General features: G+C 45.0%; 12 protein-coding genes and 2 long non-coding RNA genes across 21 annotated transcripts; 5 read left to right on the top strand and 9 right to left on the bottom strand.

The window, feature by feature from the left end:
• Positions 1–30,324: 30,324 nt before the first annotated feature.
• ND-24L (NADH dehydrogenase (ubiquinone) 24 kDa subunit-like) lies at positions 30,325–31,265 on the bottom strand. The gene has a single exon (XM_001353773.4). It carries the CDS (start codon positions 31,158–31,160, stop codon positions 30,423–30,425), a length of 738 nt encoding a protein of 245 aa, XP_001353809.2. The 5' UTR covers positions 31,161–31,265; the 3' UTR covers positions 30,325–30,422.
• Positions 31,266–33,088: 1,823 nt separating this feature from the next.
• Positions 33,089–36,123, top strand: LOC4813493 (uncharacterized). The gene has a single exon (XM_001353772.3). It carries the CDS (start codon positions 33,089–33,091, stop codon positions 34,901–34,903), a length of 1,815 nt encoding a protein of 604 aa, XP_001353808.3. The 3' UTR covers positions 34,904–36,123.
• A 1,127-nt stretch (positions 36,124–37,250) lies between these two features.
• Or74a (Odorant receptor 74a) lies at positions 37,251–39,460 on the bottom strand. The gene is made up of 4 exons (XM_001353771.4): positions 38,364–39,460; positions 38,216–38,311; positions 37,965–38,147; positions 37,251–37,896 (listed from the first exon to the last, which is right to left on the bottom strand). The coding sequence occupies exons 1-4, from the start codon at positions 39,246–39,248 to the stop codon at positions 37,846–37,848; spliced, it is 1,215 nt and encodes a 404-aa protein (XP_001353807.1). The 5' UTR covers positions 39,249–39,460; the 3' UTR covers positions 37,251–37,845.
• Positions 39,461–46,881: 7,421 nt separating this feature from the next.
• LOC26533334 (uncharacterized) lies at positions 46,882–48,097 on the top strand. The gene is made up of 3 exons (XR_004470055.1): positions 46,882–47,172; positions 47,238–47,404; positions 47,524–48,097. It is a non-coding gene; the product is annotated as an uncharacterized lncRNA (long non-coding RNA).
• Positions 48,098–48,104: 7 nt separating this feature from the next.
• Positions 48,105–50,111, bottom strand: LOC6900701 (transmembrane protein 209). Its single transcript, XM_002135029.3, has 5 exons — positions 49,959–50,111; positions 49,611–49,900; positions 48,951–49,552; positions 48,568–48,897; positions 48,105–48,505 (listed from the first exon to the last, which is right to left on the bottom strand). The coding sequence occupies exons 1-5, from the start codon at positions 50,090–50,092 to the stop codon at positions 48,143–48,145; spliced, it is 1,719 nt and encodes a 572-aa protein (XP_002135065.3). The 5' UTR covers positions 50,093–50,111; the 3' UTR covers positions 48,105–48,142.
• A 375-nt stretch (positions 50,112–50,486) lies between these two features.
• Positions 50,487–51,738, top strand: LOC26531944 (uncharacterized). 5 transcript variants are annotated; one of them, XR_004470054.1, is made up of 4 exons: positions 50,487–50,562; positions 50,615–50,729; positions 50,918–51,235; positions 51,315–51,734. It is a non-coding gene; the product is annotated as an uncharacterized lncRNA (long non-coding RNA). The 5 variants fall into 5 exon arrangements; XR_001453198.2 differs by having other exon boundaries at positions 50,518–50,729; positions 50,918–51,039; positions 51,147–51,235; positions 51,315–51,738; XR_004470053.1 differs by having other exon boundaries at positions 50,516–50,729; positions 50,918–51,314; positions 51,373–51,738.
• A 294-nt stretch (positions 51,739–52,032) lies between these two features.
• On the bottom strand, positions 52,033–53,264 carry LOC6900700 (uncharacterized). Its single transcript, XM_002135028.3, has 2 exons — positions 52,852–53,264; positions 52,033–52,791 (listed from the first exon to the last, which is right to left on the bottom strand). The coding sequence occupies exons 1-2, from the start codon at positions 53,255–53,257 to the stop codon at positions 52,313–52,315; spliced, it is 885 nt and encodes a 294-aa protein (XP_002135064.3). The 5' UTR covers positions 53,258–53,264; the 3' UTR covers positions 52,033–52,312.
• Positions 53,265–53,880: 616 nt separating this feature from the next.
• brv2 (brivido-2) lies at positions 53,881–56,198 on the bottom strand. The gene has a single exon (XM_001353769.3). It carries the CDS (start codon positions 56,110–56,112, stop codon positions 53,911–53,913), a length of 2,202 nt encoding a protein of 733 aa, XP_001353805.2. The 5' UTR covers positions 56,113–56,198; the 3' UTR covers positions 53,881–53,910.
• A 200-nt stretch (positions 56,199–56,398) lies between these two features.
• Positions 56,399–61,088, bottom strand: Mip (Myoinhibiting peptide precursor). Its single transcript, XM_001353768.4, has 2 exons — positions 60,755–61,088; positions 56,399–57,522 (listed from the first exon to the last, which is right to left on the bottom strand). The coding sequence occupies exon 2, from the start codon at positions 57,515–57,517 to the stop codon at positions 56,882–56,884; it is 636 nt and encodes a 211-aa protein (XP_001353804.3). The 5' UTR covers positions 57,518–57,522; positions 60,755–61,088; the 3' UTR covers positions 56,399–56,881.
• A 6,089-nt stretch (positions 61,089–67,177) lies between these two features.
• Positions 67,178–72,230, top strand: LOC6900699 (uncharacterized). Of its 3 annotated transcripts, none has more exons than XM_015187691.2 (7): positions 67,178–67,392; positions 67,449–67,869; positions 67,928–68,178; positions 68,232–68,825; positions 68,886–69,717; positions 69,772–70,391; positions 70,450–70,617. In XM_015187691.2, exons 1-7 carry the CDS (start codon positions 67,306–67,308, stop codon positions 70,483–70,485), a joined length of 2,841 nt encoding a protein of 946 aa, XP_015043177.2. In that variant the 5' UTR covers positions 67,178–67,305; the 3' UTR covers positions 70,486–70,617. The 3 variants fall into 3 exon arrangements, with proteins under 3 accessions (XP_015043177.2, XP_015043178.2, XP_002135063.2); XM_015187692.2 differs by having other exon boundaries at positions 67,179–67,392; positions 70,461–72,230; XM_002135027.3 differs by having other exon boundaries at positions 67,179–67,392; positions 69,772–72,230.
• A 5,001-nt stretch (positions 72,231–77,231) lies between these two features.
• On the top strand, positions 77,232–79,600 carry tap (Basic helix-loop-helix neural transcription factor tap). Its single transcript, XM_001353767.4, has one exon. The coding sequence runs from the start codon at positions 77,537–77,539 to the stop codon at positions 78,773–78,775; it is 1,239 nt and encodes a 412-aa protein (XP_001353803.2). The 5' UTR covers positions 77,232–77,536; the 3' UTR covers positions 78,776–79,600.
• Positions 79,601–85,006: 5,406 nt separating this feature from the next.
• Cad74A (cadherin 74A) lies at positions 85,007–97,418 on the bottom strand. Of its 2 annotated transcripts, none has more exons than XM_015187688.2 (9): positions 97,335–97,418; positions 95,669–96,003; positions 91,124–91,488; positions 89,558–91,055; positions 89,230–89,491; positions 87,543–89,163; positions 87,183–87,485; positions 85,983–87,124; positions 85,007–85,919 (listed from the first exon to the last, which is right to left on the bottom strand). In XM_015187688.2, exons 2-9 carry the CDS (start codon positions 95,835–95,837, stop codon positions 85,793–85,795), a joined length of 5,487 nt encoding a protein of 1,828 aa, XP_015043174.2. In that variant the 5' UTR covers positions 95,838–96,003; positions 97,335–97,418; the 3' UTR covers positions 85,007–85,792. The 2 variants fall into 2 exon arrangements, with proteins under 2 accessions (XP_015043174.2, XP_015043176.2); XM_015187690.2 differs by having other exon boundaries at positions 97,215–97,405.
• A 384-nt stretch (positions 97,419–97,802) lies between these two features.
• Positions 97,803–100,592, bottom strand: LOC4813737 (histone-lysine N-methyltransferase 2C). Its single transcript, XM_033384318.1, has 2 exons — positions 100,369–100,592; positions 97,803–100,284 (listed from the first exon to the last, which is right to left on the bottom strand). The coding sequence occupies exons 1-2, from the start codon at positions 100,489–100,491 to the stop codon at positions 97,891–97,893; spliced, it is 2,517 nt and encodes an 838-aa protein (XP_033240209.1). The 5' UTR covers positions 100,492–100,592; the 3' UTR covers positions 97,803–97,890.
• A 648-nt stretch (positions 100,593–101,240) lies between these two features.
• Positions 101,241–107,109, bottom strand: LOC6900698 (proline-rich extensin-like protein EPR1). Its single transcript, XM_015187687.2, has 3 exons — positions 106,884–107,109; positions 104,430–104,498; positions 101,241–104,357 (listed from the first exon to the last, which is right to left on the bottom strand). The coding sequence occupies exons 1-3, from the start codon at positions 106,884–106,886 to the stop codon at positions 101,694–101,696; spliced, it is 2,736 nt and encodes a 911-aa protein (XP_015043173.2). The 5' UTR covers positions 106,887–107,109; the 3' UTR covers positions 101,241–101,693.
• Between the last annotated feature and the right edge of the window lie 6,981 nt (positions 107,110–114,090).

Genomic DNA, 114,090 nt, shown 5'->3' with positions numbered 1-114,090 from the left:
CGTATTTGGACAATGCTCGACATGACTTGGGTCTGGCCTCCTCCTCCCCCTCCTTCGGCGCTTTAAACTTTATCTCTCTAATGGCATTTCGATTGCCTCTTGGCTACTTTGCTGCAGTCATCGAACTAAGGAAGAAAATCAATACCAGGAGTGGGTGTGGGTGTGGGTGGGGCCAGAACTCGGAGAAGAGACTCCCCTCGACCACAAACAACAGACATCAGTGGACGACTATCCACCATTTGTCATGTCACAGTCCGGGCCTAATTTATCAATAATTATACTCTATAAGCATTGAAGCCATCGACATCGCCATTCGCCATTGTGCGAAATCAATCCGGATGTAGCTGCTGGACACACACCGTAATCCCCCAATAGATAATCTTTTTGTGCAGCTCCCCTTCCCATTTGTTCCTGGCTGGCATGTCATTAATTATATTCCCTTCAGTCCAGCACCAAGTCTTATCAGCCGCCCCCTGGGAGCAAACTTTTCCTTCGTTCTTTTCTACTCGTATTTTTTTTGCGGCCGCATTTTCATTAAATGGATTTCAATTATGTTCAGCGCGTTGCCAAAGGGGAGACACACAAAGGGAGGGGCTGAAACTCATTGCAAAAAAATGTATAAAAGCAGTTAAAATAAAATGAAAAACGAAAATAAAAAAAGGAAGGCATCGAAGCTTCAGATACCCTTGGCGATTGGTTCTTTCTACAACTACCGTTTATTATATTTTTCGATTTAAGGAGGATTACAGCTGATTTGTTCTAGCTATGAAGGCACACACTATCTATTGATTTTTAAAGCTTTTTCTCTATGTATCGTTCTTATTGTTTAATGAAACGTGTGCAGAGAAACATGTGCACTCCAGATCCCGGAGTTGATCCATAATCAATATGAACTGCGTGGCAAACATCTGGTCAAAATCAAAATACCCTCTGCCTGTTGCGAGTATAATGAAAGGCGGGAAAAAGGAAACGGATCAAAATGAGGGAAGAACAACAATTTTTAAAATGAATTCATTAAAAGTAAAAATCAGGAGGAGGGTGAGACAGAGCAGAGAAATCACAACGCAAACAAGACATGGCCTGGGATGGCTGGGGATCGGGATTCCTTTGATATTAAATGCCGAAAAACCCTGCTTAAACCATAACCCTTAACCCCTTTGTTGCCGGGGCTGTACTTTGTCGCGCTCGCTGCACTTTATTTGGCAACTTAATCGCCCAACAGGCCACAATTTAACAGGAATTTTCCGTTGCCAACCCTAGCCCCACGGGATCCCAGCGCAAGCCAAGCCAGGCCGAATTGTCGTGTTTTATTAAATTTCATCGCATTAAGGGTTAGCAGCTGTGTTCCTTCCTGGTGTTACTCGTACTGGCGCTCCAGGGTGATAATAATAATGCCAGAAATGCGTCAAAAATTAAGCTACCTTGTTAGCACTTTACATGGTCCTCTCGCTTGCCCTACCATTTTTATTCGCTCCATTTTCATTGTCATGCCAGAAGGGCCGGACCGAAATTTCCAGATCGGTGTATCCTTCACACTTTCGGACTAATTAAGAATGGGGCGGTTCGGGTTAAAGATTCTAGCAGTAAATTTATGTTGGGTATACCTCATTAGGACTAGTCAAGGATAAATTTATACAAGTATCCTTATTTCAAAGAGTTTACTTTGGGCTACTGCAAAGTTTAGGGCAAGGATTCATGGCCTGGTTGGCTTAATGCGAGCGCTTGTATTCAAGGGGAATGGAATTAAATCTATTGCAGGAGATAAATAATATGGGAGTATCAGGCAGGCTCCGCTTTTCATTTACTTTTGCGGATTATGTTTTCAGCCAACCAGATTCGTTTTCTTTTTAAGGTGGTTCAGTTTTCACATATTTTGCTTTTTGCACCAAACCAAAATTGTTGTTGCTCTGGCCAATTTTTTCCGAGCCAAATTTGAGGTTGGGTTTAAATAAAATTATTTATAAAGAAAAAAAAAGTTAAATTACAATGATATGGATGTCAAGTTTATGTCAATGCATCAATAAGTCTCCTATTTTTTTCCTTCTGCAATTAAGGTTCGGTTCGTTGTATAAAATGCCGTTTATTTTTCATTTCGTCAACGAAAATGTTTTCGTTTTGAAAACGAATAAGTCTTGCGGAGTGTGAAAACGGGAGCCCCAATATATGTATGTGTATTCAAAAGTAAATCGAAAAAACTTTTGTGAATGTGAAAAACGGGCCTGGCTGAATATTGAAGTTTTAATAATCTTTATTATAACTTATTTATCTTTAGGATTATGGGTAAAACCGCTGGAGGATTTTGTGTCTAAAGCTATCCAAATACCATTTATGATGACTGATTTTATTGATAGTTTTTATGGGGTTCGCATTTCTCCTCTGTCAAATGATAGGCGATTTCATTACCATCATATCTTCTTTCAAAGTAAACTTTATGTTGTAATTCTGTATAAAAATAGTCCTCGCTGAAAATGGTCGGCATCACGTTGCGTTTGGTTTCGTTTTTAAGCTTTTTTAAGTATTTTGCAGCCGTAAAATGTTTATTTAGCATTTAAAAAAGTATTTGCTGTTGGGCACGTTTATGGGACGTTAAAAAAGGGCATCAGGTCTTTGTCTACCGCTCGCACTCTGGCCACTGTTCATGGGCCATGAGGCCGCAGGAGCAAACAGACAAACAAAGTGGCTGGAATTTATTTAAAAACCCATTTAACAGGCCGCCCCCAGTGGGACATTGAGACAAGGCGGCGCCTTCAACGCTCTAAGCCCACATCAAACACGAAGGGCGGCGCAGGAGCTGGATAAGGAGTTGGGGAAGAGCAGTTCTATCCGTGCCCGTTGCCGCCCAGGGGTGCCACATCAAATGGTCAATTAAATTTTGGGGTATTTCATCAATGTCGCCGCTGTCAGAATTTCTGGGAATCCCATTTCTCATTTATATGTATGTATATGTATATCATTTCTTATGTTGCTGTGGCTTCCTTGTGCCTTGGTACAAGGGTATATTGGGACTACATGGGAAATGGGTCTGTAGCAGGCGTTTACTATATATTTTGCCATATTTCTTTGTCAGTGCAGAAATATGATCTTGAAACGCTTACACAGTAAAGTTTACAGAATGCATGGGAGAAATAGTAATTGAATGGAAAATTCTGGAAAATACCTTAAAGCTTTCGCTAAGAGATGACCTTTAGGCGACTCTTGGGTTTCTCGTGTTTTTTTCGCTTTTCAACAATTGAATAATTAATACACGAAGAGTGTACTTAACATCATTAGGCCCGGCCCGTTAGTGTGGTGGGATGGACTTTTGTGAAAAAGTTGGGGCCGGCCGGGTTTGCTGAGTAAAAACAGTGTCCGTGACAAAACTCGAAAATAGCTGGAACCACATCAAACGATCCACCAGACTCAGCGGTTAAGGCGCGGCTCTACGGAGAGGCTTTCCCCTGGCACATGATGGCAGTGCTGAAATTATTTTAATTTTTCACACAACCGAGAGGAGGCGGAAATTCCAATTAAAACGCATCAGCGCATTGAGCGACGCGATTCCACAGGAACAGCAACAGAAACGGCAGATTCGGAATCGGAATCAGAATCAGATCCAGAGTCACAATCCGAACCCATATCCAAACATAAAGGGAGATGCAGTGCAGTTTTTTTTTCGAGTGATTTTCCATTTATTTTCGTGACGAAAAAAAATAAAAAAAAAAGGAAAGAGACAGAAAAAAGGGCTGGAAATTGTTGCAGGACTCGGTGCCCGAGCAAAATAAATAAACTGAGATAAAGTGAGACGAAAGCGAAACGAAAATAATAATGTGCATATGCAAATAAGAGCTGCAGCGGCAGCAGCAACAACGAGGATGTCAACGTAATTGGACACGCACACGCCCATCCATCAGAGCGTGTGTTTACTGTAAATAGATGAGGGTGAGCAGGAGAGCGGGAGAGCAGGGGAGAAGCAGAGTCTTTTACTGAAATGACATCACAATTTCTTACTGTACAACTGTCATATGTGTTTAATTTGTACCGCCCAAATGAATTTCCGATTTTGCTGATTTCAATTAAATTGAATTTCAATTGAATTCCTCGCCGACAATGGAAGCATGTCCCAGATCCCATATCCCAGTCGTGTGCATCTGTATCAGTGGTTGCATCTGTATCTGTATCTGTATCTTTGGCCGTGTCTTTCTTTCTCTCTCTGTGGCATTTCGTCAATGAACAACATTTCGATTATACTGTGCCAGTATCCTGGCTTCTGCTGCTTTCGGCATTTAAAATGTTATTCGCAATTAGAAGTGCAAGATGAATGTGTTGAATGGCTGGCTGGAAAAGTAATTACAAACTTTCCACACGTGACGCATCCTGCATAATGAAAAGTCAAGCAGATACTCGTGCGCGCACACAAGCACAAACACTGACGCACATACTCGTACATATGTACATACATACATAAGTACACAAACAGAGACACTGCACAATCCAAATGAAATGGCCATCTACTAGCTGCAAAACAAGCGAAATTATTTTGCTGATTTACCAAAGACAAACATAATTGAATTACGGGAAAGAGCCCCAACACAGATACGAGAATATGGACATGGTTATGGACACGAACGAGTACGAGGACGAGGACGAGTACGAGTACGAGGACACAGATACGGAATACGGACACGTAGCCGGACTGCGGACTCCGTTACGGCTGCAGAACTTGCTCCGTGTGCACACGAACAATGCGCATTAAATTGGCAATTATTTGCTGTTGCCCCCTGATCGCATTTACGCGTTTTTATTGCTTCCAGTTTGAGTGCGAATGCAGCACTCCACACCCCACTACACCGCACCACACCAGACCACTCCAGACCACAACGAACCACTCCAAACCACACATCGCACCAGCACCACTCCGCAATATGTACAGATAGAACAGAACGTAAAGAACGACCAGATAAAGCCAGCATCTCCCACGATAATGAAATCACAATTAGAATGGCCAGGATAATTGGCAGATGCGATTAAGCTCCGATTAATTCGATTAAATATGCCAAAACAACTCCCTCAACAATAGAAGCAGCTGCCAGGAGGAAAAGATAATCTGCATTCTGCATCTGAGAAGCAAGCCAGGAATTCAGACTATTTTGGTGGCCTAGAGATGCATAAGTTTTAATTTGAATTCAAGTTTAAGCTATTTGGCAATGCCAACACGTTAAATATTTCAAACGATCGCTATTAAAATCGATCTTTGCTTTATTTTATTTTATGTTATTTTTGAAGCTTAAACAAAAAATCCGTCAAGGAGTTTAATCAGTTTGTGATTTGTGGCAGCGAAAAAAGTAATCTTCGATGGCCTCAAATAAAAGCCATAAATTCCAGCGATAAAAATAGGTAGCGATAGAGAAGTATGAATATCCCCAGGTCTGGCGTGGCATAAAAAATGGCGAAAACACCCTATCCTCCCTGCCCTGCTGCCACACTTGAGCGATGGCCGGCGGACATGATTTGGATTTGGATTTGGATTCGAACTCTCGGATTCGTATGCAAATAACGGATGTGGAAAACTAGCGATGGGTCGAGGGTATGCGAACTAGACTGCCAGATGGCAGGCCGTTGGGTGGGCTTGGTCAGATGGTTTTCACACTGATTCGATTCGGTTCCATACCATTGCAATAGGTTGTTTGATTTTGACCAGATGCATGCAAGGCAGTGTATACAAATTAGAGCCTAAAGGTTGTACAAATATAAATATGTATGTACTTATATCACATATTAAATATTCATGAAATGTCTAATTCATAATTCACAATTCAACCGAACTGAAGAAACACTGCAGTACCAAGTGGGCTCGAATCCGGATGATATAATCAGGAATGGTATATTGCAAAAGCAAGGGTATCTGTTGCTTCGAGCACAGAGCTTCCGTGCTCTTTTTGTATTAGGAATTCTTTTTACACGAAAATGCGGGCAGCTGATGGGAGAACGGAGTTGGGAGCGAGTTGGATTGTTTGCCAGGGCAGACTGCAATCAAAAATCGAAATGGAAAAAAGCAGCAAAATATAATGTTTGTTTGCTGTCGAATTTGTTGTTTGTTTGGCCGTCTGCCACAAGGCAGTTGTTGTTGCTGTTGCTGTTGCTTCTGTTGCTGTGGCAGTTCCTGTTGTTGTGGCTGCGTGACACACGTGCGGGGCATTGATTTAAACGCTTTATTTATTTGATTTCTAATTAAAAATCATTGGATAGCTAGCTGGCTTTTTGTTAATTTTTTGCGCTTTTCCGCTTGTTTGTTGGATTTTCACTTGCTTTTAATTAAATGCAAATAACAAATAGGAAAATATGTTGGCATAAATTATGCGAAAAGGTACGAGCAGACGGCTGGGCTGTCATTCCCGGTCCAAGCCGTGTATGAGTGCCATGTCCGTGCTGGTCATTATTTATGAGTGCAATCATTCACATGATATTCTGCGGTTTCCTCTGCATTTATCATGCAACAAACTTTTATAACACTTGCCCCCACCATCCGAATGCAGCTAGTGTGTGTGTGTGTGTGTGTCCATCTTCACTTGTGCTGCATTATGATTAATGCTCCTCGTTATTATATTCAGGGGGAGGGCTATGCATATACATACACATATATATTGGTCTGTTGTCAGGGGTCAGTGGAGATAGCTGACCATAAATAAAACATAATCTTGATATTTGTCCGATTTCTGAGATAAATTATTGACCTTCATTGCCACTGAGTAGTGCAATCAAGGCTCCATTATTTTGGCCACACAATATTTCACCTATATTTCCACTCACAAATTAAACAACTGCACCTCGGGCTATATTTCTCCAAGATGTATCGCTCTTTCCTGTGATTATTGTGAGTCTCCTTCTGCATCCATGGCCATCAAAGTGAAAATATATTTTGTCTTCGGCCCAATCTATATGAAAATCAGTAGCATTAATTAGCATAACAGTTTTGGTAAGTGAGCAGCCAGCAAACACATTTCAAAATGCGGCGGAGCACAGACCATTGAGTTGAAATTTGGCCCATTAGATACCCTTTACTCGGGAACTACCCTATTAAAATGAACAAAAATGGTGTTCAATCAAAGTTTTCTTAATTTTGTCGGCAATAATTATAGTGCTGATCATTATGCCTGTTACATTCACTTTTCATGAATACAATATACCCTTGAACTACTACGAGTACCGGGTATAATCACGCGAAATTCCTCCCCTGACAGGTCCCCAGAAGATAAGAGGCCTCGGTAGAGGCCTCGACAGAGGCCCGAGCATAAACAGAAAACTCATTAAAATCATAAAATGCATTTATGACAGCCGTGTTTGCACTGCGGGGCAATCAGGAGGTGGCAGTGGCAGTGGCAGTGGTGGGGGTGTGGGCGGCGGCGGAGGCGGCGTCTGCCGAGGCGTTGCCTGAAAAGTGTCAAAATCAAAACCAAGGCGCCAGGCAAAGTTTGCTACAGTGTGTGTGTGTGTGTGTGTGGGTGTGTGTACAAGAGTGTGCGAGTATCCTGGCTGCATCCTGCCACTGTGCCCCTTTTGTGCACCCTTGTACGAGTACCCGCTTGCCAGCCTGTCTGCCGTTGTCACACAATTATGCGTACAACAGTCCCGGGCATTGTTGTTGTAATTATGTTGCCGGCTGTAAAACAAACTGGCAACAACATGGAAGAGCAAGAGCTCCCCACCCCCACCCCCAATTCGATGCCGAAGCAGAAGCTGTAGACGTGGCAAAAGGATGCCGGGACCCACAGACAGAGTCTCTGGTATGATTAATCATGGCAATTCCGGATAGCGCCATAGCCGGAGCCAGAGCCGTAGCTGCAGCTGAAGTATAAGGAGCTTGAAGTCGGCTTAAAGACAATCGCTGAGCATGTTCCATTTCCTGGCAGCACACTTCAATCACGCTCATTCCTGATGCGTTTGACAAATTGAAAATGCGCACAAAGTAGAGCGGGGAGATGGGCAAAAAGGAGAAGAGCTTGAGGGGAGCAACGTGATGTTTGCTTGGCCAAACAAGCCCCATCGTATAGCCATTGGCTTTATCTTTATCTTTGCTTTCTACGAGTACGTATATAAGTATTCAGGGGGTTCTTTTTTCAACTTCTTATCCCGCCGAATGTCTGTTTGGCTAACCACGTTCCGCGTGGTTCTGCTCCTGCTTCAGTCCGTTCCGCCATTCGTCTTGCTCTCAACAATTTTTCACTGCATAACTCAGGCTGCCACGTACTTGGAGTACCACTGTCCACTGTGGCTGGCCAGCTACTGGTGGAGGCTCCTGCCCCTGCTCCATCAGCTTTATCCGTAATCAGTGGCCTGCAGAATTTCACACATGGACACATCGTTCGATACGTTTGATTAATGCCTCTGCATTGAGTGCATCTCTTCTGACCCTCTGCGAACTTCTAAACAACTGAGAAGAGAGAAGAGACAAGAGTTGACTTTTATTCGGGTGAGTGGAAGGACAGGACAGGGAGCTTAGGGTTGACTTTGACGCTGAATCAACGGAATCAAAACGTGCGGGTCAGACACACACACATACACACACACACACACACACACACAAATTTCCTTCTTCCATCTCCATCACCCATCTCTCATCGTTCGCATTTCCATTTGCATTTTCCATTGCGATTCCATTTTCATTGCCATTGCTGGGATGCTGATTACCATTTCGCATTCATTCCTCATCATTTGCTCAGCACGTCAGTCAGTCACTCGGGGAAGTTCGACATTTCGGCTCGTCTATTTAGCTGATTGTCGTCTGCCAGGGACAGGCCAGCCACCGCCATCCGACCAGCATCAGGACATGTGTCTTCGCCTGCCGATTCCTGGAGCAGGCCTTAGCCTAGTCTGGTCTGGTTTGGTCCTGGCGTTGCGTGTGCTCAGCATTTTCGTTGACATATTCATTGGCAAACTCAATAATGTTGGATTTAAATGCTCAACAGCGTTTAGTGCCTTTACGTGGTTCGGTTCGGTTCGGTTCGTCTTGGAACCGAACCGTCCCTTTCTCGTATAAGTATGTGCGTGCCCCAAATTGAATTTGCCCCAAACATTTTGTGCGTTTGTCACGGAAATTGAAAAGCATCTTCCGCCTGACTTGCCCCCAACTTCTGCTCCAACTCCAACAACTCCAACTTTAACTTGCTTTTCATTTTCCGGATTCCATGAGTCGACAAAAGTTGTGTAAATTATTTTGCCATTGCACTTGTCAGCCCTGTCAGCATCTTTGCCTAGCTCTGTGCCCGGCTTTTCCTTTGACGGAACACCCTTTGATGTCAGATGCAAGTGCACAGCACAGCAGAGCAGAGCTAATAATCAAGGACCCAGTCTTTCCTTTTTGGCTAAAGTTGATGAATGACACGCGACAACTGGGGACCAGGTCCACGCTCCGGCAGGGACACTCCACCAATCGAAGAGTGGAGTCGAACTTTTCTAAGCTGGCAAATAAGCGGAAGGTGACCCGGGGAGAGCATCTGCCAGTCGAAACCAACTCATTTCCTTTCTCTCTGATTAATGAAAAGTGCAAGAGGGAAGTCCTTTACCCCTCGGAGTCCTCTTTCTGGGCACACCTCTTGTACAAAGAGGCGAGTGTGCAGCTTGCAGGCTCAAAGCAAAGACGAAGACGAAGGAGCAGCGACTGCGGCAGCCCCATCATCATCATCATCATCAGCATCTCATCTATACTCATCTTTCTGCTGTTCCGCTTACGGCAGACCGCGCCATAAGCCACTTTAGAATCTTATCGATTTGTATACCCTTCCTGGTATACAAGGTATTATGAGGTGGAATAGTTCTAGTTCTTTCGCGGAAATATAAATGTTTGCTACTTTTGTACTATATTTCGTATAGGAATTTACCTCAAATTCGTTCCTCAGTTGAATAGCTACCAATTTGCAAGGAACCTGCCTTCGACTCTGAAAGAGTATCTAACGTTTCGGCGCCCCATACTGCCTTTCTGTCTCTCGTTTGCTCCTGGCTTTTAGCCTTCGCTGTCTTTGAGTATTTCGGGTGTTTGCCGTTGTTGCCCGCTTTATGCATCTCGGAGCCACTTTGATGACATTACCAGGGGTCCTTTTCCTGGCCGCCAGTCCACTTCCTCTCCCCACCACTCATCCGTTCTTTCCGCTCCGTCATGGCTTAATGGCATTATGCCTGATGCTGTTTTTTTTTGTGTGCTGGCTCGCTTTGGCCATCGTTCTACCTCTTCTCTTCTCTTTCCTGTTTCAACTCCATCAATTTCAGCAGCTTTTTACAATAAATTAAATCAATCGATCAAGCCTTGGAAAAAAGTGTGCCAATCAATTAGTTTCCCATACAAGGGCCAGATAAAACACACACACTGTTACACATCGGATGGTAGAGAGAGGGAGACACGCCCTGGCAATAATTTTAATGAAATACAAATATAAATGAAGCGGGGAACAAACAATGACAGCTTCTCCCCCTCGCCCATATCCGGATCCAGATCCAGGCCAGGGCCAGGACCTGAAAGAGACGGCCATCAATCGAAAAAGTTTTTACAATGAATTTGCTCAAAATTATTTCAAGCACTTGCCCGATTAGAGACGCCATGTTTCCCAGCTGTTTATCTAAGCCATTTTGCGGGCAGGGCCCCGGGGCCATGTGCCGGGAATCTCAAGTAGTTTGGATAACCTGCGCCAAGAGCGAGAATGCAAAGACAACAAAAAACGAAGAAAAATACAAGAAAGCCCTAGCCAAAATGGGAAAATTCTGTGTGTTTGACAACAACGAAGATTGAATGCTCTAGAATCCGTCGGGATATTGTGGTTTATTATGGGTTGCAAAAGGGGCTCATATGCATACACAATATATTAAGAATCTATGTTGTTTGTTTATTCAAATCAATTATAATTTAAAGAAAGTTAAGAGTATGCAAATTTGGTAAAATTCTAGCCACTTTTATCAAAGTGCCTAAAAAGCGTATAGACTCTTTTTGAAAAATGAATCTTATCGAGTGCCAAAAGAAGGACAAAACCGAATGACAAATTTTAGTGCCAATAGGCAAAGACGTGCCACAAAAAAAGCGGACAGACGGGTCTGGTCTGTGGTATATAGTAAAGGGAGTAGCCCAGAGAGAAGACCTCGGCCATTTGCTCTTTATCTGCCACCGCTTTTCATGTTCATTTTAATTTGTCCAAATGTCTCTGCAGCCGGCACAAACGATTTGTTTTGGTCGTAGCCTCTATTGGGCATTTTCCATTTCCTTCGATACCGATTTCCCCGCCACGACTTGCCACCCTCTTGCCTTTGGTTTCGTCCTGCCTTTCCGGGTTTATTTGTATTAATGAAATAGACATTTCGGGGTCATGCTAAAGTGATTTTTCAACGTCTGCCATGAGCAGGCGGGCTGTACACATCCTCTTCGGGTCCCCATGTCCCCATGTCCCCTGTCCCTTGTCCCCTGTCCCGTGTTCCATTCTGCTTATCTCCATTCTGCTGTTGCTGTTCCATTTTTTCCGTGTTTACTTTTCCTTTGTCTTGCCATCCCCAAGTGCCCGACCCCCGTGCTCAGTCCCGGACTCTGAGCTTTTTTCGTGGAGCTGGAGTGGGGGCGCAACTGTCGTGGCTTTTCAGCAACATTCGCAGCAAAGTGAAACTAATGGCAGTTAGTTTTGTTAAGTCGATAAAACTGTCAGTGATATGGCAGATTGTGTGGCAGCAGCCACAGGCCTCACTCCGTTTCTTTTTCCCTGCCGCAAAAGCTTCGTTTCTCTGTATCTTTTACGTGCCCCAAGCTTATATTCTCTTTTCCTGCCCAAAGCGTTGCTCTCCACCTCTGGTTAACCTTTTCCTTCTTTTCTTTTCTAGTTTCCCCTTTTTTTGTCACCTAACCCATTTTGTTTTCGATGTGGTGCTTGGGGGTGGGCCTGTTGGAAAAAGAGGGATTTGGCTACCAGATACAATTGAGTCGGGTTAAAAAGTTAAATGAAGTTGCTGCAGGCATTAAATTTCCGCTGTCTCGTTGCCTGTACATAGGACCAGGACCACGACCAAGACCAGCACCAAGCCCAGGCCCAGAAATACGCGGAATACCAATCCCAAATTTACACTCGCAGCAGACACAAATGAAGCGAGGGGAAGAGCAGGCCTCTCCTCTCCTCTCATAAAGAATGCAAAAGTTATGCACCACTCAGGCCACCCTCCTCTCCCGCGACAGGAGCACCCCAGAGCCACCAACGGAGCCACTATTCTGGGGCGTGGTTGTTGGACAAGTAAGTGGCATTTTATGTTCATTTGCCGAGGCTCCTTCTGCATTGCCATTGTGTTTTATGTTCTTGCCTATGCGAGAATGCACATGACGCCGAATGAATGCGAAAATGGGACTGGGAGTGGGAGTGGAGCAAAAACTGGTGCAAGAATGGCACAAGGTGGACTTAGGGGGAAATGGTTGACTTATTTCGGCCGAAATGCTGCACATTTCTCGGTATTCATCTCCATCACCATCTACATCTGCATCTGGTTCTTTTGCAGCACATTGTAAATGACTCCGGCTTCATAGCATCATCAGCGACGTCATCGTCATCCTGGGGAAGCTTTCAGCTTATTACTTTTTGTATGGTGGCATGCTTATGTATGTATGTATGTATGTATGTATGTATGTATGTATATGCATCAATCTGCACCACTCCCCGGCACCATTTCGCTGAATGCAATCCTGCACGGGTGACCTGGGAATTAATTATCGCATATCGCTGCTGGCGCACGTATCCTAAATCAAAGCATTTAACGTCGCTAATCCCCTTAATGTACGAGCCAGAAGAGGAAGCATTCCACTCCACTCCAGGTTGAACCACCATCCATCTAGGGGGGACATGCAGCTATAAGGGTCCAATGTATTTAGCAAATTAAAATGAAAATCCCTGGCCAGGCGAAACCGCACCGCACGAAAAATAAAGGCCCGGAAAATGGAGAGCCAGAACGCAGCGACAGTTTAAAAATCTCCAAGGGAGCAAAGCAGGGTCAGAGCTGTACCGAAAGGACGACGACCAGTTCCCTGTCATTGGCACCAGTCATCAAGCAAGTTAATTGCCCGCAATTTAGTGGAGCGGGTGGCGGGTAGCGGGTAGCGGTATCGGGTAGCCAAGGCTGGGAGCCAAGGCAGCCCGTAAAATGGTAGTCAAGGTAACGGCCACAGAGTGGCGTGAGTAGGGGTCGCGACACGCGGTGTTTGTGACAGAAAATTAATAGGGGTCCAAGGAATTCCTCGCCTACCCCTTCAAAAATTTGACTAAGAGGATAGGAAATATATCTGATGGCAGTCTTTTTTCTATTAACACCTCTCATTGATATACATAGTTTTCCATTCAATTCTTTAAGTTTGCTTCTTTTTAAGGTTTTTCTGCACATTTGGTCATCTCTACGCTTCTACTGCTCTGCCTCGTCCTGCACTTAGCCGTAAATAGAACCCATCAATCGAATTTAAGTCCACCTACGTCATCCTCCAGTCCAACCTATGCCCCCCACCTTCGTCTCGCCATCCGCGTTCCTTTCCCTGCCGCATTGATGTAGGTGACTTTGGTTCTGGGCAGGACAGCCGTTGACCCTCGTTCGCTGTTGCTAAATCTCGGTCATTTGTGACGCTATTAAGGGGCTAGTACGAGGTTGGTTGCTCTTCCCAGAGTTCTGCTCGTTCTCTCCCACTCCTACTCTCAGGGCCAGGGCTCTTGACTATTTGTATATGGCTGGGGTCCAGCCATTATCGTCTATGGGAGCGTTATTAACTTTTGCTGCCTGTCAACATTGAAAATTATATGCCAGCCAACCAACCACACACGCCCCCAGCAATCACCCCTCCATCAGCAGAGGGTAGTCCTTTCCCCCACTCCACTCCAATCTGAATTTCCTCCTGCAGTTTTTTTACGCTTTTCCTTTTCTCGCATTCATTACGTGAGCTGTGTGGCTGATGGCAGATTGAACGGCCAGGGGAGGAGCAGCAAGAGGATGAGGAGTGTGTGTCCACCATCCAGTTTGCCATTAGCCCAGCATGCGTTCCCCAGCTCTGAAGCATTTCATTTAGCTTTTCTTGTTTCTTTTTTTGCGCTCCGCTCCTGGGGCTGGTGCTGCTGTGGTTTCGGGCCAAATAAATCAAGAATTTTTTACAAATTTGTTGTCATCATGTTGACATTTCCGACGTCTTTATCGACTTTCCGGCCCTGCCCAAACCAGTGGCTCCTACCACTAGCAGGCCCAAACGGAGAGACGGTCAAAGGGCCCCGTTGTCACACAATTTCCATGCAAAACATATAAGTCATGTCTGGGACAGCCTCCTTTGTACATGGGAAATTTAGTTAATGGGAAATGTCTGTGAATGCAGACAAAAAGTTTCATTTTCTCAGAGCTCGTTCCCTTAAATAGAGATTTTTCCCAGAGTGCTCTAAAATGGAGATTTTTTTACAGGGTCCTCTCCTAAATGGAGATTTACCAAAACGTGGCTTAAATGGAAATTGGTTCTCCTTATTCAGAGTCTATCCTAGAGGGTAGCTGCACCCCATTTCGCTTAGTGTATGAATAGGTTATGAGAGTGCCATGTCCTTGCTACTGCTCTGCTCCACACAAATTATGTCAATTATGCTGGGGACAACATTTGCTGAAAGTTTACGGCAAATGCGACGCGAAAATGATGCGAAAAGTGCAGCGCAACAGAACGAAAAATTATAGAATAACAAATGGCCTCGACACGGACGAAGGACACAACTCCCTGGCTTACCCGTTTGCAATTTTTATAAGATATTCTACACTTCCGGTACGCTCGTTTTTTCTTTTTTTCTTTTTCTCTGATTCTCTCTTTTCTCCGGGAAATGCAACTCTTTTCGGAAGTGGTGTAACTTAAAAGCAGAAAAAAGTATTCATCTCAGAGCTGAAGTTGTGGATGTCCTTGCCGATCAGTCCTTTCCATGGATAGTTTATATTATATATACATATATGCGTAAAGGTATTAGAGTATAAAGAAAGATCTGTGAAAAGTTTCAACTTCTTCAAAGGTTATAGCGAATTAAAGAAATAGTAGAGTAAAGGAAAGGTAGCTAGAGAAGAGACTGCCATAAATAGAGAATTACTTTTTATTTTTATGATAGAGCTATATCCATGAGTATTTGCATTCGCCATAAAACTAGACGCTGCGTCATCAAGCGGCAAACGGAGCGACAGGAACATATCGCACGGTCTCCTCTCGCGGCATCATGAACGTTGGCCAAATGACTTCCGTTTCCGCCGCTTAAGATGCACTCGCACACACATACATACATATACACGAAAACAGACAGAGGGAGAGAGAGAGAGTGAGAGAGAGAGAGAGAGATTGAAAGAGAGCGAGAGGAAGAGTCGGAGATATCCGCCTCATCATCATCAACATGCAGGCGCGTCATTTGTTTGCCGCTCCTGCTGTCCTGCTGTCCGCCGCTGTGTCCGCCTGCTGTGTCCACTTTTGACATGTCGGCTGCCTGGCTGCCTGGCTGCCATGTTGAAAAATTGCATCAAGTATAATGTAAATCGTGTCATTTGTCAATGGCAGATGTTCCCGCCTGCCTGTCGGCTGTCCGCTGGCAACAGCCAGCAGGGGGCCCGGTCGAAGCTTCCTAATGACAATTGGCATGCCGAATAACACGATTGCGGGGAGCCAGAGGATGGTCTCAGAACTGGTCTGAGAGTTAAATTTGATGAGTTCCGGTAACCAAATGAATCTTCACGGCTTTCATTATTCTCTGCTGCACTGCTCATACGCCGCGTGCGCCACTTTTAATGAGTCTTTGGCTAGAATAGTTTGAAAACACTTTGTGCCACTTTCGCTGCCACATTAGCGAGGCACAAAACCCCGGCCCGTCCAGGACATGCCAGGCCAGGCCAGGCTGTGCAAATAATTCAATAAACCAACTTTCAGTGAGATTAATTAAATATTTCTGTCTAATTTGACGCAATTTATGGAGTGCCAAGGGGAACCAGAGCTCGGGCCTCAGGGACGGAAATCCCACATATATACGTACTCGTAGAGAGGGAGAGAGGAGAGAAAAGAAAGAAGCAAAGTTTTCCCCGAACAAACTTGCTTATCTATGCGAGAGTGTGTTTCTTCTGCTGAAACTTTTATTAATTACAAAGGATACACATACACATTAGTGCGCAGGAAAGAGACAAGAAAGAAGAAAGAGGGTAGTGCGAGTGGAGCGGAAGTCGAGTCACATTTGTGAATGGAACATTTCCATTCGAGTTACTTAACTTGCTTTTCCGCTTTTCCTATGACTTCCTCTATTCATTCAGCTGCTTTCTCCTTTCCATTCCTTTCCGTTCCTCTCCTCTCCCCTTTCCTTTCCCTGTTTTTTTTCCAGCACCTGGCACTGGCAGCAATCGCGGATTAGCCACAAGGACACAAGGACAGTGGTAAGTAGCCGCCGGAGGAGGGGTGCGTTTGTCTGGCGAATTATGCAACTTAATGCGCTCGTACTCTCGCATGGTACTCGGTGTGTACATAATGCATAATTAATTTTGTCCGACATGCACCACCTGTTGAGCCATACAAGTAGTACTCCTCACCTTCCATCCAATCCTATCCCCATTCCCATTCCCACCCCCGCCCCTGAGTCGCTGCCTCATTGAAAAGTGGCATAACGAGCTCTTGTGCCCCGGCTTAAAAGTGCTTACAAATTGCTACATGAAAATGTCTGCCAAAGGATCGGTGAGGTCTACGGGGGGAGCGACAGCGCAAATAAAGCTGCCTCTCGTTGGATGGAGGACTGCGTGGGCAGGAACAGGGACAGGGGCACACCCAGGCGGTGCTTTCATCAACACTTCAGGGCAGTAGCAAAAGGCAAGTGGAAAACTGAAACTGCAATTGAAGCGCTTTTTCACAGACACACGGCGAGTGGAAAAAAACCTTCCGGCTTTTGATACCCTTCAGTGAGTAGAGGGTAGAATGATTTTGCCCACCATTAAGGCACCATTCCCGTAGCTACATGGCACCCTCATATATTTTTGACTCGAGAAAACTCATTAGGTCAGACCCCTGCACCATATACTCGTATGTATGTATGTAGGTACCATAGTAATTGTATGGTATTGTAAGGGCATCAAGACGTCGGCCCCCTAAGCTGGAAATCCTTTCTTTTTAATGAGTCAAGTGGCCAACACGTGAAATACTCCAACATCTGTCTGTCTGTCTGTATGTATTCCTCTCTCTATGTGTGTGTAATGACGCACATTTTGGCCGACTTTTGTGTGGAGGTATTCGTACGAAATAAACCGTTTCGCCTTTGAGTTGAATTGAGTTTAATTTGAGTTGGCCCGTTCGTTCATTTGTTCATTCGTTCACTCGTTGATTCATTTCGGGCGCCATGCCAACGCCGTTTGGGTTTCTGCATTGCTTTTATAATTGCATGTCGACTCTTAATGAGCTGGGCGGCATGCAATTTGTACACTCCCACCCCACACCTACAAACTGCCACACAGAGAAACCAGAAGGCCAAAAGCAAAGGATTTTCCTGCCACTTGAAGTTGAAGACCGCCGTGTGTGTGGTTTTTTCTTTTTTTTTCGGTTATTTCGGGAGCACTGGCAGTTTTTTGGTTGGTAAAATTCTCTTGCTCTTGCTCTCCACGTTGTAGAAAAAAAATGGGAAAAAACTAGAATGCAACGCAGAAAGTTGAGCTCTTGTTCAAATGGATTTCGCTCGTAAGCGAAATAAAACCGCGCAACTCGAAATGAAATGAGTAAATTGCGGTTTCAAGTTGAAGTTTCCAAAGCTGCAGTTCTGCTCTGCGTTTATTTCCTTTTTCTATTGGGGAATTTGGTCTGGTTGGTCTTGCCACACATTCACATCTGCACTACTCTGTTGCCTTGGCAGTGACGTTCTGTTCTCCCATAGAAAACAAAAAAAATGTGGCAAAATGCTTTCCAAACACATGCTGTTTCAAGTTGCTTCCTTAACGATTTGCTTCCATAAATGGCTTCCGAAAATAAATGCGAAATTTCCCTATACTAAATGCCATAACAAAGTCAGAGGCCAGAAATACGAGTGGAATACACTGAATACACTGGTAGAGAATGGGGAGAGTACTCTCGTACCCGGATCGTTTGTAGAAAGAATTCTTTAAAGTTGAGGCATAAAATATTGCGTATACGCCCTAATGTTCCCCCTGAACACACACCGAAAGATAGAGAGGCAGAGAGAGATAGGGAGAGAGAGAGAGGTAGAGATCCATGAACAACGGCAGACATCTAAACCATATATCGTATGTATAATTGAAAACAAATTTTACTGCATGTAATTGAGTGTGTTTGTTTGTGTGTGGGCCTTTGTTGTTCTCTGTGCGTGTGTGTGTGTGTCTTGATATCGATAACGAATGCCACAAATTGAATTTAAATCATATTACATACAAACAAGCCGCCCGCCCAGACACTCGTATGGGGATAGAGGCCTGGGTAGAAGGGACTTGGCCGCGCCATCGCCATGTTCGCTTGTTTTATTTATGGCCTTATGGCAACAAGAAGATAGAAAAGCCAGCTTCGAGAGCCGAAGATTTAGATACCCTTGCCTTGCTCTTTTATGCTTCCTGCATGAGAATATACTGAGTGGAGTATAGTTAGGAGTCCGTGGAAAGTTTGAGCCAGGAGCAGAACGAGCAAAGAAAGTGCATAAATATTGACTATACTTGATAGGGTTCGAAAGGAGAACCAATTCTTTTCGTTTTGCAAAATCGAATTACCTTTCTGTAAGGATATAAAAATGGTAACACCCAACCAGAACGGAACAGCAACAGAGCTAAAGCCTGAACAACGCCTTCGCTTTGCATTGAGCTTCGAGATTCCCAGTTTATTCATTCACGGCACACGCCCCCATAGAAACAAGCCAGCCAATCTTCCAGCATATCCATTCAGACCCATTCTTAATTGTCTGCTGTGCTGTGCTGTGCTGTGCTGTGCTGTGGCATGCCGTAAATTTATGCATTGCATTCTCAGGCTGCATTCAGGAAAACTCGTGTGCACTGCACTTGCCTTGCACTTGCCAGGGAGCTGGAACCGAGCTTATCCGGTTGCCAGTGCACCCCAGACATAGTCCGTAAATAAATGTTTGATAACCAGTCGATGTGATTTGATACTTGAGAGATGGCTCAGGCATTTGCAAAGCAATTAAAACTGGACTTCAATTTAAACATTAAATATAGGAAGGAGTTTTGTCAAATTTCAGATTCTAGAAATATTTGCTCAGCAATTATCGAAAAACAAGAAACATTCACCTCCACTGGACAAGGGATTTTAAACGGAAATGCTACAGTGAGAAACCCAATGTGAAGTGTAAATAAGCGCTGACTAAGTTATGGGCTCAAGTCAATTCATTCAGTCAAGGTGTCGATGCATGCTGGCACGACCTGGAGCTGAATAGAGAGCTAGAGAATAGAGGATGGGATGGGACTAGAGAACTTCTTAGAGGAACGTGTCTTTGGCCCTGTCCTCCCTGTCTGGCTTTGGCTCTGGCCTGGAACGTGACGCACGTGCGTGGAAGGGACGAGAGAGCTGGAGCTGGAGCTGGTGTCCCCTGCCCAAGATTTGGACAGAGTCTGGGATGTGCATTTCATATTGACGTTAACATTTCGCTCGGAAATTGTAACGTGCTGCAATGCAAAATACAAGGCACATAGCTGAAAATACAAATACCAAACTGAAGAGACCTACCTACAGCCTGCAGGAGTCCACACACACCACAACTACAGCGAAGTCTTGGGGCCAGGCCAGGACTCACTCTGAGGCAGGACAAATAAGCAGATTGTAACGGCAATCGCAAGCAATGAAGCGAGTCGGCTCCGGCTCCAGCTTTAGCTCCAGGACCCGGACCACATGCCCCTTGCACCACTACGAGTATATACATCATGTCTGGGGCATTGTTGCTGCTCCTGCACGCGCCGCACGATTTTGCAAATAAATACAAATAACTTTGATTTTGTCCCCCTGCAGAGCCCGGGGACTACTCGTACTTCCCCGATAGGGGGACAGGCCCAGAGACCCACGACAATCCCCGAGCGTGTGACGTTCAACAGAAGCATTCAAATTAAACTTTATTTGCCCCGTCCCGTACCTTTGGGCGTCTCTGCTTAAAATTGCAGATTGCAGGCTTGATCACATTGCCAACGTTGAGGCTTGCAAATGAACGCTGGGAAAGGAGCAGGCCAGGACTTCAAGCAGGATCGAGTCAGACAAACACATGAAACGTGCTGTGCATGCAATAAAGGAGATTTTTTGTGCGATTTCCTGCACTGATACCAAGCCAACCAACGCCACAATATGGCTTCATAAATTGCCTTTGGCCCCTGACTCAATACATATGTGTGTATAGGTATGTATGTATGTATATATATACATTTGTGCATTTATTCAAATGCATACTATCCCATTTGAAGTCAGCCCCAGCTAGACAATAGTTTATAGTTTTGTCTATGATTTGGCTTTAGATTTGGGTACCTGCCTAAAGTGAGAGGAGAATTTCTCTACCCTGTTCATAATAAGTATAAGCGCATAACAATTATGTGAAATGACTTTTAATTGCATCTGGTAGTGGCAGAGCCAAAGAGCCTCTTAAGCAGTGGAATTTCCATTGCCAAAGACGCTTAACATACCACTGATGTTGCTGCTATGGTTGAAACGAGCCTCGCAGTTTTGGTTGGTAAGTGGTTCGACACTGGAGATACTTAGTTCTGACAGTTTTATTGAATATACTTTTTGTACCTTGGCACCTTTTATTCGATTGAAAGAATGCTTGTATTTATAGTGAGTGTCAAAGCATATCCAATTTGATGGTATAATGGATTGCATTGGATAACTGCCATAATTATACGATTACATGTGTAGGATGTACTACAAACGTACAAACACTTAACATTTATACCCGATACTTAGTCAGTATGGCCCTCCTCCGGCAAACGGTGCTGACATTGAACGACACGACAAAGATTGCGTGCGAGAGAGACACAAAATCAGTTTGAACGTTTCGTCGGGCGCTGCGTAGCTACCGAAAATTGATTTGTCACTTTTGGCTATAATAATAATCCGATCTGATCCAGACTCGGCAATTTGATAAATATGGTCATTTTCGTATATTCAATATTGTTATTGACACCGATTTTCGTTCCTTGTGGGAGCGGAAGGGGGTGGGGAAATTTTGAAATATATGTGTAATAGTGAAATCTGATAAGAGCGTGAATACCAAATTTAGTTGCTCTAGCTCTTATAGTTTCTGAGATCTAGGAACTCACTTTTTGCAATGGGCAAAGCCGAAATCTAATATACCCCCCATTTTGCGTATCGGGTATAATTACATATATTCAGTTTCAATATGCTCCCTCTTATCCCACATATCACAAAGTTATAGCTATTATAAATCAAATTTGATTATTCAGATACATTTAGAAATTTAGAGTTGAGTGGAGGCCTCCAGTGCTCAAACGTTTCGCTAAACCCAGCCCTACAGGGTATCGGGAAAGCCAGAAAACGACTCTTCGCTTGGTTAGGATATTATTAGTGTTTGTAGCTTCGTTTCGGCACTGGCTTTTGTTTGTAATGTGAAAATAATCTCCGTGAAAGTTTTGTTGTGCGGCGGCGGCTATGGCGGCAGCAGCAAAATCAAAGTATTAGCAACTCCCTTTGCCGCTCTCCTGTTCTCAGCCCCCAGGGTCTAGAGCTGGCAACTTCCGCAGGTCGCCGTCATGGCCACGTGAGCTGAGAAATGAAAAACATGGCCAAAATGGGAGAGGAGGAGGCGGAGCAAGAAGCCAGGAACGTGAGCTAAAGCAGAGTCAACTTTTCACGTGCGCAATTTGTGTTTGTGTTCAGTTTTCCCTCTGTTTTATTCATGCATTATTCGCCCCCGACTACTTATGTGATGTGCTCGAAGAACGGGACTCGAACAACCAACCCTCTTTCCAGCCCTTACACAAATTATATTTTTATGAGTAGTAGTGGGGTGGGCCTGGCAGGGCACTTAATGATGTTGCTTAGCAAATTGAAGCAACTAAACACAAACATAATTGAAACAATTTTCTCATTATAATGACGACGATGACGAAGACGAAGACGATGTAGATAGGTCTGACTCCACGGTTGGTTAGGTGTGGGGGAGGCCCTCGACTAGAGCAGGTGCCGTTGACGCAAATTGTTTGGCTGTGCAATTCTGTCAAGGAGCCAAGCACGAGCAAACAATGCGAACACCCAGTGTCAACTAAATATGCGCCCTTTTGTGTGAGGAAGATGAAGTGGGCGCCGGGACGTAGAGGGCAAAAGTTAAGGACGCAAATAAAATAAAGGGAAAATGGCGAAAAAGTTCGAGCGAAAATAGGGATGGCGTAGGTAGCGTAGCACCGGCACTCAGCCTATCACCGGAAGTGCAAGCTACTGTTAGAAGGCAGCGCCGGAAGTTGTAACAAGTTAATGGCAGTTTTTCAAGAAGCCAACGACTGTCAGCCACTCGACGGGGCCAGACTAGGTTCAACATCTGTAGAGCAGCATAGGTAAAGACAGAAGCTGAGGCTGAGGCTGCCGCAAAGGTAGAAGCGACAGAAAAGGCTGCCATAGTGGCAGCAGCAACATTTAGCTGCAGAGTGCATTCAAGTTGGCACTCAAGTGCCGCCAAAGTAGCAGTCAACGTGGCCTAATAAAGTTGCTTAGGCTAAAGCTTGGCGGAATTAAGTGGCTGCCTCCAGCCGCTGGGCATACGATGATGAGGATGATGGTGTTGTTCTGGGAGCCCAAGGGCTGGCCCGTCCTTATAGAGGCTGCACAAATGACTGGGCTCATGGTTAAAGGAGAGACGGAGTCATCGTCTTAAGCGTTTATATTTATTTTAATATGCCTTTGTCCTCATCCGCCTTTGTATTTGACTGGCATTGTGGGTGTTCCAAAGCCATTAGCAGCTCAATTTACACAGAGCCAACTCTCTCACATTGACTTTTCCATATCTCTGCGTATCTATGTACATATCTGCTTATCCGTATTTTGTGGGGCGGCCCACAAAAATATTTGGTGTTTTTTCTTGTCTGTTTTTCTGTCTTCTGTTTTTCGTTTCGCAGCTTCCGCAGTGGCTAAAAGCACTGGGACGACAAGTGGACTCGCCTAATGGACCGGCGGGCCAAGTGCAATTCGATATGGCCAAGTGTTCAGTATGCCTCAGATGGGAATTGGATTGTGAGTTGGAGTGGCAGGGGAAGTGGGAAGTGGGAGTATTTGTAGGGGAATTCGCCGAAGACCTTTCGTCGCGGTAAAACTTTGATACATTGGGGCAAACAAAAAGGGCATAAAAACAAAATCAAATTGCTTGCAAATAGCTAAATAAAAGGATGGCCTAGGACGAGGCTTCAGCTTATTATACTCTTTCCACAGGAATCAGGGCAGGGGACAGGATATTGCCGGCGAACAAGGAACAAGTTTGCGCTTTGCAAATTAATAACAACAGCCAAGAGTTTTTCGTGTTCATCCTGGGAGATAGATGAGAGCACACACAGAGGGGGCCATGCTATACAGTATATACGTAAGTATATGTATGCGTGTGTGTGCGTATCCTGTGTGTTTTTTTGTGTGTGTAAGTATAAGTAGGACTAATGCCTGCAGGTTGACGTACGTGCTGCGGCATTTTTATTAGGCATCCACTTTTTACGAGCCCCACGTCGAAGCCCTTTTAATGCTGAAGGCAGCACCAGGCTACACGAGGAGCGGAAGGGAACGTTTCATTGCCCATAAAAGCAACAGACCCAGGAGCGAGAAGTACTCTTTCCCCGACCCCTGCCCCAGAAAAAGTGAGTGTTACTTTTTGTTTAATTTAATTAGTCATGGCCGCAACGGCAGCGGCAGCAGCCCAAAAATATCATTGTTATTAGAACAGGCATTTTATTGGTCGCATACCGTAGCAAAACAATAACAATTAAACCAAAAATATGAGAGGATACGACCGAGAGATACCCGTTCATTGAACGATTGGTGGCCCATAAAAGTATGCTACAAAAATTTAAATGTATCTGGTAAGTTCTATAAACGGCCTTAGTTTAAAGAAGAGGATTTCAGGATGCTAACTATACATATATATATATTCATATATATATACATACGTATGTATGCATATTATATATCCATTGGGACAAGTGGTAACTGTGAGAGTTACGTCATTGGACGACGAATAGATACTTATTGGGAATATTGTGAGAGACCTAATGAGGAAGCTACACATTTGAATTTTCCCTCCACAGCCCCCAACCTTCAAGCTTCCCAGAGGTCCAATATACGCCTGCCGCTACCCTGCAGTGTACGTGTGTATGGGGAGTATATAAAAATGTCGCTCAATTAAAGTGTAGACACTTAAAATTCAACACTTAATTTCGTGCGTAAAATTAATGCCAAGCACATAATTAAATTATGTTAATTACCTACAACAAAGTCTATTAAGAATACACAGATACACACAATACATAGAAAGAGAGAGAGAGCGAAATTAATGAATAGCAAAAAAGCAACACAGACACGTAGCGTGGGTCCCACTGTGAATCTCTTTTGGGTGCTGCTGGGGTTTGGGCCAAAAAAAAGCCAAACATCAAATAACTTTCAATCAATTCCAATTAGAGCGGCTCCCTTTTTGCCATAAAAATTGCTTGCAAAATGGAACGACAATTTAATTTCAAGTTTAATGGCCAACAGCAGAAGGAGAAATATCCAGAGACCAGAGACCAGAGGCAGACCGAGTCGAGGAAACGAGAACAGTTTGATGTTGTTATCCTGAAAGTAACCCGTTGCCGTTTCAGGCCACCGCAGAACAACAAAAACCAGCTTGGATATTGTAATAACAGCTGCCTGACACGGACAACTATCTGATCCTGGGGAAATTGCAAAGAAAAGGGAAAGATAACGGCAAGGAAAAGGCGAGCTACGGAGTCGAGCCACGCAGGAATGCATTTTACAGTTGCCAACAATGGGGAAGCGGTCAAAGCCACAATAAAAGCGTGGCAGGGCTGAAAATAAAAACCACAAAACACGCGGCAAACCCAAGGAAGCTCCATCGCCATCCCGGACACACCAGCTGTCCGTCCATCTGTCCATCTTGTCCATCTCCGATGACTCCGTGGCTGGGGGCGGACTAAGGCGCGAATCCGAGTGAGATTGGGGTTGAGGTTGAAGACTTGGCTGTACGTGTATGCGCGGTGTAAGCTCAGTTCATTTTCAGTGCAGAAATTTAATCAAGAAGTGCAGGCGCCAGTTGCCAGGCGAACCAAAGTGTCAGCAGTGGCAGTCCCCAGTTTCATCCCACTCCAACTCCTCCCTACTCCCTTTCCAAATGCTTGGGTGGACAGCCCCTTGCGTGTAATACGAGATTCGTTCAACATTTACAATGATTTTGTGATTCTTCCGACACTTTATGGCCGAAGCCAAGCTGACAGCGTCCCCCACTAAATTTTAACACCCCTTCCATGTATGTAGTATGCCATCGTATATACAGGATGAATATATCTGTATCTGTGGGTGGAGTTGACTATAATAGAGTGAAAGACTTTAAGCAAGCATCGCTATCACCATTGCCATCGCCATTGCCAGCACCATCGCCATCTCGGTATTAAGTTGCAAGCGAAAAAGTTTACTTCGAAGGGTGTGCTCCGTGTAATGCAGACGAAAATGGAAAATTGGAGCACAGCCATTGCAGCAGCAGCTGACGATGCTCCCATTTGCCTCGAACCACTCGCATCTTTTCTCTTCATCCCATTTGCAGCTCCACAGGAAGTTCCAGTTCCCCCATGAAGTGCCATGCGATATCCTCGGAGCAGTTTGGTCAAGTTCCCACGGCGAGCAGATATAAAAGCTTTCAGTTCTCAGCTCTCAGCTCTCAGCATCTAGTAGCCAGCATCCAGATACGAGTACTCGTATCAGTATCAAAATATTTGGTTAATTCGATTTTTAGCTATGATTGTCCAAACGCAATTCTTGTTGATATCCAATACTCAAGGGTTGTGACTGGACATCGCGGCTCGAAATAAGAATACAACCCAGCAACCAAAATCTAATTTAAACGTACTCAATATCCAATATCCTAAATCCAAGTAAATGTGAAACACCACACAATTTAAATTCGACTTTAATTGAAATTATATTATCTAGTATGAAAATGTATTCCTGCAAACATTCAATGTATTTGTTTACAAAGAAATAAAAGCAATCAAAATTGAATTTTCATTTTCCAACGTAAATTAATGAATGTTTACTGAAAAATGTATAAAGTATAAAATATATAAACAAAACTTAGCTCAAAGCAGCTCAGGAATCAACAAATTATGTAAATATTAAATATTAAACTTGAAATTACGCGTACGCAATTAATATTGATCTAAGATTTAACCTAACTAAATTTTAATTAATTTTTTATCCAGACATAATAAATCAGAGTAAACCCATTCATAATTGCCTTAAATTTACTTTTAGATTAAAGCTGTCAATGCAGAAGAGGTTTTCTTGGGCTTAGTTTTCAAGCTCCTGTGAGTCGGTAGCTGGTTGTTGGTAAATTTCGGCGCCTTTTGCTTACTTTTATACGGTTTGTTTCATCAAACAATTTACCCCCAACCGATCCACTTGGCGAACATTTTGGCCAAAGCCAATGGAAACCAGAAAGTTGAGAGTAATATATTTTCTGTAGGGAAACGGGACAAGAATTTACGTCAGTAAAACTCGCAATATGAAGTGACTAGCTGCAAGGGAGGCGGAGAAAAAGTCTCTCATAAAAAAAAAATATTTTGTAAAAAATATGTGCCAAGCATCTTTTGACAAATTATGACTTCGGTGATGTTTTGCTGTTCTCTCCACTCTCCACTGCTTTTCTTTCTTTCTCTTCTGACGGCTTTGTTTTTTTCGAGAAAACAATGGCTGGAAGTTGCCATGACAGCGTTGCCACATTATACAACAAGTGCTCGAAATAATAAAGTTAACAGCACTTTAATAGTTCGCTCATGGCAAGCCCCCACATGCCCTTTCCATCATCAAGAGTGGATAGGAGGCGACTTTAGCTGGAGGAGGACTATGAGCAGTGCCAGTGCCAGTAGCAGGAGCAGGAGCAGGAGCAGCGGCAACATGTTGCCGGGCAACGGCAACGGGCATAAATGAGGGGCTTATCCTATCGAGCAGCACAACTTGAGCAATAAAATTGCTTTTATATACGGAGCTTCAGAGCAGAACAGAGCAGAAGATGAGCAGATACTATAAAGGAAGGCAGGGAGCAGATCGAGGAAGGAAGAGGAGCATTGAAATATTCTTGGCATGCTCAGATATACAACCATTTTTGGCGCTGGGGTTCGGGAAGCAGATACATTTTCCACTTTGATTTTTGCGCTTAATAAAAATCAAATTTAAATGCGGCTGACAACGCACAAGGAGAACAAGGAACGGAGAAGCCTTCAAAGTGCGCCTGCCACACGTCATGTATGAAGCGACGAACTCCATTCTGGGCCAACGATGGAGGCATTTATGGCCAGCTGATGACATGGCTGTGTTGCCATCGATGTTTATGTTGCTGCTGCTGCTCCTGGAATGTAATAAAGCTAGCGCGTCTTTTTGGTTCTAGACTCTTTCGACATTTCCACTTTATGGCAGGGACATAAAAGGAAATCAAAGGACTCTAAGGCAGGCTCTGCTGCTTCGCTGGGCAAGTCAACGAGTCAGCCGTCGCACTTAATGGCCCTGACCAGACCAGAGAAGAAGCGCAAGAAAGAGAGCGGTGGAAACGGGAGGGAGACACACACAGAAAGAGAGAGCTAATAAGCTGTGTGCCGCATCGGGGCGTATGCTTAATATTTTGAGCCAGTTGGCGCTTATATAAATGGCGTTGCCCTGAGAAAGAAGCAAAGCGGAAAGTTCTGCATAAATTCAATTAACTAAAAACATGCAAATGAAAACTTTTTTCGGGGAGGGCGACAAAGCCGCGGGCTGCTGCCCCATCAGCCGGGGCGGGGCCGGAAGCTGCCACAGAGCGAACCGAGAGAAAATGCAACTCATTCAGATGCACAAAAGTGGCAATTGGAAGTGGCCGCACTTGACTCGACCCCAGCCCCTCCTTTTCTCTCTCTCTCTATCTGGAGGCGAGGGAAATGTTTTCTAATTATTTCGCACTGGCAGTGCCTCCTCCGGTGGCCATCCTTCAGTTTCCGGCAGGCGGGGGCAGGCTTAGTCAACTGTATGTGTATATGGGTGCACGGGTACGAGTATCAGAAATATGAAATGCAATAATGTAACGAGTAATTGCGCAAAAAGTAATAAAGAACGCGCAGTTACGCAAAGGGAGGTGGCAATGTGGCACGGTACAATGGGTGGTCAAAGACCATGCAATCTGGCAGGGATAAGAGCAAGGACACTGCTGGGGGGGCAGGGCCAGGACCAAGCGGAACGAGAAACGGGCATCGGGCGTTGGGGGTAACAACAAAAGTTGTCAACGACAGCAACGGCAGCAACTAAAACAAAGCCCCGCCCGGGGGCAAGTGCTCGTGGATATGGGAGTGCGAGTGTGGGCCTGGTGTGGGCGTGGAGCGTGAGTACGTGCAACGTGGCCACAAAAAGTTCAAGCGCCGCTCACGCGCCCCAGCCACGTGATGTTGTTGACTCTCCTCGTGCCTGCACCACCCCCTTCCAGACAGCCAGTATCGTCCAAAAAGGATATTAATTTCCCAAAGGTGCCGTTTTTGCAGGCGAAATCACGCAAAATGCGACTGGAACGAGGCGGGTTGAGGTACAGGGGGCACGAATCAGGGGAAAACAGCAGAGAAAGTGATGCCACTTCCACACAGAAGATCTCATGCTCTTCGAATTAGAGCCAATCATTTTGAGCTCAAATGTTTCATACTAGAAGGATTTCTTCTGAAAATGAATAGATTTTTATCTATAACAATTAGGTACGTGTATCATATCATATCATATCATATCATATATATATATACACACATATATAATCAAGTTAAAACTAACCGAATCTTTTTAAAAGCTGTATTCTAGCACCCCAAATATAGCCCTGAGCAACTTAAAAATACATTGTCTAACCTTGCATTAACTTTAACTAAAGGAAACCTAAAAAACCTGACACCTAAGTGGACCTCAAAATCGGAAACTGCCTAGAAAAGTCATTGGACTTTCCCTCGATGGAATATCCGAAACGTGAAATAAAATTAAAACGTACGCACACAAATTAAAAACTTTCAATAGCAACAATTTTCATTTTAAAATTCAACACCATGCGCGGGTACAGGGTGCTGGTGGAGAGCAGGCCCGGATGTCAGTGACAACAGCGAGGGGGCTTTGGGAGCAGAAGCACCATAGCCTGGTGCTGCAAACCATTTTGTTGATGGCAATTGAAGTGCCACCGAAGCGGGGGTGACAAACCGATTTATGAAAACTGAAAAATATCCATTGTAATTTGACTATGCGAGTGGCACAGGGTCCTGCCTAGTTATAGGGATTCGACGCGAAGCAGGGCCCTGCCTGCCTTTAAGGGAGCGCGCAACAATTAAAACTATTTTGGCCAAAACAATATCGGGGTTGTTGCCAACGCTGCCAGCTTTTGAAGTTGCCGCTGCTGCTGGTGCTGTTGTTGCTGTTGCTCGTTGTTTCCTGCTCGTTGCTGCCGAACATTTTATTAGAATGCTGCTGGCGGGGCATGCCCTAGGGCCGAGGTCAAACCGCATCACGCAAGGGCTGGGGAAGATACAAGACAAAAGCTGATTACTTGCTGCACTGCCTGACAGGACATGGGCCGGGCCGGGCCCCCTAGACATAGGAATACGTAGGGATACAGTACTGGCTATACCCTTGACAGAAGGTTAACCGTACTGGTACCAACAATTTTAAGAGCCATTATCTCATCCTATTTTTGCAGTTTGTACATCTCAACATTAAGTTCAAATAAAGCAACAGCTAAATTTAGCCAATAATTGATTCTAGCCCTTTATGCTGAAAAAACCTTAAAATTAAAACGAATAGATTGGAAAGTCAATTCATAAAGGAGAACCCTTCAAGTATATCTCATTATTACCCATCTTCCTGCTGCGTAGGGTATGATATCTTCGACTCTGGTGTGAGGAGTGTCTCCTTCTTGTTTTGTCATTGCTGCTGTCTGTTTATTGTGCCAGCGCTGCAGAAATCCAAGGCATGTCCTTTGGCCAGGGATAAACTGCAATGGCAGCAGACACGGACTCGGACCCGGACCCGGACCCAGGACACAGACACGGACACAAACGAGGACAATGCGAATCCGAATGCGAATGTGATTGTGAATGTGAATGCGGATGAGAAGGAGCTTAGCAAAACAACAGCTGTTGGCAGCACTCTTTCGAATTTCTTTGCTGTTGCCAATGGCAATCGGAATTTATTGCTTTAAAACTTAATAAACGATGGAAAACAAGAGTAAAGCCTATAAAGGACATATTCATTTCTCGCCAGAATCGTCCAAATCCTGCATCTTGTAGCCGGCTGGAGGTGGGTCAATTAGCAGAGTGGTCGCTCCGTCTTTCGGTTCGCTGGAGCAGCGTCCAGAGTAGGGGCCCGCAGGCGGTACCTTGCCACATTTCAGATCACTCAAAATGGACTCGAGGCTTACCTCGGTGAGATCCTCGTACAGGTCGTCGTTGATGGTAACTACGGGCCCGTTCACACAGGCCCCCAAACAACAGTCGACTTTCAGGCTGAACTGCATGTCCTTGCTGGTCTCGCCCGGCTCCAGGCGGAGCATCTTCGAGCACGCCTTCAACAGGTCGTCGCTGCCGCGTAGAAAGCACGGCGTGGAAGTGCAGACGGCCACTACGTACATGCCGCGCGGCTTCATGTGGAACATTGTGTAGTACTTGGCCGTTTCGTAGGCCTGCATCGGATCGATCTTCAGCACCTCGGCGACTGCCACCACGGCCGAGATCGGCAGCCAGCCATGCTGGCGCTGAGCGATGTCGAGGAGTGGCAATAGTGCGCCTTGACGCTCCGCTTCTGGGTACCAAGTGAGCAGGGACTCGACACGGGCCTTGTTCTCTTTGGTGAACTCAAACTTCATCTTGTCGTACATGTTACATGCATCCAGTTTGGACCGTCGGCGCATCGAAGTGATGTGAAGGGAACGTCCCAGTGTGCAAAGACGTGGCAAGGCCAGGAGTCCTACTTCCAGAAGACCAAACATTGCGGAAAAACTGTATATATATTTTTGTGGAATTTCAGCTCAAATTGTTGACTGGGAATACTAGTTTCTTTTGTGTGAATTGCTTGATATTGAATTCTTATGTGCTTTGACGTTCACCTCTCTGACTCCTTTCGCACTAGTTCGAGTTTATTAGAAATCCTTGATGCTGGCACAGAGCAAATTGCAATCAAATTTAGATAGTCGCTTCTATGACAACAGCGAGGTGACAACATCCAATCGGTGTTCCTCTTTTTTGTCAATCCACCCCACAGATGACTCAAATTGCATGCCATGCTCCCGCTTAATTGTCAAAGAGTGGAAGTGTGGGGCGGGCTTCACACACCCAATTCCATTGATAGAGGCTTCTGGCTTATTAACACCTGCCACCTGGGCTCATTTACAGCTTTTTTATTATGCGTTATTACTGGGTTAGCGTGGGGGTGTGTGTGTCTACACTCCCTAAAAGATTAGATCGTAAAATGCAGACATTATGCCAGCAACATAATGCTCATTTATGATCGAAATCCATAATAAACAATTAGAGTAATGGCTATTCAAACTGGCATTGACTGCAGATGGCATACCGTAAATGTTGTAAGTAGGCAAAAGCACCCAAAGCACATGTTGTCCCACCAAAAATGTATGTGTGCGCGAGAGTTCCAAATGTTGTACGGTATAATGTCATCAAGGGAAAGGCAGGAGGTATTCTTGTACTCCATTGAAGAGCTACTCAACATTTTTTGCGTAATTAATTGAATATTGAAGATAGACAGAATATCATTTGATGGAACAATATGGTATCGGGGGTATGCACTCGTACTAGCTTTGGAAACACTTAGAAAGAGATATTTTTGCATTATAATTGAGATTATGGAAAGACATATTATATATTCTCTGTGATTACAGAATCAATGATTACAAGGATGGTATACGAAATCATTTTGTTAACAAGAATTATTGTAAAGAGGATTTTGGTCCACATTTTCTCAGCAAGAGCCAACTGCTTATAAGCATAGTACATAGGTATGTATATCTATACCCGTAAATATACACGAAAATAGCCATGAAATTGTCGGTAGAAGGAAAAGTCAGCCCGGCCAGCTCAAGAAGGCAGCAGCAAAGTGGGAACTGCAATTGGCCACTAAGTACTTTCCAAAGTCTTTTGCATGGCAGCTCACATAATTCGTGTTGTGATAGTCTCTCGGCCTCGTTTGAGCCAAGCCTCGCCCCAAACTGTTCTGGCTCTGCTACTTGTTGGTGCTGTGGATGTGTACACTGTGCAGAGACGTAGAAGTTGGCCCGAAAGGCAGACAGCAGTTTTCGGTTTTTGTGCCCAAAAAACATAATTAAGTGCTTGGCAAGTTGTTGGCTATACGGGAATTTGTCATAACATGGGCAAAGCGAGGGGAAATAGTGGATGGGGGATAGAGGAATGGGGACCATAACGAGCAGCAGAACCGTTGATAATGTACTAAGTAGTAATAAATTTTACTTTTATAACAAAACTACAAGCAAAGCAAAGAAAACTGAATCTGGGGGAGAGGGAGCGAAAACAAACCAGAAATCAAGAGCGAGTACTTTTACCAGGCGAAAAGTGAAATGGGTGCTGCCTGCCCTTTAACCCACCGCTCAACAAGTTGGCGAAGTTCTCGAAGAGTCCGCTCAGAACAGACAGAACGGACAGAGGCGGAGAGACAGCAACGTCAACCGTCAACCGAGCTGATGAAGTGGCAATGGCCAAGAGCCGGACTTTAGTTGTAGCTGGCAAGTGAAACGCAAAAGTTGAAATTAAATCAAACATCAAACTGAATCGCAAAGCCAAGAAGGGAATAGAACGGAGACGGAATAAGAGCCAGAGCCAGAGCCAAAGCCAGGACACAGCTCCACATCCCACCACCACCCTCTGAAACATGGCAACATGAATCGAAATGGGGCAGAGACCAAGTGCCAAAAGTGTTAGGAACTTTGTTATATTTCTGTTGATTTTACAAAACTGCGGCCGGGCACGCACCCAGCGGTCGGCGGACAAGCAGGCCGAGCAGGCGGGGCGTGATGGATTAGCAAAGTTGGAGTTTAGTGCCCAAAGCGTCCATCGGACTGGAGCGGGGGAAGAGGAAGCTCTCTATGTTTTTAATTTTGCCAAAATATACGAAACTTTATACGGGTATGCGCGATTGCTTCAGGCCAAATCCAACCACTCATCCGAGATCCAACATAATGAAGGGCGTACTTTGCTCTGGCAGCCACAGCTCCAGTCCGCCGACAGACGGGTCAGTAGGAAGCCCTTCCATGTGCTGGAGCAACTGCAGCAGGACTTGGGCGACAAGCTGAAACGAACAACTACAGTGAAGCCTTTCAGTGTGCTGCGAAAACTGGCCGTGGAGCAGCAGAAGCAGCTCATGCAGTTCCAGAGGAAGTCCAATGCCAGCTTCCACATCCTCGAGGCTCTGGACATGGATCAGGAGGTTCTTGACAGAAGAACTACTACGACAAAGCCCTTCCATGTCCTGCAACAGCTGAGCGAAGATCTTGAGGAGGCGTACAGGCACACCACAACGATGAAGCCCTTCCACATCGTGAATGCTCTTATGGAGGAGTCAGCTAAGAAACAAGACCATCACCCAGAAGATGAGGCAGAAGAGGAAGAGGGCTTTGAGGTGCTGGAGCCCATCGTTGGGGAGGTCGAGCCGAGGCCGCAGCACAAGGACTTGCTCAAGGACCAGCACAAGGGCGTGCCCCAGGAGCAGGGTCGAGCCAAGGACAGTCAGAAGAGAAAGCGAAAGAGAATTCGCCGCCGAAGAAAGAGAATTCGCCGACGCCGGAAGCGGACACGACGTCGTCGTCGGAAGAAGCGCAAGAAGAGACGCAAAAAGCGGAAGAAGAAGAAGAACAAAGGCGACAAGGGTGATAAGAAGAAGAAAAGAAAGAAAAAGGGAAAGCGCAAGCGGAAGAGGAAGAAGCAGAAGCCGGAGCCAACCGAATCCCCTGGATTGGCCCTCTTCCAGCCGGGTCATGTGATCTTCGCCAATCCCACCAAACAGCCCCACTACTACCACCATCCACATCACGGTGAATATCCCTCCTATCCCCATCCCCATCAGTCCCCATCCATGGCAGTATCCACTGCCCTGTTGGCCACCCTTACCACTACAAAGCCTCCGACGACCACCCATCGTCCCTTCAGCAAGATTAAGTATCTCCTGCGGCACAACAGCCTTTTCAAGAAAAAGAAGAAGGAGTACCTCAGCCATGTGGGACAGGTGCTCTATCCGTTCGTCAAGTTCGTGGCCTTCTTCACGGTTCTCAATCCCTTCACCCTGGGCGTCTTTCTCTTCACGCTCGTCTCTCCAGTGGTCTTTGGCTTCCTGGGCTTTGTGGCCCTGAGTGTGCTGGTGAAACCATTCCTCAATCTGGTCTTCGGAGTTAAGCAAAATGTGGATGCCTTCGATCGAAAGCGTTTTCTGGCCAACAAGAGGGCTGAAAGACTGAAGCTCGGCCTTCGTCCCGTCACCATTCACAAACATTACTACCAGCAGAAGCCCGTGCACTCCGCGCCACCATTGAATCTGCGTCCTGTAGGTCACTGGCGCCGGCAATGGGGACATTTGCAGCCACCGCCACGGCCTTCACTCTCACCACCATCCACACTACCATCACCCCCCACACGAACTATGAAGCAACATTTCAATCCGTTACTGCCGGACCACCGCGAGGCCCTTGATATGGACTATGACTATGTTTAAGAAGCGTTGCGCTATAGATACTTAGATCATAAGCTTAGTTATTAACACCCTTCTTATAGCATATACGAGCTGTAAAGCATAAAATGACAGGAACACTATTTCTGAGAAATTAATTAATTATCAGATTGTATTTTCATTTTCCACTGAGCGTTTCCATTACTTTATAAATACAAATATTCATTAATTACTGGAAACAAAAACTAAGGTCTGTAGAAAGGAAAGTTACTAATTTCGATGCGTCGGATGTTCCACTCCCAGGCACACTCCAGGCGCATTCTCACCTCCATCCAACTCCAATGGAGGAATTGCCACTTTGGGTACTCGAGGGGCAACAACATATTATATTTTTCATGGGTATGGTTGTTGGTGAGTAGCGTCTAAACTTGAGCGTGGGCCATTAAAATTAACATGTTGGTAAAGTGAAAATTAACTAGAACCAACCCGTCAGTGGGAAGCAGGACCCAGTAAAGACTGTTGGCGAAATCTAATTAAAAAGTTTTGTAAATTTGGGAGCCGCATATTGCTGCTGCTGTGGCTCACACAACAATACCAAGTTGCCGAGAATATTCCAACCAACGGGTCCACTATCCGTAGACTTTGTTGCGAATGTCCAAATCTGCTACCATCGTCAGGATCTTACCGTAGCCGCTCTGCTACGGGATGAGAAAGGCATGTCCGTCCTTTTCATGTACAGGAACACGATGGGAGACACCTTGAAAATCACAATGTACAACAAAACAATCATGGGACCTACTATCCGGTTCGTCAGCTGATCCTTTCACCGCACGTAGCTATAGTGCATGATCTCCACCAACATCATCCACACAATGGTACACTTAGCGATACATTCGTGGCTCTGACGAAACAGGCAAAGATATACAAGGACATACCCAGGATTTTGCGGAGGTGAGCCGGATGTTTTCCATGCGGGACCCATGAGTATAGGGTTATATTAGGTTTGTGGTGAAAATGGATGTGTGTAACGTCCAGAAGGAAACATTTCCGACCCCATAAAGTATATACATATATTCTTGATCAGCCTTCACAAAGTCCGTAAATCTCAGCCACCCACAATTTTAAAGATACGAGAAAACCAAGAACCAACGCAGAATCGTAGAGAATTTATCTTCTAAACCGAAGAATCTGCACCAGATCGTAGCATTATTATGGCCAGAATAAAGCAAAAATTTCATTCTCTCTCGCTCTGTCTCTCTCTAATACACACGTGTCAAGCTCTGTCTTAGAGACTATAAGAAGTAGAGCAACCATATTTGGTATCCATACTCCTGGGTTATCGATCCTTTACAAGTATATTTCAAAATTTCGCCTCACCCCCTTCCGCCCGCGAAGGAGCTCAACTCCGCTGCAGGGTACAGCAACAGAGAAGGATCGAGAAGACGGCTTTATAATATAATATGAACGAAGCGTGGCAAGGTACAGCTAGTATACATATGTATTAGTTTAAAGAAAATGAGCTCTGGTTAAAATCTTGTTTTTTAGAATGATCAATCAAACATCCATTGTAGCTTTGTTGTAGCTAAACAAATATTAATGAAGATTACACTTCCTTGCTTGGAGCTCGAAAGGCTTACTCCCCTTCCACAAAGAAACCCAGCGAGGTGAGGGCCAATTATTAGTTGGAAATCATTTCAAGAACTTTTGCAGTTGATGCTCTTCTACTTCTGCTTCGTATTCTTATTCTTTTTCTGCATCATCCTATTGACGGCATTGGCACTTTGTTAACACAATGCACAGAACCAATATCAATTGCGCCTTTGCAATTTGCCATCGGTTTGCCAGCCTTCATAATGGAATCGAATCGCCTTGGGAACGCCACTTTGTGTGGCTCAAAACAAGTCGTTTGTCGCACAAGGAGCTGCTTCTGCTTCTGCTTCTTCTTTTCCAATCGCACTCTCTGAATAGGAGATTGCTGGGAGTAGATTGCTGATGAGTGGAGAGGACTAGCAGCAGAGAGGAGCAGCAGCAGCAGCAGCTGCCATAGAAATACGGGAAAAGCGTCTTGCCACGCCGAGAGTGGCAGTCAGAGGCAGAGGCAGAAAATAGAAGAACGAGTAATAATAAATAAAATTGTAGCCAATTCATAAGGATTTTGCATTTTGTCGCTTCAATCAGGCAATGGATGGTCGGCCAGATGGTAAGAAATGGGAGTACTATGAGTGTCTGGATGTCTATGGAGCAAGGAGGAGGACAAGCGAAAGACTCGCAAACAACATTCATTCATATTTGCCAAGTGCCGATTGAAGCCGAGCTCTGGATCCCTCCTACTCCATTTCCCATCCCATGCTCTTTTTCATCCCCTTTTCAGTACCCTTCCCTAACCCGGCAAAGCACAATATGCGTATAAATAACGGATTTCCTGTTATAAAATATTTGTAACGACATTTTTACCCGATTTATGTTTCCCACATATCGATATTTATGTATGTAGAAAAATATAGGGTGAATATTTTGCAATGTGCGATGTGGATGTGGATGTGGATGAGCATGTATTCCCTTCTATATACTCGTAGTGCCATGATAGGTTGCTCCTGCTCATGCTCCTTCTCGAAAGCCCTGCCAATCGCTGCCACTCAGTCATGGCTGACAGTTATGGCTATAAGGATATCGATGTGCCGGGTAACGTCTTTGGATTGCAGCTGTCAACGCAGCAGCAAATTTCATTTGCTTTAAATGTGCTCCTTATAAGCGGAGTCGAGAGCAGAGCGGTGGATTGATAATGCACTAACTGTGCATCACGCTGCAGTTGTACTCCGAGCTCCATAAATCACAGTCATGCACGTGCTAATATCTTTGAATACGAATAAACCTCATCCCCCAAACATAAATGGGTGGGGTTCGGTTTCATTGTTAGCGGGTATCTAGTAAAGCTAAAGGGGAAACAGGAGTGATGGGCAACTGAGATGTGGCGCCATACGGAATTCTCAGCGCATCGAATTCAGAAAGGTAAAGTAGGAGAAAGCACCTTGAATGATCTGCAAATTTAAATACGAAAAAGTACTATATTAGTTAAAACATAACCTGGGAAGCAATCGAAGCTTACCTTGAGTACTGCCGTCAGACTAACACGAAAGTACTTTAGACCAGTTATGAAAAACGGTCTCGAGTTCAGTTGGATGGCCAGGGTGACCAGCTTCATGAGCCTGAGATTCTCCTGACGATTGTTCGATTGATGGACCACCTGCTCCCAGTTCGCCGTGTAGTACATCAGGGCCAGATCATCCGTCTGTCAGACGCAAATCAAACCATAAATTTAGGATAAATGTGAAGGAATACGAGGTTTTGTCGTAATACCGTCTTGTAGAGTATAGAGCCAAGCGTGCCAAGGGATAGCAGTTCCATGAACTTGGCCAAGAACCACACAATGTAGACCACATTACCTAGTGGATTCTGAGGAGAGCGACAGAGTGGGATAAGAATAATTAGAAATGCTTTGGCATACCGTGTAGGCCTTAAAGCACAGGGCACACAGGAGGCCTGCACTGAAGGCAAACATCACAAAGATGCGAAAGCTGAACTCCTGTTCGATCTGTTCGCCAAATTCATGAAGGGCACCATTCCGACGTAGTATGCGGGTCAATTCCCTGCGATAACTGGCAGCCATCTCCAGATGGTTGGCCTCCCCCAGCAACCGCTGGGCACTACGCCGCAGATCCTGCCCCAGCTGAACGTAGCGGGCATTCAGGTGCATCATCATCTCGCCGAGGACGTTAAGCTCTCCAAAGAGCATGCTGGTGACGATGACGCCCACCCAGAAGTTGAGCCCGATCAAGGGGATAAGGTAACGGAGCTGGGTGTTGTCAAATGGATAGACCTGCTTGTAGAGCATCTCGCGGCGATGGTAAATGATATTCTGAAAGGGAACCAGCAGAAAGTTGAATAGGGCCAGCAGGTAGACAATCGAGTTAAGTCTCGTTGCCAGCATCTGAGATTGGATGTGGGCAAAAAGTTGCGGCTCCGAGTCTTTCTGGACGTAGATATCCTTGTAGAAACGTTGCAGCAGACTCCTGAAGCGATTTTTGTGCCAGGCCAGTTGAAAGCAGCGTATCTGCATCTCCACCAGAATCAGATAGGTGGGCATGCCCGTCAGAAAGTTGTCGATATCGTTCCGATTCACAATCAGATAATGAAAATCAACTTCGTTATGCTCGCAAAAGATCAGAAATCCAACGATGAGCACGAAACTCTCCAAATGCTTTGTCCAGCCAGCCACGCCCACCTCCAGGGGCCACGAGATATGATTGAGCTTCCGATACAGGGCCACAGGCCATGGCAGTGGAGCGAGCTCCCCATCCGCCAAACGGGGACGATAGCGAGTGCCTGACATATCCGGACCGGACCGCTCTACTGTGATGATTGACTACAGCCACTCGGATTGGATGGGAGCCCATTTATATTCTAATTCCGATTTCCGCCAGCGCCAGCCTGATGAAATATTAAATTCAAATATTCCTCAATGCTAAATTATTCAGTTTCATTTGCGTTCGTCAAAACAAACCCGAAACCGAAACCAAAACTCCAACCCCAAAAACCAATATTTCATTATTAATTCGAGTTTGTTTGGGGAACTCAAATCAAGTGCAAAAGTTCCAAGTTAATTGCGGATAATTATTAAAGCTGTGAAAGGTTCTCAAGCTTTTAGAGAAATATATATATACATATATGTACATATGTACATCCGTATGGAGAGTATTTTGGCTTTGACCAGTTATTTGAGACCCGTAAGCATTTCCCAAACAAAACCTTATTAGATGAAAAATCAAGCAAAGTCAACGATGAGCTGTTTGAGGTGTTTTATGTGCTTTAACATGGTTCAGCAGAGTTTCATCAACATCGGTATGACAGCTGCCATAGGAACAATGGATCTGCAAGGGTATTTAAGGCTTCGGCCCCCAAGCTAGGAATCCTTTCTTGTTATGATTATGACAAAATAACACTGACATAATTCCAATAAAAATGAAATAGCCGTAACACACTGACTGACAGTCCTGCTCGGCTTTTGTCCGGCAGGTGAACAAAGACCCACAGAACGAAGAGGCATGAATGGGATGGGGTATTAATGTTGAGCAGAGCTTCCTCAAGCAGCTCCCCAAAGTATGCACCTGGGAAGAGCACCTGTCCATGCGTGTGTGTGAGAGTGTGTGTTTGTGTATAGTCCTGTCCATACTCGTATCAAAGGGCGACGGAAAAGGCGTTGAAGCAGAGCAGATTCAATTCACTACTGTTGATTCTGCCCCTCGTTGCTGTTCTTTTTGTTGATAAAAGGATGAAGACCCAGCGGCGAAACTCAACCGGAGGAACCGGAGCAGCAAAGGGCCTCACAACAAGAAAAAACCCCAAATAATATTAATATGCAAATTGAGTTTTTTAGTTGAGTGATCTAAGCGGATAACTGAGGACCAAGTCAAGGCGAACGAAAGCCTCCGGAGACCGACAGACAGACAGACCCAGACAGAAGGAGTCGGGGATTTGGAGGTGGCTCTCACTCTCTCTTTGGGGCACTTTGTTTTTGCTTTATTGATTGCCTGGGGGAATCCGGGACGACTTACAAACACATTCAAGCACGAGTACGTACTGCTTAAATGCGAGTTTCGAATCAATTGAAATCATATTTTATTAAACGTTTACGAGGCCATTTTCCACAGCCGCCGACGGCAAACTGAACACACACTGAACGAGACATCGAAATGGGCACCAAGTCAATACACATCTGGGTATATAAATCAGGAATCTGTAGCAAATATATGGGGACACGGACACGGACATCCACACCCACAGACACATATAAAAATATTTACAAGGAGTCATGCACCCACACCGCTGCATCCAGAACACCAGCGGCAAACGCATCAAATATAAATACATAAAAACAAGTAGAAAGATATGCCTGAAATTCCGACTAAGAGATACCTTATAGTCGGGAATTATTCAGCCATCGAAAGATGATTAAGTACGAGTATCTGTTATCTTTGAGGTCGGAAAGGTTACGTTCAGCCTTGCTCGGATTCAGCATACCCTACCATTTTAGGCTACCGGGTATAAAAATATATTTATAAATATCTATAGAGCCACCGGGGCCGTGCTATGAAATGGTGCTGATTCTCTCGCTTTTTTGCGTGGAAAACAAATTCCAAGAAAAATGGAAAACAGCCAGACTTAGATTGAAAGCAAACGAGCAATGGACCCACCCGGGCAAACAGATGGACCTGCGAAACGGCACGAACTAGGGTAAGTAAACGGGAAAAGTAGGAGTACCTAGCACAGGAGCAGAAGCAGAAGTGGCACGCCAATGCTCAGGCGGTGGAAATATGCCCGGAGGATTTGCCAAATGTCACGCAACTTTCTGCCAGATCTGCGGCAGGGGGAGCAAAGCCAAATACAGAACATCCTGCAATCAATTGATTTATAATTACGGACACTACAAATGGTAGAAACGCGGACCGGGAGTGGGCGCGGACCAAAAGCGGTTTGGTAAACTTACTAAATTAGCCAGGCCAAAACATGATGCTGAAAACTGTAACCGCCACTCCGAATCCGACTCCTACAGTTGTGGTTGCCCCTCGGCGCTGATACGAGGCAGTGACAGTGCCCCCAAGTGCGTAATTTCCGCTGGGCAATTTTCTTGGTCTTCTTTATTTCCTTTCATGTTGTACCCTACCCCTACCCGTAAAACCTGTGGCACTCGGTGCGTATGAGTGATATCTTTCAGATTTTTTGTTTTCCACGAAATCTTCACTTCCAGTGGGAGTATCTATGTATCTGGTTTTGTAAAATGTATGCAAATTGGTTTATTTTCTTATGGCTGGCAACCAGCGAAGCCGTAGGCCGAATGAACCTGGACACGTGTATCGCCTTTTGGACAAATGGTAAGGGAATGTGGCGATGTGAAGCAGGGGACACCATTGTCTAGACATAATTGGGGACCTGTCCGTAGATCTAGTTAATATAATACAAGCAAAAAGAGATATATGAGATGAATACTTTGAGAGCAGGTAAAGAAGCAATTTGGAGCTGTATTTACAAGAAAAGCAGAACGTGGATTTCTAAACATGTAGATGTACTACAAACTTTGATTTATTTTCAGATTAATCTTAGCTTTTCAAAGCTATTTTATATTTAAAGTTAAACTTGCATTAAAATCGTTTAAAAATATGTTTCTAGTAGTGCCAATTCAGCGGATACGAATTGTCCAGTATCCAGCGAATAGGAATACGCATGCGTCTGCACTGGGAGCGCACTTAGATGAATGTATGTATGTGTTGGCTGGATCACATCAGGAAAGCTGTGATAAGAGTTCATCAGCGTTGGCCCCAAAGAAATTGGTGAGAGGGGTACAAAAGCGCAGGTAGGTCTGGTACAAATTGCAATAGCAGTTTACCATCTGTAAACATGGCTGCTAAAATCTATTCGATTCCCACTATTTTTCGACCCCCAAAATGCCATCGAAAATTTAGAGAAAAATTCAATCCATAAATATTGAGGTGAATTGAAGCGGCCACACCATACAATATATAGTCGCTATATATTCAGGATCAATATCGAATTCATTTAAGGAGCACTTAAATCGCTATCATCTCAATAACAAAAGTAATATAGCCTTGGAAAACTAACGTTTCCTTGGCCCCTTCGTGCAGATTCAATCAAACTGAATAAACCCAGCCATTGACACAATCGTTTCATGATTCCCGGCCCTGGCCCCATCCCAATTATGAGCACACTCGTGCCCATACCCACTTAGGTGGAGACACACTGCGGCAGTCGAATGCCGTTGTCCTGGTCAACCAAATATTTATACACAATAAGCTGGTCGGAGCTTTTACTTTTCGGCTTTCCTTTTTGCCTCCGCAGTTTATTTATTTTCCCATCTATGAGTGCGAGTGCGAGTACTTGTGTCGGTTTTGCCAGGGGCCAGCCACCATTAATGAAAAGAATATTTTTGCCCATTATGCGCCAATATGGTCCGCCATATTTCGGTTTATTTAATTTTGCGCAAATAAAACGGAAGTGGCATTTTTATTTTTCTCCATCTCCTTCTCCTCGTCGTCTAGTGGCGTTCTCCCTAGAACTCTTCCTGGTCGAAAATTCGTGCGCTACATAAAATTCTGATGTCGATGTCGATGCCGGGGCCAAACAAACTTGCGACAATGCTGGGATAGGGATGCTGGATACTGTACTATACTGGGATAGTGGATGCCCCATTGTGGGGCATTTTTTGGAGCATATTTTAAACCAGAAATTTGTGTAGTTCGCTTTAAAGAGTCCTCTCTATGGCCGGGCACATCCGTTCGGCGCGCCAGTTGTGAGCTTTCCCATGCGCTGCTAAAAATGGAAATGGCTGTCATTTCCTTTGAAGCGGGAGACGTCCCGACCCACTCCCCCACACTCTACCACACTCCAACGCTCTCCGCTACGGCGAACACATCAGCCATTAATGGTCGAAATGAGTTTTCATGCTCAACTATTTGGCAGCAGCCGTTTTGAAGTTTGCAGCTTCTTGGCCAGGGCTTAAAGCGATGGGGATCTCCTCGAGTATGAATCTTTCGTCCATTGAAAAATTAATTAGTAGTATGGAACGCTCAGGCCCTGCCAATGGAAATGCGAATGCGAATACGAATGGGAATGGAATTGCTGCAGTATTTGCTTGACTGACGATTGCTGCAGTGCAACCACTGCCACTCATCCTCAATCATGCTGCTGTTCCTGTTCCTGTTCATGCCTGCTCTGCTCTGCTCTGCCCCACCTGTTCCACCTACTCTTTCTACCCCTGTTCCTTATAACTTACGCAACTAATCTGTGCCGTATGTGTGTGTGTGTGTTCTGTGGGTGTGGGTGTGTTCTGTAGGTGAGTTTGCGGGGGCATTTGCATTTAATCGGATTTGCGTTCTGGCTGCCCAGATTACAGGTTGTACTTCTGATTCCAGGAAAAGAAGAGGCGAGGAAGACGCACCAGACAGTCGATGCCCGAGCAGGCCAAAGTCCATTTGTTGTGCAATCCCAATGTAGGTATGTGTGTGTTGGCTGCATTGGCGGATGAGTGGACCACAGGCAGAACTAGTAAGCAAGTGGCATCATGACAAATTAACATGAGCAACCAGCCCCAGCCCCAGCCCCACTCTGGACTCCATTGTTGCTGCCTGTGTTGCGGCAGCTGCTGCTCCATTGTGGATGCTCTGTATGAGCGTTCACTTGGGGGGCTTGCTGGGTGTCGGAGAAAACCTATTTATAAATGTTGGTTGCTCCTGGAAACTGGTTTCAATTAAGGATAGTTCATCGGAAAAGTCTACAGATTGCTCTTTACCTCAGCAGATTTACCTCATAGTTTCAATTTATGATTTGTAGCCTTAGTAATCGAGTAAGCAAAAACCAATTAGGGAAAGTCCTTCACCTACTTTTTGTCTATTTACTCCATTTTACAGGGTATCTGCTAAGCCCTGTGACCTGAGCGTAGGTAACGAACTGGAAATGCTCTTAGAATTTCCGCTTTATATCAAATATAAAAAATGACTGCTTTTAGACGTATTTGACAAAAGTTCTATGTCACTCACACTCCTCGGACTCTATCCTACAGATGTTCCTCGGCACAGAACTCCGTATAGAGACATATAATTGCATAAATCAAACTCAAACATGCAACATGAAAAATCGCATTAATTTATCTGCTCACTGCTCATACAGACCCTGCCACTGCCACTGCCACTGTCACTGTCTCTGCCTATTTGGGGCACATCATCCTCCAGACGCTGGGGTAACATATCCGCTTATGTCAATTTTTTTTTTGCTACTTGGAGCGGCAGCATCATCAACGCTGGTCCCCACCTACATACATACATGCCTACATACATACATACTTGCTGCTCCTCATCCTCATCCCTGCCACTTCAGCCAGTTGTCACTGTCAGTTTTAGCTTCCAGTGTTTTGTCACTGGAATCCCGTCCCACTCCTGATTCTCACCCCAGATTCCCCCTCCTGTCCACGATGCCACTCCAATCCTAGCTCTCTTCTGTCGCCTGGTTTGTTTGCTTAAATGCTACATTTACTTTATGGATTGTTGCTATATTTTTTCTTCAACTTGCAACCCAAAAATGGAATGGCGTATAAATTTCACGTCAATTTTTATACACACACTCGTGGAGAATGGAGTGGGTCTGCAGAAGCTCAGCTGGGTGAGCTCTTGACTGATTGTTGGCAGTCAGAACTTGCTTCCTTTTAATAACTTTCCCACACACAACGCATACTCATACTCCTACGCCACTATACTGAAAGATACATACATATGTATGTACTCGTACACATACGAACAGAGTGGGGATATCTCCGCTAATAACCTGGTTTTATTTTTTTTAGGTCGCCCACTTTAAGTATCCTGTTCACGCTACATAGTTTAAAATTCTTTATAATTGGATTGTAGCGTCTAAAGCTGAACCCAACCGGGCATGTTCCCTGGATCAGGACCCACATTTTTTATAGGCAGCCTCGGACGGTGCAGAACCTGGCTGGACCGAACCGAGGAGTTGTCGGCTGCATGTCAAAAGGATTTTACAGTTGACGCGTGCAAACCAAAGCTGCTACAGACCCAGGCCCAGGCCCAGGCCAAACAGCCCCACTCAAACCCTTTTCTGTGCGCTCCTCCAGAGCACAGACAGAGGCCGTAACCCTGGACCCAGCACACAGCACCCATACCCAGATATGAAATGGGAGGGAGTCCTGGATGTGATGATATGTTTCATTTCACACGGCAACGGCTGGCAATCCTTTCGACCGCACCGCACAGCACACATCCCCACCACTTCACTCCCGAGCCACAGGAGCCGAGATTTATGTTTTCTTGTAAACAAAATAACGGACATGCTTAAGGCTTTTCAGGCAGGGGTCGCTATCATATGTGTGAGGGGTTGCTCCAAGGTGTGGGTTGAGGATGGGAGCGAAATGGCCCGGCCTCAGGCCATTCCCCACTGTCAAACGGTATTAGGCGCATGTAAGCCTGCGTGTTCGATTTGGAGCTTTCTTTTCCGACTCCGACCCCTATCTGGATCGGATCATCATGTGTCTGACTCTCTACGAGGATACTCGCAGAGTATATATCTATATATGTATATATGTGTGTGTGTGTATGTGGGGGGTGTTGGTTGGTATGTCTGTGGGTGAACCAAACGTAAAAATTAATTATTCAAAGGCGCATAAGATAACTGAGAAATCTCTTTCCTTTTCCTTCTTTTTGGCTACATTTCTGTATCCTATTTTGTTTTTTTTTTTACTTGGAAGCGGTTTTTGCCTATCTATCATTAATGGATTGGCAAGCGTGCTCTAAATCTTAAATTACACGTTAAACTTCCTAGAAGCTTGAACAGAAATAAGTGCATTCTAAAGGAACTCAAAATTAATAGCATTGATTTAAATTTAAATGGTCCTAATAGCAGAGGTTGTAGTAGTACAAGTATTTGTAGTATTTGACAGCTTTTAAACTCCCAGTTGACCCACAAGCAGACACACACGAATACCATATAATTCATAATCAAACCATTCCCCCTTAACCTCCGATAGGAATACTCGTTATTTTCAATGTAGAGACATTCCGTGAACCCATGATGTATATATATATATGTATGTTGCGTTTTGTTACATCTCCAACCACTTCTTGAGACAGTTGCTTTAAGGGACACTTCCATTCAAGGATAGTATATAGCAAAGCTCCTTCAAAGCGATCCTAAATGAAAATTTGTGTAAGCCGCAACGAAAAAGTCCACCGAAGGAGAGTGTGCGACGATTGGCAATCGAATTTAATGCGCATTTTCTTTTAAAGTGTCAGCATCTGGGAACAGCACCACCCCGCAACCACGTCGCCTTTTGTCAACAACATCCACCCAATCTGAATCCCAATCCCAAAAGTGTAGCCGGAGCCGGAGCCCCAACCCAGCGAGCCGCACTAATCAACACAATTACGGAGCAGTCGAAGGAAAACTTTTATAATTGGATATGAAGACGCGCACATGCGTTTCTTTAAACTCGGCATTCCACTCCATATGCCGAGGGTCCAAATATTGTGACAAGAAAATGGAACATCGTAGCTGGAAAAGGCATCAGTTTCAACTCCCATTTAGGCATCCGATCTCCGTCGCTGCGTACACTGAAATGCTTTGACAAATTATTTTTAAGCCAATTTACAACTTGAGAAAAAGTATCAGGAAAACATATCACACCAGGGAGGCGAGGCGTGGGATGGGAATAGCTCTGGATCCCCATGGGTGAGTGGGTGAGTGTTTGTGTAGGTGGGGAAAATATAATGCGGGGGATAAAAGTGTAAAGTTGACATCCCAGGCACATTACTCACTCGAGGTGCCAGCCATCCTGCCAGCCAGCCAGCCCATGAGCAGTGAGCAGTGAGCAGCGAGCAGCGAGGACAGCCAACCAACCAACCGATTCCACGTCAAAACCGGCAGGGAGCGAAGAACAGAGACCAGAAATGAGCATGGCCAAGAGAAATGGTAATGCGGCCGTCTGAGAGCCGATACCTACACTTTCCACTATCCTCCACTCCTCACTCTATCCAATCCTGAGTATATGCAGCATAGCAGTCGAGAGTTTGTGTGCACTTCTTTTGCAGCATTTCCACAACGTCTCTCGACAAAATGTCGGCATCGTCCACGGCGGAAACCATTAATTTTGTCACTTTCGGAAGTGCAAAGTGGAGAAGGTGCACATGGCAATCGCAATCGCTGGGCTGGGGCTGGGAGCTGGGCCAGTGACCATCCGACAGCAAAACAACTTTCAGCAATATTGAGAATCATGAAAAGGCAATTAAATCCGGCACCTGCTCCAGCTCGCCTGCCAGACAGACACGGAGAGATTCTCACTGGCGAGGGAGGACCAGCCATATGTGTACATCTTCCCCCCTGACTTCCAAACAAGTTAATTGCTGGCCAGGCACTGACCGCAATCACCGCAGGGACAGCGAGAGCTCCCAAGCATGGGGGTCGCATGACACTTGAGAACGTTGAGGGGGCCACAGGTCTGCTGACCGCAGAAACCGCACCGCATACGAAGTAGGGCCGTGTTTATAGTCAAATGTTGACTTAATAATTACAAATGTATAATTTAATAGTCAGAAAGTATGAGCAAAACCGAGGGGAAGCCACGGAACCGACAGCCGAGTAAAGAGTATAAAATGATGCATATAAATATAAAAATAACAGTCAGTCTCAGTCTTTTTGGAAGAGTCGGACTCAGTTTTCAATAACGCACATGATGTTGATGCCACTCTTCCCCAGATTGACTCCCTCGAGCGCCGAATCCTGTTGCTGACGCATGTAGATGAGAAACTGAATGATGACGTAGAACAAGTTGTTTCTGTCGTATACGCAGTTGTGCAGTTCCTTGTCGCTGATAAAATTGAACTTGGGATTGAGCGGGCTGCCGCTGCAGAGGATGGCGCAGTGCGCCTTGTTGTGCACGGCATTCACAATGTCTTTGGTGGAGCGTTTTTCGTCGCGCATCAGTACATAGCGGCAGTGGAAGGGCCGCCCCCCTCCCTGGGGCATCGGCATCAGTTGGCTGTCCAGATACACGCAGAACAGATGGAATATAATCTGTAAGAAATAAATTAATGAATGGGCTCAACAGGTAATAGTTTCTATGGCTTGTTTCTTACAGCTGCATCTGTGGGCAAGTGCTCGCCCCAATCCTGGCCGTTGTGCGCATTGCCAGAGTTCCAGCGAAAATCGGCTAGGCAGGAGCCCTGCGAAAGCTCCTTGATGCGTTGAACCAAATATTCTTGATTGCTGAAGGTATCGAGAAAGGGCAGCAGCATGGGCAGAATGGGGGCACATGTCTGTACAAATTGTTGGTTATCGGCTGTTTTTCGCAGACGCTCCAAGCTCACGGCTCCTATTTTCAAGTCGTGGAGGCCACGCTGCCGAAACATTTCGTCCACATGGTTGATCTCCTTCACCAGGCGTTGCAGTATGGTGGTGGAGATCCACTAAAGGAAAATGTAATTAGACGTAACTTTTGGCACAGTGAAAATTGGCATACATTTCTGAGGTTTGCCACATACTGCGACAATTTGTCCGTGGAGATGCGATTGATGACTTCAGAGTTACTGTCCTTAAACTGGAACGAGCTGAACTCCTCAATGGACGTGGGCGCGTTTTCGGTGGAGACCGGTGGCGGCGGCGCCAGTTGATAAATTGTTTTCAACCTGTTCAACTGTTGATTGCAACAGTTCCAGAACGAATTAGCCGAGCTCGTGTGCTGAACGTTTGGCCCATCTGAATTCTCCAAGATGCTCCGTTGACGTCGGGCATTCTTCATCAATGCAGGCAGCTGGCGGGCATCTGTGAGGAAGTCATCGTGCCGCACCTCTGCATAGGGAGAGTCATCGCTGAAGTTGCTGACGTTCAGGGAACTATTCTGCATCATCGGCGAGGTGCTGTACGAAGCATTCTGCATATGCTGATGCTGTTGGGGAGTTCTTGTGATGCTCGGACTGCGACGCAGCGATTGAGAACCCCAGCAGGAGTCCTCGAACGATGAATGCCAATTGATAATGGGCGTGTCATCTTCAAAATCGGTGTCTACTTCATAGCAACGCGGCTTTTTCACCTTCTGTGTGATGATGGTTTTGAAAGAGTTGTCTTAAGGACCACGAAAAAATTAGTCAAATGCTAAATATAACCTGAATCAACTCCTTACCATCATAGCCATCCAATAGACACTTTTGCACATTTGTCCCAATCACCTGGCCGCCTCTAAGCCATAACCACAAATACTTGCCCAAGCAGGCCACCGCGCTCAGGGCTGTCAAAGTGGCTACGGAGCACTCTGCCATGAAGAAGTAACCCTGCCGCAAGGACGTGCACGTCTGAGACAAGTCGAACAGGAGCAGTGACAGGATGACCACGTTGAATGAGCACCATTTAAGGTATCTTTTGGCCTGGGCGCCGTGGAGTCGCAGATCTAAGCTCTTTTGCACAATCGGTGAGCTGTATGACATTCAAATTTGATGGTCAAGTGGTCATAAGTATTATTTCGTAATCTTACCATGTGTTCCTGGGGTAATTCATGCTGTATTGTTTATGAAACAAAATTCCAGAATAATGCCGAAAAATTGGCGGTTTGACTGTCGTGATGTGACTGTCGGACCCGCAGAAATATACAGAAAGATACCGTCTCATTTTAAAAATATACCGTAAATATACTGACGAATTGAAGTTCTATTATACATATTCCTCGTTTTTGTTATCCCGTCGAATATTAATAGCGAGATAGATCTCTCTGCCATGCCCACATAATTGTATCCAATTAATGAATCAATTTTCTACCTGACTGGCTTATTTTAACCACTTGTTTTTATTGGATCTTGTATGAAAAAAGGTTTTAGCGAAATAGTTCACACAATAGAACGAAAGTCGTTCATATTGTTCAATTTTTATATTTCGTTGAATAATTCTGGCTTACTAAAACTAAGGTTCTGCCCACATAATTTTAGGCCGATGATGAATACATTTTCTTCAAGATTAGCTAGTTTTAGTCTTTGCTTTTTTTTTGTATTTTGGCCACCAACGCGACCATTTTTGTAACTAGGCCGATTTCGTCGACAGGTGTCGCCTTACAAAAACTTCTCTGTGTAGTTGCCAATTAGCAGGTCTGATTGAAATTGCAATTGTTCCATCTCCTTTAAACATGTTTTTAAGCAGAAATCGAAGAGTTATGGATATATTAGTTTTGTGCTGGGTGCGTCTGACACCCAGAAGGAAGCGTATTCGACCGCATTAAGTATGTTTGACGCCTAGTTCACAGAGACTTTAGAAGGTACACTGCATCAAGTTTTTTTCGAATTTTTTCCTACTGCCACAAATCGGTGGCATCCAAAATTTTGAAGATACAAGAAAACCGAAAACACAAAATCTACAATATTTTCGAATCTGGATGCTACCGATGCTACCCCTTCCATGCGCTTGCTCATACATTCTCTATCTCACACACTCTTTTTCATGCAGAGTTCGTCTCCTAGCGTACTGGAGTGAGATAGAAAAACAGCTGACTTGGTGTGAGAAGTGAAAAAGAAAGAGATAGAGATAGATGTGGATGTAGCGGGATAAGAAACCGTACTGGAAAAATGGTAAAAATAAAAAATTCAAAAATAAATCGTCGCCAAAATGCACTTGCTTGTATATTTCAACCAACCAATCAAAATGGATGCAACCGTCGGCCGCTTCGGCATTCGAGGCGTGGTTCTAGGCGCATGGTTCTTTGCTTCCAAGCCGATGGACCACAAATGGGCTATACTTGATAGAGCTTGGATGCACTAAAATTAGGTGAAAGATTTTATAGAATACGAAAATTCTGAGGTTCTGAGATCGGAGTTCCAAATAAATCGGAATGTTCTTCTTACAGGTCCGTGCCCAAAGTCATATCGTTAAAATCACTTATATTTTGGTTAATGCTGTTGTAGGGGCTTAACGGGCTGCGACTTTCCGAATGCCTGCTTCCCGGCTTTTGGTTTCTTGGCGTTCGGTTTGAATTCTATTCGGAATTCAATTTCATTATTCCTTTTTATTTATATTTATTACTTCTTATAACGTTAGGCAACAAAATCAAACTTTGATTTACGCTTCAGCCAAATCAACTTTTCCTAATAGATTTGGGGCTGTAAAAATTTATAATGATCTATGGTTTTTTCATTATTTTTAACTTTATCAAAATGTTTTTTCAAAGGAAGATTCACATAATTTAAGTATCTTTAATCTGGTTGCTTTAAACTATGCAATTCTAAAAAGCTAATTAATATAAATCTGACCCAAAACTTTTAGTATTAATTTAATATTGAGCATACATATAAGTGCAAAATAAATAATTTGCTTGCGAAGTTTGCAAAAATTGTTTACAATTAATTAATCGATTAAATAAATTATTTATGTTGTATTAATGTTTGATATTTTTAATTGATTATTATTCAATATATATTAATTAATTACTGTTAAACCTTTTCTGTTGAGCGGAACTTTATATGCTGAGTTTCGGGTATACAAGTAGAGTCGCGGCCCTTGTGGCACTCACAACGTTCCCGCTCGTTTAGAAAAAATACAATTCAAACAAAAATTAACACAAAAAAAAAATATTTATTCATTAATCGGAAATAACTATTTATATAAAAATGTGATCTACATCTAATTGGTCAAATTGGTCGAATAATCGGAGCGTCTGTAGATATATTTTCTGAGCTATTTATGTCCAGTAAATTTGATTTGGAAGTCTAAAATGCTCATTCCTGGTTTTAAAACGTTTTTCATTTTGCTTTCTAGTTTGTATCCATTTTTTAATGCACGATTGGGACTGCTCTTTTAAAGGGGCAAAGAATAGGAAAAATATAATTTAAGGGTAAAGGAACGTTCCTATAGTCGAAGAGCACGTCTTCGTCTCTTCCGCCTGCCCACAACGGGTGGGCCGACTCCCACTCCGACTCCCAGGCCTGGAACTGGGGCTAGTTGCAAAAGCAGGGGATTGTTTATCAGGGCTGCTGCTATGCCCAAAACTGTTGCACTGGCCAGAGGAATGAGGAAGCTCTTGGCCAGCAGAGCTTTAGGGGAGATTTCTGGTGATCCTTTGTGCGATACGATCTCGTGAGAGTCGATTGGATACGAGCTGTAGGTGTATTCTATACCAGGTCCGGCATAATGGCCCTGCTCGGGCCGAGGCCTGTAGACTTGGTATGGCGGCCCTCCTACTTCGACACTAGATCCGTATTCGTGACTGGGGACTGGTCCCTGTTCGTATCCGTGTGCGGGTCCTGGTCCGTAGTCATATGGATAGGGATGACCTTCATAGGCATAGCTTTTGCCTCCTGATCCGCTTCCACTGCTTCCGTAGTGACCTATGGATTATGGCCGATAGAACTGATGGCCTTCTTCACTCGACCTTTGGATGATCTTACCCACGCTAATTCGATCCTGAAGGGGACGACCTCCTTGGCGCCACTTATCGTAGGCCTCACTGAGATTGTCTTTAAAGCCACCAATCTTGGGTGTGCCTCCAAGGGGAATCGCTCCAATCGGCTTGGATATAAATCCAGCTGCAGTGTTGTCCAACTTTGGGATCGATCCTGGTCCTCGATAAAACTCCGGGGGTGGATCGTAACTCTTTGCTGCTGCTGAAGAGACTGCAGTCTTCAGAGGGACACTGGCCTGACGTTTCTGTGGAGGCTTTAGCGGTGTCCAGGAGTCCGCTGTCTGAATGACAGCACTCGAATTCTGCTCCTGCGCGGATACCAGAGACAGCCAAAGACAGATACACCAGCAGAAGCTGGATACAGGCAGTAGATTCTGTTTCAAAGCAAACATTTCGACTGTGATCGCGGCCTGCAGAAGCAGCGTTTATATGAGAGCAGGTGTCTCCCAGCCGCAAGGAATATGTCATAATTTCGTGGCATTACAGAGTGGCGTCAAATTGCGGGCTGACGGCAATTTAGGCCTGAGATTGTTGTAGCCGCTTCGCTGGCATTGAGATTGAGACGCCGCCTGCAACTGCGCCTGACATGGGCCACTATTAGTGCCGCCAGCTTGGGAGTCGAGGGAGTTCTTTCTTCACTCTTTCATCAGGCCTTTCATCAGCGGGGGCAACGGGCGTGTAGTTGCCAATTTGCGCCCAGTTCCACTCCCACTCCTACTGCCACTCCCATTCCCGCGTTATTGAAATAAAAGCATTGGATGAGCACCACTCGCACTCGTGGGCACAGAAACTAAGTAGTGGAATTATTCGCGCCCTCGACTACGTGGCAATAGAAGCTCAAATTTAATTAAATCATTTATCGTTGCTTAGATTGGTGGAGACACCGTCTGTCGTTTTATGCGCAGGGGAATGCTCTGAAAGACTATTTTCTTAGCTAATATCCAGCAGAAACCACAAAGCCCCCAAAGCCACGTTACGAAGATACATATGTATCTGACATTTTTATAAAGAATTGTTCATGGGAAAAGGTTTGGTATTTTTATTTTCAGTCTTTACGCTTGCGATACATCTCGGGTACATCGGAGTCGTCCGACTCTGAAGTGGCTGGAAGTTCGCCATTCTTGTCGCCAAGCAGCAGTCGCTCGACCAACTCCACCTGGACAGTCAGGATGGCCGATAGGCCGAGTAGCAGCTCGATACGCTGGCGATACTGGAAACGCAGCTCCTCATCGCTGGGCTTTTTAGTAACCACTAAACTGCTCGTCTTAGCTCTGAGTAGCTCGCGCCTATACAGCTCCCATTCGACATTCTCGTGGACAGTGCGGCCTTGGGGATGGTAGCTCTTGCGAAACAAGCGGCAGCCGCTGCCACAGAATTTGAGTGTGTTGGCGAACTCGAGACGGAGGAACTGCAGGTAGTTTATGCGGCTATGGCGCGTTGCATCCTTACGGTCCTGCTCGGCGCTCTCGAAGTAGGAGAAGATCAGGGCGGCGAAAACGTTCATGAGAACCACAGCAATGATGAAGACCAGCACTAGGTAGAGAACGATCCCTAGAGACTTTCCGCCGTGAAACATATCAGTAGGATGAACCTCCGAGCTAAAGCCGAAGGCAAAGCATAGGCAGGCGATGATGCACTTGACCAGCTTTTGGAAGTACTCGCTGTTGTTGCCGTTGATGATGGCCACAGCCATGCCGAGGCCCATCAGGAAGATAATAATGATGAGTGCGGTGCTGGCCACTGCTGGCCAGGCGAGATACAGCGTTTTGGAAAAAACGGCGAAGACGCTGGCAAACTGGAGCACCTTCCAGAGGCGCAGTGTAGTAATGCACACGAGGAAGCCCATAACAATATTTATCAGGAGGTAGAGCCGCGTAGGCCGCTGAAAGTCGAGATAGTCTCTCGTGGTGGACTCCTTGAGCAACTTCAATAGCTTGCTCACCTCGTACTCGCGGAGCAATATGAGCGCAAGTAAGATCAAGTTCATAGTGCAGATGATCACGTCCACCTTGTTCCAGGCCTTTTTGATGGCATCATGATTGTACCACAGCTTGACTGCCAGGCTGCGGCCAAATTGAATGACTATGATCAGGTAGAGGAGCATAACGATTATCTTCACATGGCTCATCTGGTCGAGGCTCTCGAGCAGCTTGGCACTCTGCACCGACGCCCGGGTCAGATGATATCCGAACGGAGTGTACTCCACCACCAGCGTGCACACAGTGAAGATGTTCGCATCAGCATTGAACATGGTAAAGTCGATAAAAAACGCCGAGGTGTTTTTATGGTCAATCCAGTTGTAGACCTTGAGGTATTTCAACACTTTAAGACTGTTGTGCGGCCCTGTGGTTAGCAGGGCCGCATAGCCTAGCAATTCCGGGTAATCCACGTCGAATCCATAATGATTGAAGTTGAGCAGCAGCCCATCCTCCAAGGTCGGCATGTGGGTGATGGGTCTCCACGGTTCGTAGATCCGCCAGTATTTATCCTCGTAGTGGAGCCGCTGGTACGGCTCGCTCCACGCGGGCATTCTCGATACACTGTCCCACAGTGTATCGTAGGGATTGGGGGAATAAATATGACGCAGCTGCCGCAGCCGGATTACGCCCAACCTCTTCATCTGCCGGATTTGAAGCCAGCCGGTGTCAGCACTCGTATCCGGATTAAAGCCTTTGATCAGTGTCAGCTCGATGAAGTCGTACACCTTATCCAAGGTCATGACCTCCTTTATGCCGAGAGTATTGCTTGTATTGTGGGACATGAGGGTCACCACAGCGTTCGTGTTGTAGTAGAGCAGCGGATCCTGGTGCACAATCACCACCATCAGCAGCAGAAGGAAGTATGTCCCGTACAGCTTCAGATCGTGGGTTATATGGCTGTACTTTTCGTTTAGCTTCTCGTTACGGTGTTGAATGGTGATCATAAGCTGAGACTTCAGGCTCTTTAACCTCGTCCTCAGGTAGTCCAAGTGGTTATACTTTTCCCTGGCGGCTTCCGGTTTGTAATTCATGATGTGCTTCTTCGGCCAGGTGGCCGAGTCGATGGACAGCACAATGAATCTGATAGGATCGAGGACGATGAACTGGAACAGCAATACTAGCACAATCGTCACCACCATGGTCTTGAACTTCTTGGTCTCGTGTTGGAAGCCTGTGATCACGGCTATTAGGGTGAAACTCGTCACCATCACCACAGCGGTGACTCCAAAAAATATGAGATTGTTCACATTATGAAAAACAGCAGACATTGTTTACGTTTTGCCTATTTTAGTATATTGTATAAGTTGATGAATCTTCAAAATACGGATAAGTTCTGAGCCAAAAACCAAATGAGTTTAAGCAATGACATTATTTGCTCAGAGTATGTGCTTCCCAACCTCCTATAGGCTCTGAGATCTGGTTCTCATTGAATTGGAACATGCCTTTAGTCTTTCCATGGTTAATAGACTTATCAACACTGACCCCCACATGGAGCCCAAAGAAACATCTAAAATTATATCAAGTTTTTGTTTTAACGTATTTGCATTTCATATTTATAATTGCCATTTGGTATATCTCTTTGTATTTATGTATTGTATATTTAAATATAAATATATGCACAATTCATTAACTAAGTTAACGTCACTAAATAAAAGCGATATTCTTTTGATATATTCCTTTGTTCTGGTATACTGAGAGATGCTAGGTGCTAAAAAAAAAGTTTAAGATAGTACTGTACTCGTATAGTGGATATAATGGCTATAATAATACTGGATTCATCCAGAATACATTCTGAATATGTCTACGTATTGTGTATCTGGCGCTGGCTTTCATACATTTTCGGAATTGACTTTTGTTTCCCCGTTCCCGATGGTGCCTGGGAGCAGGTCTCTAGGACAGCTTCCACAATGCTTAGGCTGGAAATGGAACGGAACATCTATGGGGGAACACACATACACATATTATTATTGGTTAGATACAGTTGGGTAATGGTAATGCCTGGTTAGTGTTGGGGTAGTTTAACGTTTGTACTGGTGTTTAGTTGAGGGCCATGGAGCGCTTGCCCCAGCCACCATGCAGCTTCTGCCACTGATCGCGCTTGCCCCACATACCCTTCAGGTTGTTCCAAGTGGGCTCGCGCTTGCCCCATGCGCCCCTGAATTTGTTCCAGCCTTGAGCCTGACGGCGCTTGCCCCAGGCCACATTCATGCTCTTCCAGGCCCGCTTCTCCATGTTGCCGGCCGCCTCCGGGTCCTCAACCATATCCTCGCCTGATTGCTGCTGTTGCAGCGTCTGTGGCTGCATGTCCTGGTTGCTGGCCAGCCGCTCGAAGGTGTCCCAGTCGATGGTATTGGTCCCATCTGTGATCACCAAGGGCACAAAGTGTCCAGTCATGTAGATGTTGTCGTCTCCACCGAACGATGCCTCCGACCCATCAGGCCCGTCCCTGCTCCGTTTGCCCCAAGAGCTCTGCAGCGACTGCCAGGCCCGCTTGTTGTTACTGTACAATTCGCTGTCGCTCATTTGATCCACCACCTGCTCGGAGAGGCCACTCGGTTCGTTGCTGGCGGTGCTAGCGATGCTACCGGTGGCCAGGCTGCTGCAGGCACTGCACAGAAGCAACACTACCACCAGCAATATGCGATTCTGGGTCTTTGTCTTCGTGTGGGCCATGCTCACTGTGAAAATATGAAAAAAGCGAAATGGAAATGTACATGTAAATGAAGCTGAGACTGAGACTGAGCCTGAGTCTCCACTGAGGCCTCGAGGCTCAACCGCAGCGCCTCGAGGTATGCTCAATTAAGTCAAAGCCTACGCCACTCGACTGCTCCCTGGGGGTCCACGGGGGTCCTGGGGAGCGTTTTGTTTCTTCCCACCCCCGTTCAATGGCAATCATTTCCGCCCACGCTTAAAAATTACTCCAACAAGAGGGTTCCGTACAAGGGGGGGGGGGGGGGGGGGGAACAAGCATAACGATTTAGCTAAATAACCTCTCTAATTGAAAGCGGTTGGGGTGGGAGCTTCCAGTAGGAATCCCCGCCCAGCTGGATGTCGGAGGTCATGTCATGCCGCCTGTCGACCGCTGCGTTAAAAGGCAACAGCGCATAACAGTTACAATTTATGGCCTATTAATGTCCTTCTCCTGAGGTAGCAACCAGCGGGAGGCCGCATGGAGGGAGTTCGGAATGTTTGCTGGCAACAGGAGGCACGAAGCAGAAGGCGAGGCCAACGCAGCGGAATGATTGGGGATACGCGTATATCTCTGCCTATTGGCGGTAATCCTACGCACTTCTCAGCTCTGCTCTCCACTGGACTCCATGCCATTGCTGATTTGCCGTCGAATGAAAGGGAGTTAGGAGCTTGAGATAGAAAAGGAAGAGGCCGGCGAAAGGCCATTTCAAGTCGATAATGATGCTTTAAAAAGTTAATATGCTTTCTTATAGTCAAGATTATGGGTTTGTTTGACCAGCGGCTTAAGTGCCTTGCGATTGCACTTGCGGTCGCTCCAAAGACTAGACAAAAGGCAGCTAAAAGCAGAATGGAGGCAGGAAGTGGGTTGATATTTGTTTGCACTTCCTGCCAAAGTAGTTTCACCCATGCGCTCGCATATGCTGCACAACCATATTTATTAGCATACATGTCAGTATACAGAATATACTTAAAAGCTATCAAATCCCTATCCTGCTTATATAAACATGGATAAAAAACAGCAAGAAGTACTGTCATGAACATATCTTTGCCGAAATACCGTCGATAGAAATGTGTTGCCTATATTCCTGCAGAAGTTCGAATCATCATATAAATTTCCTACCCCTATCTTTATATAATGCCCCATTTGGAGTAATCCTCCTGGCTGAACCGTATTGAGGCGCCAACCTGGAAAGTCATCTCCATCGAATGAAGTCTTCAAAGCCCGCCACAATCACGGCGCGTCAATCAGCATGGCAAGTCCGTCGTATCTTATCTGGGAGGTCGTCTCCTGATTAAATGATGTTGTTTGTTGCCGCTTAGATTGGCTAACTAATTGAGAGGCGTCGCGTCAGCGGAAAGCCAACACGTTTGCCAGCTGGAACTGGCCCCGGACTACTGACTTCTGACTCCTGACTGATGATGGTCCGAGTGTGAACCCATCTCTCGGATCTCTGGCCGCCTTATGCTAGCTTAGATTGGACTTAATTTGTGCGCTTGTCGTTGATTGATTGACGCCGTTCAGATGAAAGTTTTAGCGGCTTTGCACCAAATTATAATATATAGGGCCACCGTGATGATGGAGCACGCATCAAATTTTATGACCACAATCAGTGGGAGTGGGAGGCCAAAAGAGGCCATCCAGGAATCAGCTAGGAACCAAGAAAACTGGCAGAAAACGTGCGCAGGGTCAAGTTGTAATTGAAATTAACTGAAAATATTTATGGCCTTTGCGGCTGACATTCTTCCGAATTTGGTAGTTGACTCCTCGTCTGTGTCCATTATTAATTTGCCTGCCTGCTTGAGAATAATTCATGTGGTGTCAGGGCAACGGCAACCATACCAGCCGCATCCTCTGAAGAGGACACAGACAACACACTCCTGGCCATATCCTTTTGGAGAGGACTCCCCCCAGTTTACTGGGCAAACAAATTGAAACGAAATTTTCGCGCCAAAATTAAACAGCTTGGTGGAAATCGAATTTGCCAGCTCGCCTATTCATTGTGTCTCTTCGATAAATAGCCTCGGCAAATATTTGCCAAAGGATGGCATTTGCCTATAAGTATTTTGTTTAAATAGGTCTCACAGCACCCACGTAGAAGGAACACACCACACCGCCTATTGCCTGTCCTTTAAAAAAAGAGCGTGAATGGAAATCTTCATCCACAATTCCAGGCTGCTTTGGGCTTGGGGGACACAGACATTCCCGAAAATGCGTAAATCAACAGAATATCCGCAAAAGTGCAAATAGAATGCTCGTCTCAAGCAGGCGCTACTTGGGCCAGACCCAGACTCAGACCACTGTCTACCCTCTCGACCCACACTCGATTTTGTTTTAATGCAAAAGAGTTCGTTCTGCATAATTTATTGATATTTATTTATCAAATTTAGGCCGCTAAGCCGACAACGTCTTCAAACAACCCAAGCAGTGCTGAGAAAATTATAATTATTTTAGTTCCGGCCGAACTCTGGGAAATATTGAAAGGCAATAAATGTAGCGCGCTGGAGTTTACTATTTTTTGTCAAAGCTAATAATTTAATAATAAATTTATTCTCAAAAAATTTGTTCGAGATATTACTTGGTAAATAGTTAATAGTCACGTTTGCAGCATAAATTAAATTTGTTTGTTGCCATGTCTAAGAAAGTTGAATAAAGGTGTGTTCCTTCAAAAACGAGAATAGTAAACACGAAGAAAGGGTATCGATATGCTGGATGTCCTCAGAAGAAGAGGGGGCCTTATTTTAGCATTTTTGTACTTTTCAGATAATTTTGCAGGATTGCTGAGATATTAAAATCTACATTATTGCATATTAAAATGGTCAATTTGCTTGGACATATTATTTTCTGATCTTAGGAAATAATCATAAGACTTTTTTTTAAACTTCGACTTGGTTAAATTTATACTTTTAATGAGTAATTATTAAAACAAAGTAATGAGCACAGATGCTAGCCACTTAGTGTCTCTATTCCTTAATTTTTTTTTTAAATATATTTATAAAAATAAAAATCTATATACACCTACGGAATTTGATGAAATACAGTGCAAGCAACATTTTTAAAAAAATCAGAAGTTAATTTTTAATTATATTTCTACCGCAATAACTTTGCTTTTTTAAATTCAATCTCTTTTCCTGGAAGACCTTGGAACCCATCCCAATCTGCCACGATTCGATTATGAACCACTCGCATCGTCATATATTGAATATATCCAAACCACTCACCTGAGTATATTCTTGCACAATTTTCGTTGTTTTAATAATCAAAGAGTGAACGGGTGTTGGGCTTCCGTGGGCTTGTATCTGCGGTCAGGCGACTTTTTCACAATGCGGCTTCTGATTGGATTCCTGATTTTTGTTCTCTGCTTTTATAATAGTTTTTTCCACATGAAATTACTTTTATAAGTGGATTTGTGGGCACACTTGGAACTCAATTAGCGGACAGTTGCACAGCCTGTGCACCGTGCATATGAAGGAGTGACAGAGGACAGTGGTATAGCTGGAGTCCTGTCTATGGGGCTGCGTGTGCGTAAACCTGTTGATCGACTGCTAATGATACGCAGCACGGCGCAGCAGTCGCTTATAAATCAAAACGGAAGCGACTCGCGGCCCGAGCGTGGACCCGGCGATATGGCCGAATCGGACTTCGGGTCCCAACAACAACAAGGGCTGCTCTTCGCTGCGCACGCACACATTCGCATTCACAATGGTTGGTTCCAGGATGTCCGCCTGTCCTCCATTGTAGTCCCACTGCCGCTTGCAACGGAAATAGCCAAAGACGGGGTGCCCCATACACATCTATGTGGCAGTATAAGTAGTGTTGTAGTTCCTTGAGTTGATGGCACACATGCGCGGCCCTACAACTTTTGTTTATTCGTCCCGACCGAACCCAACGCATCGCATCCCCAATCCCCTGGGGAATTGGCCAGACTGTAGCCCGCGGCCAGGACTGGGACTGTGCCTGGACGATGCCTGCGTGGGCCTTGGACTCATTCAAATTCAGGTACATGCTCCATGTTGGGGTCCCGCCTTCAGGCATTTAAAATTAAACACGCTTACAATGAAGTGAAACCACTCAGCGAGCATATTGCATATTGCATTTCTTTCTGTCAGCGGGGGGGTGACGCGGCAATTAACCAAACACAAATACAAATACAATTCTTTCCTGCCGTTCACCTTCGATTCGCACTGCCATCGATGTTGTGGCCCTTGTGGGTGGGCTGCGGCTGCGAACGCTTCACATGTTTCACCTAAGCATTCGAGTAACAACCCTTTTAGTGCTTCATGAATATTTATGACGATATTGCGACGCCTCTTCAGGCACCGAGCACTTCACACACCTTGTATGGGTATTCGAAAATAACAAATTGTAAGAACTCTATAGTCCTCCTATGTTTAGTCGAATTAAAGACACCTCTTAATATTATAAGAAAATAGAAACACCCAAGAGGACTGCAAAAATCAAAGTTTTCTTGAATTACTCATGCATAACCATTTTAACAAACACCCGAAAAAGTCTGAACAAAAACGAGCATGAATAAACTCAACGTGGCCACAAGAAAGGCACAGTTTGAGTAATTTAAAGTCAACAGCGAACATATGTATCCGTCAACGCTAAGCCGTCGGGTGATTTTCAAAAACATATACATATGTTATTTTGTAATCATCAAAAGCCTTTCTCTGCAATACACCCAATTGATTCTGAATGAACAGAATGCATTATATCGAGAATATATTGTATCTCTTCGACTGATGCAGAATGTACTCTATGGGGTCGGAAATGCTTACTGCTGCCTGTTGCATACATCTGCCCGATTACAATATACCCTTGTCCTAAGTAAAAAAAAGGAGTAAAAAAAGGAGCTTCTTCAATTACGAGAGCTGAAGAAGATGTTAACCTTTGCTCCATGGATGTATGGTTGTGCGGACATCAACAGGTTTTCATTTGTGGCCATTTGATGGGTGCCCGTGCCCGTTTGCCCTGCCGGCGATGCCTATAAACGATGATGGGAATATTTATGACACTGCTCTACCGGTGCGTATAATGAATGGGTTATGGGGGGACGCATTGGGACGACCCCCCTTATCCCTTATCCCCAACGATAAGCTACGTAGCTACTAATTGATTTTGCCACTGATAAATCGCTGCGGACTCAGACTCAGGCTATCAATGACAGGTACATGTGTTGCTGGCTCCTCTGGGAGTGCAGTAGCAGCAGCAACGATTGTAAATCATTTCCTGTTTATGTGACTGGCCTAATTGCAGCCATTAGCAGGTGACCTTTATACTGAGCGATCCATTTGGGTACGTCACTGTATGATGCCATATCTTGTTGATCGGATACTGTCAGACTTTAAAGAGGAACCACGAGAATGTGAAATTGCATTGAAGCCCTGCTCTTGCTCTCGCCTTGACCAAGGCACACTCCATACATCCGCACCCCATTCCCGTGGTAATTCCTTTCTATTCAGAATGCCACATTTGTATAGGAATCCCTTGGTGCTTTCATTGTGAAGATGGAGTAGTGGCTGCCGCCCGCTGTGCTGTTGGCAGCTAATAATCATTTGTTTGCACTTTGCATGCGCCAGATGGCAACAAAGGGCAGTCTATAAATTCAATTCTACTATAACTTGGCCACGAGCGTGCGAAGCCATGCATGAAAGTGACCATTGCAAGCCATATTTTTGTATAAGTCATTAAAGAAGTCAATAATACACTTAATTATTCATATCTATAGTACATACATATGTATATATAATTGTACTGCTGGTACTTACAGTGGTGCTCATACACTTAAGCCACAAGAACTACACCAAGAATTTAAGCGAAAATCAAGAAAAGTTTTTATTTACGAATCTACAGGACGTGCCCGCTGTTGAGGGGTGATTTTCCTCCATTCTTCGTGTAAAATTCGGCACAAATCCTTTTAATTGCTGTTTTTTTTTGGGCAACGACTTGGTTTAAATTTTCCAACAAGTTCTCTATACGGTTCAGTTCGGGACTCTGCGGAGGCTATTACAAAACTTTGATTACCTCTTGGTTAAGCCACGACTTGACTATCCTGCAGCAATGTATCGGGTCGTTGTCATGTTAAAATATCCAGGCAAGTGGCAAGTGGGGGCAAGTGGGGACCTAAGTCGATTGCTGTCCATCATGAATGTTATTGTTTGGATCGAAAAATCCAAGTTTAATGTCTTTAGAAGTGTTGGTAAACTATATCTACGATGTCCTCCCAACAAATAATTAACTCTAGAATACACAAAGAAGACCGTTAAACATTGTGGCGCTTCGATTATGGTCTGGGACTGTTTCACCGCATTATTGAAAAATTATTATTATAATTGTTATTCTTGATTTTTATTGAATAACTATTATTATAATTGTTATTCTTGATTTTTTTCGAATAACTATTATTATAATTGTTATTCTTGATTTTTATTGAATAACTATTATTATAATTGTTATTCTTGATTTTTTTCGAATAACTATTATAATAATTGTTATTCTTGATTTTTATTGAATAACTATTATTATAATTGTTATTCTTGATTTTTTTCGAATAACTATTATTATAATTGTTATTCTTGATTTTTATTGAATAACTATTATTATAATTGTTATTCTTGATTTTTTTCGAATAACTATTATAATAATTGTTATTCTTGATTTTTATTGAATAACTATTATTATAATTGTTATTCTTGATTTTTATTGAATAACTATTATAATAATTGTTATTCTTGATTTTTATTGAATAACTATTATTATAATTGTTATTCTTGATTTTTATTGAATAACTATTATTATAATTGTTATTCTTGATTTTTATTGAATAATTGTTATTATAATTGTTATTCTTGATTTTTATTGAATAACTATTATAATAATTGTTATTCTTGATTTTTATTGAATAACTATTATTATAATTGTTATTCTTGATTTTTATTGAATAACTATTATAATAATTGTTATTCTTGATTTTTATTGAATAACTATTATTATAATTGTTATTCTTGATTTTTATCGAATAATTGTTATTATAATTGTTATTCTTGATTTTTATTGAATAACTATTATTATAATTGTTATTCTTGATTTTTATTGAATAACTATTATTATAATTGTTATTCTTGATTTTTTTCGAATAACTATTATAATAATTGTTATTCTTGATTTTTATTGAATAACTATTATTATAATTGTTATTCTTGATTTTTTTCGAATAACTATTATAATAATTGTTATTCTTGATTTTTATTGAATAACTATTATTATAATTGTTATTCTTGATTTTTTTCGAATAACTATTATTATAATTGTTATTCTTGATTTATATTGAATAACTATTATTATAATTGTTATTCTTGATTTTTTCGAATAACTATTATTATAATTGTTATTCTTAATTTTTAATGAATAATTGTTATTATAATTGTTATTCTTGATTTTTATTGAATAACTATTATTATAATTGTTATTCTTAATTTTTATTGAATAACTATTATTATAATTGTTATTCTTGATTTTTTTCGAATAACTATTATTATAATTGTTATTCTTGATTTATATTGAATAACTATTATTATAATTGTTATTCTTGATTTTTTCGAATAACTATTATTATAATTGTTATTCTTGATTTTTATCGAATAATTGTTATTATAATTGTTATTCTTGATTTTTATTGAATAACTATTATTATAATTGTTATTCTTGATTTTTATCGAATAATTGTTATTATAATTGTTATTCTTGATTTTTATTGAATAACTATTATTATAATTGTTATTCTTGATTTTTATTGAATAACTATTATTATAATTGTTATTCTTGATTTTTTTCGAATAACTATTATAATAATTGTTATTCTTGATTTTTATTGAATAACTATTATTATAATTGTTATTCTTGATTTTTTTCGAATAACTATTATTATAATTGTTATTCTTGATTTATATTGAATAACTATTATTATAATTGTTATTCTTGATTTTTTCGAATAACTATTATTATAATTGTTATTCTTAATTTTTAATGAATAATTGTTATTATAATTGTTATTCTTGATTTTTATTGAATAACTATTATTATAATTGTTATTCTTGATTTTTATTGAATAACTATTATTATAATTGTTATTCTTGATTTTTTTCGAATAACTATTATTATAATTGTTATTCTTGATTTTTATTGAATAACTATTATTATAATTGTTATTCTTGATTTTTTTCGAATAGCTATTATTATAATTGTTATTCTTGATTTTTATTGAATAATTGTTATTATAATTGTTATTCTTGATTTTTATTGAATAACTATTATTATAATTGTTATTCTTGATTTTTATTGAATAACTATTATTATAATTGTTATTCTTGATTTTTTTCGAATAACTATTATTATAATTGTTATTCTTGATTTTTTCGAATAACTTTTATTATAATTGTTATTCTTGATTTTTATTGAATAATTGTTATTATAATTGTTATTCTTGATTTTTATTGAATAATTGTTATTATAATTGTTATTCTTGATTTTTATTGAATAACTATTATTATAATTGTTATTCTTGATTTTTTTCGGATAACTATTATTATAATTGTTATTCTTGATTTTTATTGAATAACTATTATTTTAATTGTTATTCTTGATTTTTATTGAATAATTATTATTTTTAATTTGTATTCTATAATTATAATCTTTGTTGAATAATGATTATTTCTGATTTTTATTTGTGATTTTTTTTATGTTTATCATCCCAGGCTCCAATTATTGCAAAAACAATTTTGTCCCTGTTTTAAACCTATTTCAACGATATTTTGCAGGGACCAAGAATAATACTCATATGCATGAAAACAGGATCTTCATATTAAATAAACGAAATAGGGTAAACAAAGGCTATAGCAACATTGGGAATGTTTTTTTTGTTGAACTATTTTGTTTAATCCTTGTTTTATCCAAAATCCATAAAAGCAAGTATTTAGAATAAACATATTAAGTAACAAATTGATTTATCAATCGTGTAAAACAATGTGGGCATGGCTAAATGTTCTACATATGTATGTATATAGCTGGGAATATTCGACAGTAGAAAGAATAACCAAGAATTAGTAGTCATAGCCGGTTGACAACAATGAGTCCCATTCCATGCACACATACCCTGGGCGAAATGGATGTCATAGAATTGAGAAAATGTTTGTCTTCCAAGGCTCAGTAGGTATCAGGATCGACCTAAATATATAAAAGATACTAATAATGTACTTGTATATGTCTAAAGAATATCAATTTGAGAAAAGGTCTTAATAAATTACGTTTGATTTTCATATAAAATCAACGAAATAGGGTGTACAAAGGCCTATACACGCATCATGTCTTCAAATACCAGCAACATTGCGACTGTTTTTTTTAGTGAACTATGTTATTTATGCCTTGTTTTAGCCAAAATACAATAAAAGCAAGGACTAAAAACTAACCAATTGTGTAGCAAATAGATTCATTAATCGGATAAAATTATGTGGGCAGAACTGAGGGTTCTATTTAGCTAGTAATATTCGTCGTAATATCAAAAACGAGAAATTGTATAATAGAACCTGAACTCGTCAGGATATTTACGGTATATTTTGAAAATGAGGCGGTATGTTTCGGTATATTTCTGAGGGTCAGACCGTATATTTTATCGGTAAATCCGCGGTCACACTGCATACGCCCGGCCCGGCTTCCAAAAAAATGCAAAATCCGTCAAACAAGTGAATTTCCGTGATAAAAATATCTAAAAATGGAAGTAATTTTGCCCCTAAAACTGCTTAATGGTCAGAAGTTTCTTGACTGTGCCTCAAAGCTCGATTACGATGAGTTTTCAGCTGTAAGTCTGAGCCGACCCAACCACGCCATCGCCTATTGCTTAACCTTTGTTTACAGAAAATGTTCGTGTTCTGCACTGAAAGCAGCGATGTGGATGTGTTTGAGCTGATGGGGAACCAACGATTGATGCAATTGGTCTACGGCTGGGAGGTTTGTCAGCTACCCAATCCTGATGGCCTGAGAGAGGATTCGTTGCGTCATGTCGTTAAAGTGCTGGCGCACCACTCGCTGCAGTTGTGGTTCAGCCAAGAATGGAGTAGCTGTTCGGAGGGACTAAAACGCATGTTACTTTACTACCTGGGCAAGGCAACGTCATCCTTTGCCCAGATCGAAGGGCTCTCCAAAATCGATTGGCCATATATCCTGAAGCTTCAGGGAAAACCTTGGCGCGTGCCCTATCTGCAGCAGCTGTTTGCCAACCTGAGACAGAACAAGCATCACAACATTGAGCATTCCGTGCTGGCTGCCACACATGAAGGTGAGTGGGGGAATGCTCCATGTAGGAGGTTTACTGAGTGTCTTCCATTTTCCTGAAGATATCACGTTCCTGCAGCAGGAGAATCTGAACATCATACTGCTGCGGCTTATACAACTGTTCAATGCGGGAAACTTTGAGGCAGTGAAGCAACTCTCCCTCAAGGTCCTGGCAGCTTGGCTCAAGTCCAATGCCTATTCAAGCTTTGAATCTTTGGAGCATGAGAAGACGGCCATAACATTGGTGGGACACTTATATCTATTGACTATTTTCGTAATGGACGAAAATAGGGGTTATGTGATCGACAACATGGTAAGCAGAGAAATCTTTCGCATTTATGAATTTATCAATGATATCCTTTACAGATGTTCAATATACGTTTTTATGCTTTGATCATGCAAGAAGCTCCAATTGCAGAGAACATCAACTTTACTCCTGCTCGTCTCATCGCACAGGTGTGTGTACGCCTGCGGTTAAGCAAAAGCGGCTTCTTCGAGCAGATTGTGTTCAAGAAGTTTAAGCTGAATCTGGTCACCTCGTTCGCCGTCATGCTGGAGGCCTACACAAGCTATGTACTGGGTAACCAGTTGCTGGAGCTGATGGCCCTAAACGAACACGATTTCCTCACCCATTTGCCTCACTTTAAGGTCCTTATGTATCGCTATGTGGAGGAGAGGGAGAATAGCGAGACCTTTCTTCTGAACGAGCTGCAAAAGCTGGAGTCTCAGCGGAATAGCCATGCCGAGCCGTACACCGTGAACTTGAATCTTAACTATCAGCAACAGATCTGCAAGGGCAATCGAGCCAGCAACATTGGCAACTACAAGAACTTCGATGATGATGAGAAGCCCTTGGCAGATGTCGACGAGGAGTTGGATCGGCAAATAGACCCCGTCTTTCAAAATGTACCCAACAACGAGGAGGTCTTGGACTTTGTCTACAAATTGTTGGCACAGCGTGTAAGTCATATGAGTCGACTAATGTCATCATAGAATGCTCAAATGTCTATTTTTACACAGGAATTCCGAGGCTGGCAGTTTGCCAAGATTGCTCTGTTGTTGAAGATCATTGGCCAGCAGCTGAATGCCATAGAAATTTGGCGCTATCATCCCGGCCTGACAACGGACTTTATGCTTAACTTAGAGCACAAGCTTTCAAATAACTACGCGGATCTGGCCAAGGTGTTCAGTGATCATGGCTTCATGGAGGCGGAGTTCTGGCTGACAGCTTTCTATCTCCATCCGACAACAAATAACTATAATGAAGTCAAGCGCTGTTCTCGCATCAAAAAGAAGCGCTTCATTGATGATGAGTGGGCCGGAGCCGGAGCGGTAGCCGGGCCTAGGGGCGGCGGCAGTGTACAAACTCCTTTCAGCATCAAATACGAGTTGCTTAGCTCCACAATTGATGTCGATGAAATCGTTACCATAACCAATCACAGTGCCCCTGTGGGAGACTACGAGCCCATCTACAAGGCTTTGCAGGCATTGCGCCTGCCGCGTAGCTTTGTAAAGGACCTTCTGACAGTGATCTTTCAGCCGCGCAACAAACGCTATTCGTGGGCCCTTGATTGGTCCACCTTGCAAGAGCGTTGCAACGCGCTGCTGAAGAGCAAGGATCTGAAGAATAAGTTCGTGGCTCTCAATATGGCCGAGGCTAACGATCGATTGGAGTTTCTTAAAATTGACTATGCCAAGTACAAGGACCGCCCGCAACTGGACTATGGCACCATTGAGGAGGGTTACGAGAATGCGGCAAACCTGGCTGAAGTGAGCGCCGATGAGAAAGAAGAGGAGCCGTGTCCTAAGCAGCCCAAGAAGCGGAAACCACCGCGCAAATTTTGGGATGAAGGTAAGCCAACCCCAATTAGTTGATTCTTATAATTATACATATACCCATATTTAGTGATCTCCGAAGATGAGGAGGAGGAGGCAGCTTCAGACGAGTCGGAGGCCTATTACACAGGCTCGGGCCGAAGAACACGCATTCGAGCTGCTGCTATGGTTGCCAATGCCATGATTTCTGACATGGATCGGAGCATGCGAAGTGGTCGCCGATCGCCCCCCACCATCTGCTCTGCTGTCCATTCCGAACCAGAAGAAGATACTGAGCGCGAGCCTGAGGCTGAACCTATATCTATGGCCGAGTCCGAGCCGCCAAAGTCCCCATCCCCAGAAGTGGCGCCGAATTCGGAGAAGCGGTCATTCGGCGATCTGCTGGATAGCCGAACAAAGTTCAGCAATGAAACAAGCGGCTTCAAGGCCTTTGCCGACATCTGGAGCTTTGAAAAAGAAGAGCTTCAGGATGTAACCAGCGATATCAGTAGCCTGAGAGAATGCAGCTCAGTTCTAAACAAATTTAGGAGCTGGCAAACTCTAAGAGGGACCGCGCCAGCGCACTCTAAAGACGGGATTGCGGTGCCACGAGGGACGCGCGGGCCATCGGAAACTGACAGCGTGGATTCGGAAACTTCAACGATGGCCATGCACGACTCCACCGAGGAGCCCTGCGAAAATTTGTTTGGTGTAAGTAAAGAGTTAACGCCTCCGCCGGCCACATCGTCTGATTTTAATATGGAGACAGGCGTGTTGCAGCCCGATGAAAAAGAGAAGGAGGTGAGCCAGGAGACGGGAACTGGAGTGCAGGAGGGAGACGGAGCGACGACGTCGGCGGCAGATCTCTTACCAGAAACGACTACTCAGGTATATAAAAACAAGCGCTTCAAAACTTCACCAAGCTCCAACACAAGCAGCCACGGAGAAGAATCAACATATCCACCAAATGACGATGACGACCTAACCAAACGCCTTATCCAAGAGTGTCTAACACGCACGGCCGAGGTCCGCTTAAATCTTCTTACTCTCCAGGACTTGAAGCAGATGCGTGAATGCCGAGTTCGGATCAAGCGCACCGACTTTGAATCCTACTTCCAAGAGAGACAGAAACCGCAGAGGAAACGAAGAAAGCCAGGACCAGGCAGTCAAAGCCACAGCTATTCCATCACCACAGACAGCAATGCGTCTACGCCAACATTTGAAATGCAGAAAACCGGGAAAAAACGAGTTAAAAAATTTGTGCATATTACTTCCGACTCGCCGAGACCGTCCTCGTCCGTGATGATGCCCAAAAAGATCTTCAGACACATAACCTCTGATTCCTCAACGGATCTCGAAGAAGTTCATCCGCCAGCCCCTCTCAATCGCAAACAAAGCGGCCGTGGTGGTCATAGGGTCCGAGGTAAAATGAGGGTCAAGGGGCTCCAAGTGCGAATCTGCCGGCAAGTACCTTCAGACAGAGTCTCCTGTTTGCCAGATGTGATTGAGTTGTCCTCGGACTCACACTCCTCGTCCTTGTCATTGCCGCGGACCAGCCAAGCAAGCATCCACTTCTCTCACGTCCTGGAACTGGATCCGCTGTACGAAGAAGAAATCGTTCCATTCTGACGGTGCTGAATGGACGAGTAGCACTTTCCCTGCACTGGCCTAAGGCGCCGCTCTACGTGTTCGGAACGAATGCCAGCGAGGGGTTGCACATCGGGAACACCCTGAAAAATTGAATTTGTTTCGCTTGTTAGAATTTCATTGGCCTGGGGCACATTTCGTATGGGCTCTGCCCCGAATTGAGCCTGGATTTGACAAAATTATGTATGTGTTCATCTGTTTGTCCAAATCGCAGGCATTGTGTTTCGGCATCTATTTGCACTGTGACGAAGACGCCTGCAGGCTCGTAAAAAACCTCTCCTTTTCGACCAAAGCAGCCGAAACAGCAACGTGCTCTCAACATCCGTTCTCTTAATAAAAATCGTAATTGATATGCATTGTGGTTTTCTAAAAAAGCGAATTAGCCACACGCGTCGGAGGAACACTTGAGCTGGTCAGGCATATCAACAACACTAGGGGAAAAGGAGTCTGGGACACGCGTTAAATGTGTTAAATTGGGTGGCAATATATTCTCAGTTAGGGATATTTGCTGGAACTACATGCAACTCGGAAAGTTTGTCTTATTCAAATAAACCGGGTAAGGTATCTAAACCTATTGAAAGTAGCTATTAACTAGTGGATCGAAAAATCATTATTAGGCTTAAAGAAATATAAATAGTTAGGATTGAGATTATCGCTTCATGTAAAATACAAAGACTTACAAATATTTTCAATATATTTGGATAGTTGGAAAAATTCAACTCAGAGGATTCTTGGGTTTATTTTGAAGTAAGAAGAATTAAGGAAAGATTATCTGTTAGTTAGCCCACAATGTAGCATACATGGATAGATTTAAGTTTTTTCTGTGTTTGCCATATGAATATGATATGTACGTATTTATTTATTAAATATTTTAAGAACAACTTTAACATAACAACATTAAAATAGTGGTTTATGTCAGCGGTAACTGTGCAGTACGTCTGCCTGTGTTATGTGTGTCTTGAAATCGGGAGATACACTCAACGTTTAAAAGAAATACTGGCTACGCTGATTGCCTATTGCGCACTGGTTATTGCCGCCCTGTCCTCGTTGTCCGTCCTGCAGTTGTCGGGTCAGCTGCTGTGTAGGACCACCGTATTGCCTGTGCAGTTGTGGTAGCTGCTGCTTCGGTCCGCCCAAGTCTTCCCCCGCCTGATATAGTTTATTTTGACTGTTCTGTGTCGGCCATTCTCCCTGCTCCTGTTTCTGCTCCTTTCAGCCCGAGGCGGTGGAGGTGAGTGACTGCGTATGGGCAGGACCCCAGTGGCTTGTATTGTATTTTTTCTGAGGAATTTTTTCTAGCTATAGATTCGTGAGTGGATGAGTTTAAGGTAAGTGTTTGATACAAGGACATGCGCTCCAAAAATCTAAAAAAAAAAAAATATACTCTCAATGGATCGCTTTTTCTCCAGAAGTACTAATAGAAACTATTTGGCGGACAGACACTGTAATTTCGTAATTGTATTTCAAAGCTTAATTTTTACCTAAATTAATTAAAAGAAAAAAATATATCGCCGATTCACTTACTATTTTCTTGATCCATTTACTCAAAGTGGGTGTAGAAGGAAGCGTTTTCGACCCCATAAAGTATATATATTCTTTATCAGCATCAATAGCCGAGTCGATTGAGCCATGTCTTTCTGTCTATATTTATTCTCATTGGGCATTATTCTCATATACGGCAAACTTTGTTCTGCCATTCAAATTGTCAATATTGATGCAATTGAGTATGCGTAATTAGTCAATTAGTTCCAAGCGAAAACTCATCCAAGTACTCGTGATTCCTCTAGTTTGAAACCGGTTTTCCTTCGGCTTTCAAGCCACTTGTTGGTAACTCCCGCTCTGCCAATTTCTGCGTTAATTGTTCGAGTTGTAAGACTAAATTTAACCATTGTTCAATCCCACCTCTGTCGCCAGTTGTAACGTTTTCGCTACGCTTAATTTCGGATGGAAAAGGCATGTGTGATTTTATGAATTTCAATGATTCATTGTGATCATTCAATAGGTCGGGTCATCCAGCTCGCCGAGTATGCGCCTGGTTTTTGGCGATTTGAGGTTATTGTAGCGTGATTAGCGAGGCCGCGTTCGTGGTCTACACGATTGATGCCCTCACCGCCCATAAAGTACACTGTAGTACACTTGTTCTTTGATTTGAAATGTTGAATTGAATTGTTGACCATTTGCCGTATTGGGAACTATTTCTGGTGCTCCGAATGAGTACCTTTGGAAGCATGAATTGAATGTACGATGGACTTCAGGAACAGCGTTGAAACTGGATTCATGCCGATGAGCGAGCTCTTCAATGGTTCTGGCAGTGCCTTAATTTCAGGTAGTTCCACTCTTCCTGAAGCGCAACATACCATCTGACTCATGTTTAAATTTAGGCGCTTGCCAATATAGACATAGCACCAATCAGCATTTTCGGATGAGGGGAATATTCAATATTTGGCTCGTAATCGAATGCGAGACGAAGAAACGAAGCGGATGTAAATGCTCGATATTTTTGTTTGCGTTGTCTGGGTGTGAGCAAGCTGAAATTCTTCCTATTGGCCAAAGAAATGTGTTTTCGTCTCTCCTTTTCGACCCACGCTCAGCAGCCGGAACAGCAACATGCGCCGTCCTCTCAATTAATAGAGTAATTGATATGCATTGTGGTTTTCGAAAAAAGCGAATTAGCCACACGCGTCGGAGGAGCACTTGAGCTGGTCAGGCATATCAACAACACTAGGGGAAAAGGAGTCTGGGACACGTGGCGGCTCGTGTTAAATTGGGTGGCAATATATTCTCAGTTAGGGATGTTTTCTGGAACTACATGCAGCTCGAACCGCATGTCTTTGTCAAATGAGCCTGGTAAAGAGTGTAAACCTATTGAAAGTAGCTATTAACTAGTGGAGCGAAAAAGAATTATTAGGCTTAAAGAAATATAAATAGTTTAAATAAATAGGAATCGTTTGAAAAGTACTTTCTTAATGAATGAAAGATACGAGAATCTTTGATATTGTGGATGCCACAGATCTTCGTGCTTTGTGGGGGCGGAAGGGAGTGGGGCGAACTTTAAAAAAACATTTGCAACAGTGACATATTACAGAAGTCTGAATACAAAATGTCGTTGCTCTAGCTTTTATTGCCTTTGAGCACTAGGCGCTCATAGAGACGGACAGACGGACGGACGGACAGACAGACATGGCTCAATCGACTCGGCTATTGATGCTGATCAAGAATATATATGGGGTGTTATTTATTGGGTTGGAAACGCTTCATTCTGGACGTTGCACACATCCATTTTCACCAAAAATCTAATATACCCCTATACTAATTTTGAGTATCGGGTATAAAATAGAAACCAGCAATCCTGAGGAGTGAAGAAATACTGGAAGCTGTCGAACTTACATTCAGTAACTGGCCATCCACGAAGCAACACAGTTCTAGCGGCAATTAAAAGTCATTCACTTACGACCCAACATGCAAGCAGAGTAGGTTTGGAAACCGTAAATTATGATCCCGAGATACTTATAACTTTTTGAAGGTCGTCATGTTAATTTTCTCCTTTAGTTGTGTAAGAGTGTAAGTGTAAGTCAGGGTACGACCGTGGGGATAAGTCACTTGGATATCAGCTTTGTCTTCGTTCGAAAAAATGTTGAATTTTTGGTGAAATATTGTTTGGTAAAATATTACTTACCATCACTTTCGCAACTTGGAACTTGCAAATTAGCTACTCCACCATGTAGTAGGAGGGGCAACTATCGCACGCTGCAAATGTACCGCCCAAATGTTTAACTCTGTACAGCACAATCGTATGACGATAGAACTTCTGTGGAAGTTTCTGCTTCTGTACGCCCCAGCCTTCCCCGGCCTGATATCGTTTGTTCTGGACTGTGTCCGCCATTCTCCCTGCTCCTGATCCTGCATCTGACAGCCCGAGGCGGTGGGACCTATGGACGGCATTGCGTATGGGCAGCACCCCAGTGACTTGTGTTGTATTTTTTTGAGGAACGTGTCCCCCTCCGCAGAAAAGACCCAGCAGCTATAGATTCGTGAGTGGGAGAGTTTAGGGTAAATGTTCAATACAAGGACCTGTGCAAGAAAAAACTAGAAAAATAAATACCCTCAATATATCGCGATTCATCAAGAAAGAGTATTATTATTATTACACGTTCGGGCACGGTTATTTTGTAATTGAATTTTAAAGTTTCATTTTAAACCATATCAAATGGAAACAAAGTATCAATAGGTACATCGCAAAGTGAAACAACGTACAGCAAGGTACGGAACTATCTTTAACTTAACTTTTGGTTGATGATATTGTGGGGGCTTAACGGGATGTGGCTTCCCGACTTCTTACTTCCCGGCTATTGGTTTTCGGCTTAAGTGCTGATCGGAATAAATTTATTTTATTTCATTATTCCTATTTGTGCTAACAATTTATTTTTCACTATATTTCACTCACTATTTTCTTTATCCATTTTCATTTATTCATTTTAGGGATTAAGATATATTTCGACCAACTATTTCCAATGAATGAAAAGTGTTATTAGATTTATTCCCGACAAATGTTTCGAATGACTGAAATATTTATTTCCTTGTGGCTGATACTAAACATTATACTCTAAATAGGTTTGAGGTATAAAACGGTGCAGAGTGATCATTCTGGTAGTCTGTTAGTAAATGATTAACTTTCATCTAGGTTATTAAAGCGTATTCTTGATCTTAACACCAAATGGACTCGAAATTTTAGTCAACTTAAGTATTAGCCATCCAACCAAACTTTTGATACAAATCAGGACAGAAGCCGTGGAGGCATATATGTAGCTCAATTAGCACCCTTGACACTCTAGAGTCTTCCTCACTTATGCCAGCAATTTGCGATAATTTGCGCATATCATAACAGATCCGCACGTGGCACCCGTCCCCGTCGGCCACTTGGGATCTCTGAAATCGCGGCCCGCAGACGCCTCCACTTAGATGTCTTTTACCACATAGATATCTATGGCACACTCTGCCACTTGAGCAGCCGGTAAGACCACGGCACGTGGCCAGGCTTTTGCTTCGGCCGAGGTAAGAGTAGGAGTGAGAGTGGGAGTTCACATGTTGCGTTTTCGGAAGTGTCGGAGTTGTCCTGGCCACGTGGCTCTAATTCGTTTAGCGACAGGCGTAAGCCCTAAGTGATTACTGCGGTTTACCCGACAAAAGCAAAAGAGTTGCGGGTAATTGAAACATTTTGAATGGCAATCGCATTAAGCGCACTCAAGTTCAATGTTATGATAGTATAAAATGCAATTGTTTCTTAAATGCGAAATTTACATACCCTACAAAGTTAAGGAAATGGCATCAGAAGAGTAAATCTGCAGAAGATTCCGGATGAAAGTTGAACAGTTCAAAGGGAACTATAACTTTATTAATAATCCGGGAAAATTAGCTAAAGTGAGTGTCTTTTTGAATGTCTCCTTGATCTTAAAGAAATGTGTTATCTGTAAGAAAAATCGGAATAAAAACCAATTTCAAAGACTTATTTCTTTACGAAATATTTAGCTTGATTTAAGTCTCCTTTCCATGATATGAAAGTCAGAACACCCCTTTTACTAGAGAGTATGCAGCCACCAGCAAATAATGCTTTGAACTTTGATGATGCCGTTGGCGTCACCACTGATCCTCGCCAGCTCTGACATCCTTCCTATTGGCTTAGACCGCAGCGCTAGCCAGCAAAGCGTAAAAAATGCTCGTATTTTAACTGGCAGCGATACCAGCTATAACGAATCTCATCTGAGAGTGTGTCCGTGTACGGACACGTACATCGTACATCTATGCCAGTGTATGTGTGCGAGCGGGCAAAAGCAACCCCCTGGCGACAATCACGGCGCGCATATCTTTTGGGATTTATGTGTGCCATGGCGCCGCCACGACCGACGACAATGCGCCGAGGGTTGTTGCCGCCGCCTAGACCCAAATCAGCGGGCTTACCGCTTCCAACGCGGGCATTAATGGCTGGCCCCGGTGCATAAAACCGGTGCGCACTCCTTGCCAGCTTTTAGTTGGTGCGGGCACGCGAAACACTGAGAAACACCCAGCGACACTGTCCTCTCTGAAAGTGAAAAACGGAAATCATAAATCGGAATTGGGAGGCGTGAAATGCGCGTAGCGACTGTTGGATAGAGCATAAACACAGATACAGATCAAGGATATAGTTTATACAGAACGGAAATCGAGAACAGATCATGGCTGCTTGTTATAATGCCTACAGTGCTCCCTCTCAATCCTTCGAGTTCGACGAGGACGATGACGATGCATCTTTCGACAGCGGCTACGAAAAGAGCTTCGAGACGGAGGCCCAGGTCAGCTCCCGGAGGCGTTTGGATTTCGATGAGACGTACAACAGTGCAGCGGCCGGGCCGGCGGCGCCTTTGGCCTATGCCGGCACCTGGGACACAGCCCCGATCAACTCACCGCCGGCAGGATTTGTGGGCCTGCTGGACACGAGCAGCAACCACAGCACGCGCAGCGGCCGCACCCTGGTGGAGCACCTGAACAGCCGTGCCACTGGCGGAGGCTTCGAGCCGCAACTGACCAGCACACCAATGAAGTCGCCGGAAGATCCGGATGCACCGCGGCCCAAGCGAAAATATGCCGTCGGCAAGAACCGCGTCACCCGTTCGCGCAGCCCCACACAGGTGGTGCGCATCAAGAAGTTCCGTCGAATGAAGGCCAACGACCGGGAGCGCAACCGGATGCACAGCCTAAACGATGCGCTGGAGAAGCTGCGGGTGACGCTGCCCTCGCTGCCCGAGGAGACAAAGCTCACGAAGATCGAGATACTTCGGTTCGCCCACAACTACATATTTGCTCTGGAGCAGGTGCTGGAGAGCGGGAACACCGTCAACCTGGACCTAGAGAAGCTGCAGAACTTCACATTGAGCGGAGAGCGCATTACGAAGGAGCTTTTCGACGCCCTCTTCGTGAACCCGCAGCCATTCCCCATGTTTGGTTGCGGTCGGATGTTTCCTTACGGCCAGACGCAGCAGCCTCCTCTTTCCCAGCATTCTGAAGCACATTCAGATCCTCTTCCCCATCCTCATCACCATCAGCCGCAGATGGTTCCATTTCAGCCGGGAATGGATTACCCTTCAGCAGCTCCTCATCCTCATCCCCAACATCCAACTGGCTTCGACTTCGGCAGCAGCATGCGGTATTATCAGCATCATCCACAGCAGGAGCCGAACCCGCAGCAGACGCCACCCGCTGGCCAGTTCTCGCAGGAGAAATATGATCTGTTCCGAGGAAGCTTCGAGGCAGCTGCCAATCTACCGTCTTCAGCAACGGAACCAGCAATGCACCAGCAGAGCAGCTTCTACACGCAGACGCCGCCCTGGAAGGAGTACCCAGAGGAGCAGCCCAATCACCATCCACAGCTCCATCCATATCCACACAGCTATAAGCAATTTGCCCCCCAGGTATAGCACAGTCCTGGGGGTATATTTTGCGTTTAAAAGCGTTCAGAGCGTGATAGATTGAGACAAAGATTGTGAAGATTTGCAGGAAACTGATCCATGGAAATGCGCAATAGATGATCTCGTGACTGACTTTGGGTAAACAAAAGGCAAAAAGTTACTGGCGAGAATCCTCTAAGTATTTGCCTGTATCACTTTCCGAGAAGCTCCAACAATCAGTTGATATTTGTAATAGGTGAACCACTAAATTGAATGCAAGGATATGGCTTTATTCGATTTGGAATCTTCCAAGACCCACTAGAACTTTAGCTGATGCTTGCACTCAATTTAGAGTAATTTAGAGGCGGATCCGCAACAGAAGAATCAATGTTCATATAAGAAACACTATCCATAGTTAAGCTCATTCAACAAACCATTTCATTACAAACTTCGAATCTTTATTGGTTTCTTTGTTGTAGATCCCAGGGGAATATTTTAGCAAAGAATGCTTAAAAGGACAAGCATTCCTTTCCTTAAAATATTCCATATCCTATTAACTATTTAGTACAAGTCGGTTGTCCATAGAACGAATATGTACCTTTGCCATCGTAGACATAAGCGTAATCTAAGGTACCACCACAATCACCAAAAATTTACCATGTATTAGGTATCACCAGGAAACTGTACAATCGATAGACTATTTAGATTACACCAGATGCTGTATCAGTTATTGCAATGCAAAGAAAGCGAGCTAGTCAGGACTACAAATTTATCGTGATAAGATTGAATTTCGATGTAAAGCCATAAAGAACTATTTACTATTTTTTTTCTAATAAAGTTGATGATCAAAACGAACCAGAAAATTTCAATCCAGATCGCAATCAGGATCTAAGAACTCCAGGAAAAGTCAAAAATAGTAGCCAAATCAAACAACCCCGAGAACGGGAGAGGCAGAGAGTCTCTGTATGTGTGCGGATTTGAGATTCCAAACAAAAGACTTAAATTCAAATAAATATTGTATATTGCAGTGCACATAAAATGAATGGTTTTCTGTGTGTGTGCATTGCAGCTTGTTTTTACGAGTATTGTAGGGGGCATTTTTGCGCCCTTACGATTCGACATGGGGTGAGTTCAAGTAGAAACTCGACTGAGGTCGAACAATGGAAGATTGCCCCGTCACCTGCCACAGAATTACAAAACGAATGTACCAACAGCAGCAGCAGTAACAGCAGCAGCAGAGTCATAGGCAGGGGTAGAGTCAGGACCGGCAGTCCTGAAACATGAGCCTGTAGTGGACCTGCATGAATGCCACTCAAATTATTTAGTTGAATGAACCGGCAAGAGTCGAGATACAGGAGAGGAGAACGGGAACTGACTGGCATTTTCCGTTACGAGGCAAGGGTGAACAGGATCCCAAAGATTCCGAAATGGTGGAGAGGAATTCGGTTTCTCAAACTTGTGATTATTTTAACTACTAAGCCGGATCGGACTCGGCGTTTGTCATTTGTGCAGCTTTGTTGGAGGTGTCCGGATTTATCTTTACAATAATCATTATTATGGCTCGACATGGGCTCCGTTCCTCTGTTCTTCTGTTCCGTGCCAGAGCTCGTAACAAAGGCGCAAATACGCAGCGGGTGAGCCAGCTAAGCTGCATTCAATTTCCAGAACTGTCACCGAAGGGATGCGGCTGGGACTGAGGCTGAGTCTACATCTGGGTACGGGCGGGCATCATTAGCGATACGGGGTAGCTATATCTAGATAGCTATCGGCGGATCAATGACGGCATCTTCCCCTGTTCTATGCTAATGCACTGCCGGAGCTGCAAAAACAATTTGGCGATGGCCATAAGGCGATAAGCAAACCAAAATGGAAACAAATTGCCATGGACATGCTAAAAGGAGCAAACACAATAGAATCTTCGAATGCGTCAAGTGCTGGTCCACAGGGTGCGGTTCATGTGCGGTTCCATGGAAGTGCACAAAAGATACATAGATGATGGATAATTTACCCGAGGGCTCGATCTTCAGATATCTAAAAGAAATTCCAAATGGTGCTGAGTTCTATAATACTTTTGAATCATGTTTCTCCATTAAAATGATAGAAGTTTCACACAGTAGATGCGCAAGAAAATTAAATTTAATATACTTTCTGCATAAAAAACTGTATGTAGAAAAAGGTTCACCAACTGTACAAAAAGAATCTGGTTGAATTTATAGGTTTAACCTTTCTGCTCGCTTTGTCAGGCATGAAATAGGCACAGACCATATATCACGACTTTGCAGAGCAGGACAGGACCTTCTGCAATTTGTCTATTCCCATTTCGCAGATCGAATTTTATTTGGCGAATTGATTGTTTTACGCCTTTTTAGCAAGAAGTTGACACAGATTCTGGATAACCCCTTTGCCTTTGCCTTTCGCACGTGCAAAACTCTGCCTCCAACAACCCTCTCCATATCGTAACCCTTTTTAGCTCTGATCAAACATCAGCATGGAAGATTCGCTCTGGTGCTAGAGCTACACGTTCATTTTTTGGCGGCAAGTTGCTCGACCTTTTTACCCATTCATTGCCCTGCTCGAATTGGTTTATCTGTGAAATCTGTGACGTTCGCCTTTCGGGGTGTATTCGTTACTGTTCCCGAAACATGGTCCTGCGATGATGTCTGTCTGCCCTACCTTTGTCGCTTTTGAGTTGTGTGCTCATCTAACCGAAAAACATTGGATAAACAAACAGCCGTTCGAGTATTTTGTTACACTGAGTAACCCGTACCCGTACCCATACCCACACCCATATCCGTACCCTGCACTGGACCTATTTATTTCTCAATAAGTTCGGAGAACCAGCCCGCCCAAGGAAGCCAATCTGTCGCATTTGTGTGCATGTTTGGCCCGGCGAGGATAAGCGGGATGGGATGCTCGGTCCTTGGAAACTGAAACTGTAAAATGTTATGCAAGTTCTGATTTTAATCCGATCAGAGCGGTTTTAGTCAAATTTAAGCAGATTTATGTCACATTGTTGAGCCGAAAAGTGGTACACGAGAGAAGGAACACACAAAACAAGAAAATGCTAACACATGTAAATCAAGAATCAAGATAACTATATCGCCCATGTTCCATTATTAAGCAAATCGAATCGAGATCATGTTCGACAATTGCAACAAATTGGATTTAAGTTGCGGGAAAGGAGGAATAGCTGGGATAGAAATAATTTTAATAGATTCTTGGATATGTAGCAATATCATCGAATGTTGAGCTATTATGTTTTTAAGCTACATTTTTCTGTTCATTAATATTAGGTTGTACGCCAAAGCCCAAGCTCAGTTTATTGGGGAAAGAAATGGCCATGCAATCGTATGATGATTTAGAGAGATTTTCTGAATCAGTTTGAATTATTTTCAACCCCAGAGCAGAATCATTTTTTATTCCAGTCACAGAATGAACACAAAATATATGTACATATTCCATTTCCAAATGAATAAACTGTTAGACAAACAATACATTAAACTTTACAACTTCACACCCGCTGCTGTTGTACGAAGTGCATTAGCATGGGATGGTAGTCCTATCCAGCCCCAGTGCAGGGTGGATTCCCTCTTACCGACGGATAACTAGAGGAAGCCCGAACTGGTAGATGGTAGCTGTAGCTGTACCACAAACGATGAGTTGATTGTTATGCAAATGAGCAGGACCAGGACGAAATGCGAGTGCTCAACACCGCGCTCAGAGGCTGAACTGTTCCCGTAGTGGCTGCAGTTCATCAAGTGGTCATAAATTTCTACATAGTTGGGCAGAGACAGAGAGAGAGAGAACTCTATAAGGACGCGCGGAGCTATCTAATTACTATGCAGCGCCATGTGCATAATGAATCTGACATTTCTAATTTATGGTTGATATTTGTTAAGGTTTTTTTCTCTGCTTTGCCGTGAATAAATTGAATCCAAAGGTTGGCCCTAAAATGTCGACACAACAACGGTTTCATGCCTAGTTATTGTTGAGTATAAACAACGGACACGGACTACGGATAATTGAAAGGTGGTTCGGATAATACCTATGCACATAAAATCCTTTGGCTCCATGGCTGGCGTATGATCTTAAGCTGCCACATCTGTATGGTGCTCTGTGGAGTAAATCCTTTGGTTAGTCCCATTGATCAGCGAATTATACCAAGCTGTCGCATCTGGATAATTCTACTTCCGGCTTAGGCCGGAAACTCGCGCGAAAATCCCGCAATAATTCTATCATTGTGAGGGCTGACATAAAAAGAAGAAAAGTTGCGAAAAAATTAATGAAAATCCTGACAAAAAAATGTTGCAAAAAATTACCCCAAAAATATGTATGTATACACGGGCAGTCGAACAAGTAGTTAACTGCAATTACGCAGACCCTGCCAGGGTGAGTCCTAAGTCCCTTTTTATGGCCCCGGCACCTCGCCAAGCGACCGTTATGATTTCCTTTCATTTTCACTTTTAGTTTTTGATATGCACGCAAGTCTTTTGACTATTTGTTGCACGGCCAGGCGCAGGACGGACGGAAAGGGAAATGGCCGGGGGCCTCAGTCATTAATTGTTCGCTTTGTTTGCCAGTCAGCCAGTTAGACATCTGGCCAGCTGCCTGACAGCCCGACAAACACGGACACTAACTGTCAGGGAATTGAATTGAATCTGGGGTAAAAAGTTGATTTGTGCCTCGTGCCACAGCACAGGACACCTGCAGGGCATAGAGGTATCTGAATCTCTGGGTAGTAGATGGAATATGGGGTCTATAAAGGACGCAAGCTGCCAACACTTGCGGATCTCCCACACTCTTAAGCTCTTTGGCGCCGTAACTATCCATCCATCCGATGGAATTAATTGGCGATTACCGAAACGTGAGGGGCTCATGAGTTGGCGCTGTCAATGTTTACTGGCGTTCGCACTGTCACTCGGCTCTGAAGTGTGATTTATGAGGATGGCATCGCCATCGCCATCGCCGTCATCAATCACTGTTCAAGTGGAAGGTGATTTGGCAAAAACAACAATGTGAGCTGCAATGCAGGTTATGCTAATTGTAAAATTTTGCTTTAAATTAAGAATTGTGCGGGAAACACGTTAAATTACACTCAGTCTCCTTTGCGCTGTGAGGGCTAGCAACAGCAACCCCCCTAAAGGTTTGACCCGACTCGAAAAACACTTGATTCGCTGTCTTGTGCTGTTGATGTTGTTTCGCTTTAAAAAGTTATAAAAATAATTCGATGGATGTGTGGCAGGAACTACCAGCAGCAACCCCCGGAGCCAGCCCAACGGAACAGTACAGTTCATCTTGCACCCTTTGATTTAGTCAGGAATAGGAACAGAAACAGGAACTAGAACCAAGGGCTGGGCCAGCATCATCCCCTGTTCGTTTGCTCTCTCTCGTTGCCAGGGGCTAATGAGCGCCGCACATTAGTTTTAACAATATATATTATTTATGGGTTTTTCCTCGTCCGTCCTCCCTCCATCTGCGGCTCCCTGGCCTTCCCTTCCCTTCCCTTTGGCTAGAATGTTTGCTTTGGACGTTACATTTACACTTGCCTGCATAGTGACGCACTTCCTGAATGGATTTGAAATGAGAATTTGCAATTACTATAAGCAGGGCAACTTTAATTGGAATCTGGACAGAGCGTGTCGTTAGCAACTCGAGCAACGATCTGATGGTTCTTGAAAATGTTAAAAAAAAAGGGAGCTGGTATAAGGCCAAAGAATGACGGAGCATTTCAGAAGTTTTTAATTACTCAGGCCTTGGCGTCTGGTCAGGATAAATTGCTGGACTATGCTGAAGATTATTTATGGATTATAGTGGGAAGATGGGAGTGAATATAAACATTCCTAGGCAGTAGTACTTCCCAGAGGAATTACTGCACCACGCTGGCTAGAATTTCTCGTCAATAGAAAGAAGAAAAGGTTAATAATACATGTATGTGCATACGAAGAGAGAATACAAACAAATCTTTATACCAACATGATATCAAACTAAACCTTATCTCTTTCAATGTCCTCAATGCTTTACTAAGTTTGATGCTATCTGAAAAAGACATCAAGTTGCACCTTTTGAACTTCCCATATTGAAGGGTATGGCCAGCAGCCTGATTGCTTTTAGTGGGGAAAAAATTCATTTGCATATCACTTCACACCTACGTACGAGTATGTAAATCCCAGAACCAGGTACGAGTACTCAATATACCCAACGTCAACGCGGCGGAAGCCTTTGGAAAATAACATAGCATTTAGCTCGTGTTTAGCTTTCACATTTTTCGTAGTTAACAGAATTTATTTGCACACATGTTCACATTCGACAAACTACTTAGTTTCGTACGAGTATATAGTACGAGTATAAATATATTTACTTAATAGCAGAAACATATGCATTCTGTTTGAAAATGGGAAATTCAGTTCAATTCGGTCGGCACGCACATGACTAACTCCGACTCTGATGACGACAGGGCCCCATCATCATCATGGGATGGGTGGAGTTCGAGGATTTGAATATGGAACTGGAATTGGTCTGCATTTCGAGTGATATTTATTTTGCACTTGTTCGACATGTTATGGGCAAATATACGATAAGATAAATAGGTTTATATAATGCATTAATGCATTCTATTTCTACCAAAATAAAAAAATAAATAAAAAAAAACCCGCAGATTCGAGGCACGCGAAATCCGTCCGGGCAAATCAGAGCAGAAAATCGACCCAACCTCGAACCAAATCCGTATTTCCGCGCAAATGACACAAAGAACTGACTCTACTTAGGCTAAGTTTTTCAGATGGATAATCGCTAGACTTTATACAGTTTAACCTCTCTTAGTTTATATACGATATGTACGATACATACTAGATCACGCGCATAGTACGCTTAAGCTTATATATGGACTTTTTTGGCATTCCCTCTGCCAATAAAACTCCCGATTCGCAGCTGCCAAAGGTAGATCCCTTCCCATCGGATCTGCGATGTTGCTGGTGCGAATCGGGGCTTAAGTCTTGTGCACTAGTTTACTAGGGACCTGGATCTGACCGTGCAGAAGATAAGCTGCGGCTACAAGGGCCCGTAGATTGGCTCTGAGTAGAGAACGGCGGGCATCGAGTAGCTATATGATGTGGGTGTGTGCTCCGTGGGCGAACGCAAACTCGCTTGCAGACTCCGCTTGCTGTGCCGTTTAAATCTGGGTGGAAGATTGGACCATTAGCATCATCATCACTGCTTCCAGAGAAGATAAATTACTTACTTCTTCTTCAGACAGCAGGCGGTGCACAGGGAAATCAGAGCAGCCAGGCCTATAAGGGCGGCCAAAAAGACCAGCCAGGCCCCCGCCGAGGTTAACATTCCGGCGAAGAGAGCCGCTGCATGGATCCTTCTCACCGAGCACGACTCCACTTCACTGACCCCGAAGGCGGCGTAGATATCGATAAGCTCTTGTCGCAGCTGCTGCGAATTCATCAGCTTTTGCATCTCGCTGAGGGACAGGGCAGCCCCGTTTTTGAACATCTGGAAGCAGGAGCTGGTCGCTGTGAAGTCCAGACTCATATCCGGACGCGTGAAGACTTGGGTGTCGAGGACATGCAGTTCCAGACCCAGTGGCTTCAGCTTCTTCTGCAACTGCTCCTGGAATGGGCGAATGTTGTGCTGGATCTCGTTGGGCGGGCGAGCAAAGACGAACTTCAGCAGGGACTTGTCGCGAATGACGAACACCTTCAGGTGGCTGTGTGCCTGGCGCTTGGGCTTGGCGGAGTTGTTGGCAGCCACCCGCATGAGGAAGTATCCATCCACGTAGTCCAAAAAGGAGCCGCCAGTGCGCAGCTCCCCGGTGCGATTGTTCAGGGTGAAGAGGTTCTGCAGATTGCCAACGGACAGCTTCCGACTCCGCTTATAGAACTGTGGAACAAAGGTGACGTTCTCGATGGATAGAGAAATGGGCGGCGCCTCGGCATCAGCGTCGCTGGCTCGCAATGTGGTGACAACCGTGTCGATGGGAACGTTGATGCGGATGCCCACGGTGGGATCTTGTTGCTCGAACTGCGGCAGATTGTCGTCGATATCGAGAACCTTAATGGTTACGCGCAATTGCGAGGGATCCTGGCGATCATAGGGATCCCCGATGAACCTGTAACCGGGTTCCCCCAACTTCAAGCATTTGACGGTCAGCGTGAAGGACTCGACAAGCTCTCGATCAATAGGTTGGCTGGTCTTGAGAATGGCCAGGCTATCGTTGGTTCGCTCGATGGTAAAGATCTGTTCGTTGTTGCCCTCAACAATGACATAATCGATGGCGGCATTCTCGCCCATGTCCTCGTCCACGGCAGTGAAGCTACCAACAATGGTGCCAGCCGGTTCTTCCTCACTGACTGACATGACCAAGGGTCCTTCGTCCTGTTGAAAAATCGTTCAGTAAGATACATTTATTCGTATCTCCCTTAAGATTACTTACAGTTTCCCTGGCAAATCGCGGCTCGTGATCATCCACGTCCAGCACAGCAATCTGCAAGATTCGTGTCACCGACTGCTTGGGCTGTCCGTTGTCGCTGACCTCTAGGATGATTTTGTACATATTCTTGGTCTCCCGATCCAGCGATTGCCTTGTCGTTATCAGCCCTGTTTGGGTATCAATGGCGAAGGTCTCGGCATCCGCCGTGTCTGGGAGAATGCGATAGGTTATGGTCCCTGAGGGCGTACTCTCATCGTCCGGATCATTGGCAATCACTTGGAATACTGGCGCTCCAATAACAGCATTCTAAAAAGTATAGGCTGTACTAAGATGTCGAAATACACTTCGATAATTGGGTCTTACCTCAGTAACATTAGCCATTTGTCCCACCCGAGGTGCCACAAAAAATGGCACCCCATCGTTGGCACTCACATCGCCGATGAATATCCGCACATCCACATCAGAGGAGAGAGTTGGCTGCTTGGGCAGCTGGCTGCCATTGTCCTGGGCACGGACGATCAATATGTACGGCTCCGCTCGACCCTTGCCAGTGAGATTACGGCGGGTGGAGAGCAAACCCGTCTGGGGATTGATCTTGAAGAGGCCGTTGGCTTCTCCCTCGTTGACCAACTCGTATCGAACTTCCCCGCCCAGGCCCTCGTCGGCATCCAGAGCCTCCAGTTGAAGAACGAAGGAGTCGATCTGAGCATTCTCCGGAATGACTGTGCTGTACTTCTTTTGGGTGAACACCGGGGCATTGTCATTGACGTCTAGGACATCGATCAGCAGGTCCACGACACTCTGCTTAGCATCTGTGGGCTTGCCCGGCGAGTCCTCGGCCTTCACCTGGAGACGAATGTGTGGAGTCCTCTCCCGATCGATGGTCTGGTCGCGAGCCACGACCACCTCACCGGTGATGTTGTTGATCTCGAAGAGCATGGCGTGCTCGCCCTGCAGCGAGTAGATGATCTTGTGATAGCCCAGACGCTCATCCCTTGCATTCAGTACGGCATCCTTGTCCACCGCCCTCACATGCACCACCCTCTCCGGGTGCATCCGGTTCTCGATGATTGTGGCACGGTATGAGCTCTGCTCGAAACGCGGACTGTTGTCGTTCACATTCTCCACGGTGATGTTAAGGCGACTGATGGTACTGCGTTGGCGATCCGCACTGCTGGCCCGCACCTGGAGCTCGAACTCCGGACCGTTGCCCGTCTCCGCCAAAACCTCGTAGTCAAGGCGCTTTTTCAGGATGACCTCGCCGGTGCGCTCTGATATCTGGAAGTAGTCCACCTGTTTGGGTTCGATCAGTTCAAAGCTTGTTATGGGTTGCCGGGTCACGGGATCCTCGGCCTGCAGAATGAACAGGGCACTGGCGATGGGCATCTCTTCCTTGATCTTGATGTCTATCACGGGTCGGGAACTGCTCCAACTGGGGTTCTTGAATACTGGGTTGGTGTCCTGGAAGGACTGCACATAGACAGTCACCTCGGTGCTGTCCACCTGTCCCTCGGGGTCCACCTCTGCATTCAGATCTCGCACTTGCACGGTAAAGATGATAATGGCTGCCACATCGTGGCGCAGCGAGCTGTTCACAAAGATCTCCCCACTCTGGCTGTCGATTCGGAAGGCCTCCTGCACCCGGTAGCTGCTGCGGTTGGTGATGCTGACACCAGCCTTGGTGGTGGCCTTCACCGGACCCAGCAGACTGTACTCCAGGCGTGAATTGAGGTCTTTGTCAATGGCCTTCACCCGCAGAACGCTCTCCCCAATGGCCGTTCTCTCGGATACGTAAGCGGCGTAGCTGGCCTGCTCGAACTTCGGCCTTTCGTCGTTTATGTCCTTTACATTCACATATACGGTGCTGGTGGCAGTTTCGGGGATGGGTGTACCCGAGTCCACGGCATTCACGATGATCTCAAAGCTATTCATATTCGAATCGCGATCGATGTGGGCCTGCGTTGAGACTGTGATTACACCGGATCTACAAAAAAGAAGACATTCATTAATTAAAACTCAAGCAATTAATGGATCCAAAACCTATACATACTCTTCATCAATCTCGAAGTTATCATTGGCACCCACTATCCTATATCGCAGCAGGCTGTCCAAGCCATCGGGATCGTGAGCAGAGACAGAAGTCACATTATAGCCTGGTGCGGCATTCTCCGGAATGGAAACCCGATAGCTGGGCGGACCTATGATGGGCAGATTCTCCATATTTTGGAAGTGTCCCCTGAAAATGGGACGCTGATTGCCAGAGATGCCCACTCGAACCAAGACACGAGTGGTGTTTGACAAAGGCGGAACACCTTAAGAGACAAAATGTACACTAACATTAACCTTTCCAAGTAAGGGGAGTATTTCCCGAAGCTTACCAAAATCTGTTGCAGAAACCGTCAGCTCGTACTCTCCACGCTCTGTGTCCATGGATCGGGCGGCCTTTTGGATGACTATCTCTCCCGTATCCGGTTCGATGCGGAAGACATTCCCCGCTATGCTATTCTCCGAGACTATGCCATAAGTCACCCGTCCATTGCCCTGGGTGGGACCATCCGAATCATGGGCACGGACGAAGAACTGAGGCTCAAAAATGGCCGCTCCTTCGCGGATGGTGCGACTGTACTCCTTGTGTTCGAAATTTGGATGGTTGTCGTTGACATCGACAACGCCGACGAAGAGATTGGCATTCGACTCTCGACCACCCCCGTCGATGGCCACAACGGTCAGACTGTAGCTGCTCTGTTTCTCGTAGTCCAGCTGACGTTGTAGATAGAGGCCGCCCGTCTCAGGGTCCACGTTGAAGTTGTCGGCCCCAAAGCCCTTGAGCACATACCGAACGTGTCCGAACTCCCCGGAATCTGAATCAGTGGCCTTTACATGACCAATGAGGTAATCTGTGGCCAGGTTCTCGGCAGCGGTGAAACGATATGTGGGCTGATCGAATACTGGGGCGTTATCGTTGGCATCCAGCAGGTGAATCTCCACACGAGCCTTCGCCTTCTGCACGCCCTTCACCAGGGCCACTAAATCGAATTCGAATTTGCGTTGCGACGGATCGGGGACATCGTAATCTAAGCGACTAGCATCTAAGACTTTGACCACGACTGGGACTCGACCCTGAGCCTCGGTGGGTGAGATGGCAAACACGGCGTCTGAATTGGCGACGTTCCGCAGGGCCAGCTGGTAACGACTGTTCTCCCCCATGTCCCGGTCATCGACGAATATCGAGAGACCGGGCAGTGGCATACCGTTGGCAAGATTCTCGGCAATCGAGACGTTAAAGTGGGTGGCGCTAAACGTGGGCTGGTGATCGTCGACATCCGTTACCACGATAGTGACTCTCGTTATCGAGTGCTCGGCGGGAATGGCTCCGTCAATCAGTTCCGTAGCACGAATTGAGAACACGTAGACCCCTCCGTTCTGCAGAATCTCCGCATTCTCGCGATCCAGTGCCTCCGAAGTGGTCTGCAGAACGGCGGTACCTTCCCTGGGATCCCCGAAGGGCACTAACTCAAAGTGACCGAATGGCTCATCCTCTAGCGAAAGGAATATTTCCCTGGGTATGCCCACGTCCCCATCTATGGCCTTGACGGTCAGAATGCTGACTCCGGCTGGTGTGTTCTCCGGGACCGTGGCGGAGTAGGGGGCATTGGTGAAGACGGGCGGCTGATCCTGAATGTCGATCACATTAATGGAAATGGTGGCCAATGAGGAGAGGCGGTTCTCGTGCGCGCTGTCCGACGCCGAGATTGTCATAATGTACGATGGACGACTCTCAAAGTCCAGCGGCTGCTTCAAAGCCACTCGAGCAGTGTAGTTCCCGTCGGAGAGTTTCACTGCACGCACTGCAAAGATGTCGCAGATGTCGTTATCCTGGAATGGGAATAGGCAGAGAAACTGTCAAAGAAATTTGCCGAAAGAAATAATTCTTTATCACTCACCTCGACACAATTAAGCTGCACCTCAGCGTTGATTCCCTCATCGCGATCCACCACTATGATTGTGGGCTTCACGCTTAGCTCATCTCCTACTGGCAAGGATTCGCTGACGCTGGCAGTGTAGGGTCTTCCGATGAACGTGGGCTGATTGTCGTTGTAGTCCCGCACGGGTATCTCGCGACGTTGAGACACAGTGTTGGGCTCTGTGCCATAGACGCCCTCATCAGTGATGCTGATGATCACCTCGACAGTATCTTGGGTCTCCCGATCCAGTTCCTGCCGCAGCCGCACCACGCCCGTCTCCCGGTCCACCGAAAAGACTGGCCCACTTATGCTGTACTTGAGGCGGCCTCCCTCCGGGTCGGTGCCTGTGTGAGAGAGTGGGCCGGGAAAAAGTGCAACAAATTAGTTGTAGACTAAAGCGGTTTGTCGGTTTGTCGGTCTGCTGGTCGTCTATCCGTCTATCCCACAGTTTGACACGCTCATTGCTTTAATTACGAGTTATCCGAGCCAGGCTGTCACTTCGTGGAAGTCGTTCAGTAGTGCTACTGCCCGACTTCCCGACTCACCGGGGGCTTATGTAAAAGCGTGTGAAAAATGCTAATTTAGTTCCCACAACCTCCTTCGCCTTATGTTTCTAGTCGAATGCGTTCGTTGTGCCCTGTGCCGGTAAAACAGGGCCAACTAACAAGTTAGGGTCGGGTCGGGTGTTGGGAGTTGGCAGTCGGTAAGTAGTCGGGGCTGTGTCTACCTCTAAGTGGATTGTGTCATTCACCTGGCAATTTCTCTTTCTCTTTGCTCCAGTCTAATAGCAGGAAATATATGTACATTCAAAAAAAATATAAATACCAAAGCCAGATCTCAGCTTAAGGGCACCACGAAATTACTTTAGAAATTCTTTCAGAGCAATGATGGAGGGAAAAATAACTGGAGAGAAATGAAATGAACCCAGAAAAGCTTACAAAGAAAAACAGACCATTAAGCGGTCGGGAAAACTGCTTTTGGCACTGCTGCCTGCCATGGAGCTAGACAGATTTTTCAAGTTTGCTTTATCCATTCAGCGGGTACTCCGGGAGTGGGGGCTCTAAGAGTTGTTGGGTATATGTATGTATATGGGAGCGGGTCTTGCGCGCACCGACAATTGCAGCACGACCAGAAAGACACGACTCAAAAGCGGGAAGCAAACAGACAACCACGGCAACCGCTCCTCCAGCTTTACCAGCGCTACACCCAAAACATACCGACTGCGGTCGCCAACCCGGTGCGCGCTGCATTCCCGTTCCCCTCTTCAATCGCCATTGCTATGATCACTGCTTGTATCCCCCTCTCTGCAAGCCGCACTATCACTGGTTCCCCTTGCATTGGCGCGTGAGTGACCGTTTCAACTTTTCAAACTTATATTTCGGGTTTACACATATTCATACCCTGTAGATGGAGGAGGATGGGGTGTATTGATTTAAATGAAATTAATGCGAATATTTAAGAATGCAGAACTTTAGGAAACGAGAAGATATCATTTCCGAAAGAAATAAAAAATGAAGGCCACAGTAAATTACGAAACCAATTTCTTTACTTCACTGCACTTTATTTTCAACGCTTTTTCGGTGCGATATAAAACACTTATAAAGATTTCAAAGAAGATAACGATCACCAGAGTAATGTGTAAGTGAGCTGGTCAAAGTCATTTATTTGTGTTTATAGGAATGGGATAAGGGAAAAAGATAAGCAAGGCATAATTGAAGCAATCTATTTTTAATGTAGTATTTGCAACAACATTTAGTTTTTGAAATTATTTTGAATTAAAATTTAACTTTAATTTCCACTAATGTTATTGTCAGTTTTTCTTCAACGTGGAGAGATCTCTCTCTCTCTTTACCTATTTATTTATGAAAATATAATGTTATCATGAAATATAAGTTTTATGTAGGATATTTTTTAGTCAAGGCCAGCCCGTTCTTACTTGTTTTCTCTTCTCTTTAGGAATTCTGTTGCTCGTACATATGTACACATGAGTTACAAAAGTTTTGGTAAGACTTTTTGGGGGAAAATTGGAAAAGATGAATGAACACTGTAATTGCGGGTACGTGTGAGATGTGGAAAAGCTTTTCTTCTTTTCACTTGTTCCATCCCAGTTATCAGATCGTTGCTCGGCGGGGGAGGATGTGTCTGTAATTGTTGTGGTAGTTACTCTTGCTGTTGATGCGGCAGAAATAATTTGTGATTTCACGCTTCGCGAAGCGTATTTGTTAATATTTGGCTCTCTATTACACACTGAATATGTTGTTTTTTCAGTTGGATAAAATGATAAAAACGCCCAATGCAACCGCCATGAGCCAACATTCGGACAATTATTCGTTTGGTTAGCCACTCCATTCATATGGTATTCGGAATGTGTAATTAAGTACCCATTTTAAATAAATCTTAAGACAAAACTGAAAGGAATTGCTGCGTTAATCTAAAAGTTCATGAAAACCGATTGAATATTCGTTTTTAATTAGTCCAAGATTTAATTGTAATCGGGATCCATAAACCAGATGCAGTTTCAGAACTCTCGAATAAGGAACCTGTACATATCGATTGTAGATTCCCAGGGAATAATGAAGTTATGCAATTGTGGTGATATTCGGCATGGATTCCCCATCTGGAGTTATGAACCAGATGCAGTTGGACAATTGCTTCCTGGCTCACAGTTTAGGCAAAGCAATTTTCTTATGGCCTGGCCAGTTTTTTTCAATTGAGCTTTCAAGTGTTTGACTATGTGTTTTTATGCCTGGCACTTTTGATTTCAAACGCAACAAACGTGTTTTGTATCTCACGGATGCTGCTTGCAAAACGAACCTGCTGAGAGGCCGCTCACCCAGTCGCAGTCGCAGTCGCAGAGGCAGTCTCAGTTACAGTTACAGCAACAACCCGGCCAGGCCAAGGCGATTTGGCACACGCTCAGCAGCCAGCCCCCAAACAACCAGTTAAGACAATGCTCCATCTGATTATGAAGTTGGCGCGCCTGATGAAGTTGCAGTGGCATCAAATTGCAGGCCTCTCCATGTCTATGCATCGCATCTGTAACTGGGGACTGGGCCTCTGTGTTAGGGTGTCAACTGTGGAGCAGTGGAGCAGGTGCACCAGAGCAAACAAGATCTGCTCAGTGGGTTGGTTGTTAAATAATCGTTTTTGAGGGAGTGACGGTGACAGGCCTCCCCTATGCTGATTGAGACAAGATTGCCATTTGATTGCTCTCGACTCTCGATTGATTGGCACTCTCGATCGGGGTAAAAGTGTAAAGTGTTCTAAAGCAAAAGCGCGACTATCTAATGACGGCACCCATTACAATAATCATCATTACCGGATCTCTGGATCTGGCTCTGTTGCTACGCACAAACGTGTTCAAATGCATTTCCGCATGTCAACCTATCAGATACACATGTATCTTTGTTTGTTTTTGTTTGTTAATTGATTACCAAACTGCATTCTTGGACGATTGCTGGCGAATGCAAACCCTAAAAGCCAGAAACAGAGAAACAGCTGCGAGTGTCTGTAGTTTATCGCACATTCTGCCAGATCAGAGAATGCATTTTTTACTGCACTCACATTGTGTAATCGTATGTATATACATATATGTATATGCTCATATCTGAGGCCGATATGCTGTAAACGTGCTGCTACCATAATAATAATCCAATACCCCGCACAAGGTTGCCTCAAAGTAGGTGGCGTTGTGGTCAGAGCCAACCAAAAAAAAAAACTCCTAGCCAAGAAATGAAAGTCAGCACGGGTAATTTGAGGTATGTCCAAAAGCCAAATTACAAAATTATTATACACTTAAAAAGCCAGCGGAGAGGGAGTATGTGTTCGAATCGAAGCGGGGATACCCTTTAAAGAAGTTCTTGCTACAAAAAAATACATTATGTGTGCAGAAAGCAGGGTTTGATTCACTATCTGATTCTAGCAGATTCAAGGCGGGAGTTTCCTTTATGATACTACACTTCTAATAGTTTTAACAGAATTTAATAAAAACTGACTATATCTCAGATATTTCTTCGTTGTATGATCATTTCTGAACCTAATATTCTGGGCATAGCATTGTTAAGATGTGATTGCATTTGGTCTATTGAACTCCAAGCGCCCGCCTCTAAAGATTACATTCTTTAGCACTCAGTTAATAATTAATCAAATGCTCTACAATACCCAGGGCCTACCATCTCATGGCGCTAGTGGGGCTTTATATTTTCAATAACAAAAAACTGTTTCCAGTGAAAGGCATCGCATCTCAGCAAACTGCGTGGGAACTGGGCTATTGTTGAACATTGTCTCAATGCTGCAATGAAAGCCATGTAGCAATTTCGTATAAAATTATGAAACCTGAAAATGGGCCTCTCCTGGCTCATCGTGCTACTAATTTTAATAAAATGCAGACTATTCCAGTGCCCCAGATCTCGCACAAAGCCCGCGAAAAGAAATTCTGGATTTACGGACAATGCTACAGCAATAAAAATGGGTCTGGAACTTGTTTTGGTGTAGCACCCACAAATTTGAGAGGGCAGTACTTACCTTTCAGCTGGTAAATGGGACTTCCGACTGGCGTGTTTTCCGACAGGCTGAAGCGGGACATATCTCCTGTTCCGGGCACAAATTGCGGCGGATGATTCAGCAGCTGGGCCATAGTGGAGCTCAGCAGCATCAGGGGCAATAGCAGCAGGGGCAGCCCCAGCGGCAACATGTTGCCGTTGCTAATTTCAATGCCGTTAGGTATCTGTATCCGTTAGCTCGCCGAGATTTCGTGGCTGTTTACTCTAGTATTTGGCACATAGATTTTAAAGATCGACACAGCTTCGATTTGACTCCGCGCGTAGCTCGTTCTAGGGGCCTGTGGCTCGTACTGCTGACTGTCAGAAAATGCAAACCAAATTTCTCGTCATTTACTTGGACCGAAACAATAACTTTTTCAATGTTAGCTGCAACACCCGCCCCCAGTTGGCCTTGTCGGCACAATGGTACGAATAATGGAGTGGCAATAGCAGAGATCTTGCTGGAATCTGGCTGAGTCTGCTGTTTTAGTTTGCTAATCGCAGCCTTGCCGTTTGAACTTTGCCAGCGGCAGTGTGGCTACAGCTTTCAGTACATTTGCCGATGCGCAAAAAAGTGAACAAGACCATTTTCTAGTCCAGAAGCTGAACAAGAGCTGAAAGCCGCTGCGGGAGCGGACAGAAAATTTCACTTTATGCACATGTGAAAAGTAGCACATGATGATGAGGCGACGGCTGCTGCTGCTGCTGGCTGGGAGTTCCGATCATTGGGCACTTCTTGGCGATTGGCAAACGGCGCGATGATGGCTTTCTTCGCTGGCACACACATACCAGTTCGCAGGCACACACACATCACGGACGGACAAACACACAACAGACAGGCGGGGAAAGCAGAGGGACCGACGGCGGAAAAGCAAACTAAAGAAGAAAAGAAGGCTAGCTTCGGGGGCCGAATATTTAGGTACCCTTGCAGATCCGTTGTGGATGGTATAGATATTTGATTTTAGACATGGCTATATCGATACAACATACGGCTGTTGATGATTATCCAATTCACACATTTTGCTGGCTATGTATACAGTCTTCTGGCCAAAGTCATACTACCATCGGCAAGGTTATTAAAATCGGAAATGTCCAAAAGCAGCCAAGAAACCGAACGCAGAAAAACACACACAGACTCGTTGCTATAATCCGCAGACTCTGAGCCATAGTATAGTCCATGTAGTAGGTATAGGAATACACATATCTACGAGTTCTCGTTTTGGGCAAAAAAGAACAACAAAGAGAGGGAGATACCCCGAGAGATAGAGAGAGAGAGAGAGAGAGAGAGAGTGAGTGAGTGAGATGGAGCGAAAAAATGCCTTTCTCAGGAAGCAGACCGCTCCTCTGCAAAATGCAAATGTAAAATCCTCAGATCTGTAGTTCTGACTGAAGTGCAATTAGTCTGGGCAAAGCCAGAAAGTACCCTCAGACAATAATTAACACTAATGCCCATTTAAGTCCAGCCATTTCACATTATATTTTGGCTTCGTTTCGCTTTTGGCCAACAACGCACGCAAAAAAACACACACTCTTAAAACGGCGAATGGATGACGCTAAGGTCCGAAACTTGATCTTGGCCAGGCCGCTAGCGACTTCTTGTTGTTGCCGTTTTGTATGTTTTTGTATCTTGTATCTGGTGTCTCACTCACGGACGGCGGAATTCGAGTTCGAAGCGCGGCAACGTCTGGACGGAGCGACGCCTGTTTACCTTCTGTCTGGTAGGTGACTCTTACCTGTTGCTGTGGTGCTGCCGCCTCGCCCGTTCTTGGCTCTCAGCTGCTGCTGAGTACTGGTTTCTTGTTGTTGCCGGCTGGCTTTGGTTTGTGTCCCATTTCGCAAAACGATTGGCAATGGAATGCCTAAGCCGGGAAAAACCTAATAGTACTTTTGGGCTTACACAGAAAATGCGCTGCATACTTATAGGCATATAGGGAACACGAATCACGCCCTCCGGTTTCAGCGGCGCACTGCTTGAACCAAAGCTTCAGGTTTAGTAAAATACCTGCTTGCAGGCTCATTTAAAGAAAAAAGAACCAAGCCTTCAGGTTTCAGCAAGGCACTATTGTTTTGTTCAATGGTTGAGTCGATGAATGCCCTCATACTATTTTTGTTGAATATGTTTGTAATAGAAACCATTTATAATGATTTAACTTCTACACTAACTGAAGAATAAAAAAAAAGTGATACAGCTAATACAGTTAATGGTTAGAGGGCATCGTCCACGTGGAATTGTATCAGATCCTCGACGGGAAAGCGGAAGAGAGATGCTGTCTGTGCCTCGGCCGCCAGTTGCTCGATATTGGCATTCTTTTGGTACCGAAAGTGCTCATCCATAGGGTGATGCCCCTGCGCCCTGTGGTGGCGATGATCGGTCCGGTGGCTGACAAGAGAGGCTGGATGTGGCGCCTCTGGCAAGTCGGCGGCCACAATCGGATGCTCGAAGTCGATGAGGGGCATGTGGTCGCTGCGAGAGATGGAACTGGAGCGATTCACTTGCGGTTGATGATGCTGCTGGGTTTGATTAAGAGATATCTGCTGAGACGGCTGCTGTTGCTGATGATGGTGTTGCGGATGAGTGGCTGCCGGTGTTGCAGAGCCATTGCCTGCCTGACGCGGCTCGATGGGGCTCGGGGGATTGGGTGGGGGCAGATCACTCGAGTAGATCGTGTTCCGATTCAAGTTGTTGTTGTAAAACGGATTTGTGGAAGCGCGTATTGTCGCCGTGGGCTTCTGCTTGGGAAAGACATTCAGGTGGAGCATAATGGGGCTCGTCTGAGACTCTATAGACTGAGACTCCATCGCCTGACCCTGTCCCTGAACTTGACCCAGAGCCTGAACGTGAGCCAAGCCCTGACCTTGTGGATAGCCATGGCTGTGGCCCTGCCAATGACTCTGGCCCTGATTTTGTCCTTGCGCCAGGCTATGTCCATAAACCGGAGCATGTCCATAGATGGCCTCATCGGGATGCACGCTCTTGGGAGGCGGAAATTTGTGGGCCTGAGACTGATAGAGAGCTTGCTGCTGGCTAAGTCGCGGGGCCTGGTCGGGGAAGGATATTTGCATGTGGCCTGGATGGGGCGCCTGGGTGGGGAATTTGAATGGCGTCTGGTAGACGCCGGGACCCAGATGTTGGTAGGCGGCGGCCGTGGTACCAGTCAGTGCTGCCGGCGAAGGCATCGCGTACTCCTGCTGGAAAGGATTGCGGAGTACTGAGGCGGGACGCGAGGGAGGCATCACCGGATAGATGTCCAGATTCAGCTTGAAGGGAATGCGCTTATGCAGCGGCTGTCGTGTGGCATTTAGGCCGAGCACTGGCTGGGGCAGGTGCTGGCCAAAAGGATCGGCCACGTAGTGCTGCTGACTGCCGTGCTCCAGCAGGAGATTGTGGTTGCCCTGGGTCAACTGTTGCTGCTGCTGCTGCTGGTGCTGCTGGTTCTGGTGCTTTTTCTTATTCTTCTTCTTGGACACGTTCTTGTTGGGTGTTAGCTGCTGCATGGCCAGCAAATTGATGTCCTGCGGGGAGCGTGGCTTGTATGGATACAACTGATCAATGGCCACGCGCTGGTGGGACATCACTCCCGGGCCGTACCACTGCATGGGCATTGGCATGGCCATCGGCATGGACATGGACATCGACATGGGCATTGGCATTGGCATTGGCATGTGCCCCATTGATATAGGCAATGGGATGCTGAACTGCATCTGCTTCTTGTTCCGCTTGCTGCGAAAAAAGTTCCCGATACCGCTGCTCTTAAGGTTCTTGAAGCTTCCAGCAATATGGAGGCCCGTGGGCATCATCACCATCGGTGGCAGCTTGCTTGGACCCAACCCATTTATGTGTAGGTGTTGCAGGATGTCCTGGATGTTGTTCACCTCTGGCCGCGGGCGTTGCTCCTTCTCCGCCTCGCCCTTGGTGAACTGTTCGGGCATGGGACCGTCGTAGGGAAAGTGGAAGGGTTTCGGCTTAAAGTCTTCCCGCATGGCCAGAGTGCCCGGCGTCTCGGAATAGTGGCGCCTCAGCAGGGACGTTGAGGGCGGCGGCGGTGGAGAGCCGGACATCTGGGGGTGGTGCGTGTCCTGGGTGGCTAGGCGAGGCGGACGGGGCATCTGATCGCGCAGCACGCCACGAAGAGGTGTCATGGTGGCTGATCGCTTGGGCAGGCGCTCGTAGACATGCCCATCGTCAACATCGTTGCCCGAGGTGGCGTGTGGGGCCCGTCTCGCTTTCGTGCGCCATGTTCCGTAGATGGGCGCAGGGGCGGGTGCGCCGTGGTCGGCACGCTCCAATAAGTAGGCGGTTTCGCCAGCAGCTCCCGTGGCATGCATCTGTTGCAGATGCAGCTGCAACTGCTGCTGCTGTTGCCGGAGATACTCTTGCTGCTGCTCGTGCTGCAGTTGCTGTAACTTGGCACGCATCTTCTCGATGTCGCTGCTGCTTTGGATCTGGCTCTGGTTCTGATTCAGGCCCAGGCTCTGGGTCTCCCTGTCGCTGGGTGTCGTCTCTGCTGTGGACTCAATGTCGTTGAGTGGTTGCAGTGGTTGTTGCTGGTGTTGATACAGAGCTGCTGTGGAGGCGACCTTAACTACCATGAGAGACATCTGCAAGAAATAAAAGGAAAGCTCGATTGCCAAATCCTATACATACTCCCACCGGAAGAACAGAAGAACCCAAAATTTACGTACAATTGTGTGGACGAATAACAGGCCCATAATCCAGTGACTGCCCCTGGTTGTGGCTAGAAGAATGCCAGGACTCTGCCGCGTTCTATACTCGTTATCTCCTGTTGGGGCTGGCTGCATGGACATCTTTCCGGACTCTGGTGGCTGCTGCTCGAACCGCTCGGCTTGCCTATCGCTCTGTGAATGTGGGCACCTGGCGCGACTTCTGCCTCATCGCGGATCGCAACGACGACTGTCTGCAGTTGGGCGCTAGCAGCGCCTAAAAAGTTGCCGCAGATATAGATATATAAATATCAGCGAGTGGCGACCGCTTAATTAGAAAGTTTAATAGAGTTTGCGCCTGCGAAAGCAAAATACTTGCACAAGTACACAAATAAATTAATTGCTGAGGCGCCTTCGTGCTGCCGGCATGTGCAAAAGAAAGAGATATTAAAAAACGCATTGACCATGAAACGCTCAAGATCGCAGCGAAATGACTAGAAATCCAAGTTGACTGCTAAACAATCCGAAGTGCTCATGCCCTGACGGATAGGAATCTCCATTTTTCAGTTGCTCTTGGATTCCTAAAGAGCAAGACCTCGAAGGGGAGGAGATCTTTACCAAATGCCGTGATAAGAGTAAGTTTAAATTATACATTGGGTATACAAAGAGACGCTCATTTCTGTCAGAAAACTAAAACCAAAAAAAATAGGATACAAGAAGGCACATCAGCCAAGTATAGTGTGTGGAACAAACATCCAACAAAGTCGTAGAGGCCAACATTTTCGAAACCCTCCATAGATGTAAAGCTAACAAGACCACGAGATCTCCCGGACATGATCTGGGCTCATTTCCCGTTGTCCAATTGATGGGATGGAAGAGAAAATGCGTGGAAATATTCGAAAATCTTATTTTATTGTTCAGGTTTTCAGCAATCCGAATAAAGGTTTATTTAATCGTAATATAGAGCTATATAGTCTTGAGCTTGTGTGCTTGTCTGTTATAGGCAACAGACAGACACACGTCGATCGATAGCGTTGGTAGAACATAGCAAGAGTTGGATAGACTTTTAGCCGTACAACATAGGGACACCGTATAGAAACAATGATCCCCAGTTGTATGAGTATGCGATTCATTAATTACAAAAATACGAATACAAAAAAAAAACAAACAATTTTCGTCCTTGCTGGCGCCTCGAGTGGTTCCTAGCACTCACAAGCACTAGCACCCCCGAAGCGTTGAAGTATCGTTACACTGTATTGACTAGATCTACAATATCTAGCCCTAGACATATAGTAGCTATTGCGCTGCCAGAGACGCTCTCTGACCTCTTAGATCTCCTTCGAGATCTAGAAGTCGAAGGGGATGTTGGGCTTCGGGTACTGGTAGCCCTGGTGCTTGGTCGTCTGTGGGGGCACACTAGCTCTTGTCGGGGGTGGGATGTAGATGGTGGTCTTGCGGGTGGGTGGTGGCGTGGGTGGACGGGTCACGCGGGTGGTGACGGGCGGCAGGTATGTGGTGGGCGGGCGAGTGGGTGGACGGGTTGGGGGAGGGGTAGGTGGCCGAGTGGGTGGACGGGTTGGGGGAGGAGTTGGTGGACGAGTTGGTGGCCTGGTTGGTGGAGGAGTGGGGGGCAGGTACGTTGGTGGGGGAGTAGGTGGGCGAGTGGGTGGACGAGTGGGTGGACGAGTTGGGGGCCTAGTTGGTGGCTGGGTGGTGCGTACTGGGGGACGTGTGGTTGCTGGTGGTGCAGGCTTGTTTGTGGGTGGCAGGTAGGTTGGTGCAGGAGTAGTGGCGCGAGTCGGGGGCCTAGTTGGAGGACGAGTAGGTGGTGGGGTGGGTGGGCGAGTTGGGGGAGGAGTGGGTGGACGAGTCGGGGGACGAGTTGGTGGTGGAGTTGGGGGCCGAGTTGGTGGCCTGGTTGGTGGTGGAGTGGGAGGGAGGTATGTTGGTGGAGGAGTGGGTGGACGAGTGGGTGGGCGAGTGGGTGGGCGAGTTGGTGGCCTGGTAGGAGGCTGAGTGGTGCGTACTGGAGGACGGGTGGTTGCTGGTGGTGCAGGCTTGTTTGTGGGGGGCAAGTACGTAGGTGCTGGGGTGCTGGATGGGCGTCTTGTGGGTGGGATAGTAGCCCTCGTTGGAGGTGGAGTGCGGATAGTCGGTGGTGGAGTGCGCACAGTTGGGGGTGGAGTGCGTACTGTGGGGGGTGGAGTACGACGAGTAGTAGCTGGTGGTGCTGGCTTGTTCGTGGGTGGCAGGTACGTAGGTGCGGGAGTTGTGGCCCTGGTTGGGGGCTTGGTTGGAGGACGAGTCGGAGGACGAGTCGGGGGCAGAGTTGGTGGTGGTGTACGTCTGGTCACTGGAGTTGGGGGGCGAGTGGGTGGCCTGGTTGGTGGTGGAGTGGGAGGGAGGTATGTGGGTGGGGGAGTGGGTGGCCGAGTTGGTGGCCTGGTTGGGGGACGGGTTGGCGGCCTGGTAGGAGGCTGAGTGGTGCGTACTGGAGGACGGGTGGTTGCTGGTGGTGCAGGCTTGTTCGTGGGGGGCAAGTACGTTGGTGCAGGAGTGGATTGGCGGGTTGGGGGAGGAGTAGGTGGCCTTGTTGGAGGCCTAGTTGGTGGAGGAGTGGGTGGCCGTGTTGGTGGTGGAGTTGGGGGACGAGTTGGTGGCCTGGTTGGTGGTGGAGTGGGTGGGAGGTATGTTGGTGGAGGAGTCGGTGGACGAGTGGGTGGGCGGGTTGGTGGCCTGGTAGGAGGCTGAGTGGTGCGTACTGGAGGACGGGTGGTAGCTGGTGGTGCTGGCTTGTTTGTGGGTGGCAAGTAAGTGGGCGCAGGAGTAGTTGCTCGAGTTGTAGCCCTAGTTGGGGGTTTGGTTGCTGGCCTGGTGGGTGGTGGTGGAGGTCTGCGGGTGGTTGGGGGAGCAGTGGGTGGCAGATATGTTGGAGGTGGAGTTGGTGGGCGAGTTGGAGGCCTTGTTGGTGGTGGTGTTGGTGGGCGTGTTGGAGGCGGTGTGGGTGGGCGAGTTGGGGGCCTGGTAGGAGGCTGAGTGGTGCGCACTGGTGGTCGTGTGGTTGCTGGAGGTGCTGGCTTGTTGGTGGGTGGCAAGTAGGTTGGTGCTGGAGTGGACGCACGTGTTGGTGGTGCAGTTGGAGGACGAGTCGCTGGCCTGGTTGGAGGTGGTGTCCTTGGCGGAGGAGGTGGTGGAGGCACACGAGTGGTTGCTGGTGGTGCTGGCTTGTTTGTGGGTGGCAGATAAGTTGCTGGAGGACGAGTCGCTGGCCTGGTTGGGGGAGGGGTTGGAGGACGAGTTGGTGGCCTTGTTGGTGGTGGAGTCCTTGGCGGTGGTGGAGGAGGAGGCACACGAGTGGTTGCCGGTGGGGCAGGCTTGTTTGTGGGTGGCAGATAAGTTGCTGGAGGACGAGTCGCTGGCCTGGTTGGGGGAGGCGTTGGAGGACGAGTTGGTGGCCTTGTTGGAGGTGGTGTCCTTGGCGGTGGTGGAGGAGGAGGCACACGAGTGGTTGCCGGTGGGGCAGGCTTGTTTGTAGGTGGCAGATAAGTTGCTGGTGGACGAGTCGCTGGCCTGGTTGGTGGAGGGGTTGGGGGACGAGTTGGTGGCCTTGTTGGGGGTGGAGTCCTTGGCGGTGGTGGAGGAGGAGGCACACGAGTGGTTGCCGGTGGGGCAGGCTTGTTTGTGGGTGGCAGATAAGTTGCTGGTGGACGAGTCGCTGGCCTGGTTGGTGGAGGGGTTGGGGGACGAGTTGGTGGCCTTGTTGGGGGTGGAGTCCTTGGCGGTGGTGGTGGTGGAGGCACTCTGGTAGTGGCCGGTGGTGCTGGCTTATTGGTAGGAGGCAAGTACGTGGCTGGCACGCGCGTCACCGGAGGCCTCGTCGTTGGAGGACGGGTCACCGGAGGCCTCGTCGTGGGCGGACGGGTGTAGGGAGCCTCAGTGGTGCGAGGGGGAAGATCGAACGGCACCTTCGGCGTGGGGTAGAAGTACCCGTCGGCGGCACGGACCTTGCGCTGTAATGGACGGACTCGTTAATAGGGAATCTGCTTCAGAGTTGGGTTTTCGGGGGGGTGGGGTTTACTTACCACATGCGTGTCGGCCGTTGTGGTGGCCACCGCCACAGCGCAGAGCGCCAAGACGTAGAGTGCACTTCTCTGTGGGGAAAGGGAAAGGAGACTCGGTTAAGAATAAGTAGAGATAAATCGAGATGCATGGCTTCTCGGTCGTAGTGCTCGTAGTGCTTGTGGCAGAGGTTCAAGTGTCTCCGACTAACAACTGGCTCTAACGAGCGGCTGATTGCGGCTAATTGCCCGATCGCCTTATAAGAACTAATCGCCGCTTCACGCTTAGTGGCAGCTTGGCCCGAATCGGAGACGAGGCAAGGCAAACCGAGCCGTCGTCTGCCTCTATGGCCTGCGGTTCAAAACTCTTCGAAAAGTTCAGCCCGAGTCAGTCCGGGGTGAAGTATTCAAATCAGTCGCAGACACATTACCATAAATGCATTGAAAATCATTCGAAAATGTTAACACAGACATTCAACTTTGACAGTCATTAGCATCTCTAGGTCATGGATAGCGATCCCCCATCCCCACCCGAGGCTTGCTCTGAGGCGCCATTGATTGGTCTGTAAACCTAGTAAATTTCGCAGATTCGTGTGATTAAAACATAATGCTAATGCATAATGGGAACACAGCGATGACGAGTGAAGATGCTCAGCGACAAACGACAACCTGCTGAAGCTGAGGAAGCAGATCTCTGGCTCTGAGTTATGGCTTCCGTTGATTCCGTTTCGAGTATTCATTTGCATTTGTCGCTGTGGCTATCCGCAGCAAGGTCATCGACTAGCCTCTGTCAACGTTAATGAAAGTGGTCGTCGAATTGGTTGATACTCGATGGTCGATGAGCTCAATTCACCCATCGCAGAATTTTTTGAGATTCGTATATAAATAGCTGATTATTATGCCAGAAACCGGACCTTCCCCGAAGAGAGAGACAGACCAGTTCTACGCAACAGAACCAAGACAATGATTATATAATAATCATAAAAATAGGGAGAAAAACTAAAGTCAGAAATTAGCATACGCACAGCCATAAAATAATAATAAAAAAAAAAAAAAAAAAAAAAAAAAAACAGCTTCGAGTGTCGTTTATAACCAAATCTGTTGGATTATAACAAATACAGCGATGAGCACCACTACATTGTCTTTTGTTACTGCCTCCGAATGTTTGCTAATTTCGACAAATATTCAACTTTTTTGAATGTAAATGATTCCAAAATTATTTATGCTAATGAACTCGAACATTTGGCAGTTCTAACTTGTTTGAAATTTCATTAAAAAAAAACACACACACACACAAAAAGAATTTTAAAATCCATAAGATCGTGTTTGACTTATGAGATGAGAATCGTTAGCAATTAAAAAAGAAAATATTATATTTATTTATCTTGCTTTGTCAACGCGAAAGTGAAAGGACACTTGTGTTTCATCGATATCTTGAAGCTGGCTTTATTCCCATTATGCTAATGAGCAGCTAATTAATCCGATACAGACTGGATCGAGGGTAAAGCCAACTCAAGGGCAAGACCTTAAGACAGTTATTACAGTCGCAACGGAGCAACAAATAGTCTCGGAGCTAAGATCTCTACAGATCTTTGGAAAGTGTACAAATCTGACAATTTCGCACTCAACTTAGCGATACATAAGATAACCAAGAATATCTTGGTCTTGGGCTGGACAACTGGGACACTGATGGTTAGCTCAATGGCAATGTCTAGAATATAACTTGAGGTAATTGTTTTTATGGCTATTTACCTAAATACGCCAATTACCAATCTTTTAAATGTCAGAAGCCCCAGCGAAATGTATTTATGAAAAACAGAAAACAAAAACAAAAAAAAAACACGTTTTAATTTCATCTTCAGTCATGTCAATGCTGACATAGAAACAGCAGCCAAACCAACCAAAGTGGCAGAACGCAGCTGGTGCCATCCTAATGGCTTAATACGCAAATGCTACTCTTGGCCAAAGCGGAGGCGATCCGAGCCAAGATGATTTGTGGCTCTGTGGGCGGCCACACGGCGCATGCGTAACATTGCACTCGTTCGACAAAGTCCACTCGCATCGCATCGCATCGGATCGGATGGGAGCTTGGGACTTGCTTGGCACTTGCACAATTTCTACGGTCAACCACTTTTAGCGGCTTAAATGTCAACTGGCATCAACAGAGACAGCAGAGCCGGAGATAGCTCTTGGTCGCAGATCCGACAATCTTTAAAATGTAAAATGCAAATAGATTGGAATTGGAATCGAGCTGCAGTCGGGGCTTTAGCAATTTATTTGCCTGCTTCCCTGGCTGTTTGTGTTGCTCTTCTGCCATGTTGCAGATACTCTTCCCTTTGCGAAACTCTTGTCTTGTCTTGTCTATGTCTTGTTTGTCTTCACACCGAGGGACACTTGTTTTTTGGACACTTTTTGCACACAAAATATTATTGTTTGTTTTAGGACGGATTCAATTGAAACTAGGTTGAGTTGCTTTACCATGGTGTACACTTTTGGACAGCTGCTATAGACTCAAACTGGAGGTTTGCTGATTTATTAATCCCGATTTCGTTAGGTAATCCTTTTCGTGCGTAATCCTTGGCGGAATGGCTAAGAAGACGACGCGACCGATCGTATCAAAATTCAATGGTCAATTGAATTTGATCGATGCCCAGCTAAGTTGGTTTAACTTCTAGGTCGAGTGTGGAATACCAACTAAAGCATCAAAACTTGTAGATTTTCTATATATACTCGGACCCGCCATCTGCCCGAAAAGCAACGCCGCAACGCCACCGTCGACAGAGGCAGCGACAGAGGCAGAGGCATCTTCTTCACTTGGGCGACAGCGGTTAACACTCGCCCCGGACCGCAGCAGCAGCGGCACAACCAGTGGCAGCAACAGCAGAGGTGGAGAAGAAGGCAGCGGTCGAAACCGAAAGCGGCTAAGATGAAGATGCGGCGCTCTCTGCCAGCGCCGTCGCGCCGTCGCGACGTCTGCCGAGGCTGACCAGGCGGTTAACCAGTCCCAGACCTGCCGCTGCTGTCGCTTCTGCTGTCTCTGCTTGAGATGTTTGGGAGTTAACAGACGGCTAACATCAGTTGGCCAAATTCGAGTAAGCCCTAAAGCAGCAATTATAACAAACCTGATGCGGCAGCAGTAGCAGAAGCACCAGATACTTACTTGTACTACCGCATGCTTAACTTGGCCAATTTGCTGTTGGTTTTACTATTTAGCTGCCTTTGATTTGGGCAAACACACTATGCAGATGCTTTTTGGTCAGTTTTTGCCAAAATTCCAACTTTTAGATAAAGTGAGAACCCCCAAAAGCGAACGGGAGGGTTTCAGTAATCAAATTTCATTGAGATTTTGTCATAAGAGCAGATTTTGGGTACAGTGAGAGATCTCTAAAAGAAATAAGTAGATTGGTATAGATTTTGGCATTCACAAGCTTATGTGTACAGCCAAAGCTCTATAAAGCAAAACGGACCTTATATATACCGTGCAGTGTACTCATACCAGATTTCTGAATATTTTGGTTATATTTTGGATTAAGAGACGCTTGCAAATACCAGTGAAACCTGTCTAGAGAAAATCGAACTACCAGTGAAGTAAATCGGTGAGTGCAATCCACTCTTTGAGGGCTATCACTGTACCATCGAGTGTTAAACATTTTGTCATGCAGCGTTTAATTTTGTAAACGGCTTAGATGCAAAATGCCCAGCATGAGCTTCGAGCAGAGACGAAAAATTTCATCAATTTCATCAATCGACTGTCAGTTGCGCCGAGTCAAGGCTCCCATCGGAGCTTGCCAAGGCAAATAGTATAGTATACTCGTAGTAGAGCTGAGAAATGTGAGAAGATCAGGCGTTGGCTAATGGCAATTACCCCGTCCGGACTTGGGCTTAGGCCTACATGCAGTTTCGCCCGAGGAACATGAACCGGTTGACTTCGCGCCCGATGTTGGGTGCGTGCGTCTGGGGGTCAGCAGATGGAGTTGAATGTTAAGGTAGGCACCGCCATCTCTGACTCGCATAACCGAATGACCTTTAGACGCACACACATCTCGGAGAATCTCATCAGAGATCGCCCCTCGAAGAAGCCCCCAACTCCAAAAAAACTGCATCTGAGGCGGAGGCTGGGACTGGGGCAGCGGCTGATCATTCTTCTGCCGCTCAGCGATTGACACCGAAACGAGTTTCAGTCAGAGTTTGTCATCGCCTGCAGTTTTGCTGTATTTTGTTTATGCTTAATAACTAGAATTTATTAATTTTCGAGCTCATGAAAAGCAGTCACGCCGAACATTTGGATTTTAATGAACCAATCAGCCAGACGCCCACTGTTGTGAGACTCCTCCTCCAGTAGCCCCTGCAGATGGCTGGACTCTTTTGGCCAGAGCCAGTGCCAGTGCGTGGCCGGCCATTCATGGGCGGTCTGTGGTAGAGATCATCGCGTAATTAGTCGACCCAGACGAGACTTCGAGACTTGAGGAAGTCACCCTCTAAGTGGACAAAGACGGCCGTCAGGCGGTAATTAATTCTCGGCTGTAATTGCATAAGCAGTGAGAAACCTCCAGCTGGCCAACAATTCGGGTCATAACTTGCTTTGCACATCTCCAACTCCTCCTCGTCACCTCCGGAGAGGCAATGACACTTGGCGACGACTGCTGACATTTCAAATTTGTCATTGCGGGAAATTCAAGTGATTTTTTTTTTCTTCTCTATTTGTGCTGAAAACTTCTCGAATACCGGCTGGAGGAAAAGCCTTTTTGTGTCAAATCATCGGTCGTTGCGACAGTCGATTATACGTTGGTATTCCATGCCGGCGATGAGAATTCGTTGCCTCGGATTTTGGTCTCCATCGAAGGACAATCCAGCTCGAAATTACGAAACAACGCCACTGTCAAATCCAAGTCAACATGTCCCTGACATGTGCCCGTCTAACCAGATTCTTAACATGATATTTTAGCCCCTCCTCCTCTTTGTTCTATAAGAGAATTAGCAACTTTTAAAATTAAATAGAAGCTTATGTTTATTTTGGGTGTTTGCTGCTTGGGCGGCTTTTGTCTTGGGTGCGGAAATCATGAATATGAAATGTCGATTCGGTTTCAGTTTTATCAGCCAGATCTCGACTCCCAGCTATTTCCGATGGGTGTTAGACTTAACACAAAGATTTTTCATCAGAGATTATTTGAAACTGCTTTGACCAGTAAGCTCATCCATTCCCAATTCATCCTGGAAGGAAGCTATGTTAGGGCTTTCTAAAAACTTTAAAGACCTGTAACAGCAAAGAACAGGGAATAGTTATGCCCGCTTTCTACAGTTGAGGAGCTCATCTGAAAAAAGTTCATTGCCTATTCCCTATTTGATTTCATTTACCGAGTCATTTGAAATGAGTGCTAAACTCAATGAGATCTTAAAAGACTGTCATGGAACTCTTAATTTGAAGACATTCTATAGCCAGGTTCCATTCAGGTAGAAGTACGCCGAGCTTATCTAATCCCAGTGCAAATTAAATACACTCACGCACAGGCCATTAAAATTGAAATCAAGTCTCTTGGCAACGAGTTCCGACAATTCGAGCCTAATGAAAAGTGTTCAGCGAAGAACGATAGGAAAGAGTCACCACTGAATATTTATAAGAGGCCTCTTGCCCCGCGAAAGACATACGCATTGTACGAGTAGGATGGATGAGGCTGAGATCGAGACCGATCTGAGACAAAGTCTCAGAGTGCGTGGTTATTCAAATTTGGCGGATCTAAGCGGCGGGAATCGTATAAATTTACGAGTCAAATGTCACGTCACCTGCGTCAGCATCTGGCCAAGAACAAGCGCCGCAACATCGTTAATTGTGCTTATGATTTATGCAAATGTATCCCTATACATAAGGCATTTGTCCGCGTCTCAGCGGCGGATTCTATACGGCTCAACCTCAACTCAAGGCGGTCCATATTGTCTTCTGCTTAAGATTTATATTTATGTAAATCCGGCATCCAAACAAACACCCAACCAAACTAACTAGTTTCCCCATTTTGCTTTTCTAGTTTTTGTTTGTGACTATGAAAATGGCTTGGATCTTTGGTGTAGGAAGTTGAATTGGAAGGTTCTGGCTGAATTTTAGATGAACTTCAGAGATCGAAAAGGAAAGTTTTGGGCGGGAGGACGTGGGAATTTTTTGATGGAAAGAGAAAGAATTTTTTTTATGCGATAATATTATTTGAAAAAGATCAGTACTTTATTGAATTCTCAAAGGGAATTATTCAGAAACTAAAACATTAATAGAAAAAGAATTTAATTAGAAAATAAATTAAATCCACTATTTATTGGTTGTATATAATTTTATCTTTTTTAGTTTATTGCCAATATATTTATATATGCATGATGATGTAATCCTCTTTAAAAGTGAATTGTGATAAATGTGAATAATATTTCATAAAAGAAGTCAACGAACTTGTTGTATTATACTTCGTTCTTTCATTCATGGGACGCTTATCTCAAGTTTGACAGATTCAATAGGAAACCCCCAAGGACTCATCCAAGCCTTGACACGACCAATAAATTCCCCATTGGGCTTGTATTTAATGCATGTAAGGATAATTCTTAGAATGAATGGGACTTTCAACATTTAAAGACGCTTCATTAAGTCAAATAAAAGTTATTTATCGAGTGCAAAATCTTTAAGATAAACCGATAAAATTGTTATAAATTATTTTAACAACTGTCCGCTCAAATTTGCTCGATGAATATCAATAACAGTTAGCTCTGATACTGATACAGAACCCAACGATGATAATTTATGAATATTAAAATGTTTTAATAAGTGCTTACACCCAGCCGCTGTCGATCGTATAAACAATTGGCTAACGGTATTTCGTTAATGGATATTCCGATTCGATGAATAAATACCATTGGCAATTCGCGTATATCTGAGAAATGTACCCGAATCAAAAACCTGCAGTGGATCGGATACGCTCAATTCCAAATTAAAGGCGGGCCACCGAAGTAAACGTGTTTTTCCCCGCCCGAGAGACACCGAAACAACCAAAAATATTAATAAGCCTTATCAAGGACACCGGCAGGCGAGCGTTAACCAGTTTGCTTCGTTTTTTTTTTCCACCAATTTATGGGACACGATTGCGGGCCATTGCCATTGGCATCCTTGCCGCGTTAAATGAGACACCCGAACGATTTTGGGGGAATCGCTGAGGGTCACACTCACACCGCTGAAAACCGGGGGACAGGTGGGGGCAAACCTGTTCCCCAGAAGAATCTGCTGTGTGGTGCGTCGAGCCATTACATAACCGAGTGACCCTTGAAAGTTTAACAAACTTGCTTGGCCTTTCAAAGCGAAAGTTTTCGGGTGTTTCATCTTATCCAGAATCTATAAGATGCCAACAGATTCACCATTAATAAAGCTCCGATAATTGTCCGACTAGCATATAGTTTGCATGACATTGCTGGCAGTTGGAGATCAAGAACGAAATTGAACCAATTATTCACTTAAGCCGACAGCGACACCAAACAGCACACAACATCTCGAGACTTGGGTCAAAACGGAAGGTGCCCCAAAATGGAACTTGAGCCGAGACTCTTGACTTGATTAATGGCCATCTCGAGAGTGCACTTCACCTCTGCACCTCTGCCATCTTAGCCAGCTTGTAAATTAGCCCACTTAAGGCGAAGAAATAGCTAAAACAAAATAATACTTTTTATGTGAGACTGAAACACTCTTGACCAAAAAAAAAAAAACACACAAATAAAGTCAGAAATTGGAGCATCTCAACTCGATCCACACGCGTCGCTCGGTCACAAGGCTGATGGGCCGACTTTTAAGTTAAAATTGAATTCAAAATAAAATACATACAAATTAGATACATATAAAAACATACGAAATGGAGCTACAGATCAGACTTTAAGCCAAAGATGGGGCTGTATAAATTCTACACGGATTGGGCAAAAAAAAAAGGAGAAAAACACAAATCGAAAATTAATTTCGAATAAAAATCATTTGTTTTGGACTGGACTGGGAACTGTGGCTACCAACTGGTTATATCGCCTCATTTCAATAGCCAACTGGTTCGTTGGTCCAGCACATAATATATAGCCACTTACTTATTCGAGCATCTTGTAGGCCGACCACCACATTGACAGCGACCGTTCTATGCCCGAAAATCTCGGATCCGAAAATTAAAATTATAATGCAAACTTCCCAGTCCTGTTTCTTTTATTCATGTATACCCTTTGATATATGTAAAGGGGAAGTGAAGGATATCCATTCGAGTATTTGATACACATCAAGTCAAAAGAAGGAAGACTCCAAGAGGAAGGCTCCAATGTTCATCGTTTATTATTTTACAACTTAGGTACAATTATCCACCAGTTCAAGAAGAGTATTACTCTCTTCGAGCTAAGGTTGCCAATCCCATTTGATGTCTTCCAAAAAAAAGCTTCATGAGGTAACAGAAACTGACGCACTTGCCAGGCCCGATATATACATTTATTTGTTATTTATCGATGTCTGGAGATGCGGTGGCCTGTGAAGAGTCTGATCTTAGCAGCGTGCGATGCGAACACGATTCTGCACTGGCAGTGGCACCCCACAAGCCACTAGTTCATTTTTACCAGTTGTGGCGTTTTTGATTTGTTGCCTGAGGTCCCAGACCACACATCCAACCATTCCCAGAAGAGCCGACACGGTAAGGTGTCTGCGCTGGCTTCCGCATTTCTTGGCCATGTTTCTTTTTTGAGAAGGCAGAGAAGGCAACAAGTTCAGACAGACACCCTGGGGAGGTGGGGTGTGCTGGGTGCGGATCCCCCACCCAAAAAGTAGGCTATATGGCACCACAATCGCATCAGCCATGGAATCCTTGCCCCAATGTCTTGGCATTAACTCGACTTGACACCACATCTCAGGCACTTATCGCCAATTTAATTGGATTATGCAATCCGAAGACGTCAATCAGTTTGGAGTCCCCGCGCACCCTCCCGGTGGGGCTTCTTCCCAGCTCGAAGGTTAGTTGGACCAGTTTTCTAATGAATTTCAGATAAAGCCACATCTAGCTCGGGTCTGAGCCACAATGAACGCCTAAGTATTTATTAGCTTTAATTTGAATTTTCATATAAAATAAAAAACGGCGAACAAAACTCGTTGGACTCTGTCGCTCTGTTGCTCTGCCCCTGCCTCTGCCTCTGCCTCTGCATGGTATCTATGTATCTCCATTTAGACATAGATGCTTCTATCCAAAAACATCAAGCAACAACAAACAGCCAAAGCAGAAGCAGCAACAACACCGCCAAACAAAATCAAGTTCACCTCGAGTGTATCAAATTTGTATAAAATTCATCAGTTAGCAGATACCTCAGCTGGTAATACAAGATTCGTAACCACAAAATTGTCTGTGGCTATACGTATCTCACTATCTCTATCTCTCTCTCTTCTGTGTATGGGTGCATGGGTATTATGCAAAACAGAGGAAGCAACATACATATATGTAAGTATGTACATGTACATATCTCCATATACTGACATCTATGTGTATGCGTGCGAGTATATTGTGTGAAAGATAATCGTATTTGTGTCTGCTTGGGCATCGATCGATTAGCATTTTAGTTGCTGCCTTAACGATATTCCATCATGGGTGCCATCCATCGATTCTCTCAGCATGCACTTCTGCTTGGCTAAACTATATTTTTATGTGGAATCGATTAA

Source organism: Drosophila pseudoobscura, chromosome X (assembly GCF_009870125.1).
Source record: "Drosophila pseudoobscura strain MV-25-SWS-2005 chromosome X, UCI_Dpse_MV25, whole genome shotgun sequence".
Classification (NCBI taxonomy): domain Eukaryota; kingdom Metazoa; phylum Arthropoda; class Insecta; order Diptera; family Drosophilidae; genus Drosophila; species Drosophila pseudoobscura.
Note: the sequence above shows the minus strand (reverse complement) of the source record. Positions and strands in the feature narration are given on the sequence as shown.

Coding starts and splice junctions, on each gene's coding strand:
- ND-24L (XM_001353773.4), bottom strand. CDS start 31,160: ATGTTTGGTCTTCTGGAAGTAGGACTCCTGGCCTTGCCACGTCTTTGC.
- LOC4813493 (XM_001353772.3), top strand. CDS start 33,089: ATGGGGCAGAGACCAAGTGCCAAAAGTGTTAGGAACTTTGTTATATTT.
- Or74a (XM_001353771.4), bottom strand. CDS start 39,248: ATGTCAGGCACTCGCTATCGTCCCCGTTTGGCGGATGGGGAGCTCGCT. Junction 38,148..38,215: donor GCTCTATACTCTACAAGACG/GTATTACGACAA, acceptor TGCGTCTGACAG/ACGGATGATCTGGCCCTGAT. Junction 37,897..37,964: donor GTCTGACGGCAGTACTCAAG/GTAAGCTTCGAT, acceptor TTAAATTTGCAG/ATCATTCAAGGTGCTTTCTC.
- LOC6900701 (XM_002135029.3), bottom strand. CDS start 50,092: ATGAGACGGTATCTTTCTGTATATTTCTGCGGGTCCGACAGTCACATC. Junction 49,553..49,610: donor TCTATTGGATGGCTATGATG/GTAAGGAGTTGA, acceptor GTGGTCCTTAAG/ACAACTCTTTCAAAACCATC. Junction 48,506..48,567: donor ACTTGCCCACAGATGCAGCT/GTAAGAAACAAG, acceptor TATTTCTTACAG/ATTATATTCCATCTGTTCTG.
- LOC6900700 (XM_002135028.3), bottom strand. CDS start 53,257: ATGTTTGCTTTGAAACAGAATCTACTGCCTGTATCCAGCTTCTGCTGG. Junction 52,792..52,851: donor TCAGGATCGAATTAGCGTGG/GTAAGATCATCC, acceptor CATAATCCATAG/GTCACTACGGAAGCAGTGGA.
- brv2 (XM_001353769.3), bottom strand. CDS start 56,112: ATGTCTGCTGTTTTTCATAATGTGAACAATCTCATATTTTTTGGAGTC.
- Mip (XM_001353768.4), bottom strand. CDS start 57,517: ATGGCCCACACGAAGACAAAGACCCAGAATCGCATATTGCTGGTGGTA.
- LOC6900699 (XM_002135027.3), top strand. CDS start 67,306: ATGGAAGTAATTTTGCCCCTAAAACTGCTTAATGGTCAGAAGTTTCTT. Junction 68,826..68,885: donor ACAAATTGTTGGCACAGCGT/GTAAGTCATATG, acceptor ATTTTTACACAG/GAATTCCGAGGCTGGCAGTT. Junction 69,718..69,771: donor GCGCAAATTTTGGGATGAAG/GTAAGCCAACCC, acceptor ACCCATATTTAG/TGATCTCCGAAGATGAGGAG.
- tap (XM_001353767.4), top strand. CDS start 77,537: ATGGCTGCTTGTTATAATGCCTACAGTGCTCCCTCTCAATCCTTCGAG.
- Cad74A (XM_015187688.2), bottom strand. CDS start 95,837: ATGTTGCCGCTGGGGCTGCCCCTGCTGCTATTGCCCCTGATGCTGCTG. Junction 87,486..87,542: donor AAATGGCTAATGTTACTGAG/GTAAGACCCAAT, acceptor TATACTTTTTAG/AATGCTGTTATTGGAGCGCC. Junction 87,125..87,182: donor CGCGATTTGCCAGGGAAACT/GTAAGTAATCTT, acceptor ATTTTTCAACAG/GACGAAGGACCCTTGGTCAT.
- LOC4813737 (XM_033384318.1), bottom strand. CDS start 100,491: ATGTCCATGCAGCCAGCCCCAACAGGAGATAACGAGTATAGAACGCGG. Junction 100,285..100,368: donor TGTTATTCGTCCACACAATT/GTACGTAAATTT, acceptor TATTTCTTGCAG/ATGTCTCTCATGGTAGTTAA.
- LOC6900698 (XM_015187687.2), bottom strand. Junction 104,358..104,429: donor CAACGGCCGACACGCATGTG/GTAAGTAAACCC, acceptor CGTCCATTACAG/CGCAAGGTCCGTGCCGCCGA.